The 137,847-nt window shown below is 48.8% G+C and overlaps 9 protein-coding genes across 20 annotated transcripts in view; 4 read left to right on the top strand and 5 right to left on the bottom strand.

Moving 5' to 3' along the window:
• Positions 1-487, bottom strand: part of SRSF3 (serine and arginine rich splicing factor 3) — a 6,060-nt gene extending 5,573 nt beyond the window's left edge. Inside the window, exon 1 of the mRNA XM_053963918.1 lies at positions 385-487. The gene's annotated coding sequence lies outside the window, so the exon portion shown is untranslated. The remainder of the gene's footprint in view (positions 1-384) is intronic.
• A 12,897-nt stretch (positions 488-13,384) lies between these two features.
• Positions 13,385-29,365, top strand: STK38 (serine/threonine kinase 38). The gene is made up of 14 exons (XM_053963978.1): positions 13,385-13,557; positions 15,412-15,544; positions 18,042-18,093; positions 18,237-18,359; positions 19,348-19,431; positions 20,124-20,247; positions 20,683-20,837; positions 22,425-22,527; positions 23,079-23,140; positions 23,689-23,806; positions 24,153-24,276; positions 24,980-25,075; positions 25,323-25,417; positions 26,237-29,365. The coding sequence occupies exons 2-14, from the start codon at positions 15,414-15,416 to the stop codon at positions 26,365-26,367; spliced, it is 1,398 nt and encodes a 465-aa protein (XP_053819953.1). The 5' UTR covers positions 13,385-13,557; positions 15,412-15,413; the 3' UTR covers positions 26,368-29,365.
• Positions 29,366-30,191: 826 nt separating this feature from the next.
• On the bottom strand, positions 30,192-60,528 carry KCTD20 (potassium channel tetramerization domain containing 20). Of its 7 annotated transcripts, none has more exons than XM_053963864.1 (10): positions 60,485-60,502; positions 55,858-55,929; positions 50,499-50,616; positions 39,197-39,393; positions 38,286-38,562; positions 37,165-37,267; positions 36,561-36,681; positions 35,426-35,623; positions 34,866-34,976; positions 30,192-33,432 (listed from the first exon to the last, which is right to left on the bottom strand). In XM_053963864.1, the coding sequence occupies exons 4-10, from the start codon at positions 39,342-39,344 to the stop codon at positions 33,140-33,142; spliced, it is 1,251 nt and encodes a 416-aa protein (XP_053819839.1). In that variant the 5' UTR covers positions 39,345-39,393; positions 50,499-50,616; positions 55,858-55,929; positions 60,485-60,502; the 3' UTR covers positions 30,192-33,139. The 7 variants fall into 7 exon arrangements, with proteins under 7 accessions (XP_053819839.1, XP_053819838.1, XP_053819840.1 ...); XM_053963863.1 differs by lacking the exon at positions 60,485-60,502 and adding an exon at positions 56,407-56,665; XM_053963865.1 differs by lacking the exons at positions 50,499-50,616; positions 60,485-60,502 and adding an exon at positions 56,407-56,665.
• A 1,634-nt stretch (positions 60,529-62,162) lies between these two features.
• Positions 62,163-68,502, top strand: ETV7 (ETS variant transcription factor 7). The gene is made up of 8 exons (XM_053964051.1): positions 62,163-62,261; positions 64,346-64,463; positions 64,739-64,903; positions 65,151-65,258; positions 66,127-66,315; positions 66,593-66,735; positions 67,075-67,175; positions 67,645-68,502. The coding sequence occupies exons 1-8, from the start codon at positions 62,256-62,258 to the stop codon at positions 67,754-67,756; spliced, it is 942 nt and encodes a 313-aa protein (XP_053820026.1). The 5' UTR covers positions 62,163-62,255; the 3' UTR covers positions 67,757-68,502.
• Positions 68,503-72,835: 4,333 nt separating this feature from the next.
• Positions 72,836-77,442, top strand: BCL2L14 (BCL2 like 14). Of its 3 annotated transcripts, XM_053964028.1 has the most exons (6): positions 72,836-72,896; positions 73,952-74,688; positions 75,291-75,407; positions 75,884-75,945; positions 76,218-76,475; positions 76,993-77,442. In XM_053964028.1, the coding sequence occupies exons 1-6, from the start codon at positions 72,886-72,888 to the stop codon at positions 77,038-77,040; spliced, it is 1,233 nt and encodes a 410-aa protein (XP_053820003.1). In that variant the 5' UTR covers positions 72,836-72,885; the 3' UTR covers positions 77,041-77,442. The 3 variants fall into 3 exon arrangements, with proteins under 3 accessions (XP_053820003.1, XP_053820002.1, XP_053820001.1); XM_053964027.1 differs by lacking the exon at positions 72,836-72,896 and having other exon boundaries at positions 73,793-74,688; positions 76,996-77,442; XM_053964026.1 differs by lacking the exon at positions 72,836-72,896 and having other exon boundaries at positions 73,793-74,688.
• A 3,757-nt stretch (positions 77,443-81,199) lies between these two features.
• PNPLA1 (patatin like phospholipase domain containing 1) lies at positions 81,200-93,378 on the top strand. Of its 2 annotated transcripts, none has more exons than XM_053963729.1 (9): positions 81,200-81,794; positions 84,617-84,849; positions 85,900-85,965; positions 87,470-87,547; positions 87,963-88,023; positions 88,103-88,243; positions 88,505-88,598; positions 88,854-88,967; positions 89,482-93,378. In XM_053963729.1, the coding sequence occupies exons 1-9, from the start codon at positions 81,593-81,595 to the stop codon at positions 89,483-89,485; spliced, it is 993 nt and encodes a 330-aa protein (XP_053819704.1). In that variant the 5' UTR covers positions 81,200-81,592; the 3' UTR covers positions 89,486-93,378. The 2 variants fall into 2 exon arrangements, with proteins under 2 accessions (XP_053819704.1, XP_053819702.1); XM_053963727.1 differs by having other exon boundaries at positions 87,335-87,547.
• Positions 93,379-93,432: 54 nt separating this feature from the next.
• LOC128799365 (omega-hydroxyceramide transacylase-like) lies at positions 93,433-96,460 on the bottom strand. The gene is made up of 5 exons (XM_053963711.1): positions 96,212-96,460; positions 95,485-95,550; positions 94,782-94,991; positions 94,641-94,701; positions 93,433-94,210 (listed from the first exon to the last, which is right to left on the bottom strand). The coding sequence occupies exons 1-5, from the start codon at positions 96,458-96,460 to the stop codon at positions 94,026-94,028; spliced, it is 771 nt and encodes a 256-aa protein (XP_053819686.1). The 3' UTR covers positions 93,433-94,025.
• Positions 96,461-105,272: 8,812 nt separating this feature from the next.
• Positions 105,273-106,214, bottom strand: LOC128799379 (omega-hydroxyceramide transacylase-like). Its single transcript, XM_053963732.1, has 3 exons — positions 106,029-106,214; positions 105,888-105,948; positions 105,273-105,457 (listed from the first exon to the last, which is right to left on the bottom strand). The coding sequence occupies exons 1-3, from the start codon at positions 106,212-106,214 to the stop codon at positions 105,273-105,275; spliced, it is 432 nt and encodes a 143-aa protein (XP_053819707.1).
• A 376-nt stretch (positions 106,215-106,590) lies between these two features.
• LOC128799378 (omega-hydroxyceramide transacylase-like) lies at positions 106,591-111,359 on the bottom strand. Of its 3 annotated transcripts, XM_053963730.1 has the most exons (4): positions 111,256-111,359; positions 108,329-108,390; positions 107,459-107,679; positions 106,591-106,797 (listed from the first exon to the last, which is right to left on the bottom strand). In XM_053963730.1, exons 1-4 carry the CDS (start codon positions 111,357-111,359, stop codon positions 106,651-106,653), a joined length of 534 nt encoding a protein of 177 aa, XP_053819705.1. In that variant the 3' UTR covers positions 106,591-106,650. The 3 variants fall into 3 exon arrangements, 2 of the variants coding, with proteins under 2 accessions (XP_053819705.1, XP_053819706.1); XR_008434714.1 differs by lacking the exon at positions 106,591-106,797 and having other exon boundaries at positions 107,117-107,679; positions 111,242-111,328; XM_053963731.1 differs by lacking the exon at positions 106,591-106,797 and having other exon boundaries at positions 107,117-107,679.
• Between the last annotated feature and the right edge of the window lie 26,488 nt (positions 111,360-137,847).

Genomic DNA, 137,847 nt, shown 5'->3' with positions numbered 1-137,847 from the left:
ACCGGGGCGGAGGGGTGCAGGGCCATCTCCCGCCGAGCCCCGCGGGCAATGCCCGGGGTCTCGCTCCGGAGCTGCTCCTCGGCGCGGCGTGAGGGACCAGCGCTGCCACTGGCGGACGGGACGCCGCCACACCGCCGCCGCGGCACTTCCCACCCTGCCCGGCCTCACAACCCGCGGGGAACAGGCCGACAACGGGCTCCTCCCGGCAACCCGCCGCCTCCCCGCCCGGTTCCGCTCAGGGCCGCGGCAGCCGCCGCCCCAGGCCCGGCGATACAAAATGGCGGCTGCTCTTTGTTTGCCGCCGCCGCCACTTCCATCCGCCCTGTCGGGCACCGAGACCGCGGCTGCCGCCTCCCCCCCGCCCTCCGGGATGAAGATCCTCACCGGTGCTTAAAGGGAGGGCGCGCGAAGGGAGCCCGCGCTAAACTCAGCCGACTCGACCCTCAGCGAGACCCCAGCTCCGCTTTTCCTCACTGGACAAAATGGCGGCTAGCACCGACCCCGCCCGCCGTTATATAGAGCCAGTCCTCTCCCACGTGACGCCAGGCGACAGCGAATCAGAGGGCGCCGTTGCGCTGATTGACAGGTGGCGTCACGGCGCGCGCGCGCGGGTGGCATAATGGCGGGAGCGCTGAGGGGGCCCCGCCCGGGCCCTGAAATCAGAACTGCTGTTTTTTCCGGCTAACATGAAAAACAAAGTTTTATTTCCTTTTGTCTCTGGCCCGATGAGGTCCGTCCAGGTAGGGTTTACACCTCTGAGCGCTTCAATTCTCTCAGACCTATTTCTCCCCCTCAGCTTTAAATAAGTGTGTTGAGCAAACTGCTCTAAGCCAGAGTTTTTGGTAAATTTTATGTCCGCGCTTGGCTTACTGAAGCACAAAGGACGGAGCTGGTTTGGTTTGGTTTGGTTTGGTTTTTTTGCGCTTGAGAAAACGAGAGGATTTGAACTTGAACAGAGGAATTTCAGTTACAGATACGCAGTGCTGGTGATGTGCTTTGCCAAACTCTCATTCATACATAACATTGGGTTTTAACCTCTAATTAAAGTATGAACTTGCTCCAAAGGGGTTGCCTTAGATACCAAACCTCCTGATTTCAGTTACCAGGTAATATAAGGAACTCACCCAGGGTTGTTGCTGCAATAACCTCCCAAAAACCTCCCCTCGCAGCCAGGCTGGGTTTAACCCAGACTTCAACTCTGCCATGGGCCAGAGAAGCCAAATTTATCTGGTACAGGTATCATTAATAATATTTTAATCATGTAATACACAGAAAGGCATTTTGAGTACAAATTAAGGCTCATTGACTCTGTTTTCCAAGCAGGAACTGTGCAGAGGATGGGATGTCCTTGTGTACCAGAATTCCAGAAACCCAACTGGAATTAAAGTTAATAATTAATTGGAATGTTCCAAAATCTTTTGCAGCATCCCCAATTATTTTTAAGAGCTTTTTCGCAGTAAAATCCTCAAAGGGTCAAAACTGGCCAAGGGACAGAAACACAACAATGATTTTGAGGTAATGAATGCTCCAAAGTCTCTTTATTGTGTATAGTTATCTGAGAGTTACCTGCCTTTAATTAAGGAAATCTAATCCATTGCAATCTAAATTAGCTGATGGCTAATTTCCTGAGGCAACACAAACAAAGGAAATAATTTGAAGCTATTTTTCACTTTGTGACTTCTTTGAGACGGTGATTTCCAGCACTCACCTCCCTTCTCCAAGGGGGTTTGCAGCATTCCTAGACCCTCCTCACTTCACATAATGTGCATTTCAAACATGATTTCAGTTTTGCAATAATTGATATTAAAAAAAAAAAAAAAGAAACAGAACAAATATTAGAGAGCAACTTGGACAACCTTGTAATCTTAACTTTTAATTTCATACTAAAGTTACACATGATGTCTGAAGATAATTCCAGGTGACAGACTTGGGAACAAAGGATTTATTCAGAAGCCAGCTCACCTGCTGCAAAGCAAACAGAGCACTCAGCACTCACCTAGGACATGTTGCCTGCTCTTTTCAAGCACTTCTTCCCTGCAGTTAAGCCTGTCACCACATTTTATAAATCACAGTCCACAAAAATCACATCATACAAACATAATCCGTTTTCAGTTTGGTTTTGGTGTTATTCAGAAACTAAACATGGCCCATCACCGGGACACAAGGCAGAGGTCAGAGTGCTCAGGCAAATTCCCAGAGCTGAGGTTGGGATGTGCCAGCGCAGCCACACAACTCTTGTGTCGTTCCAAAGTCAGTGCTTTGATTGTCCTCCCAAAGCTGGTCCCCAAACCAGCCCTGTGGATGTCACATATGTGGAAGCTTTTATGCTACATTACTTCTCTCCTTCTTCCAAGTTTGTGAGTGTTTGGAAAATCCTGCTGCGTTGCACTCGCTGGCTTTTACCACTTGTGTCAAATATCATTGGTTAAATGTTTTATAACACCCCCAGACCAGGATCCAAGACCACACTGATCTGGAGTAAGGTGTTCCAGTCAAACTGTTGTTGTGGTTTCTGAGATTTCAGTCTCAGAGGAAAATGAACACATTCTAGACGTTATGATTTCGAAGAAACCTCAGCTGTGTGAGCCAAATTTAAGGGATCACTGAACCATAGAATAGCCTGAGCTGGAAGGGACCCACAAGAACCATTAAAAATCTACTCCTGGCTCTTCACAGGACACCCCAAAATCCCACCATGTGACTGAGAGCAGTGTCCAAAAGCTTCTGGAGCTCTGGATACCTCAGGAGACAGATAATATTTACTGGAGAACACTTCCATCTGCAAGAGGATCTCTTAGAGCTGCTCCTCATGCAAAACTAGACACCAGCAAAACCAGTTATTTACTGGCACGGTTCTGCCCACGGAAAGGCCTCTTGTGGGAAACGTCATTGCTCAAACACAACAGGAACTGGTGGGGGGGATGCATCTTCAGTCAGAAACCGACTGCACACGGGCACATCTGAGCCTGCTGTCGTGAGGTTCCTGTGGATTCGCCCCATTTTCACATCCTGCCCATCCACCAACCCTGGTGAAGGCTCTTTTCTGAAGAAACAGAGACTTACACAAGCCTGATCTTTAGATATATTTCAGTGCATAGGTTTATGCCCACACACTCTTCTGTTTAAAGGGTACAAGTCCCTTATTTCCTCACTTTTAAAACATATATTTTTACACACTTTTATCTCTACCCCAGACTTCATGTAAACAGAGAGTGAAACAACAGACTGCAATTTATCTATCATAGACCTAAAGTAAGACAGAGCACCAAGCACAGGGGCACAACATGTCCCCAAGACTCAGCACCTGGGGATTAATTAGTGTGACATTTCTTTACCTGGATGACATTTAATTGCTCATCCTCCATCCTCACCTTTCCAGGTGTGAGGCTTCTGCCACTGTTGGGGTCTCATGTCTAAGCTATTGACACCACAGTGACATTCTCTTGCAGGGGCAGATCCCAGAGAGTTCCTTTTCATGGAGACAGGGCCCATGGCACTGGGAGACATCCCTTCTTTTTTTTGTTTTTACTCAGGTGAGGTCCTCAGGAGACTTCTGCAACACTGTGGAACCTGGGATAAACTCAGAGTCCAGTGGGTGTTACAGAAGCAGCAAAAGGGATCTGAGGCTTTGTCTCAGCTTCACCTGAATTTGTTTTGCACACATAAAATATTCCATCTGGAGACTGTTTTGGGCAGAAAAGAGATCCAGCCCCAGGCTTGGCTTCAGGGTAGGTTTTGGAGGAAAAAACACTCACCCTTGCTACCATGTTCAGACAGAGCTGTGAGTCCCAGGAGCTTCTGCAGATCTGGCTTGATATCAGAAAATGGAAAAATGAAAACTGAGCCTGAGTCACTGCTGTTCAACTCTAATTTTAATTCCCTGGAAGATGTGAGTTTTCTCTGGAATGACGCAGTACACAGTGCATAGGGGCCACGATTTCAAACTGCTCCTGGAACAGTTTGCCCCCCTCCCAAATGTGATTGCTGGCACCTCTCCAGATGGCACAGGGCTGTCCCCAGTGACACAGAGGTGACAGAGAAGAGCTAAAAGCACCCAGAGGGAGGGGAAGTCTGGAACTCACTCCTGGAAGCTGAACTTCACTGCTTGAAATGGTTATGGAAGCCACAGGTCTGCTGGCTCCTTCCCCGGGGACAGAGAGCTGGTGATGCCCCTGTAGCACCTCGAGTGCAGGTGTGATGGTGCCAAAATCTTGGTGGTTTGCTGTGAGGTGTCATTTCCTCCCGTCTCTGAGTGAGGGAGGCCAGGGAGGGCAAACAGCCCTTCGGCAGCTGCTGCTTCTCCAGCAGCTCCGGGCAGCTCTATTTACCCTGAGTGTGGTCAGAGCGTTTCCTCTCGGCAGGGCGGTGCCCGGCTTTCCACACACGGCACAGCAGCTCACAGGATTTCGGGTCTGTTGGGCTAAGAGCAGTAAGGGAAAAAAAAAAAAAAAAAACACAACCAAAACTAATAATAATAAAAAAAAAAAAGTTGATGTTTTCGTCAGGGAAGCAGGAAGACTTCTGGAGCCCACACTCCTGTTACTGGTGAGTAACAGAGAACAGCACACGGAAAAAAAATCCTCAGATCTCTCAGCCCTCTCCCTACAGATAGAGGATCCCTTTGATGCAGCACAGTCTTTGTTTAATTAAGTTTTCAAATCCCAGGCCAGAGGATCCCCCTTACCCTAACGAGGCTATTTGCACATTTGCTTTGCTTTCTGTTCCCTCCCCCAGTTCCTTCTTCCCCCTCAACTGGGCCTCCAGGCTTTCTCTTCCCTTTTTCTTTCATGCCCTGCAGCAGGCCATATTCCTTTCCTCCCCCACCTGGCTCCCCGGGGAAAGGACTGGAAAGCAAAACAAAAGAATCACTCCCTGGGAAACTATAATTGGCACAACCCTCCTGCTCCAAAACTCCCGCTGAAGGTGAGGGAACAGTGAAAGCTCCTCCCATGCAGGGACCAGGAAAAGCCGGAGGGAGGGAGCGAAGGCTTTGAAGCCAAGGCTGAAACCTTTGATAGCTCCGAGAATGCTGCGGGGGAGGGCCCGAGGGGAGCAAGCTCTGGTCAGCTCGAATCCCTCCCTCGTTACCTCCCCTGCAGAACGAGCTCCTGCTCCACTCTGCACCTCTCAGGCCTCTCACAGTGGTTAACTTATCCCGGCTAAAAATATCACCCGGGAGTGCTGGTGGTACAATTTCCCCCTGTGACATTAGCACTGACCCCATCACAGCTGGGAACAGTTCCTCCTGGGTGTGTGCCCGGAGTGTGCAATGGACACATTTTATGTTTTCTTTAGAAATCTTGTATCTCTCATGGATACAGGGTAACCCCAGCACAGTCCGACCTCAGGGAGATGTCACAAAGTGACGACCATGGTTATTCTGACTTCTCCAGAGTCCTTGGTGGAAGGAAATGGCCGGTGGAAGGGCAAAGCCATGGCAGTGTGGTGTGAGCACCAGAACATTCTCCAAGTGCTCCTGTCCCCATCCCACATCACCATCTCTGCTTGTGGTCACTCAATTGATGTTTTTCCGGTGGAGATGCCGATAACTGCATCCGATGAAAACCCATTGTACACTGGAGATTTGAAAAGTTCATGGATGAATTGTCCCAGATGTTTCACACAGGACTTTGGCCAATGCTTATTAATCCTTGAAGATGTATCCAAGGGATCCACGGCGGATAATTTGGTGTAACAGTGTAAGTGCTGCCCTGGAGACTCAGACGTGAAGCTGGGCCCTGATCTACCAATATTTAATGAATGTCAGCCTTAATTGGTGATGCACTCAAATGGGTGACACTCTCCTTAACAATCAGGACTCAGGTAATGAAATGGGGAATGTTTATTGGGTGTCTCAGACATAGTGTGGGGCTCAGACAAGCTGCCTTGAGGAACATAATGAAAAGCAATTTGGTGTCCATGGAAGCTGTGAGAGCAGAGGCTGTGAAGCCCTGCAAGGGGCCTGTCTGTGCAGGACGTGTCTGCATCCACCTGAGCCTGGCTTTGTCAGGAACGCAGCCCTGTGCCTATGGGAAAGGAATCTGTGGCTTTGGAAAACACTGAGCAAATGATTGTTCCAATCTTCCCAAGGAATTGCTACTCAGAGGTGACAAATACTGTTTTTCACTTTGAGAAGCAGGAACTGGTCCTTTTAAGTAGTTCCAGCCTAATGATCCAGCCACACCCTGTATATCCAAATTCTATTGAAATGACCTGCTTAGAGATCACACAGTGAAAATAAAACCTTGTGTGGTGTCAGCTTGCAGGGTTTCAAAACATATCAGAATTTGGCTTTTTGCCTGTATTATTACTTGCATTTTTATTGTTTAGTGAGTTTCTCCCATTTTCCAAGATTTCAAATGAGTTTTTTTACTGTACAATCAACAGATTTAAATTAAATTTGTACTGAACATTAAAATCCAGTGGGATCTTACTTTGGTTGCCCAGAGAAGCTGTGGCTGTCCCATCCCTGGAAGTGTCCAAGGCCAGGCTGGATGGGGCTTGGAGCAACCTGGGATGGTGGAAGTTGTCACTGCCCATGGCAGGGGATGTTGGGCTTTAGGGTCCCTTCCAGTCTAACCATTCTGGGATTTTATTATTTACCAGCTCCTGAGATTTTCTGTGAGTAACTTGAACTTGCTTGAACATGTCCAGAGGGAGGAAACAAGGCTGGTGAAGGGCTTGGAATACAAGCCCTATGAAGAATGGCTGAGGGAGCTGAGGGTGTTTAGCCTGGAGAAAAGGAGACTCAGGTGTGACCTCATCACTCTCCACAACTCCCTGAAAGGTGGCTGTAGTCAGGTGGGGCTCGGTCTCTGCTCCCAGGAAACCACTGACAGAACGAGAGGACACACCCTTAAGCTGCACCAGGGGGAGTTTAGGATGGGCATCAGAAAAAAATCCTTAACTGAAAGAGTGATTGGGCACTGGAATGGTCTGCCCAGGGAGGTGGTGGAGACCATCCAGGATATGATTACAAAAAGCCTGGACGTGGCACTCAGTGCTGTGGTTTAGTTGATGAGGAGGTGTTAGGTCATAGGTTGGACTAGATGATCTTAAAGGTCTTTTCCAACCTGGTTCATTCTGTGATTCTGTAACTGGGTTTTGCTGACTGTACATTGCAGGTGTCACCAGTACTGTTAATTTAGATTCCTCTTACCCAACTCATGGTTCACACCTGAGCCATAAGAACAGGAAAGGAGCAAAATCTATTTCCACACCAGAGACGCTTTTCCTGATCAACCCTGGAACAGCTGGATATCCCCTGTCCATCATCTTGGGACACAGCAAAGCTGTGTTAGAATCCAAAGTTCCCACAAAACACGAGAGACTGCAAAGGAAGAAGAAACTGCCTGCAAAGCTGTGATCTTTTCCTTAGTCAGAGCTGAATCTTTTAAAATCCAAGATTTATTATTGCTGGAGCTGTCTCATTTCCCTGGCACAAGGTCTTAGTCACGGAGTGCTGTGCAGCCCATTCCCATTGTTCCTGAGCTCTCTGGGCTGCTATAAAAGGTGGTCAAGGGCTCTTGGTGTCACTGTGCTGGAGCATCACCACGGGGCTGGCAGGACACTCTGCAGGTCAGGACTTCCCTGGGATCCAAACACCATCAGTAAGTGGATAAAGTTCCTTTTGTAACTGGGAGATGCTTTTAATTAGAGTTTACTGTTGATCACAGCAGCAAAGTGTCATTTCTCTATTGTGTCTGAACAGTTCTGCATTAGCATAACTTCAAATATCCCTCAGCATTTAATACACACATCTCTATGTATATTTATGTGCATATATCTGAATTTAATGCATGTGTTTTTTATCAGAACTAATACCCACTTGTTATTTCACATCTAATTTCATTTCAACATATTACCCAAGAAAATTATTCACAAATTACTGAGGCAGGCTAATTAAGAACAAGCTTGTTAAAAGCAAATACAGAATTGATGTGTATTTACGTTCTATTAATGTATAATTTGCTTTATTATCCAGTCACTGACAATATTCAAGTTAGTATAAAGACAAGTCTTTTGAGGAGATGCTGAGTTTTTTATTATTCCAAATTTTTTCTGCACAGAAAGAATTATTTCTACAAAAAATTGTACAGGAACTTGTCTTTACTACTCTTACATAACAATTTAAATGGTACAACTTTTCTTTTGTTGTCCCTCCAGGTTTTGATGTAACAATTAATACAGGATTTGCTGGTAAATGAATAAAGGGCTAGGCTGGAGCCAATCCTAAAGCAGGGTACAGTCATTAGTACCAAAAAAGCAGAAATTTTAGGGCTAGACTTGGCAATAAAGGTGTGGTGGGGTTGAAGGGATGGGTAGGTATGGATATACCAATGCCAAGAGCAGATATATAGCTGGATGAAATAATAACATAGATTAAAATAATCATTTTTAATTGCACAATTACATCTTCTAGTTGTCCCTTCCCTAAGCCAAAAATCCACTTCTTCACAGAAAATAAATCCAGCATCAGTCTAATATAATCCTGGATATTTGGGTGTCAGCACTTGTCTTGCTCATGGAAAAGGTTGTGTTATTGAAGGCCCAAACCCCAGGGCTGTGAACATGTTTTAACTTGATATTCCTGCTCCACCTTAAATCCCTTTTGGGTTTCATGATTTTCAGCAATCCTGATCTTTGTGTCAAATTCCTGTGAAGATTTTTTTATCAGAAGGGTTTCTTCCAAGTCCTAAAATAATTTTCTGTGCTTGCAAATGCACAAGAGTTCAAAATGTTGTATTGAGGGGCAACAGTGGGAAAAGAGATTTAGGACTCTAAGCAAAGAATTGTAGAAATATCCTGTGAATCCTATCTGTCCTTTCCTGTTACAAATCCATGGTCTGGGATGATGTGGGAGGCCCTGGGATGTTTTACCACAGCACAGTGCTCCACTCTCACCCCTGCTTAAAGGCTGAAATTCATTTTGTCAGGTGAAAGCAAGAACAGAGGAAAAGATTTCTGATCACACCATCAGCTTCTGGTCCTGTGGAGCTGATTTAAAGAAGAGAGAAAATGTTCCTGCACCAGATATCTCTGCAGACAGTTACATTTTTGGCGATTCTTTTTTTTGCCTGTTTTGCAATGGGCCAAGACCTTGAAAAGTAAGCAATATTACCTTTTTACTTCATTGATATCATTAGAAAACTGCTCACTTTTGATTTAATGGGCTGTGTTCTGCACTGCTCTTAGTTACTCCAGGCATGTCAGAAGAAAAATTTGATGTATTTGATACAGCACCATTTTACCTCACCCTCTCTGCAGTGTAAAATTAGACCAATTGCATTTTTAGATGTGCAACATGGAGCACATTTCAGCTGTCACTTTTAAACACAGTGTGGCAAATCACATAAGGATGTTCAAGAGAAGCCATGGAGATGGCACATGCTGAAATTCCATATTTAGTTCCCGTTCAGATCCAAATCTGCAGTAGGAGCCTATAGCTGCTGTTAGATCTTATCTAAGCAGCCTGGAATCCTGAAACATTTGCATCTGAGATTTAGCCTGCCCTCCTCAGTCAACAGTTGACTCAAAAATGTTGGTGTATTTGAAGAAAATAGGAGTTAGGTTTTTTTTCATGGACGTCAGTGATTTCAGGTAAATTACTCCCGAGTTACAACTCTGGAAGGAAAGAAACAAACCCAAGAGTCCTGTAACACTGAGGTGTTGGAAAAGGACCCTTATTCTGCTATTGAAACCTCTGAAAATAATCTAAATTTGGGAAAGATCAAATGGTCAGTCTCCGCAGTTTACCTTTCTTAAAAAAGAGGAGATTCAAGGCATGCCTTTGGGAATAGCACACCATTTCAGTTTTGCTGGAATCTGAAATGCAGGGAACTCTCAGAACTTTGGGCCTGTAAGCCTAAGCTTAGAATTAAACACGGGATTTGATCTGAGACTTTAGAAAAGGCTTCCAAACTGAGGTGCTAGAAGCAAGAATGTAGATTTATAGTTTAAAGCAGAGACACGTTAAACTAAGTAGAAGAAAGTTCAGAGTTTTAGGGTACAGTACTTTAGGTTTGTGTGTCATAACATGATTGGCTAAGAAAGCTTACACTGTAACATAAATCCATAAGATGAAATATTTAAAGATTAAGTCAAAAACATAAATATCCTTGTTGACAGTGTTTTATTAGTTAATAAATCCTTTACAAGTCTTATAACTAGAGCTCTTGTTACCTTCTGAGCCATGCAGTGAAGATGTGAGCCAAACTCACCCTTCCTGCCTATGTAGAAGATAAAAAAAAAAATATCACACCATCTTAAACAACTCAAAAATCCCATCTCTAAATTAATTCAAACTTATTTCAAAATCCCCACAAGCTTCCTATCTGCAGGAATCTTTAGGCTTCCTGACAGGCTGCTGGAGCCTGAGGCATTTCCAGTGCTCCTTCCTCAGTGCAGAGAAGCGTCTGGGATCGATGGATGCAAGTCAGCATCTCCCGTCCCTGACTCCGTGTTCCTTCCCCTGCAGCAGGAGGGCAGTGACCGAGCACCAGCTCCTGCACGACAAAGGGAGGGCGCTCCAAGGGCTGAAGCGGCTGATGTGGCTGCACCACGCCCTGGGTGCCGTGCACACCGCCAGCAGCAGGGATATCCCACTCCCAAATGCCAGGTGGGACGCGCAGAAGAGCCAAGATCCCTCAGATTTCAACAGCAGCGACGGAGATGAGGCTTCCAGCCTGATGAAGCAGCTGCTGGAACCGATGGAAGCTCAGGGCTTCCTCCCACCAAAGCAGCTGGATGGGAAGATCCCAGAGGGTAACTGGAACCCACAGCGCCTTTTCAAGCCCCTTTGACTTCTCCCAGCAGTGTCAGCCCAGCCTCTGTCCCTGGCTTTACACGTGCACTGCTGGAGGGAACAGCCCCAGCACAAAGGGGAACAGCAAAATGAAAACCCTTAAGGGCATTCACTCCTCCAGGTGTTCACAGAGACCCTCCCACGGAGGGTTAGGGTTAGGGTCCTCTCCCATCTGAGCGCTGTGACTGTGAGATCCAGAACTCCAACAGGTCCCTTCTCTTCCCCTGCCAGGGCCCTCCATCCATCCCATCCATTGCCTGGGATGTTTTAGGGATGCTGCAGCCAGCAGGGGCTCCTGGAGCTCACACTAGCAGGAAGTTTGGGTCATTAATCTGCACATCCACAGCCTAATGTTTTGACGAAGAACTTTAACTCTGAATACAGGTTCTCTTCCATTCACACCTGCCTGCAGTAATTTCACACTCTGCTCTAGTAATCACTTTTCTTATAGTGTAGTTACAAAGGGTTTTTCCTGCTCCCTCAGCATGCAGACTGTTTTAGGCATCTCGGACCCTCAGGTTTTCCTTTGTTTTCTCAGGTAGAAGTTGGCAGTGATCCCCATTCAGCCAAAGTCCCAGACACTCACCTTGTTCTGCTGGCGGAGGAGATGAGAATGAGCTTTCAGAGTCCCTCTTTGAGCCTTTTGTTCCACATCTTTTCTCCTCTCCTCTCCTCTCCTCTCCTCTCCTCTCCTCTCCTCTCCTCTCCTCTCCTCTCCTCTCCTCTCCTCTCCTCTCCTCTCCTCTCCTCTCTCCTCTCCTCTCCTCTCCTCTCCTCTCCTCTCCTCTCCTCTCCTCTCCTCTCCTCTCCTCTCTCCTCTCCTCTCCTCTCCTCTCCTCTCCTCTCCTCTCCTCTCCTCTCCTCTCCTCTCCTCTCCTCTCCTCTCCTCTCCTCTCCTCTCCTCTCCTCTCCTCTCCTCTCTCCTCTCCTCTCCTCTCCTCTCCTCTCCTCTCCTCTCCTCTCCTCTCCTCTCCTCTCCTCTCCTCTCCTCTCCTCTCCTCTCCTCTCCTCTCCTCTCCTCTCCTCTCCTCTCCTCTCCTCTCCTCTCCTCTCCTCTCCTCTCCTCTCCTCTCCCAAAGCAGCAGGAAAACAGATTCATGAGGCCACCTGTGTCTCCTGAGAGGTACCATTGGATTTTGCTGTTCACCTTTGATAACAAATAGATCATCTCTGTCTAAGCAAAGCAAGGTCCAGTTTAACTGTAAAGTCAGTCTTTCAGAAGTTAAATCTGTCATGTGTGTTGCAAATATATCAGCTTTTCCATTGCGTAGGGGCACTGTTTTAAATCCTGAAAATTTTTCTCTGTTGCTGATAGACTTCAGCTGTGCTGAATGCAGTTCTCAGTGATTAAAATGTTAACAATAAAAACCCTTTTCACCCTCTTAATTGCACTGTTTTTTTAATTTTTCTTTAGTAGAAATGTAAATACAATGAAGCATAACGACATTTTCCCTATGTCTCCACACATCTGGGATGAGTAGTTGTTATGTCATTCCTCATAGCTCCCTATTAGGTTCCCAAGGCCAGTCAAACCATTATTGAAGCTGATGGTTTCAGATATTTCAGATGAGCTGGGAGGAGTGAGATGAAAATGAGTTGTGCAGTCCAAGCTGTACAATGAGCTTGCTGAGCTGGGATGTGGGAGCTCTTCCTCATCAGAGTCAGAGGATGGAGCCCCAGGGACCTGACTGTGACAACTCAAACCTCTGGGAAATGACCCTGTCCTGCCCAGCACACTGCGGATCAGCCTCTCTATCCTTCTAGATGCAGTTTCCTCGGGGACTGAGGGCTTGTTTCCTTGATCCCTCAGAGGCAGAGGTGACTGTTGGTGGCTTGGTGGCCTCTGTCCCCCGGGCTCCTGTGGCCATTGGGGGATGTGTGTCACCTCTATGGGGACGGGAAAAACCAACCTCCTCTCGACAGTGAGCCCAGGCTGTGTGCTGGGAGGCTGCAGGTCACAGCACCATTGTGGGAAGGAGGCAGCCAGGACAGGGCTTCCCAGGCTGGGAGGAGTACCCCAGGACATCCTAGAAGCACGGCAGTGTAGATACACAGCTCGTGGTAATTGGGAGTGGGGCTGCGGCCGAGCCTCATCCCCAATGGGCTACAGCTGTGTAGGTCAGGGGACCAGCATTGAAAGCACTGAGACATGGAGTGCCGAGGGGTACTGACCAACCACCAAAGGGTAAAGAGGACACGCAGGTGAAGTGAACGATAGGGGTGTAAAAGGTTGTGCCGAGGAACAAGAAAGGGCAGACTCTTGCAGCCTTCTGAATGACATGATGCTACTCTGTATGGGCAGACGCTCGAAGACTTACGCTGTGGCATTGTGTTACTCTGTACGGGCGAATGCTTAAAGCCTTCTCAAATTGAATGGCGATGCTCTGTGTATCGTGGGCGTCTCAACTGTGACACCGCAGACAGGCCGGCACCGCAGAGCCCGCAGCAGCTGCCGGAGCCCCGTGCGCGGAGCCGGGCGCGGGCCCGGCGCAGGCGCTGCCGGCGGGGGCGGGCGGGCGCGGGGCGGGCCCGGGCGGGGCGGGCCGGGCGCGGGGCGCCTGCGCCGCCGTAGCGGTCCCTGGGCCGCCCGTCCCGGCCGGGTCGCTGTCGGTGCGGGGGGGGGGCGGCGGTAGCGGCCGTGGGGGCTCCGGTGGCCCCGGTCCCGAGCCCCCCACCCGCCGCTCCGCAGCCGCCTCGTCGGGACCCCGCCTCGCCTCGCCTGCAGCTCCTGCCGCCCCTCCCGGGGGCTCCGGGTAAGCCGCTCCCGCCTTGTTCCCACGGGCGCCCCCCACCCAGCGCTCCGCATCCTCTCCCCGCCCTCCTCTTTCCCTCCCTCCCCGCGGGCCCTTTGCCGCTCCGGGGGAGCGGAGCGGGGGCGGCCGCCCGGAGCGCTCGGGTCCGGCGGAGCTGGGGGCGGCCGCGCTGCGGGCCGGGGTCCGTCCGGCGGCGGGTGCCCCTCCCGCGGGGCGGCCGCGCTGCGGGCCCGGGGCCGGCGGGGGTCCCCTGCTCCTCCCCTGTTGGTGGCTTGGGCTCCCTTTGTCCGCTCCCAGGGATGCTGGTCGGGCCGCGGGGCTGCTCCCCTCAGTGCCACGCCGGTGTCACCTCCCCGGTTGAGCCCCGGTTGGTGCGGGGGCGTCCAGCCCCGCTCCCTCTCGCGGCCCCCGGGGTGGTCGGTGGGCTCTGAGCGCCCATCCCCGTGGAAGGGGCCCCGAGCACCAACAGGTGGTTTGGCACCGATACTTTCTCTTTTCTTCCCCTTCCTTTTTTTTTTTTTTTTTTCCCTGCACCCCCTTTCTGTTCGATAATTTTCCTGGTTTGTTCTTTAGGAAGTGAAAACCACCCATGGCTTTTAAACCTCCCACTCACAACCACAGAGTGTATAACCCCCATTTCTGGGAGTGTAAGCACTCACCTCTGGGGGTGTAACCCCATATCCAGGGGTACTCACAGAGTGTGACCCCCCCCACTCGTGCTTGCCACTCTGAGCTGCTCTTGCTTAAAGCCATGATTCCACCTCACATAAAGATGTAATTCCATCTCAAAAGCCACCCAGCTGGAGATGGTCACCAGCTCGTGTCCCACGAGGAACCTGTAAAGACAGCACACACGGAGCTGCTGTCTGGGAAGGAGCCCTTGCAGGGCCCTGTGGTGACACCTCGTAAAGATCTGCAAAAAATGAACAGAAAGAGTCCTTCGAGTGTGTTGGCAGTGCCCAGGGTTATAAAAATGGGAAGCGTCTCTCACCTATTTTGTTTGCAATTTCTAGTAATAGTTGCAAAAGTTACCTTACTGTGAGTTACGTGATGCACAGGAGAACCAGGGGTGGTTGTACATTTGAAATCTTTAGGGTTTTTTATGCATATCAGGAAATAGAGCTGGGGTGTCAAATACACTGAAGCTGCTACTGGTTAGGGGTGCCACACTCCGTTTATATAGTGTATTCTCAGAAATGGAAAGGATATTAAAATACATATATCTTTCTTAGAAATAAATATGTTAGATACTTACACTAGGATTTGGGGTTTTGGCTATTTTTTAAACTACAGCTTGCTCAAAGGCAGTGATCCTCTGGATTTGGCCAAATTTCTGTGAAAAAACATCTTGTAAAAGTGCTTAAGGGCAACTAAATGCTCTTTTTGCTCATTCCTCAGTTGCTCCCTTTTTGGGATGACTTTCAGGATTTAGATAAATTTCACAGCAGAAGAACCAGTAGGCAACTGGTGGAATTATTTCTGCAGGGGTTATGGGAAGAATAACTTCTGGATTAGATGTTTCAGTGTGATATTCCTGAATTTTGAACATTCATTAGAGATAGAATATGTTGGGAGCAATAAACATTTGCAGTACTGGCTCAAATTGTGGTTTTTGAGGCACAAAGTTTCTTAAGTTTCCTTCCCTCTAATTTCAGATCAAAAAATGTTCAAAACAGGAAGTTTGACTTGTACCTTTTATTTTGTAAGACTTTTCCCTGCTTAGCTTAGACTGGTGGTATTTGTTGTTAAAATCTGAACGCTGTGATTAAGCATCACTTAATGGGTTTGGACTCTTGTTTGCAGATCATTTGTAATTTATAAGGTTTGATGTTCCTCCTTTCTCCTTTCCAACAGCCATGGCCATGACAGGCCCTACGCCATGCTCATCCATGAGTAACCACACCAAGGAGAGAGTCACAATGACAAAGGTGACATTGGAAAACTTCTACAGCAACCTCATAGCTCAGCACGAGGAGCGAGAGATGAGGTAAAAATCCTTCTTGTTTCCCTTCCATACTGAAGAAGAGCCAAACTTTATATTGAATTAATTTCATTTTAAAAGCAAAAATAATAAAATCACAGACAGGTTTGTGTTGGAAGGGACCTTAAAGCTCATCCACTCTCCCCCCCTGCCATGGCAGGGACACCTTCCACTGTCCCAGGTTGCTCCAAGCCCTGTTCAACCTGGCCTTGGACATTTCCAGGGATGGAGCAGCCACAGCTGCTCTGGGCACCCTGTGCCAGGGCCTCAGCACCCTCACAGCCAAGAATTCCTTCTCAGTATCCCACCTAACCCTGCCCTGTGGCAGTGGGAAGCCATTTCCCCTTGTTCTGTCCTTCCAGGGCCTTGTCCCAAGCCCCTCTCCATCTCTCTTGGAGCCCCTTTAGGCACTGGAGGGGGTTCTGAGGTCTCCCTGGAGCCCTCTCCTCAGCAGGCTGGGCATTCCCAGCCTGGCTTCAGCCATTGGAGCATCTCCATGGCCTCCTCTGGACTCTCCAGCAGCTCCAGCTCCTTCCTGTGCTGGCCAGCTCTGCAGGTGGGGTCTCACCTGAGCAGGGCAGAGGGGCAGAATCCCCCCTCCCCTGCTGCTCACACTGGGGATCAGCCCAGGGCTCAGTGGGGTCTGACTGGGGCATGTCCAGCTCTGCCTCAGCAGCACCCCCAAATCCTTCTCCCAGGGCTGCTCCCAGTCCATTCTCTGCATTTGTGCTGGGATTGCCCTGATCCATGTGCAGGATGTACATTTCTTCCTATTTAAACAGGAAGACAATGCAGGGAGCCAAGGAGGGGCTGTTGTGGGGAGTCACTCAGTGACTGACCTGAACTTGGGGCACCTCTTTAAGTTCCCCAGTCCAATCCAGCAATGGACTGCACTGAGCTGTGTGATTTAACTTTGGCTGGAACCCTCTAATTTGCTGAATATCCTCAAGTTGTAGCACTGGGACTTCTGCTGTTCTCCCAGCTTGCCATGGAGTCTATAACCAGAATTTGGAAAATGTTGGTTCAGTGTTGGTTTGGCTTTGCTGCCAAAGCTGTAATGAGCTCCCTGAGGAGCTCCCCAATGCCTGCTCACTGCAAGAGCTGCAGAAACGAGGAAGCAATTTAGAAATAAATACTGATGTGCAAAGATATTTGCTTCAAAGCTTCCAATGAGTAAAGAGAGACTGAGGTCCAGTTCAGACAGAAAATATCACTGATTTAATGAGTTTCTTTCTCCTCACACAGCTTTTGCCTTTAAAATTTATTTACTTACTATGAACACTGCTGTGTGTTCCCAAAATCTCAAATTTTTTTTCTGTTTAGGATCAAGACCTTGTGTGAACAAACAGACTGGAGTTTATAAGTTACATGTTTTTTGTAACAACAGATGTCTGTGGGTGTGTAATTTGGAGTTTAAATGGTGTTGACACTGTACCCTGAAGTGCAGATTGACCCTGATAGGGACATTTGGGGGAATTTCAGCGTGGCTTTGGCATCACTCAGTCCTGCTGAGCTGTTTAATTCTGTGTATTGCACAGACTTTGCTACTGGAGTTGCTGGTTTGAGTGTGGGTTGGGATGACTGGGCAGGGCTCGCTGGTACTTGAGCAAGGGCATTTTCATTGTGCCTGATTCCAAAGTGATAACCCCAAATATTATCACGTCACAGCAGCTGCAGAGAGCCCCAGGAGACAGGAAGAGGATCTTGCAAAGAATGACTTGCAGAAAGAGAAGGAATTTTTTAGTACATTTATAATGTTCCAAACCACCAGGCCCAGTTCAGCCAGCTGTTAATACGACTGGCACTGGGGAAAATTCCCAGAGGATATTCATTGCAAATGTCCCCTGAAGTCATTCCCCTTCTAAAGTCTTGCTTCCTCCTTTCTTTTCTCCCAAATAATCCTTTTGTACTAAGACTGAAAATATTTCTGATTCTTTAAGGGGGAGAACATGTACAGACAAGTTTCCTCTTCCCAAATATTTTGAGTATTTCAGGGATTAGGAAATCTAAAATAGCTTTTCTCATCTTGCATGTGAATAGTTTGAGATGCAGAGAAATTTAGAATGTGTTTGAATACCAATTCTTCCTGGAATAAGTGAAATTTTGGTGTTTAAATGCTTCTTATGGCTCTGGCCTGAAGTGGCTTGCCCAGCTGTCAGAGAGAGATAAGAACAGAACCCAGATCGCTCAATTTGTATTTGTGTACAGCAAAAATGTACACTTGAATAACTTGTGGAACTCAAGGCAGGTTTAGTTTATTAAAACCAGAGAGGACAAAGTTGGAATTATAAAACTGGATAGTAGATTCTTCAAAATTAATTTCCTGTCTGAGTCTCTCCTTTAAGGAGAGGTACATCTTTACCTCATAACTTGCTGGCACAGACCAGAGGTTGTGGATATGTGCACCTTGTTAAGAAACAATGTTAATGATTCAACCTGGGTTTTCTTCTAATTTCAAGGTTAATGATTCAACTTTTATTTTTCTAATTTGTCTCTGCTCTAGACAAAAGAAACTAGAACAAATGATGGAAGAAGAAGGCCTAAAAGATGAAGAGGTAATGAATATGGAAAAACTAATCTTAATGGTTATACAAGAAATTTTCTTTTTCTAAATGGAGATCTGGGATCTTTCCTTGGAATGGCTGTGGTCCCTGTGGAACCCACCTGCAGAGCTCTCACTGGGGTCTTTTAACTCTAGAAAAGAATCAGGAGGTCGGCACACGCGCAAAAGGAGACGGAGTTCCTTCGCCTGAAGAGAACCAGGCTTGGACTGGAGGACTTTGAGTCTCTAAAAGTAATAGGCAGAGGAGCATTTGGAGAGGTGAGTCCAGAAAAAAATGACTACGTGTGTTTTCAGCTGGCTCTGGTGTTTGTTAAAGACTTGCTAGTTTATACAAGCAAAAGGAAAGTGTAGCAATCACTGATTGTCACTGATTTAGCTGAACAGTCACCTGCAGCTGGTTTTTTTTATCTAATAAATGCTGGTTCAAGACATCCTGTGCTTTAAAGGAAACAGAATGATGTTGAGAAGGACCTGATGGACAGCTAAATACAGGTTTGCAGTGGGTTTTAAAGGTGAACTTCTGAGGCTGGACTTCAGGAGAGGTGGAGGGCCCTTGCAAAGTCTCTTCTGGTGCCCTTCAGAGAAGGGGCTTTGGACCACCTGCTTTAGGTGTGTGTTGGATTATGGGTTTTTCTGATTTCGAGATGGGGTAATTGAGAGGTGTTTTAAAAATTTTATTCTATTTTTAGTCTCATGTGAAGGGCGAGACAATACAGATGTTATAATTTACGCCATCACAATCAGAAGTTAACTATTTCTTAATTACAACATATTATTAGTGTTTCTTGGTCTATCAGATTTTGCTACCCTATGTTGTAAATGCTTTAAAGCTAGTTATCTAAAATAAGTCTTTGTGGGTCTTATTACAATGTATTTCTTTTAAAACTTGTTTCTAATTCTGTTTTTCTCTCAACAATGTTTATCCTATTCCATAATATTTCTAAGTTAATATTTTGTATCTCAAAGTTTACATACAAATGCATACAATGTGAACTTTCTATTAGACTTTAAGAATTCTGTACAAATCTATTTCCTACAGGTGTGAATCACTCATGGTCCTCTGTTAAAATGACTGCAGCTCTTAGCATTAACAGGATTTTCTGCCATTGCTGTGCCCTGTGTAATGCTTCTTGTCTTTTATAATCTGAGACAATTTCATGAAATGGAAGCCAAGGGTTTGACACCCAACTTTGTCAAGAGCTGTGCTGGGAATGCTGGATTTGATCCAGTCTTTGTGTGCCCCCAGGTGCGCCTGGTCCAGAAGAAGGACACGGGGCACGTTTATGCCATGAAGATCCTACGCAAAGCTGACATGCTTGAGAAGGAGCAGGTGAGGAGCACCCCGAGCAGGGGCTGTACCATGGATCTCTCTAGGAGGTCACTGTGGTGTGTGCAGAGGAGGAGTAGGCATCTGTGCTTGAGTAGCTAAAAATTCTGAGGGTTTTTTTCATTTTTTCTTATAGAGGAAATAAGTCAGAAAAATCTCTGAACTCACAAGGGACTTCTTTTCTAGTGGGCTCTTCCAACACAAAGTCCTGTGCAAATGATTCAATGCAGACTTCAAGGCCAGTGTTTTACTGCACTTTTGACTTACAGGATCCCAGAGATAAAACTGCTGGAATTCACACTCAGAGACATAAAGCAGCAACATTTAACATATTTAAGGCTTTCCTTTGCTAGTACTTCTGGATATATAATGATCTGGGACAGTCATGTGTTCAGCACTGGGATGAAGCTCTTGTGTTTTCAAAAAGAGATCTAATGAGTAGGTATATTTGTAAAGAATTGAGATTTTTGTTTATAGGATTTATATAATGTATAGGTTTACTAGGTGTATATATAATAGGTGTAAAATATATGTATATAATCACCAACATGCTGAAGTTCTGATAGTGTTTCTGCCTTTGTGCAGAAGTTTGACTTTTGTCTTCTCAGTATTTGATGCTGTTCAGAGTAATAATTAAATTGCCTCTGAAATAAATACATTTGATAAAACTTACCCAATGCACTGTGTGTATCCAGGTTGGCCACATCCGTGCAGAACGGGACATCCTGGTGGAGGCAGACAGCTTGTGGGTTGTGAAGATGTTCTACAGTTTCCAGGACAAACTAAACCTCTACCTGATCATGGAGTTCCTGCCTGGAGGTAACTCTTGGGAATGCAAGGGCTGCTCTCCTTTTGTTTGGGGATTGCTAATTTCTTCATTACAAATGCAGTTTGGACTAGAGTGCATGTGGGTGCCCTGCAGTGGTGTTTGTGCTGTACATCTGGAAGGGAACAGGATTTCTGCTTTTTAGGCTACTGAGGTGTTTGGGCAGGCTTGAGGTTTCCTGTTTGGGTTTTCAAGCTGCAGGTATTTAAATTTGATTTTAATATTCTTCTATTTGAACTTGGCTTTAATATTCTTCTAGTTCCTACCCTTGCTATGCCACTGCTGTCTATAGAGCCACAGCATATCCAGGTTTGACAAGCTCTAACCTGCTGTTTTTAGCTGAATGCAGCAGAAATAGCTTTTTTCTATAAATGTCTTCAAACTCAGTGAGAGTGGAGCCTGTGTGTTCACCTCTGGGGGGTTTCCAGGTGACATGATGACACTGCTGATGAAGAAGGACACTCTGACAGAGGAGGAGACGCAGTTCTACATTGCCGAGACCGTGCTCGCCATTGACTCCATCCACCAGCTGGGATTCATCCATCGCGACATAAAACCAGACAACCTCCTCCTGGACAGCAAGGTATGGGCTGGCCACAGGCTGGGGAGGAGCAAAGAGGCCTTGGGATTGCTCATATTGACCTGAAGGGCTGTTGACAATTGTGGAAGAAGATGGTGCTTCTTTATTTAGCCCTGTTCCTTCCAGCTTTTGAGGGCATATCTGCCAAATTGCCGGGGAAAATCCCCAAAAGCCAGGAAAGACCCCAGCTCCACTCAGACCTTGAGCTCTTCTGACAGCTGTTTAAGCTATTTTTGGCTATTTCAGATGCAGTTTGAAGCACGTGGTTTCAGTTCCCTCTTATGCAAAGCTGTTTCCCTTTTCTCTCACATCTGTTACACTCCCACTTGCCAGCTCTGGTCATACCAAACATGAGGACAAGGCTGTTCAGTAGCCAGGCTGAGAGTGGAGAACCTCCCTCAGGATCAGCCCCTGAGGGCTGGCCAGTTTATAACCTGGTTATTGCAGGCACTTTGCAAAAACCTGATTGTTTCGGTGTCCTCCCATTGCTCACTCCAAGTTTGCCTAAAATCAAGGTTTCTTGGTAAGAGTTTGCCAGCAGTAAATAATGACTTTCCCACTACTGTGTAATGCACTGTTGGAATTGCTGCAAAATCCCAGCAGGGATGGAAGGGACCTTGAAACTCATCCTGTTCCACCCCCTGCCATGGGCAGGGACAACTTCTGCTGTCCCAGGTTGCTCCAAGCTCTGTCCAGCCTGGCCTTGGACACTTCCAGGGATCCAGGGGCAGCCACAGCTTCTCCAAGCAATGTGTCCAATTCAGAATGTTCACATCTAGACATGACTACATTTAGGACTTTGAAAAGGAGGTATATTTTATAGATACACTTCTAAAAATTGCACATAGTCAGTGTGGTCACGTTATGCACTAGGACAGGTTCAAGCACTGAATTGAGGGTGTTTTTTATCTCTTGGGGCCAATACACAACCCAGGGACTGCAGCTGCCTCTGGAGACATTTCCTTTCACCCTGGAGTGGTTGAGAACTTGCAGAGCAGAGGTTTCCTGAGTAAATTGTCATTGGGCTTTCTCTGGGGAGTAGCAGTGGAAGTATTGATGGCTTCATTCCCTGTACACATCCAGTGCTGGGTTTAAACAAGGAAGGCAAAGGACCCTGAGGGGCTGGAGCGTGTCCAGAGAGGGGAATGGAGCTGAGGTTGAGTCTGGAGCACCAGGAGCAGCTGAGACACCTGAGGGGGCTCAGCCTGGAGAAAAGGAGGCTCAGGTGGGGCCTTCTTGCTCTCCCTGACAAGAAGGTGCAGCCAGATGGGGGTCAGGCTCTTCTGCCATGTCTCAAGTCAAAGAACGAGAGGAACTGGCCTTAAGTTGTGCTGGGGAAGTTCAAATTAGATATTAGATTTTTTTTTTTTCCACTGCAGGAGTGGTCAGGCATTGGAATAAATTGCCCAGGGACATGGTGGAGTCACAGTCTCTGGAAATGTTCAAGAGGCATCTGGATGTGGCACTTGGGGACATCATTTAGAGGTGTTGATGCTGGTGTTGGGTTCTCTTCCAACATTGCTGATGCTGTGATTTACTATGATAATGTCTTGTATTCTTTTGTTTTTTGCTTGTTTTGTTTATTTCTAGGGCCACGTGAAACTCTCAGATTTTGGTCTGTGTACTGGACTGAAGAAAGCCCACAGGACAGAATTTTACAGGAATTTAAATCACAGTCTTCCCAGTGACTTCAGTAAGTTCTTTGGCTCCAAAGAGTATCCGGTTGGTTGCTCTTGAGTCCTGACAAAACTCATTTCAGTGTGAGGGTGTGGCTGCAGTCAGGAGTCTAATAATCAACTTTACATCTTGAGGTGGATTTTCATTTTCTGTAAAATAATTTCAGTTATTTTAAACCTTTTTTCATTTCCAGATGTTTGTCTCTGAAACAGACTCTGCTGTAGCTCTTTGCATGTGTAATAAAATGAGAACTCAGTGACTTGGTAGCTGCTGGCCAGATCTCAAGTGTTACTGAAATTAATAAACCAGCAGAGTCTCTGAGTATCCAGGATTATTGTCAAGGGAAAGGACTTGGATCATGGAGTTACATCAACCCTGAAAGCATGGCTTGCTAATGAAAGGCTCAATTAGATGTTGCCCACATTTCATAGGTTTGAAAGTTGCTGAGACGTTTAGGTTTGGGGTATTGACACACATCTTAAATGAGATATTTAATGTAATGGTTTGGGGGTAAAAATATATTAAGTGACCAGTAGGATTCAGTCACAGCTATTGAATCTCCTTCAGCTTTCCAGAACATGAATTCCAAAAGGAAAGCAGAGACTTGGAAGAGGAATCGCCGGCAGCTGGTGAGTAGGTTCCACCTGCTTGGAGATGTTCCTGCTGAGGTGTTGCATCCAAATGGAACATGGATTTACATGGAAGTTTTTAATGCATCTGAGTTCTGGACAATCCTGAAAGGAAAAGATTCAGGCATTTTTTAAAAAGAAGAGGAATGACTCTAGTTTGTCCTTCATCCATCTGCTGAACAGCTGGTGACATATGTGCTAGAGATAGCACTGCCATAATTATTTACATGGATATCTGAAGTCTCCCAGCCAAAACTATCAGTTCTTGCCACTTCCAATCTCACAAAGGGCTGCTGACCCATTCCAAGGTGACCCATTCCAGGAGAGTGAAACCCTTCTCTGTTTTCCTGATGCTATTTTAAGACTCTTTCATGTGAAGATGTTAATTTTGTCTCTACATATCTTGGAGGAAAGGCTTTAAACACCTTTGCTAAAGGATCTCAGAGACAATCTGGTGTCTTCTTCAAAATAACCACTGTTGTATAAGTTCCCATGTCCATGTCAGGCAGTTTTCCCTACAGATGCATAACTGATGGTGTTTGTTCCAGGCTTTTTCTACGGTGGGAACTCCAGATTACATTGCTCCTGAGGTTTTCATGCAGACTGGATACAACAAGCTGTGTGACTGGTGGTCCCTGGGGGTCATCATGTACGAGATGTTGATTGGTAAGGAACGGGCAGGGCAGGCTGTGAGTGGGAATGGTGGAGCAGGACATCAGCTGTATTCATAGAATCCCAGACTGGTTTGGATTGGAAGGGACTTTAAAGCTCATCCCTGCCACCCCCTGCCATGGGCAGGGACACCTTCACTATCCCAGGTTGCTCCAAGCCCTGTCCAACCTGGCCTTGGACACTTCCAGGGCAGGGGTAGCCACAGCTTCTCTGGGCAGCTTATTTCTGGGCTTGGGGTCATGTTCCCAGAGCATCCAATCCCTGCCTGGTGTCTGAGGTATGTTTTGGCTTCAGGAATTAATTTTACTTGATCCAAGATTATATTTTTGTTTCTTTTCAGGTTATCCACCATTCTGTTCCGAGACTCCTCAAGAGACATACAAGAAAGTGATGAACTGGAAGGAGACCCTGACATTTCCTCCAGAGGTTCCAATCTCTGATAAAGCAAAGGATCTTATTTTAAGGTGCCAGCCCCATGGTTTGCCACTTAATACAGCACTGATTTTCTTGTCTTGTCTCTGTATTCTGTGCCTCTCATGTCTTGTTTCACATGGAAAAACCCTGATGCTACAAACTGTTAGACACATGCATCAATGAACTCCCTTGCCAAATACTTTGGTCTCTCAGGCCATTTAGTGGTTCCCTGACTAAACTGTCCTGAAAAGGAGTTCCCATGGAAGTGCTACTACTCTGGCAAAATGTTTCTGCTCCTTATTTTGCCTGCAAGTTTCTCATGGAAGGACACAAGTTCAATCCTTTTGACAGAGCTGACTTCTTGCAACAGCAATGATTTTGCATTTGTATGCACTGGAGCATACAAATGAATTCCAGTGCTTGCTGACTCAGTTGTACTTCAGTATCTGTTCTCAGGACAGAAATATAAATGTCTGGTTTTCTAGGCTTTATATGTTCTCCTCCTCTACTCTGGTCCTGAAATGGAAAGGTCACATTATCCTATTTTGAAGGAATAGCACATCTTAACTGTGGCATTGGACATGACATTCCTGTACATAACTCTGTGTGTTGGTTTTGCTGTGGAAGTTTTTAGTCTGCTCCATTTATATGTTAAGAAACTGCAGCAGTATCAGTTCAGAAAGCTGTTCCATTTTTGGATGGAATGCTTTCTTTTTCATTCTCCCTTCATTTTCATTCTTCCTTCCATCCCAGATTTTGCTGTGAATGGGAGCACAGAATTGGTGCATCTGGTGTGGAGGAAATAAAGAGTAACCCATTCTTTGAAGGGGTTGATTGGGAGCACATCAGGTAAGAAGCTTTGCAGAAAAGCAACTGCTCTTCTCTAGGGACTGCTCAGGCCAGCCCTGGTCTGCAGCAGGGAGCAGCTGACTGGCATTTATCATATCCAGCTGTGGGTGACAGCACTTTGTTCTCTACCTGAAGCTTGCTGAGGTTTAGGTACCTTCAGTCTTGCTTCTGTTAGGAAATGGAAGGTGGCTGAATCCTGCTTTGTTTGCCTTTGAAATCTCAATGCTTCATCTGCTCTTCTTGGCAGAGAGAGACCTGCTGCAATTTCAATAGAAATTAAAAGCATTGATGATACCTCAAACTTTGATGAATTTCCAGAATCTGATATCCTTAAACCAACAGGTAAATGATTGTTTCATTCTCTGTGTAAACCTTCCTCTTCTCCTGTAGAATAATCCTTCCTGTTAGTCAGATCTGAATAGATGATGCTTTTATTTTTTATCATGACCAAATAGCTTGGAAGCCTTGTGGTGCAGGGGGTGCAAGCTGGAATTTGGGTTCCAGGAGATGCAGGCTTGTAAATGATGTGGGAGTTGCTTGAGAAAGGGCAGCTCCCAGAGGCAGCAGAGCTTCCAGAAAGTTCAGATCTCAGCAGGGCCTGAGAGCCCAATGCTGCAAGCTCCCCTTGGTGCTGATTCCTGCTGGCACTTGGAGTAGGGGTAGGGAAGGGTGGAAATCAAGGGAATGTTTTGCTGTGAATCTCTGAAGGATCACAGCATAGTCACACATTCGTTCCATGTGTTTAAAAACAGAATCCCAGACTGGTTTGGGTTGGAAGGGACCTTAAAGCTCATCCCATTCCACCCCCTGCCATGGGCAGGGACACCTTCCACTATCTTAGGTTGCTCCAAGCCTGTCCAACCTGGCCTGGAACACTTCCAGGGATTGGGGCATCCACCACCTCTCTGGGCAACCTGTGCCAGTGTTTCACAGCTCACATTGTACAAAATTTCTTCTTTCTATGTGGTCTGAATCTACCCTCTTCTAGCTTACAATGCTTGTGCCATGTCCTGTCCCAGCAGTTCTTTCCTGGGGCTGAAGCATGAAGCTGTATCTGTGTTTAGGATATTTTTTTTCTTTAGAAACATTCATCCATTGTTTTGTATGAAAATAAACTCTGCATTTCCAAAGGATAATTCTATGTCTTCTATGTCTTCCCAGTGGCAACAAGCAACCACCCAGAGACAGACTACAAGAACAAAGACTGGGTTTTTATCAATTACACCTACAAGCGTTTTGAGGGCCTGACGGCCCGAGGAGCAATTCCATCCTATATGAAAGGAGGGAAGTAACACAGCTTTACCTGGGACTTCTGAGCCGTGGAATTCTGTTGCTGTACTTTGGGTTTATACCCATAAAAGAACTTCTTCTTTTTTTTTTAAAGAAAACTTGAGGGCTATCGACTCTTGGAGAAGACTTCAGGACCCTGTTTTGTTACACACCTGGTTGTTATTAAGGATTTTTTTTCCCTGTGCCATTGAAAAATTTCACATGTTTGCATCATCTCTGTTGCCAGTGCCTTTTGCTGCTTCAGGAGCAAGAGGTATTTTTTATATTCTTTGCCAGACTGTGCAGTCCATTGGGAGATGACAGCAAGCTTTCCTTTTGGCATTGCAAAGCATGGGATTCTATAGGACTGCATCCAGTCCTGCATGAAGTGACAAACTCACTCTGCCAATTCTGCCAGCGCTGTTTGGCCAGTAGTTGAGGACTCCAGGACAGAGGAAACAAAGCAATAATTGAAGCTTGAGACAGACAACTCTCCAGGAAACTGTCTGGTAGAAGGACACAACTCGGATTGCCTTAACCTTACTTTGTAGTGCTGTTTTTATAATGCTCCCTGGAAGCCTCTTCAATAGCATTTCTTAGCTCTGTTGCTGTGGCCCTCAGTTCTGGTGCACTTTACTTTTGGTACTAAGTGACCCTCAAGCCATTTAATGCTTTTTCTAAATTAAAAAATTTTGCAACACTTTTTCTTTCCTAAAGAGAGGAGAAATGGGCCATTTCCTCCACTGAGCGCCAAGTTTTTGGTTACTGTATGTCAGGATGGATCCATAAACAATGCAGATAAACTACAGCTGGTCACATAAGTGGGCCTGGAATTAGAGCAGAGGGAGGGAAAATCCAGGAACCTGATCCTTGGTGGGCAAGTTGTGCACAGCTGGGCCAGCCCCGAGGCTCTCCAGGCCACCTGCTGCTGTTCCTTAGCCACTTCTGAGCTCTGCTACATCTTCAGTGGTTTAAAGGCCAAACCCCAACTTCTGTGGCCTTTTTGCTGTTGGTTTTGAGCAGAACAGGATCAGGATGTTGCTGATGGAGGCCTGCCTGGTGTTCCCTCACAGAGGTGCTCTTGCTGTCCTGGCTGTACCATCTGTACCCGGAGTGTTCCACGGATGGTGCCTCATGGGGTCACTTTTGGGGCACGGGAACCCACCATGTCCACTCGTTGATTGTTGCCTACTCTAAATTACAAAAGTACATTCAGTTCTGATCAGGGTCTCTCCAGGAGAGCCCCAAAGTGCCTTTCCTTGCCTAAGCCTCTCTCAGAACATGACAGCATTTTGGGAGGGAGGATTCTGCCTCAGCTGAGCTTTTCCTGATTCCTTTTTCTAACCACAAGCTCCACTTCGTGCCCATTTGTAGTTAATTCTGCACTTCCAGGGGCAGGTGGCATTAATCCTTGGGCCTGAATGGTCTGGAATTTGCAATCAGATATTAAAAACACAATTCAATGAGTTTTCTAAAAGTGTGTCTCAATACAAATTGTCTTGGATTCCTGCAAACTTCTCTTGGTGCTGAACACTAACTCTGGAGTACAGACAAGACAAAGCTCCAGTGATGTCTCACAGGAAAAAAAAAAGGCTTCCAGGTCTGTTTAGTCCTGACTTTCTTGATTAGAAAATGAAACAAAATGGATTTGTAGTGGAACGTTTTTTTATTTAGGTGCTTTTAGGGAATGTTTACCTAGATGTCTCTTGACTCGAGTGCCATCCCCAAGGACTGGTGGGGGACTGCCAGTACTGTACAGAATTTTTCAGGTCCTCCCCTCACCACCCCTGTGCTTTTTGTACATGTCCTACAAGTTTATGACCTGCCATAAGCAGTTCAGACAGCAGTTGGATCCTACCAAGCTGAAATGCAAAACTAGCCTTAATTAGAAGTCCAGGATCTCTGCAGTCAGAAGGGCTCACTCGGATGAATAAGGGCTAATGGAAGGAATGACTTACAGGACCAGGCTTTCATCAACTCGTCCCTAGATCACATTCTGCTCCCTTTTGACTTTGCATGAAGGACTGATACCAGCTTCTCAAACTGTTCATCCTTATCCTGCAGTTTCTTCTAGCCATTTGACAATGCTGCCTTATAAACCATTGGAATTAATTTAAGACCATTTTTTTTTTCAATTCCTAACAGCTTAGTTACTGCCTTAAAATAAAAACAAAAATCAAAATCCTTTGAAGCTGCTGTGGATTAGGAACAAATAATTTTGAGATAATAGCTGCATTCTTAGCCCTTTACTGAAAGGGACCAGCATTTTTATTTATAAATACCAAAGATGAAGGAGCTAAACAATTTTAAGTTGTGATAAGTTGCTGTGAAAAACCAACTCTCTAGTACTGTGTATTTTTAGTGCTGTGTTTGAAGTGGGACCCCTCAGGTGTGTCACTGGAGTCCAAGGTGAAGTTTTCAATGGCACGAGGAGCAGTTGGGTACCTCATTCCTGTTGTCTTCCAGCAAAAGCTGGACATCTTTGAATCCAGTCCTGCTGGACACACTTTGCAGTGGGAGGTTCTGTTTCCCAGGTGCACTGTAAGCCTGTATCCTGTTCCAGTTTTTTACCAACATTAGGGAAAAAAGTGTCTCCTACAGTATCTCCTTCCCAGGATCCATACTTCACTGCTAACAGTAAGGATTTTGTATGCCTGTTACATCTCCCATGGTAGCCAAACATTTTTACACTTTTTTTTTGTGTTTTGAGGTTCTTAGTATCTTTTAACTTTTTTTTTTTAAGCTGCAGTTGCTGTATTTGTAGAAGTAGTTCCAATCTCAATTTCCAGTGGATCTGAACACCTTATACTGCCAGTTCATCTCTGTATCATGCCTAGAACAAGCTGCACTAAGTGTTTCTTATCACTGTGCCCTGACTCTGCCTTAACCTCTAAGTTGAAAAAGTGTTCTGTAAATATTTAAAAGCTGTTACAAAATTGCACTGTACAATTTGGCAGGTGTAGTCAACTTTTTATGGAGCGATCTCATTGTGTTGTGTAAATAAAATCCTCTTAGTAAACACACTCTTGTTGGTATGTTGTTTTACAAACAGGAACCAGGGAATCCTGGAATGGTTTGGGTTGGAAAGGTTTAAAGCTCATCCATTCCTAGGCCCTGCCATGGCAGGGACACCTCCCACTGTCCCAGGTTGCTCCCAGCCCCGTCCAGCCTGGCCTTGGACACTGCCAGGGATGGAGCAGCCACAGCTGCTCTGGGCACCCTGTGCCAGGGCCTCAGCACCCTCACAGGGAACAATTCCTACCCAATATCCCATCCATCCCTGCCCTGTGGCAGTGGGAAGCCATTCCCCTTTGTCCAGGTCCTGATGAAGAGTCCTCCACTTTTCTTGTATCCCCTCTACATAGTGGAAGGTGCTGTGAGGTCTTCACACAAATCCCACCTTGTTTGAACTGTTAGTGCCCTTCCCAACCTTCATCAAGAGAAACCTGGAAGTACATCCAAGGATGATGGAAATAAAAGCCAGACCTGCTCCAAAGCTGTTTTCTTCTGAAGACAAGTAGGTAGAAGTGGAAAGCACTTTTCACAGCACTGATCAAAAATACTGGGGCTTGCTAGAGATGCTGCAGTCCGTGGGTCAAGGAGTGTTGTCTGTGCTGCCTCTGGAACATCACTGCAATGAGGTGTAGGGATGAAGTGAATTTTGGGGTCCTCTCAGCACAAATGGGGGGAACACTTCCCTGCAAACCAGGCTCTGATGCCAAACTACTCCTAAGACTTTGGAATCACAACCCATACTTAATGAAGCAAGGAAACAAAACCTTGTAGCTCTCTATGCCCTGCCTGTTCTACTCCACATTTAAAACAATTTTTAAAGGAGCCAAACAAGTCATGTATAATTTATACTTTAATACAGAAAGAAACCATACATGTCGGGTTCATACACAGCACAGGAGCACTTCAGTACATCTAGAGTACGACAAAAGTTGACCTTGTACTTGAAGTAGGTGACCATGAGAGGAGGAAAAACAAACACTTTTAAAATTTGATTCAGTGTTCCAATGGAACTCACTCTACTAACAAAATTTAAAATCCAGAATGAATAATTACTTGGGAAAGCCGATAAACTACAGTGGGTAAGTGGCAAAAACTGCATGGAAATCATGGGAGCCAGATAAGGTGCATCCCATGCTGAAGGTCCAGTTGATTGCACAGGGAACCACAAACTCCTACAGGCACTGACAGTCTGTAACTCCCAAAAGGGCTGGGTGCAGTGTAATAAACTGCCTGAATCCTTCCAGAGGCCGAGCTGCCCCTGGCTCAGGGACACACTAGGTGGGATTTGGTTTGGCTGGATATGGTACTTTAGGTGTCAGGTCCCAAAAGGTGCTGTTGAGGTGCAATTCTCAGCACACGATGCCTTGACACAGTCCTGAGGAGGAGCTCTGAACAACACCCACACTTCAGTCCTTAGAGCAGAACATGTGGAACCTCCAATTCCAGCTCAGCTGGGCAATACCAACACTCATTTACTTAAACCTGACACTGCTGGGGAAATAAATACACACTGGAAAACATAATCACAGAGCCTGGGGGCCATCACTGCTGGGTATTCAGGGCCTAGGGACAAGGTCCACCACTGCTGGGCTCACCAGTGCTTCTGTTTGTCCTGAGGAACAGCTCACCACCAAGGCAAGGACTGGGGTTGGTCTGGCCCCTGGTGGAGGTTCATGGTCCATGTGTCTTCCATTCTCTACCACATAAATAGCAATTCACCTGGACCAATAATGGAGTGTCTGCATATCACCCCAGCTCTGTGCAGGCACCAAAGGACACTTCTCTCTACTGACCCAATGACACACAGGGAGGAGTTTTCAAAAGTAGTCAAGAGAAATTTAGGCATCTGAACACCTGGGAGTCCTAGGTGGTCCTGAAATCTTCCCATAGGCACTTCTTTTTAGAAGAAATCTATTTGCTGCACTTGGGAAAGAAGCTAAGAACGGAAATACTGAGAGAATGGAACATGTATCCATACTAATGGAAAATAAAATGTGCCTTGGCAGAGGTTTGTTACTTGCAACTAAAAATTTCTGCTTGATCTTGTTATGTTACTTGCACTGAAAACCACAAACACCTTGGCAGCAACCAGCAGCAAACTTCACTGCTCAGTTCACCATGCACTTGGCAGTCATAAGAACAATACAAATTTGCTTGATGTTGCAGCCTGGCAAAAAAGGATTAAACTTTCTGGAGCCAGACTGCTACCTACACCTCAGTTTTGCCCAGTCTGACCAGGTAACTCAACACTCATGCAATCCAGGTTTCAACACCTTTGCCAGAGCAGCACTCACCTGCCCAGTTTTGTGAGGAGCTCTGTCCCTCTCCTTCTTGAATGGTTTCAGCTTTTCTTTGCACCAGCACCATGTTTTAGAACTCTGTTTTGGGTACATAGAGCCTTTACACAGCCATCAGAAGGGATGGCTTTGTGAGGCAGCCCAGTTCTGGGTGCTCTCAGCTCAGCTGGGGCAGTGCAGAACTCACTGTGTGCTCATCAGGGCTTAAGCCATTTCTTACAGGGAACTCTCACAGGGAATTCCTACATGTAACTCCCACAGGGAACTCAGTGCTGCAGGAGCAGGACCAGTGAGGCTCCAATCCACCTAAGCTAAACCAGCCTGGAGTGTGCCTGTTCTTACAGTCACAGCTTTGTTGGCCCTCAACCCAAGTTCCCAGAGCCTTACACAGATCAGGATAATACACTCAGAGCAGCAAAGGAGAGCTGTTCCCAGGTATGTGCTTTTTTCTCTGCTGAGGGCTGGTTTACACTATTGGTATTTCTTACCTGCCTGACAAAAATGGTCCAGTCAGTTCCAAATTGGGAAGAAAGTAGCTGGCTTTTTAAAGCTGCAGCAGCAGCTCCTTGGAGAGTCTACAGCAAGTCTGACTAAGGTTGATGAGACCAAGGATTTTACTCAGGTAGTCAACTGGGAGCTCCTCCACTGGCTTTATTTGTCTTAGCAGGGGGATGGAGAAGACAACTCAAAGTCTTCAGTATACACAGTCACCTCTAGAAAGCTTCTTACATTTATTTGGCTATTAACAGATTTATTTTATTGGTAAAATATCAGCTACAGTCTTTTTTGGGTTTTCCTTCAGCATGATCTACTCATTTTACTGAACTTTACAGAAAACATCCCTAAAAACAGTGATTCCATCTCACAGAGAAGTACAGATGGGGAATTCCTGTGAATATGCTTCCTATGGAACTGGTTCCTCCTTCCTAGGGCAGCAGTACACCACGCTGGATCCAAAGCCAGGTGGCAGTGCAAACAGATTCCTCCATGCTCAGGGTTTGCTGTCACACTGTGCTACATTTCTGCTGGTTGATATAGAATATCATCTGTCCTGCTTTGATGTTCACTCCTCTGTAACTCACAAAAACAAAGCAGTGCCTAATGGTAAAGGAAAGCTTTGTCTAGACAGACCCAGAATTTCCTCTCTCATGTCACACAAGACGTTTCCACACACTTGTGCTCTTCTTTCAGAAGTTTAGATAAAATATTCAGCACCCACAATCTGGAAGCCTTTGTAGTAGAAACAACAGGTCATTTCTTTTTGTCTGAGCAGATGTTGCTTTTGATTGCACAATTAAGACTATGCAGAGTGGCTCTTTATTAACATGCTTGAAATATGACAACGTAGTAAGAGCATGAACGAGGATAAAGCACCTTGCAGGAGTCTGTGTCCCATCACCTGGGATGAAACTACGGTGAGAGGTTCCCACATCCAGCAGGATTCTCCACCCACATCCAGCAGGATTCTCCACCCTGAGCCACACTAATCCGGTAGATCATTAACAACCATCTGGGAGAAGGGGGCGTTCAGCCTGTCCAGTTCATCCACTTGTGGGGGGTGATGCATTATAACCTCGTGGTCCTCTGAAACATCATCCCCCACCGTGACCAGGTTTGTTAGGGATTTGCTCCGAACACACTGGAAATCCACGTGGCGGCTCTTGCCCTCCTCCTTCTCCCAGGACATCTGGATGAACGGCCGCTGCACGTAGTTGTAGATCACCTCGGAGCGGCCACCAGGCCTCCTCTTCACCTTCTCCTTGCAGGTGGGATACCCTGGAGACACAGACAGCCACTCAGTTTCACTGCACCTCTCTGACTCACAAAGGGACAACAGGATGCCAGAACACCCCGGCAGGAGTGACTGTGGGCTCAGGGAGGGGACACACACACAACTCAGTAGACAAATGCTCAGATTCCAGACGAATCCTCAGATTCCACATTTAGCATTATTGGCTTGCAAAAGACTGTTCTCTTTTCCCCTGAAAAGGAGTCCTGGAAGGCTGGACATTCTTCAAGAAGGAAAACTTAAAGCTCCAGGAGCAGGTCATCCCCATGTGCCAAAAGATGAGCCAGTGAGGATGAGAAGGAAAAAGGGCCAGATAAATCAGGAGGACTACGAGGAGGTTATGTGGGGAGAAAATGAGGAGTCAAGCCTGAACATGAGCCCAAGTAGGCAACAAGGCCCTGGGGACCTGGGCTGTACCAGCCATGGTCTGTCCAGCAGGCTCAGGGCAGTGACTGTCCCCCTGTGCTGGGCACTGATGAGGCACCTTGAATACTGAGTTCAATTTTGGGCCCCTCACAACAAGAAAGATGTTGAGGGCTGGAGCGTGTCCAGAGAAGGGAACAGAGCTGGGGAAGGGTCTGGAGCACTAGGAGTGGCTGAGGGAGCTGGGGAGGCTCAGCCTGGAGCAAAGGAGGTTCAGGGGGGACCTTCTGGCTCTCCACAACTCCCTGACAGGAGGGCGCAGCCTGGGGGGGGGGGGGGGGAGGTCAGGCTCTGCTGCCAGAGAAGAGGGACAGGACAACAGGAAACAGCCTCAAGCTGTGCTGGAGGGGTTTAGATTGGATATTAGGGCAAATTTCTTCACCAGGGTTGTCCAGCCCTGGCACAGGCTGTCCAGGGCAGTGGTGGAGTCACCATCACTGGAGGGATTTAAAAGACATGTGGATGTGGCACTTGGCAGTGAGGTGGGCTTAGCAGTGCTGGGTTAATGGCTGGACTCAATCATCTCAGAGGCTTTTTCCAACCTAAATATTTCCATGGTTTTCTGACAAGAGGGTGCAGCACTGTGTGTAGTCAGCCTGCAGGTGCTGCACAGCACCAGCCATTCTGTGAGCAAACATAACTACTATAAAAATAAGTCTCCCAGGACAGAGCCCAGCACTCTCTAAGCTCCCTAAGGGAAAGCTTGGATCAGCAGGTGGAAGCATTTGACTCCTGTTTCCTGTTTACTCATTCCTAAGGAGACAAATCTTTCTCATACATGTTATGTACCTTTCACTTTAACTTTTAAGCCCCTTGGCCAATTTCAGTGGAACACGGTAGAGGCAAAGGGAAAACATGCTGAGTTTTAACTGGCTTTGTAAAGATAAATGTAAAACACAGAGTAAACAAGGAAATGCCTGCAGTCCAGAAGAAATCAGGCTTTGCTGACTGTGGAGTCACCTGGTTATGCATTTCCCTTGCTGAAGCAGCACTTTACCTTCGATGCCAATGCGAATGTTCTTCAGGCCCCGTTCCTTTAACACAGCTTTTGCCACGTCCCGGTTCTCAATGTATTTGAAGAATCTGTACAGCTTGGAACTGTAAAGGACTTGAAGAAATAAAAGGGATGATTAGAATCAACAAAGAAGAACCTTCTCTCTGCTTCTGACATGCCCCCACAAGCCAGGTGTGGATTCCAGGAATTACTTCACGTGTCTATTTTCCTCACTGGGATTAACTGCACTTCCTTTTGGGAGGGCAGAGATGCACATCACAGTCTCAACAGACTGGATGGTGATGGGAGTGTAAAGCAAAGAATATTCCCTCACTGAGGACCCTGGAAAAGGCTGAGGGGGAGGGAGAAACAGAAGGAAAAGTGCAGTGAGTGCTGGGATCAGTTCTAACTAGCCAGGCATCCTGCCTCCAGCAGCACTGAGCTCATACTGAGCACACAAATCAGGGTTCCACGTGCCAGCATCCCTCCTGGAGGAAGCCAATTTGGGAATGTGTCCTTTCCTTATGGCTGGGTGTGTGTGGAACAGAGTGCAGAGCCCTTACTTTGTGAATACTCCTCTCCCATGGGAGGTGGATGATCCTCATCCCAGTCCACGGTGTCCTCATCCGTCAGCACGACGATGTGGCACTCCCGCTCGCCCTTCCGCGCGCTGTCCACCATGATGGGCAGGATCAGCTCCTCCAGGTAGCTGTCAAACTGCTTGTGAGCCCCATCATTGGAGAGCTCGTGTAACAGAGCACCTGAGGAGACACAGATCACAGCAGCTTTGCTACAGCATCAAAATATCTCAGCTCTGCACTTCCCAGATCCATCCAAGAGCACAGCCAGAATTATTCTTCAGACAAAATGCTCAACATATGTTCAGACACATCAACAGCCTCCAGATCCAGAACTGGCAAAGTCAGAAGTGCAGACTGCATTTCAAATGGGATGCAAATGGCACTGCAGAACCTTTCCATTCCCATTAAAAACTCACCAGGCTCCAATCAATACAGTGAAACAGTAACAGACTGAATAATTAATTCATTATGATACTTAACTTAAATTTCCAGCAACAACCTCTGCCCTTGAAAGTACATTTTGCTGCCTTCTCTATGATCACTCACCAGAGAACAGGGCAGGAAATTCCACCCACAACCTGTGTTATGATACCACACACCCCATTTCAGTAATGTGCCTTTCACAGACCTGCCTGTGTTAAAAGTACTTCTTTTTGCCAGCATGCCCACCAAAAAGCTGCTCCCAATCAAATCCCTTCATGACCAGGAATTCTAATGCTCTCCAGATTTGGTATCCTTGGTTCCAGCTCTGCCCATCAGCCTTTAGCTTAAATTATTCATGATTCTCTAGTAATTTTGGATAGGGGTTATAATCCTGCTTTGAGCCTTCATTTTGTTGGCAGTAACAGCAAGCTCTGCTCAGCCTCTGTTAGAAAAAGAGACTAAAATGTCTATAATTTGCTTTTGGAACAAAGTGCCTGTGTTCTGGAGGATTCGGTCACTTCATTTTGGATTAAAGCAGCCAAAAGAAGCTGCTTAAATGCAACTTGAGTCCCAGGGAAATCCATGTGTTCATGCTTAAACTAAAGCTCAAGATTAAGAACTGCACTGAATCAGGATCAGAGTGCTCAACACCCTACAGATGATCTCCTAAGAGCTGATTTCTCTCCATACTTACTTAAATCTTGACATTTGATTGTGTTGAAATCAAAGTTTATGCAGAGGTAATCACATGTGTCTCGAAGGTCTGGGATGGAAATCCCATCAGGGCAGTTAATGATTCCGGTTTTGTAATAATCCTGTGAATAAAAGGACAGTTTTTGGAGAGAAAAATTACAAACATCTTGGACTATGATAATTGCTAATTAGTTCTTTATTTTGTTTACTAATATGGGAGAGATACTGAAACTATTTATAGCTCTGCGTAGAGTAAAACAGCCCTGCTTGTCCGAGAACCTACATCTTTTTGCAGATCCTCTAGGGTCTGATAAATGATGAGCTCCAGTTAAAACTTTTCCATGGCACAGGGTTTCATAATACCATAATATGCAATATGGATTTATATGCAACCACAAGGTCAGAATACAGCTCAGGACATAGGAAAGGTAAAAGGCAACACGAGCAAATATCTGAAATGTGGACTTATACCAAAGCTATATTTTTTCTTTAGAAATCACAATGCAAAACCTAAAACCAGAATGTCCAGGGAGATGGCTTAGCTGTGCACATATGACAAACAGATTGTTTGTTTCTTTTCTCCCCACCTGCAGAGCTGCCCTTACCAGCACGGTGCGGAACACGGCTGAGCTGATCCCTTCTGCGATCTCGTACTCGCCCTTCTCATTTGGCCGGGTGAAATTGTATTCTCTGCCTGGCCCAAACATTCTGAAAGAGGTAAAGAACTGTGTAAGTGCACAAGAACATCAAAATGCATTTATTCCAGAGACAAACATCACACTGGTGTTAAAAAATTCTTTCCTGTGAGGGCGAGGAGGGCCTGGCAGAGGTTGCCCAGAGAAGCTGTGGTTGCCCCAGCCCTGGAAGTGTCCAAGGCCAGGCTGGATGGGGCTTGGAGTAACCTGGGATAGTGGAAAGTGTCCTGCCCATGGCAGGGGATGAAATGAACTGAGCTTCAAGGACCCTTGCCCTGAGGCCATTCCATGATTCTGTGATGTAGTGACACAGAGATACAGTAACTTAAACCTCCACTCCAATTGCTTCCTTAGTAAATAAGGACAAGAGCTGGCTCAGGGAGGCCTCTGTTGCTACGGCTACTGCACTCTAAGGAACAAGCCAAAGGAACAGATCATTCAGTCCTGGGGCAGAAAATCCCCTGGCAATAAATCCCTTGCACTGAACTACAGCAGGTAACTCCACATGGCTTTAGATGCCTTGTTTTGCACAATAACCCAGGCAAGGGTCAGTGACCCAACAGAACCCTTTGGCCAGAGAGGTGGGAAGCTCTGGAAATACAGCACACAAACATTTCTTGGTGCAGCAACAGGCTCCAACCTCTCAGTAGGAGCTGAGTAACTTCTCTTTCGGAAGAGTATCGAGAGATTGGAGAGATAGGCAGCAGGAGGGGATGGAGCAATATCATATTCCCCATTCTGGAGGAAGGTTATCAGCTGGGGACAGATGTACAGCTGACAGACCAGGCAAACACTTGGGGAGAATGAAAAGGAGACCACCTTTGGCTAAAAGTGTGCATGTTTTAATGGACATAGAGACTAATCTAGAGAACTACCAACTCTCTATCTGGTCAGGTCTTCCAGGCCTCACTCACAGCCAAATTCTGTCTGAGGTTACAGATGAGATCACAAAACAAACATTACATGTTTATTCCATTAAATTTTTTTTAAGATTGTCTTGAGGTACCTTGAAGGTAACAGAAGTGACCTACCTTCCCAGCATGGTGTCAGGGTGAGCAGTGAAGATCTGGGGATTCACTGCAAAGCGGGTGCCATCCACCACCAGGGTCACTTTCTCTGGAGCTACTGTCTGGGAGCTGCTGCTTGAAGACAATGCACAGCATCCATGGCGTTCCTGGGTATTAAAATATTCCATCTGTCTCTTATTTCCATCTGGGATATGGCAGTTGGGAGGTTCTTCAGGAGCAGACAGCATGCTACTGATCTGGGGATTTACTGGGCAAGTGTGTCGGCATTCAGAATCCAAACCTGAGGGACACAAACAAACATTGCAAAGGGGAGGAGAGAATTTATTGAAAAACATCATTTCTTAGTAACACTTCCTACTGAAATGAGAAAACTGAGTCATGCAATAATTAAGGATGCCATAACTGTCAGAGTGATGTTATATGACATAAAACTAGGCTGCTATTGAACTGAACTAGAAGCTGGATGTTTTGGTGAGCCATGGTGCTTAATGTTCCTTGTTAAAGCAGGATGGATTCAGATGAAAAGGGCACAGGAATTAAACAAGGCCAGAAATACAGGCCCAGCCTGCTGGCAAGACTCCCCCAGGAAGCTGAGCAGCAGCATGCACCTCACCAGAGTGGTGTAAGGCAGCAGTGCCCGGTGCCAGTCCGTGGTGGGCACACAGGACTGTCCAGATGCCTGCAGTGAATCTGTTCAGGGCCAGCTCCAGGCGGGCCAGGGAACTCCTGTGGGATGGTCTTGCCAAGATGCTGAACTCTGCTGTGAACTTCTGTCCTTTAGAGCAGCCTGGCACAGGCAGGGCACATACTGCCCAGTGCAAACTGCCCTGTGACACTGGAACATTTTCCAAAACACAACACCCCTTAAAGCCCAAAAAATAACCTCCCTCAAAGACTGAGGGCATTATCCTTACCCTCAGTCCTGGCAACTGCAGGGCTGTGACCTCCTAACACCACAGAACTTTCTTCTGACTCATGGGCTGCTACAGTTCTGTTTTCCACAGGACAACTGGACTCCAGCTTTCTCAACCAGTCTGTGCCCCCAGCACAGTTCCCATTCATGCTGGGCCTCCGTGCTGTGAGGAGTTGGTGGCGTTTCCTAAGAGAAGAGCTGGAGAGAGAATCCAGGTTGTTAGTTTTGGAAGAAGCTCCCAAGCAATGAAGTGCAAATCTCTGTATCTGGTACTACAAACAAGGTCCCCCAGGCTCAAAAGGCGTTTCTTCAGGTATTTAACTGTGTTTCAGAGGCTTACGGTGCTAGCTATGCCCCTACCCTCACCTGGGAAGTGGGGAAAAAAGATTTTAAAGTAATCAGGGGTCTATTAAATATATTTAACTTATAGACCATCACTTTTTAAAAGATAAGTCTAAAGCCACTGATGTATTTAGATCACATGTGTGTTCCTCCAAATACCTTCCTGGCAAACTCCTCCAAGACCTCTACAGCCCTTTAAAAACGTTTATATTCTTGACTCCCAGTCCTGGCCAAGTGAGCTCTATAACATGGTTACAGCCTGAAATAAAACATTTTCCCAGTTAACAGCTCAGGCATTGCCTCTTAACCACTCTGAGGTTTGACCAGGAGGTTCCCTGCTGCCAGTCATTGCTTAGTTTTGGTTCTTTCTTCTCGATCTATGCCATGCTGTCACACAGTGCTCCCCCCAGTATTTAACCCACTAGAGTCCCACAACGGACACTTGGATAGTGCAGAAGAGGCATGGCTGGAGCAGCCTCACACAATGCTTTAATCTCTGCCACTCACATCTGGAATGCTCTTCCAGCATATGCAGAGACACAGCTTCCTTTTTTTTTCCACGTAAAATTCCTTCCTCCTTCTATATTTAAGACCCACTTCACTCCTTTGTATCTCCTGACAGATCAGATCTCTTTGCTGTTTCTTTCCCTCAATCTCTCTAGCATTTGTTTTGCTCTGCACAAGAACCAGCTCTCCTTTCTTGGCTTCAAGTGTTTTCCTTTCACTCTCTCAGAACATAAAACACCAATTTCCTCATTAATGAATTTCTCCAATTTCCCCCCTGCAGAACAATTGTCCTGTGTCTTGCCCTTGGCTGAATGATGACTGCAGGGCCTGTGGGTGCCACCTCTGATGCCTGGCAGAACACTGCCGTGGCAGAGACAAAGTAGATAAAACACAGCACTAATAAAACAGCAAAATGCCAAGTCAGAGTTGCTGAGTTTTCTGGCCAGCACCTGCTGAGGGTGAGGGCCTTAATGAGCAGTTCAGTGGTGGATTTCAAGCCCATTGTTACTGGCAGTCTGAATTAAGCTTTTTATTCCTAATGAGAATTTAAAAAAAGGAATAACAATTAATTCTTTTTGTTCTGTAAACCCAATTCTAAGTTGCCAGCATTATTATATCTGTATATTTTTAGAAAATCTGCTGCTTACACATCATGTGATGGTGGTCCAAAGGAAGATTTCTGGCAACAACAAAACCATTTCTTTTTTTAAAGGCTCTGCCTGGCAGCACAGTGACACAAGGAGCCCCCAAGGGTCACCTCAGTGCCATCAACCTGAACAGCACCCAGAGCACTGCCTTGCCCTCTGCTCTCACCAAAATACCCAGCGTGGGAAAACTCCCTCTCCCCACACCTTCCAGGCTGCTTTCCTGTCCTGGCTGCCTGGACCCTGGAGAAACCCCTCAGCAGTCCCACCAGAAACCCCTGTGAATGCTGCCTTGTACCTGGGAATAGACTCATGGAATATCTTGAGTTGGAGAACATCAGTATGAGAGTCCACCTCCCTGCTGCTCACAACCATCCACAGCTAAACTGTGTGACCAAGCATCCTCCAGGGAGAATCGTGGAATATCCTGATCTGGAAGGGACCCACAGGGATCACTGAGTCCAGCTCCTGGCCCTGCACAGACAGCCCAACAATCCCACCCTGTCCCAGGAGCTCTGGCAGCTTTGGGGCTGTGCCCATTCCCTGGGGAGCCTGGTCAGTGCCCAGCTCTGGGGGAAGAACCTTTCCTAACATCTTAATTGGGATGGATGTGGTCACACATGAACAAATCTTTTACTTGAACAAAGGTAACACAAACTCCACGAGAACAACCTGAGCAACCCTCTGCCCTCTTCTCTCATGTGCCAGAGCAGCAAAGGCATGGTAGAATGTCCAGCAGTGCCAGGCAGTGGGACACAGGGGTATGGAGGGAAATCTAAATATGAAAACCCACATACTCTAAAACACCCTGGATGGAAAAAACGCCCACCCCTAGCCCCCCTGCCACCAAAAGCCTTTAAATCAATTCCAGAATTGACAATGTTCAGTGGAACAAAAAGTCAACTATTCCCCTGTTTCACAGCACTGTAATTATTGTGAGAAAATGGAATTTTTCAAGACTGCAAATGTTGAAGTATATATACAGCTAATGATGTGATTTCAAACATATTCACTGAATTATTACATTGTGTGTTTTGACCCTGAGATTAGCTCAGTTGGCTGAAGCATGATGCTGATAACACCAAGGTTGTGCATTCAATCCCTGCACAGGCCATTCACTGAAGATTTGGACTTAATGATCCTTGTGGGTCCTTTTCAACTCAGAACATTCTGCAATCTGTAATATGAACCAAAATGCTTTAAAATTTGGTAACTGAACTGAAAGCTAAAACCTGTTTTTAAAATGCCATTTGATTGACTTAGGGAAAAGTATTTTGAGATGGAGAAAAGAATACCCTTGTTGAGCAGATATATAATCATAACCCTAACCCTAAGGGAAAGCCCTTAAAGGGAGTCATTCTTGAGACTTGCTGGCTGTCAGGAGGAACCCCAGAATGCTCTGGGTTGGAGGGACCTTAAAGCATCTTGAGGGACACCTGCCACTAGCCTCAGAGGAACAGACACCACACTGGGTTGTGCTCAGGAACTCTTCTCCCCTGGCATTAACATTCCTACACTGAAACAATATCCCCGACAAAGCTGATGCTACCACACTCACCAGGGAACAGAATTTGCTCTGTGAGCTGACAAGAACTCCATTAAGAAAACAAGATAAGCATAAAATTTACTTCTTGGGCCTCTTTCTTCCAGAAGTGCTGAATTGCTGCAGCTCTGCCAACAACTTTCCCTTGTGGTGCCTGAACAATCCCTTGATTATTCAATACATTACTCAGCAGAGAGGAGAAATTAGGCAGGAAATCAGATCAGTAAGTAGAGTATATGGAGGCAAAGAGCAGTGTTATTCAGAGACACTTAGACTCCATAACTCCCCCAGAGCTCTGCCTTACAAGCCCCATTTAAATGATGTCAAATAGCATGAAACACCAACAGACTGAATTTCACAACAACCAAACTGGGCTGGGTGAATGTTGAAATCTTTGTTCATCACCTCAAGCTCTGAATTAAATGCAGAGACTCTGCACACCCTTCAGCAGAGTCCTTAACTACAGCAGCTCAGAAATTATTTACAGAACTACTACTCAGGAACTACAATACACCAGTTTTCCTTTGTCATTTCCCCCTTCTGCTGCTTAATCTGCTAAGCAGGATTGTCAGGGAAAAAACGTCCCAGCTGTTTGACATCTTTCTCCCTCTTCTTTTCTGTTTTCTTCAACGAAGCTGAGCATCACCAAAACCTGCTGAAAACAGCTGCTCTTTGCAATGTGATGGCTCTCCCAAGCATAAGATCTGACTTTCCTCTTTCCTGGAAGTGGAACATCCAATCCTGCTGATCATCCGACCCAGCTCAGGCTGATGGCATTTCCCCGTCTCCTGGCATGCCAAAATCCTGCACGTCGTGTGTCAGCAGAATTGAGGGAAATGAGAAAAGATCTTTTGGCACATCTGGCTGGTACAATAAATCCCCAAACTGGTCATTTAATGTGACAAATATATTGCAAACACACCCAGAACCCAGTGGGGAAACAAGTACATAAAGACTTCAAGGCCAAACTCCTGCCTGACCAGCTTACAAATGTCCTGGTTTCCTTTTATGCCCAGGATCAAGGAGAACTACCCGTGGTGAGAATGAATGCCTATAAATAATAATTAGCACCATTCAGCTTCAAAGCTTTTTACAAATATTAACTGCTCATTGCTCCTAAGAGCCCTGGGAAGCACTGCAGGGAAGCATTTTATGAGAGAAAACAGGGACACAGAGGCAGAGACCTAATCCTCAGGCCCAGAGCAGCAGGCCCACTGCCTACTCAGGTGTTACTGACTTGGAGCACGTTCACAACTCAGCTCCCTGGCCCTGCACCAGCAGTTCCCCTGTCCTAGCAGGACAAACACTGCCAGGTTACCACCCTCCTTAAAGGGCTCCTTTCCACTCTCTGGGAAGTGTAAATTGGCTGGTACCACAGGATGGCTCAGGAGCAGTGAACAGGCACCCTGATGTCTTTCCTCATTTCTCTGTGATGTGTTTGCATGCTCAGATCCTGAAGGATCAGGTAAGGACCAGTCCACAGAGGAGATGAAGCCTCACAGCTGGATTGTGGGAGCTGGGCACTCAGGAGCACCAAAAGCCCCATGTCATATTCAGCACTAAAGATCAGAGAAAGAGCTCCTCCAGCCAGAGAAAGGCTGGGTTTTTCATTTTTCTTAAGGGAGTCAGTATCAGAATCAAAAATCAAAATTCCCATCTGGCTCTGGTCATACATGGAGCATGTGGGCCCCTCCTTCCTCTGGAACACAACAATGTCAAGAATGAGCTGTGCAACTGCACAAACATCTCTGTTCTCCAAACCCTGTGCTGGTGGTCCCACTGAAATATTCTCTTTTCAAACTTGTCTAGAGCCTTGTCTTTTTTGAGAGAAAAACACGGAAGTCATATTTCAGTTGTTTTTAATCACAAAGTGGAAACACTTTAATTTTGCAATGCACCACTGGTACAAACAATATATGCTGCAAATGTTTTGCAGAGATAAAGAGGCTGATCCCTGTTTGCATTCCTTAAGGAAGTGTTCCGGAATGTAAAGAGGCTGTGACATCTTCAGTACATTATACTTCCCCACCCTAAGGGATCTAAAGCCCATCCAAAGCCACTTCCCAATGCATACAGCTCTCACCCCATTACTGGAAGAGCTGAATGGCTTCACTTGCACTGAGCACCATGAACAAGGTGATGTGTGCTGTGAAAAGAAACTCAAATATTACAACGTGGCCAGCAGAGAAAACCCATTTAGATACAGCACATTTATTAAGCAGGAGAAAAGAAAAGCATCAGTACAAACATGCTGGTTTGTACTTTTTATTTACTGTATTGCATCAGTACAAACATGCTGGTTTGTACTTTTTATTTACTGTATTACATAAATGCAATATACTATTATATTTATAAAGATATACTCCTTATCATTGGATTTTTAAAAATTCCAATGATAGAGTATTTTGGGTACGAAGAACTTCACAGAAACTTCAAACAAAACTAATAAAAAGCCTAGCTGCCAAAATCCATTGAGGAGTAAAGCCCTTGCTATAAAACCTGACAGCTTATAGAGGGTCTCACTGTCATCTGGCATGGCAAGGGAGAAGGTGTAAGAGAGTAAAAATAGTAGAAATGAGTGGCTTTATTTCACCATTTGGTTTGTAAATGGTGAGGAAGCACCAGCAGTGAGTGAATCAGCTGGTGAACAATCCTCCCCTCTTCCTAAACCACAGCCTAACCATCACGACAGAAATAAAACTCCAAACAACTCATTTTTAAGGTGACAACACTCCTTTAAGCCTACAAAAACATTCCCATGTACAATTATTCTCAGAAATATGAGCAAGCAGGAAACACGCGTACGCAGGGTGTGCCTGACCTAATTCCACAGTCCTACACTGAGAACAAGATGGATTTCTAATGGAATTGCACGTCTTTCCACACTGGCTAAAGCCTAGCTTTAATTTGTGTCCTGGTTTAACCCCAGATGGCAACTGAGCCCCAAACAGCCACGTGCTCACTGCTCCCTGGTGGGATGGGGAGAGAACTGGAAGAGTAACTCGTGGGTTGAGATCCAGATGTTTTAATAGGTAAAGGAACCTTCCAGGATCTGAAGGGGCTCCAAGGAAGCCAGAGAGGGACTGCTGGAGTGACAGAACAAAGGGGAATGGCTTCCCACTGTCAGAGGGCAGGGATAGATGGGATAGTGGGAAGGAATTCTCTCCTGTGAGGGTGGGGAGCCCAGAGCAGCTGTGGCTGCTCCCGGATTGCTGGAAGTGTCCAAGGCCAGGTTGAACAGGGCTGGGAGCAACCTGGGACAGTGGAAGGTGTCCCTGCCATGGCTGGGGGTGGAATATGATGAATTGTAAGGCTCTATGACTCTATGAAAGCTGTGCATGTAAGTAAAACAAAAAAGGAATTCATTCCCCACTTTCCATGGGCAGGAAGGTGTTCAGCCGTGCCCAGGAGAGCAGGGCTCCATCACCTGGGAAGAAAAACACCATCACTCCTAACATCCCCCCACTGTTCCTTCAATGCTGAGCATGATGCCATAAGGAGTGGAATATCCATCCCTGGGTCAGCTGGCCTGGCTGTGTCCCCCAGCTCCTGTGCATCCCCAGCCCACTGGTGGGTGGGGAGCAAAAAAAGGCCTTGGCTCTGTGTGAGCCCTGCTCAGCAATAACTAAAACACCCCTGTGTTATCAACCTCTTTTTTTCAGCAAAAATCCAAACCACAGCCTCCTATAAGCTACTAGGAAGAAAACTAACTTTATATCAGACAAAACCAGCAGAAATTCCTAAAAAGGTCCCCTTAGAATATTCCAAAAGTTTCTCTAAACATAAAGGCAGAAAAACAAATTAGCAATGATTAGCTTTCTACTTTGGAGAGAAAAAGGGCAATCTCATGGGTTTAAGATAAATAAGGAGAAGTGTTTCCTGTACATAAGGATTAGGGGAATCACTGAAAGGTATAAACCACAGCAGGGAATGCAGCACGGAGATAATGGATCTCCCCTGGACTGGGTAACATTGGTTAAGTAAAAAAGCAGCCATCAAACTTGATCTAAAAAATTATAATATTGGCAAGTAGGCAGCAATCCAACTTCTAATTTTCATAATAACTATTTGCTTCTGATCATCAGATGAAGACTTTCCCAGAGAAAGAGAAAAAACAAACGATTCTGCCTGTCAGCTCAGCTCACCTGCAATAAAATCTTCCCAGTGGCAGGGAGGTATTCACTCACTTCTTGTGCAGAGTGACAGGAACTCATCCAATAGAAAGAAAGGCAAAAGGTGAAATGTTCTCCTTGATTAAAAAATCAGACCTGACCTGATGGCTCATTCTGTAAGGATCTCAAAGCCCCCCCAGTGCCAGCCCCTGCCATGGCAGGGACACCTCCCACTGTCCCAGGTTGCTCCCAGCCCCGTCCAGCCTGGCCTCAGACACTTCCAGGGATGGAGCAGCCACAGCTGCTCTGGGCACCCTGTGCCAGGGCCTGCCCACCCTCACAGGGAACAATTCCTTCCCAATATCCCATCCATCCCTGCCCTCTGGCAGTGGAAGCCATTCCCCTTTGTCCTGTCACTCCAGTCCCTTGTCCCAAGCCCCTCCCCAGCTCTCTTAGTCTCTTTAGTCCCTGGAAGGGGGTCTAAGGTCTCCCTGGAGCTTTCTCCCATTCCGGCTGGACAACCCCAGCTCTCCCAGCCTGGCTCCTCAGGTCTCTCCCAACCAGGGAAACCAGCACTTCCAGACTAAGCCCCAAGCACTGCCCCGTGCACCTGAACCAATGGAGATGCCCAGAGCAAGGTGAGACTTTGCAGGTGTGGGGTTTCCACTCCCTGGCACCCGTAGATACACCTGGAGCACTGGAGAACAACATGGTCCAGGCATTCACCTGGACTGCACCAGAGAGAAAAACATCTAACTGCAGCCTTCACCTGCTTTTCACAACCCTCCTACTGATCCTCATTTCATTTTCCCAACACAAACACAAGCAGACAATAAAATCTGATTTAGAGGTTGAACCAGCACAGGCACATGACAAAAAGCTTTTCCCTTGTTATGAAATAACTCTATCAATATACAGAGGATTAATTTTCTATCTGGCTTCAAACGATAGATGGAAAATAATGTCCAGCAGGCCTGATGCAATGCAGGACAGCCCGAAAATGTTGGCAAGAGACAGGAAGGAGGCTGATGAAATGCTTGATTGTTTCTCCCATTCTCTGCATAGTACTACACTGTTAGCAAAGTTTACTGACTTACTCATTTACTTGAGGCTCAACAAAAATCCACTGTTTCTACAAATGCAATTCACAACTACAGTTGGCAGTATGGGTTTAAGGGTTTAACACTGCACTTGCACACCTTGATTTAAGACCCAGGGTCACCAGGTCTTTCTGTCACCACCAGTGCTCAGTTTATGCACTGACCTGACCCCTCATCAGTGCCCCACACTCACAGCAGCTTTTCTTTTACCAATTTACAATCACCAAGACTAAAACTTGCAGAAAAATAATGGGTATTTATTAACTGAATGTAACCTATCACAGACTTTCCCAAAATAGGAAGGTCACACTGTGGCAGCCTCATCAACAGAACAGATGAAGTGCATCCAGCAGTGTTCCACCACAGAGTAAAATTCCTCACCACGGCAACAAGCTACTGCTTTTTTATTTCCCTCCCTCTGAGGCTCAAGGTATTCATGTTAAGAGAACAAACCCAAGCGAACTGTAAAGGGTATTTCCTCACAATATTGGAATAAAGACAGTCACCTGAAAAATTATATTTGATCCTCATAAAGACCTTCTTACCACTATGGCAATGGCAACTTTGCCAGTGCTATCTGATTAAATTCAGCACTTTTAATAAAGCTGGCCATGCCCATATAGAATACACACCTCCTTCCTTGGCAAAAGGTTGGATTGTGCAGATATGATCAGGGAAAAGGGGAAAAAAACTGTGGCAAAAGATGAGTTGTTGCAAATATAAGCAGGATATTTTTACCCAGAGACAGGAAAAACAAATGTTCCCTGCTAAAATAAACAATACTGAGCTAAATAAAGTTTTAAGGCAGGTGACACCTGTGAGTTACACCTTCTCTTCACCTGTATTAAATTAAGCTACAAATACTTAGGTGATAGCCTGCAACAGGAGTAAGTGATGCAGAGAACAGTTTGGCTGTGTTCTCTGTTCTACCATTTGCTGCACAAGTATTTATAAAGATTTCAGAAAATCCCACACACTTCAGCAAAGCACAAAAAAGCAACTGCTGCCTTATCCCTTTGGATTTAAAAAAGCTTTTATTTCTCAACTTTTGTTCTTAGGCAGTTAAATCAAACTTGGTTCCAAATTTTCATGATTTCAATTCCTGCATTTGTATTATAAGAAGTCCAGTTTTTCAATTATAAACTGCAGCAAACAGCATAAGAACAAGAACATTCCTGAGGGAGTTCCAACAGAGAATCTGATCCACCTGCAACCACCAGAAGTTCTGAGCAGAACTGATCACCCACATTTCCTGGTGTAACTCTGGAGCAAACCCTCTGCCAAGCACCCCTCACTTACTGCCGGCTCATCCGTGCTCGGTGCTCCCTGCACCACGACCCGAAATCCTCCTGGAGCAGAGGGAAGCACCAGGGCACAGCAAAGCTTCGGAGTTTAAACTCCTCGAGCAGCACTGGTCACTCCCCCAAAGCACGGGCGGCTGATTCATGTAAATATTTCAGGTTAAAAGTCCCTCCAGCTGATTCGTGGAAAGTTTGAATCTAAACTGTGTGGTAACAGCTTAAAGTCTCCTCTTTTCAGTAAAAGCCTCCGGAATCTCTCTCTCTCTCCAGATTCCTCATCCAGACTGTTTATGCAGGAATTGTGTGGTAGAAAAGGCTCATTTTTATTAAACCCCTGATACCATTTGGTAAAACACCCTCCTGCCACACATCCCTTAGACAGGCAGAGAGGAATTAGCCACCAGAATTTTTGGTTATGTATGTAAGTATGTGCACATGGATTCCCAAGCCCAGGAGCCCGAGGACGTGGGCCCAAACAAATGGACAGTAACTGAGGAGAAAATGAGTTATTTTGACACATCAGTGCATTGCTGAAGAGCCTCAATAGGAACCACCACTTTCCCTCAGTGCTCTGGTGCCATGGCCAAGGCAATACATGTTTATGTCACCTGGAAATGTTACCCTTTGTCAGCTCAAATATTAAATCAATCGATTCTATCTGTTACTGCTTTCCCCTAAGATACAGCTGGATTGCTCAGAGACTGCTCCAAACACAATTAAATATATCACATATCATCAATAATATATAATTTTTAATGCAAAGAGAACCTAAACAGGCAGGAAACTATTTTCCTCCTGACTCATGCCAGTGATAAAGCACATGTGCCCTGGCAAGTCTGAATAAAAGATGCCTTTAGAGAGCTCTTAATTAAAAACAAACCAAGCAATAAAACATAGAAAAAAAATCCAAGTCACTAATTTACTAACTTTTGTATGCAAAAACTTCTTATTGCTTTTGGTTTGGGAGCAAGATTTTATTTCTTTAATGCCCAATTCTCTCATCTGTCCAGATACAGGTGTAATAAATCACTTGTGCCCTGGTAAGAGGCTGGGGGAATGTAAACAGCAAGAATCTCTTATCACCAACAGGTGTTGTCCCACACCAGGTGAGGCTGGTGGCCATCATCAGGAGAAAGAATAGATTTATATATTTTTATATATAATTTACATATATATATATATACACACATATATACATTTGTGTATGTATAATTTATAAATTAGCTTTTATAATTACACTATTTTTAGCACAGCAACTGTTCACCGTGGATCTCTCAAGATAAGCATTGGTGTATTATCAGTGTGTTTTGAACTATGTAAGTTTTAATTAATTTAAGTAAAAATTAAAAATCCAGCAGAGACAATATCCTAAGCCAAAACTCCTCTCCTCATTTACAGAGCTTTTTGTTTGCTACAAAAAATTATCTGACATTTCATCCATGGCAAAAAGCACCTACTTGTTTGGACTCTTATTTTAGAAAGGCTATGAGCAGCTCAGAACTCCACCTTCCTTCTCTGGAAGGGATCCCAACAAGTAACTGCTCACTCATTCCCAGCTCATCTGCTACAACTCTGCCCTACAACTGCCATTCATTTCCAACCAATTACATGGCAGCAGCTCGGAAAACTAACAATAGGTGGCACATTTTTGAAAGTTGGATGCAGTCACAGGAGCTTTCAAAATAATAACAATGAAAAAACTCAAAGCAAACCCAAGAAACAAACCCAGGGAGGCTGCAATGGCATGCAATTACATTTGCAAGGAAATATTGCCACGTTGAGAAGAGGTTCAGAGTGCAGGTCCAGCAGCAGTTTGTGTCCAGTGTGGAAGGGCAGAAGCAGGCTTGGCAAAAGTCAGGTGTCCCCCTGGCGCTGTTGAGCAGGACAGGAACAGAAGGACTCTAAGTTAGAAGGTAAGGAATGAAACTGATTTATTTTAAATGCACTGCTCTATAGATAGAGAACATCGTGTGGATTAATTTCACTGGTCTTAAAGTAAAAACCTCTCACACCACTGGTGTGCAGTAGCAGAACCTATCTACAAACAATGTGAACAACAAAAGAGATTAGAGAATTATTTACATTCTTTCCCAACTGTTTCCTAGGCTCTCTCCTAGTTAGAAAAACCTCTCTCTTTCTCTGTGACTGAACTGAGAATATCCATATCCCCCAGCACTGGGAATCTTGCCCCAGGTCTGGGATGGTTCAGGCTGGCACAGGGTCCCTGCCAGGGGCACTATCTGCCATCCCCACGGGGCCCTGCCCTATCTCACCACAACAGGGGCTGGAAGCCTGTTCAGATAAAGCCACAGCTGAATCTTCCTGTGGAAGGGCAGAGATGCTCCTTGGAGCTGAGGCACAAAGGGAACGTTATCAGTGTTGTCCTTAGAAAGAACAGAGTTCTCCGAATCAGACACATGGTTTAATTCTCATTAAGATACAGACAATAAGAAAAAGCAAAACAAACATAAGGCTCCCTTCACAGTGCAGCTGCATTAGTAACTGCAAGTAATACTGAGTAATCTGAAACCAAAATAAACACAGGAGTTTTATTTAGCACAATTACAGCTCTTTGGAAAACACCTCCTGATTTATTTTGAGGAAGGCAAGAGCAGGGGCTACAATTTCATCTAGGTGAGGCTAACCATTAGCACTCTGCCAATTCATGTCAGCAGAGAACCTGATACCTTATTTTCAAGAACTGAAAAACAGTTCATGATTTCAGCCAAGGTTTACAAGGGGACATTGGCAAGACACCTCTTGCTTTGTTTACATGCCTGGATAAATATTTTACATGTCAAGCATAGTTATAACACTTTCTAAGAATATTCCATTACATTCTTTCTTCTATGACTAATAGTTCTTCCACAAAAATATTTGGCTAGTGCAGCATTACAGCAAAATTAGTCAGGAACTGGAGACATATTTTGAGGGAGTAAGAAAAGGGAAATACCACAAAAAATATACAAAATTGAAAAAGCAGAGAAGATGCCTATTTCAACACACATAATGAGGTGTTTGTGCTGGTGGAAGGTGTCCATTTGGGTACTGGATAAGGTCACTCTTGAAAGGGGGAAGTTCTAAAATCGAAGTGTATTCCAGAGCAGGCCTCTCTGGCTTGTTTTCACCTTGACAATTGAGAACCCAGCAATATTCTAGCCAGCTGGTTTCGTGTCTATCTCAAAGAAAACATGCAAAAGAAATTCCAGGAATTTTTAAAAGTTACTTATTTCAAGGAAACGATCTTCAAAGCCTGTCCTTGTGAGGAATATTCACTCTTCTGCTGAATAATCAAAGAGAATCTCAAATTAATTAGCATCTTTCACCAATAGAGCTTATGTGTGATTTTAATAAATCCTTAACAAGAAGACAGGTTTTCCTGCAGAGCCTGCTAATTAAAAGGGTCTATAAATGTCCCAAAAGCAGCTCTCTCCAACCCGATGATTTCAACTCAGTCCTGACCAGAGGTGACCATACTGTGACATTTTAGAGCTCTTAACACGGCCTGCATGAAATGAGGTGGCTTTTGTCAGTCTGGCTGAAGACATAAGATATCAATCACCTCCTACTGCTCAACCTGGAGCACCTCTCCCATCAGCAGAAGTCCCAGTAGGGGAACATCTCCTCCAGCCCTGTGTGCCAGACACGGCCTGGGCAGCATGAGGGGCTGGAATGCTCCTTGTCAGGGCTCCAGCTGCTCCAGAAGTAAAGCCTTTAAAGCTCATGGCTCTCAATCTGGTTCACAGGAGGTTTTGTTTTGAGTTGTTATTTTTACTTCAGCTGTGACAGCCTTCTAATTAAAGATAGCACTGAGTGTCTGCAGAACACAGGGTGAGAGGCTGGAGAACACTCTATTTTCTGCATTAAGAATTATTTCATCTCTCAGAAATGCAATCATTCTGCTCTCCAAGTGGTGAAGTGGCATTTCCCATAGCTGTTCATAACACCTTTAAAATGCTCTTGGAATGACTTAACAGCACAAAGTCAAGACACACAGAGGTGCCACAGCTATGGCATATTAACCACTTTATTGAAAACAACTGATTTTCAAAACCAGCTTTAAAAAAGAGAGGCCCATGATCTTGGCAAAGAACATTTTGTAATAGGGACATTTGACAGACAGGACACCACTTAAATATAGCACAGTGCTAATGCACAAAGCTCTCCACAGCTTTATTATTATCAATACACAAACCCAGTTTTCCCCTTGCACAGCCAGCACAAGGTAACAGAAATCATTAGACTGGTTTCACTTCAGTATCTTGTGCAGAGCATCCCAGCTGACCTCCTCTAACCCAGCTGTTTATCACTCCTTGGGCCTGACAGCAAAACTGCACGTGAACACAGCTCCTTGCATCAAAGAAACTCATTCTGGTCTTTCTGAGAGCCACCTTGTTCAGCCCTGTGAGGGGACTTCCACCCCAGAACAGCAGGAGCAGTGACACAGCACCACCCCACCCAGCACATCTCAGCACAGCCTCACCCCGAGCCTGAGCTGGGAGAGAGGCAGAGATGCTCCAGCCCCATTACTGGATGTGAAATAGGAGAGAATGCTGGGAATGAGAAAGCTCCTCTCCCACGTGCCAAGAGATGCTCATGATCAATATTGTTCTCCATTAGGGCAGTGTCCAAATCGATGGATTCGATCGCGCTCAAAGGGAGCTCTGAAATCACTGGGCAGCACAGCTGAGTCCAGAGACCAGCAGCATTTAGAATAAAAGCTAAAACCTGCCTGTCCCAAGAAACTCAAACATTAGCTAATTTACACATGCTTAGGATGGATCTCAGCAAAGCCTGGTTATGGGCAAAACCTTATGGTCTTTAGGTGCTTTATATTAAAGCTGAACCACTTCTCAAATATACCTGAATCATCTGATTTGCACATGACTGAATAATCTTATCATTTTTCATATTTGTAAGGAAAGGAAAAAGAAAAATTAGATCCTATAGACAAAGGCTAGGTTGTGCTCATATATATGAAACTCCATGGATTTAAGAAATCAAATTTTAACTGCAAATCAAAACCTGAGATTTCAATAATCTCTATTTCTTTTCTATTCCTTAGCTTTTTCCTTTCCCAGCACAGGCAGTAAAGTATTTTTTTCCAAAACTCCTATCAGTTTAAAGGCCTTTGCTATGTACATGTCCATCTCCTGAGGCTGTATCAGCTCCTGACACCTGACTAAGGGCTTCTCAGCAAGCATTAGACTACAGGGAAGTCTGCAAGTGCCTGCTGGAACATTTCTGTCAATGGATTAGGGAACTCATTCATAACCACCAACTGCCACAGCAGATAACATTCCAGACAGACGGAAGCTTTTCTGTGGGTAGAGATTATGTAACACCATGATTTTTAATCCACTTGCCCAGAGGAAGAAGAAATGAGCTCACTTTCATGGAGGTTAAAGCTTCCTTATTCTATTTTTCTCCATTATTTGTGCCAGTCATGTTGAACTAGCAGATGATACTGAGCACATGAACTGAGGGACTCAGAAAATCCACTGTGCTCATCTCCAGTCCATCCAGAAACTCTGCTGCTGCTGCCATCACTTTCTCTCTTCCTGCCTTTTCCATACTCACATCTTTTGTGGACCTCCCACTCCAATTTATCCAAGTTACCAGAATAACCTGAGAACTGCAGTCATTCAGTTATAAAACAGGCACTACTTAGAAAAAAAAATAATGTGAATGATTATTAAACTGAGCCTATCGCTCAAACTGAGGCAGATGCTTAATCCTGACAGTTTACAGGACATCCAGTGGCATCACGTGGACTCACAGAGTCATTTCAGGAAACGTGACCAGCTGCTGTCCCAGCACAGCAAGCCACAGGGTTAGGCTCCAAGGGACTCACCTATGCTTTCTAGTCCAGGAATTACATTTATTGAAAACCCCTTTTTTATTAAACATGGCCTTGTTATTTACATCTTCCTTGTCTGTTTTGCAAAGCTACGTAGCCAAAACTTTGCATACAAACCACGTGGCAGCAGCAATCATTAACTGTTACACACCACCTCTCACTGCTGTCACAAGGGTCACTTCTCCTGTTTTTATGGCTGCCAAGCTCTGCTTCTTTCTGAAAACTTCCTGATTCAATGAACTAAACTCTGACACCCAGCACAGGTCAGGGACATAGCACTGTTTTATGGGAGCTGGTTGGGAAACGCATTCATTTCCCAGTTCTTGGAAATGCTGCTGCCACTGAAAGCAGGACTGACTAATACACTCTAATCTAGACTATTTGTCCACAAATTGCAGAGGCAGACCTGACACAGAGCTGTACTCTCATTTCTCTGTCTTTAGTCCATTTCCATTACCTCTTTTTTTATTGGTTCTTTTGGCTATTTCTGTATTGAATCTCAGGCAGCCTTCTATTCTCGCAGTAAAAAGCTGAGTAATTCTCAGGCACTCTGACAGTGGGATACATATCACTGTTACATTTTATAGTTCACAAGGGTATTTCTATATTTGTGTGTTCAGTAGCAAAACCAAAGCAATGGTTGCACATTCCTGCTCCCAGGAGCAATCCATGGATTAACACAATTTTTAATAGCTGCACACAACACATTTGAGGTTGTTCTGAGGGCAACAAGAGAAAACCAATCACAAATTGCAGAAGAAATTACTGAATGTTGAGCTTTAGCAACTACAGCCCATGTTCAATGCTGCTTCCAAGACTAACAGACATTGATTTTCCTCCTTGATTTCAGGCCTGTGCTTATGGAACAGCTGCCCTTCAAAAGTCCTTAGTGTTCTTTTGTGCTCCAAACAGTGGATCCAAAGCCCACAGGGGCCAGTGAGGTCTCTGCTGAGGCTGGAGGACACATTGTGACTGCAAATTAGAGCTGGAGCAAGACACAGGAGGAGAAATGGTTGTGAAAACTGATGGAATGACATCAGTCGTTGGCAGGTTGACAGGGAAGGCAGGTCCCAGGACTTCAGCTACTTCAGCACCTGTAATTATTGCCCTGTAACACTCCCAAAACACATCCCCTTCCCACTACCTGGATTACAGCTTCTCTGCACTGTCATGGCTCAGAACAGGGAGGCTGTTCAGTGAACAATTCATGTGGCAAGGCCATCCAAAAGCCAGAGACCCAAAATTGTACCAACCTTGGCAAAGAGGGTCCAGCAGTGCTACCCGACTGTCATGTTGGAATCAGAGGGGATATTGGGATCAGAAACCTGAAATCAGAGTGGCTTTCATCAGCAGCCAGGCCAGGTCCCCCCAAAAAAACAGATATTGCAATCACATTGTTTCTAGAATAATGTTAATGACACCAAATTGGTCATTTCTAAACTTTACATTAGCTCTGGTTATGCTATTTATGAATAAAGTGAAGAAAAAAAATGCTGATGGCTCCCCATCCTTTTGCATTTTCCCCCACAGAAAAGGTGTTTATTGTGCTGCTTGTCTGGATGTGGGTTAAATTATCCAGTAATACACTGATCCTCTGGCTAAATTCGCTTTTTATTAAGAAACTTAATTTAAAAATCAGGAGATCCTTTAGATAGCTCAAGTGACCTTTATCAGCAGGCACCAACTCAGCACTTTTCTTGTAAAGAAAGAGCTCATTATTCACACACTCCTCTGGGATCTCCAAGCAGAACAGAGAAGTTCCAGAGTCCACCCCCCCAGGCTAAAGCCCTCAGAAGACTCACTTTGCATTTATTAGGCAGGATTTGACTTTCTAGGAGGAGGAACAATTCTCGACAGTGGCTTTGGCAAGCGCAGGCACCAAAGAGAGAGCTCACAGGTGCTATTTCAGGAGTGCTGCAAGGCTCCTTCCCTCAGTTATTTGGCTGCTGAGTTGGCCTTTCATTGTGCAGTGACTTTCCAGACAGACTCTGCAGCTCTGTGATGCAATTATTAATCCAGTCCCACTGCCTGGCCAATGTCCCTTGGTGATCACGGCTTTTGGCAAAGGGAGGCAAAGGTGTTGTTAACTACAGCACTGGAGCCTTACAGCAAATTCATTACACAGGGTGAAATGTTATTTACTTATCTCTACACCCAAGTTTTCTGCTTATGGGTTTTCAGGTGTTGAAGTAGAATTAATAGCAAGACTTTTAAACAATATTATACTTTGATTCTCCTGACTGCACTGTTACACAGTGAACTGAACACTTGGCTGTCTGTCATGGGCACATGGAATGAGTTCAAGATGAGGTCGAGTGATAAACACATCCTGGCATGGCCCAAATTCGGGGCTGAAAGCAGCAACTAATAAAATGAGATGATGATTCTTACTTCTCATGACCTGTAAAGACAGACCGAGTCACCACACAAAAAATGTTACAATATCCTGAATGGAAAACTGCAAGCAAGTGATTATGAAACCTCTTGGATTCTGAGAAGGCAGGACTGAGCATGCCAAAACATGAAGGTATTTCAAAGAGACTGAGGTAAGATCAGATTTATGATCAAATCAGCTGAAGTAAGAGAGTTTCTCAAACCTGATGGTTAAAAATACTTTGGGGATGCAAATATTGATTACTGGTATGCAGAGCTCAAGTAAGGAAACCTCTAGAGCACAGGAAAACAAAGTGCAACTTAGAGTGATTTTATACTGGACACATCCAACAACTCTAGATGGATCTTAGATGATACATTTCTGTTAGCACAACCAGTGATGGGGCTTCTGGAATTACTATCTTATCTGCCCCTCCAAGAACTGTCTCAAAACCTTTCCAGAAAATAAACAACCCCAAGAAAACCCCAAATTCATTTTCTCTGTCTGCAGCTACATGCACTTTACATCCAACAGCTCAAATGACTTTGCTGCTTGGCTCTCACCACTATTAAGAAGGATAGAAATAACCAGTTTGGTTCCTTCATCTACAACTTCTTCCAGCTGCCCCTGCAGCTTGACTGAGCTCACTGAACTCCACTCATTTATAAAGAGTAAATACAAAACAGAAAGCTCCCCCAAAATAAAATGATGTAATGAACTCCTACCAGAAAGATCGTTCCTTTCAAGCCCAAATCAAACACAAAACTCATCCCCTTTAATTCTGGCAGCACAAGACAGCATCAAAAGATATCAAAAAACATTTCACATGCTGCAAATTAGTCTGTCTTGAAACAAACACCAACAAATCATCACATGCCTATTTTCATGACAGCAGAACTTACTTTAACCTGTCCTTAATTGCTTTAAGATAAGGTGAAGTAAGTCTAGACACAGTCTTTGCACAGGCTTCCCTTGGTTTACATAAGCTGCTGCATTTCAGCCGTAAGATCAGAACATGGATGTTATTATGGAAAATAAAGACAACTGTTGTACAGGCTGCTTTGCAGAAGAGCATTTGTTAGTGATGTAAGTACAGAGTTATGCTATAAACAGTGTATTTATTTTAGCAAAAGGTGACTGTTTCTCTAAACAGAGTAATAATAAAGGCACATGGAAATCCAGTCTGGAGAATAATAACTCTCACAAGCAGCTTTGCCTACACACTAACCTACAGTTCCTGACCCAAACAATTCAATGTTTTGATGCTCAGATCACTGAAAACACTTCTGAGAACTGAGCACGGAGGTATTTATAACCCTCACAGCCAGGTGAGTGTGAGCAGTGCAGCCTCTCAGCCCCTGCACAGGGTAAACAAGGACACACCTGAACAGGGAAAGCTCAGGGCTCCCGTTGATTCCCAGACACAACTTCCTTCCAGTGAGCTGCTTGTGACTGCTGCTAATGCCAGCAGGAAGGACTGGGACTGAGGTGAGGATAAGGCTCTCACAGGGACCACAGGTGAACTTTCTGCCTTAAAGCCATAATCTGCAGCTACAACACGATTTGGGTTGCAGCAACCCTGGCAAAACAATTCAAAACGCTCTCCCTACAGAGGTTCTCAATCTCCCAGGTTTACAGAATCCCAGAATGATTTGGGTGGGAAGAGATCTTAAATCTCATCCTGTTCCAGCCCCTGCCAATGGACAGGGACACCTTCCACTAGCACAGGCTGCTCCCAGCCCCATCCAGCCTGGCCTTGGATCCAGGGGATCCAGGGGCAGCCACAGCTTCTCTGGGCACCCTGTGCCAGGGCCCCACCACCCTCACAGGAAAGAATTTTTTCCCAATATCCCATCTAAATCTACTGTCATGGTGAAGCCCTTCTCCCTTGCCCTGTTACTCCAGGCCCTTGTAAACAGTTTTTCTCCATTTTTCTGCAGGTTCTCTTCAGCTCCTGGAAGGGCACAATACAGTCACCCCAAACCTTCTCTTTTCCAGCCTGAACAATCCCAAAGCTCAGCCTTTCCTCACAGCAGAGCTGCTCCATCCCTTTGATCATCCCAGTGGTCTCCTCCAACAGCTTCATGCCCTGCCTGTGCTGGACCCCAGGGTTGGAGGCAGCTCTGCAGGGGGAGTCTCACCTGAGCAGGGCAGAGGAGGAGAATCCCCCCCTCCAATGCTGCCCACACTGGGGGAGCAGCCCAGGGCTCCGGGGGTTGTGGGTCCAACACACGTGACCAGGGCATGTCCAAGCAACTCATGCCCAAGTCCTTCTCCCAGGGCTGTTCTCCAGCCTGGATTGATACTGGAGGTTGACCTGACCCTGATGCAGCACCTGGACCTTGGTCCTATTAAACCTCATACCCAAGACTGTTTGCATTATTATCATCCCTTCCCTGAAGGGCCTCAGGTCACTGAGATGGCAGAACAGAGACAGGCAGGATTGCAGCTGACACAAAAATGTGCCTATGAGCAGGGCTGGGCTGAGCTCTCACCCACTCACCCATTTAGGGGAAAACCCCTTAGAAACTCCTGCTCCTTTCAAAGCACAGTGGGGCCAGAAAGGAGGGAAGAAAAGGAAGGTTAGCTCAAGCCTAAAAACACATTTAAGACTAACACTGCACCAGCTTACAGCCCCAGAACACGTGTAGGAGGGTGGTGTGTGACCAAGCAGCACCCCAGGGCGAGGCTGGCTCCATTCCGGCGGTGGTGGGCACAGCACGGGGCACTGGGCACAGTCCCGGCCTCACACACAGCCCAGGAAACGCGAACGCGTCAGGGACACAAGGATGCAGTGCTAACCCAGGGATAACAGTCCCAGCCCCCCACCAGACAGAGAGTAGGAGACACTCCAAAGACCCCCTTTGCAAGTAAACACTACAAAGGTGGCAGCATCCCCATCCTCAGAGATGGGCCCGTCAGTGCACACAAGGTACTGTCCCTAAACACCCTCAGAGCAGCCCCCAAAGCTCCCCAGGTCCCTCCAGAGCACATTCACAACAACAGAGTCCGCTGTGACCCCCCAGACACCCCCTCAGCCCCACAGCCCACTCCAGCATATCCTCTGTGACCCCCAAACACTCCCTCGGCCCCACAACCCCTCTGACGGCCAGACATCCCCCAGCCCCCTCATCCATGTCCCCCGACACTCTCTTCCATGGCCCCTGTGATCCATAAACACCCCCCGAACCCCCTCCAAAGCCCATTCACAACAACGGAGCTCCCTGTGACCCCCAGCGAGCCCCTCAGCTCCCTCCCCCACGTTTCCTGTGACCCCCAGGCCCCTCTCGGCCCCGCACTCTCCTCTATGCCCGCTGGGCCAGGAAAGCCCCCCAGCCCCCTTTTCCGGACACAGAGCGCACTGCGGGCGTCCCCAGGCCCGTAACCGCCCTCAAAGCACCGAGAGCACGGAGAAGACCCCCAGAAGCTCAGAGGAAAGCGGGAAGGGGTCCCCAAAGCCCCGCTGGGTCCGCGGCCGCCCCCCCGCCCTCCGAGGCCTCACTCACCGCGTCCCCGCCGCGGCCGCTCCCTCAGGCGGGCGGTGGGCGGGGCCCCGCCTCTGAGCCCCGCCCGCCGCCCACGCCGCCACGCGATTGGACCAGCTCCGTGATTGGCTTCACGAATTGACCAATGGAAACCGAGAGAGCATGAGGGGGCGGGGCGCGAAGGGTGGGTGCTCGCGGGGGGCGGAGCACTCCCAGTCCAGCCCAGACCCCTCCCAGTCCAGCCCAGACCCCTCCCAGTCCAGCCCAGTCCCCTCCCAGTCCCCTCCCAGTCCAGCCCAGACCCCTCCCAGTCCAGCCCAGTCCAGCCCAGACCCCTCCCAGTCCAGCCCAGTCCCCTCCCAGTCCAGCCCAGTCCAGCCCAGTCCAGCCCAGACCCCTCCCAGTCCAGCCCAGTCCAGCCCAGTCCCCTCCCAGTCCAGCCCAGTCCCCTCCCAGTCCAGCCCAGTCCAGCCCAGACCCCTCCCAGTCCAGCCCAGTCCCCTCCCAGTCCCCTCCCAGTCCAGCCCAGACCCCTCCCAGTCCAGCCCAGTCCAGCCCAGTCCCCTCCCAGTCCAGCCCAGACCCCTCCCAGTCCAGCCCAGTCCAGCCCAGTCCCCTCCCAGTCCAGCCCAGACCCCTCCCAGTCCAGCCCAGTCCCCTCCCAGTCCCCTCCCAGTCCAGCCCAGACCCCTCCCAGTCCAGCCCAGTCCAGCCCAGTCCCCTCCCAGTCCAGCCCAGACCCCTCCCAGTCCAGCCCAGTCCAGCCCAGTCCCCTCCCAGTCCAGCCCAGTCCCCTCCCAGTCCAGCCCAGTCCAGCCCAGTCCCCTCCCAGTCCCCTCCCACGACCCCTTTGGTCCCTAAAAGTGCCTCCCAGTCCCACCCATTCCCCTCCAAGTCTATCCCAGTCCCCTCCCAGTCCATCCTCCTATATCCCAGTCTATGCCAGTGCCCCCCAATGGTTCCCAGAGCCCTTCTAGTGCCCCTTTTGTTCCTAAAAGTACTCTTCTTGTCTCTCCCAGTCTATCCCAGCGCCTTAACAGTCCACTCCCAGTGCCCCTTTTGGCCATAAAAGTGCCTCACAGTCCTTCCCAGTCCTCCCAAATCCCATTCAATCCCCTCCAAGTCTATCCCAGTCACTCCCAGCTCATCCCAGTCTATCCCAGTGCCTTCCAAATCTATTCCACTCACTCCCAGTCCATCCCAGGCTATCCCATTACCCTCCTCAGTCGCTCCCAGTCCCCTCCCCTTGCCCCTTTTTTTCCTAAAAGAGTACTTTTTGTCCCTCCCAGTCCCTTCCAAGCCCCTCCCAGTTACCCCTAGAACCCCACAACGTGTGTGCCCCCACATCACAGGGTGTGCGCGGGGGCGGGTGGGCACCCTCCAGGTGTGCTCCCACCTCCCGTTCCTCCGGGACCGGCGCGCGGCTTTCCCCCTTTCCCCCGGCCCCGGCCGCGCCTGGCGGAGAGAAAGGACGAGCCCCGGTGCTGGAGCTGCTCCCGGCGTGTCCCGGGATCGCGTGTCCGCCCGCGGGGCCCCGGCAGCAGGAGGTTTCCCGGCGCTGTCCCGGTACCGGGCGGAGCGGGGCGAGCCGCGGGGTCGCGGCCCCGGGGGGGGACGGGGGGAGCACGACCCGGCTCCGGGCGCTGCCCCCGGCGCTCTCCGGCTTCCCGGGGCTCCGGCCCGTTTCGATTTCGTTTTTCGCGAGGATCGCGCCGCCGAGCGCTCCGGACACCGCGGCAGCGCCGGGCTCCGCTCGCACCGGGCCGGGAGCGGCCGCCCACGGCCACCGGCCATGCAGGTAGGAGCCCGGCCCGGGCCCTTGTCCTCCCTCCTCCCCGTCCCCTCTCGGGATTTCTCCTCCTCAGTTCGGGCTGGAAGTTCATGCCCTGGGGGGTGACCCCCTACCCCACCTCCAAACGGCCCCACAAAGCCCGGAGCAGCCGGGAGCCTCTGTTCCCCCATTCGGTTCTGAGCAAAAAGTTGCTCTCACACATCTGGGGGTTCCTTTTCACCCTACTTTTTCTCACTTTCCCACTCAAACACCCCCAAGGACAGTATTTCCCCTTGAAGCAAAGAAAACCCATCTCAGAAAAGTCTGAAAGTAGCTAAGCAGGGATAAAAGCAAGAACATAAAATTAGTATAACATAATAAAAATTCAGAATGTATCTCATGGCCTACAAATCTTTAGGAGCAAGAAAAATACCAGATTTGTCCTGGTTTTACTGTAAATCTAGTTTGTAAGAGACTCACATCGATGGGAGAAAATTAAAATAATGTTTAGAGAGTTCTAGACAAAATACACTGCTAATTTCTTTCACTTTTATTTTCCCCATAGCTTATTGCTTAGAGTGAATCTGAAAGACAGTTTGCCTTGCTGCCAAGCCTGCTCAGAGTTTATTCTGGAGTCTCACTGTTCTTCTCCTCATGCAATGTCATGTAGCTGCCTGCTTTTTCAATCCAACCCAGTGACCACCAAATTGTCCTTCTGCTGAAGAAACCCCCTCACCAGCCTGGTGCCTTCTTCCTGCTGTAACTCCCAGGGAAGCATTTTTCCCTGGACTGATGCACTGTATTGCTCCTGTCTCCTGTTCTGATTTTGGGAGCTTCAGCTTTGCATTTAAGATGTGTCCAGCTCCCATCTCCTCACCCCTCATTTTCAGAGGGCTCAACTCCTCTGCCCGCACACACAGTCGAGGGGTGGCTGCTCTAAATCACCTGCAAAAGCCTGCCTGAGCCTGAAGTGCTCAGATTTGGTAACTGCTTCAGAAAATACCATTTGACAGCAAAATTGTTAATTTTCTGGTGAGTGGAGCTGAGAAATTGCTGGGATTCACACTAATAGGTTTTTAAGGGGAAACATTATCTGCTTGGCTGCCAGTAATATTTCAAGATCTAGATGTGGCTGGAAGCAGGATCTGAGCTCCCTTCTGGCTCACATGCCCTGGCTGAAGGGGAAAAGTAATTCTTGAGGGGCCAGAACTCCAAGAGGAGCTTGCTTCCCCCTAAACCATGGGATGGCCATTTCCACTTATGCCCAAATGATCACCAGGGACAGAGTGAGAGATCTCTCTCCATATGGTGTTTTCAGGACAAAATCAAAGCACTGTTGCCAGCTTTATTTCCACAGCTCTAAAGAACAGAAGTGCTCTTCTAAATCCTTGAGCATCCATCGAGCATCAGAGGGTCCTGCAGGAGCACAGGCACCGCAGGCTCAGCCAGTCTTAGCTCCATCTTCTCCTTCCCTGCAGCCATGGGGAGTGGGGATGGATAACCTTCATCCAGAGCCTGAGGGAGGGCAGGTTCCTCTGCTAAAGAGCTGGAGAAAGAGAGGCAACCTGGCATCTCTTGGCAACCAGAGATTCATCCTGGGCCAGGATGAGGAGAAGTGTGAGGAAGAGCTGTAGACAACACATCAAATCTGTGGTTGCTGAAAGTCTGGTCAGAGAAAGAGTCAGATAAACTTTCCCAAGCATTACTCTGGGAAGTTTGAGAAAGCTCAGAGGAAGAATTAAAACAAGCCTTAATCTTTACAAGTAGTGTTTTAAACATATTATTTACTTATAAAATATTTACAAGAAGGGTGTTATTTCTAATTAACCAATAGTATAAAGAGTATTAAAGACCAATCAAGTCCAACTTTATCATAGCTATCTATAAAATAATACGTCTAATAAAATTTGTCTTTACCTTCTAAAAACCTAAGAGTTTATGTCACTTCATTCATGCATCCTTAATACAAAAACACATCACATCACATCACATCACATCACATCACACTGCTATGAGAAACCAGTTAGGAAATACTGGAGCAGGTAGAGGCACCTCCAAAGCAAAGGCAGGACCAGAATTTCCCCCACTGATGTATCTGATCTCTTCCCCAGGGCAAAGTGGCCATCAGCTCTTCCAGCCCCGTGGTGGCAGTGTCGTTACCACCCCCAGCCCAGGCCAGACCCTCACCCATCAGCACTGGGCAGATCTTCAGGCTTCCAGGGAGGCTGAGTGAGTAGAGGTTAAACAAGTCAGTGCTGCTCAAAAAGGAGCTCCCATGGGGTGGGACAGGGTGGGTACAGCCACGGTGTCCCCCCCCCCCCAGGGACCATTTCCTGCTGGCAAGGGGGACAAGGCTTGGTCAGGGTTCATTTTCTCCCTTTGTGGTGTTTTTGACTCGTGAATGCTTAATATAGAGGGAAAGTTTGGTGATGGAGAAGAAGCCCCACCCTGCCACTCAGCAGTTTTGAGAACAGAGTTGTTTCAGAGGCTGCTCCTGGTTTCAGGGATCCAGCCCTCACTGTGGAGCAAGGATGATGTGATCCACTGGCTACGATGGGCTGAGAAGGAATATTCCCTGCGGCCCACTGACGAGAGCAAGTTCGAAATGAATGGCAAAGCCTTGTGCATCCTCACCAAGGATGACTTCAGACGCCGAGCTCCGAGCTCAGGTTAGACCCAGGGGATTGTGAGCATCATCCCAGCACAAGCTGTGCTCTGCTGAGAGGGCTCGATGGGTCCCAGCAGATTGGGTTTTATGCTGGAGATGGGGACAGCTCTTCCTTTCTCTGGTCCATCTGAACTGCAAATGCTTTGGGACGGGGAATAACCCCATACTGTGTAGTTCAGAATCTCAGCAGCACTACCTGAGAGGGATCATTATCCAAAGTCATCTGAGCAGAGTTTCCTTCCCTGCAGGGGATGTGCTTTATGAAATACTCCACTTCATTAAAACTCAGAGAAGAGCTCTGGTGTGCAGCCCCTTGCTGAGCTCACCCTTCAGAAAAGCCAGGAGCACGGAGGAAGGTATGATGGGAGAAAAATATCCTGGGAGAATGGCAGTGTCCAGCAGGCAGAACCTGCCTGGTTGCACACACCTGGGGCTTGGAGCTCAGCCTGCTGAAACCATCCCACACCACCCGAGAGAGGCAACCGAGCTCAGCAAATTCCAGCTCACCTGGGAAATTTGTAGTGATGCAGCAGGTCAGAACCAGTGCTGTGGGGGTCTGTGGCAAACTGGCAAGGCTATGACTTCCCTAAGAAGTCTGCCTGCAGATTGAGATTTGGATCAGGGACGGTCAAAGCCAGGCAGAGGCACAGCCCTGCTGGAGACTAGTCCTGCAACATAGCTGGGAAAGGGCTGAGGAGCTGGGGCTGAGCTTACACAGAGCTTCTGGGTCAGTGGGTGGGGTGGGGAGAGGGGCCAGGTGAGGTTGGTGGGGGCCAGCGAGGCTTCTTTGTGCCCTTGGGGGGCCCAGGTAGGAGTTAGGGTGGGGTTGGATTGGTGTCAGAGGCTGGATGTGCGTGGAGGTGGATCTGGGAGCACCATTCTGGGCTCTTCTACTGGTTCATGTGCAAGGTAATTAAGTCCCACAACCATTTACCAGGGGGTGCCTGTGCTCTGGGGCATTTTCCTAGGCCAGTTTTTCTTCTGCATCTGACCCTTACCCTACCTGGCACCTCCTCTAACCTCCCTGGACTTTCTGCTGCTCCAGCCATAGGAAAATCCCAGGGTTTCCTCAGCACCCTCCTCCTCTGCTGGGCTGATCCCAGGCTGATAAATCACCCCAGGCTGTCCCTCCCCTCCTGTTTCAGGGCTTTGCAAGGTCTGGGTCTGGGACCCTAATGAGCCACAGGGTGCTTAATAGGTGTGTTTTTTGTTTTTTTTTTGCAGGTGCAGACTGCAGTGCTGAGGCTGCCCCAGTTGTTTCCTCGAGGCTGGGCTGTGCAGAGCAGCCCCTGTTCCACAGGCACACGCAGCCACTGAACCTCTCCCACCGCAGCTCAGGGAGTAGCTGCAGGCCAGGTGCCATCTGCTCTTTTCCTGCTACCCTGTCGGCCCCAGTGGATGGGAAAATTGCAGGTAATTATGAATTTATAGCCTTGTTCCTTGGGGAAATGAGATGGTGCTTTGTCCTGTCTGCCCATCTGTCTCCCTTCCCCTCATTCCATGCCTTTCCACCTCAGTTTCCCCGCCTGAAAAATTGTAATTGCTCTGAGATCTCGCAGCAAAAGTGCCGTGCCTGAGCTCTGGGTTCTTCTCATATTTATTGTCGCTGCTAAATGTGCAATCCTGCTGCCTGGCCAGCCTGGCTGGAGCACAGTGGCAGCTCTGTGACCACCAGTTCCCCCGTGCTCAGACTGCAGGCTGCTGTGGGAATACGTGTACCAGCTGCTGGCCGACCCCCGCTACGAGCCCTACATCAGGTGGGAGGACAGGGAGGCCAAGGTCTTCCGCGTCGTCAACCCAAACGGGCTTGCCCAGCTCTGGGGCAACCACAAGGTGAACGCAACTGAGAGCGAATTTGTCATCCCTGAGAAGGAATTTGTCATCCCTGCATGCCCCTGTATGAGCTGTTCCCTAGAGCTGATGGCCCAGGGGCTGGGGAGGGGGACATGGGGGGTGCAGGGTTAGTGGGAGATGCCAGCCTGGTGGTGAAAGTGGGACTTTCTCATCCCTTGGAAAGCAAAACCATGAAGCCAGTCTGGGTTAGGGACCCACACTACAGACCCACGATGCCCCAAACATCCTCAGATGTCCCATGTGTGGCCCTGCTGCACACAGACCCAAGTGTTGTTGCTCACTTTTGCTCAACACCCCACAATCCTTTTCTCCTTCCAGAACCGGATGAACATGACCTATGAGAAGATGTCACGAGCGCTCAGACACTACTACAAACTCAACATCATCAGAAAGGAGCCAGGGCAGAAGCTGTTGTTCAGGTGAGGTGAAGCAGAACAGAAGAATGAGCTGCCTGGGACGGCATAGATGGGGCATGCAAAGGTGATGAGCTCCAGATGTTGGCAGCTGCTTCATCCAGCAACATCCTGCCCTGCACATACCCCAGTGGGTTTGTGTCCAGGCTCTGTCCTGTGCCAGCTGGGAGCTCAGTGCTCCCTGGGATCCTCAGCAAAGCCCAAGGATGGCAAATCCCCTCTGAGCTCCAGAGCTCAGCTGATCACAGACTCATGGAAGGGTTTGTGTTGGAAGGGACCTTAAAGCTCATCTCATTCCACCCCCTGCCATGGGCAGGGGCACCTTCCACTCTCCCGGGTTGCTCCAAGCCCCATTGAGCCTGGCCTTGTTGAGGGCACAGGCTCCAGCATTTGCATCCATGCAAAGGCAAAGGCATCTCCAGTTTGGGGCTGGGTTTGGACGTGCCCTTAAAGTCATCACAGAAATGTATTTCAGGTTTTTGAAGACTCCTGGGGAGGTTGTCCATGAGAAATCCAGCAAACTGGAGCAGCTGGAGGATGAGGACCATGAAGATTTGAAGGAAGATCCAGTGGAGGTTTCACCATAGTAAATCTTTGGAGGCTTCACTGCAGTGCATCACAGGGACACTTGTGCTTTGCTGGGCAGTGCTGGTGTCTCTTGCCTCTCCTGGACAGAAGGCCACAGAGCTGGCCTGGATTTCAAAGCCTGCTGTGAGCCAAAGCTGGGGCATCTCTGGGGCTTCATTAGCAAAACACCCCCAGAGGCTGTCCCCCAGCCCCAAAGGCACAGGGGGATGTGTGGGCTGGACTTCTGCTGGTTCCTCTCCTGCCCTTCAGCAGGTAATGTGATATTTTCGCTCTGAAATGCTGGTGCTTGTCTTTAAGGTCCAAACCTGTGGAAAAGATCCCTCTGTTCTTCCAGGGAGATGAGATGAGCTGAGCAGAGCAGGAGCTCTGGGCTGAGCACCTCCTGCTCTGCTTGGGCAGTGGGAGCTGTCCCCAGCTGTGAGCGAGGGCACATTGCAAACGTGCTGCATGCTGGAATCTCTGTCTCCTGTGAGGTTGCTCCTGGGATTAAGGTTAGGAGTGTGCTGAAATACCTGCCTGGATCAAGCCTGGCTGAAGCTCCATGGTTGCCGATAGCTGGTTTTCACTTTAACTCCTTTCCCTCCAGATAATGACTTTTGTAATTAATTTTTGATTGAATAATGTGAAAAGAAACAAAGCCAGTAGCAAATATGACCCCACCCATGGTCAGATATGTGATTTTTTGTTTTGAGTTTGAAGCAGGAATACCTGAAATGAACAAAGTGTGTGTGTGTGTGAAAACAGAAAATACCCACTACTATTTTCACTTTTCTTTCCACAGAGGAAATAAAATGCTGTGACTGTAAGGTTGAAAATCTCACTTCTTGCTGTTTGAAGGTCTGAAACTGGGAAATCCAAGCTTTCCTCATTTAAAACCAGCTCCTGTGGGCACCCAGATCTCATCCCCAACTTCTTTTGGCACCAGTCTGAGCTGCTCAGCAGCTGATGGGTGAGCACAGCACAAACATGTGGTTGCCCCATGAGGTTTCCACCAAAACTGGTTACTGCCAACCTGAAACTACAGTCCCTTTGGCTGTAACTGGTCTTGGTCCTGCAAAACTGCTTTACACCTGCAGCCTGGAGATGCTAAGTGGGCAGTAGCCATTAAGAGACAGTGGTGGGATGGTGGTGGCTGGATGGCAAAGCTTCAGCAGTGCAACATCTCTGGAGAACTGGCTGAGGAGATTCACTTCCAGAAAAAGTCCCCAGCTCATCGGCAGAACAGAGGTGCTTGAAAATTTGTGTGGTGGAGGAGAAGGGAACGAGGAGCTCTAGTGGGGCAAATGAGTGTGAGGTCACAGCCTGGGGGAGGTCCTGGCTAGGAAGGGAGGCCACAGTCCCTGCTAAGAGAGGGGGCTAAAGGTTACCCAGCACCCACCCAGCCGCAGCCTGGGAATGCTCCACAGCAGGCAGGTGCAGTGAAGCACCCAAACCTCATCCTTCCCTCCACAAAGGATGCTTTTTATCCCAGGGAAGAGTCAAACCAAATCTTTCTCGGGGTGAATTCCTTCAGCTTTGGTGGGAGAGCAGATCTTCCTTGGGAACTGTAACACCCAGGCCCTGTGTCACTCCTGGGATATGCACCCATGGGTGCATTTTTCCTGATCTCCTCTTTCCCACTCCACTTTCTTGCAACAGAACCAGCCTGATGGCTCCTGAGGATCCCACTGCTTCTTCCAGCTGTGTGTTTGTTTTGTTGGAGCAGGTGCCAGTTGGTGGCCCTGGCTCTTGTGCTGTGCTTGCAGGGAGTGTCCGAGGTGACCTCTCTTCATCTGCTTTTCCCGTGATGACTAAAGATCACTCTGGGCTTGGCTGGGGCTTTCCTTTCCTGGCTGGGAAGCTGCCAAAAGCCCTCAACCCCCTTTTGTGCCTCCCTGAGCAGCTCTAGAAGGGTCTTGGGGAGTGACAATCCAAGGGTACCTTTGCAAGGATGGGTTGGAATGATGAGCTTTGTCCACACTCCTAGGAAGCTTTTGTGTACCTCCTGGAGAAATACCTGTCTTTCCCTGTGACAAACAGAAGCAGGAGGGCTGTAAACCTGCAGCTTTCCTGGAACAGGAACCCATCCCTGTCAGTAAACAATGAAACAACCACTGCTTGTGCCAGGGAGTTTGGTGTGGGGGTGTGGAGAGGGACAGCACACGGTTGTTGGTGACTTTTGGCATGGCTGGAGTTCAGGGGCTGTGAAACACAGACAGGTGCCTCATGTGGGCATTCCCAGAGGTTTCCAGGTGCTTCATTCCCTGGAGAACATCAGCCACCCTTCAGCAGCCCCACATCTGCTGGTGTTTGGTGCAGGGCATTGCACATTGCTCATCTGTGGGGGGAAGCAGCTAAAACCACGGCCAGGGCTGATGGAAAAGTGGATTTGCTTTGGGGGCTGGTGCCCACCACCCTCTTGGATCAGAGGAACTGCAGAACTGGGATGAGAGGTTTCCACTGAGGCCATGTGCTGGCTGGGGCAGGGAGCAGTGGCTGCCCTCCACACCCCCACCATGGATCAGATCTGCAGCTGCTGTGGTTTTGTGCCCGGGTGGCTGGCTGATGGCTTGTGGCTGGTTGATGGCTCGTGGCTGGTTGATGGCTCAAAGGGACCTTTGTGGTCAACATAAAACACAGTGGCCTCCTACACCAGGTTAGGTTGGCTGTGGTTTTGTCTGGCCAAGCTAGAAGACTTCCAAGGGGGGTGATTCCCAACCCCTCTAGACACCCATTTCAGCTTGTCCCAGCCTCCTGCAGAGGAGAGCTTTCCTGATGTCCAATCTCAGCCTTTGTCTTCCCAAGGAATTCAGGTGCTTTGGCACCTGCCTTCTGAAGCTGTTGTTGCCCTCTGCACCTTGCAGCTCCACATGGGGAATGCCTCTCCCTTGGTGTTTTTCTGTCTTCTGAAGCAATTTCCGGCACAGAAGCCGCTTATCCCCTGCTGTGTTCCCATGGGTTCAGTTCTGCTTTTCCCCCCAACGTCACTGGCCTGAAGGTGCCAACCCCAGCACTGGGTGCTCCCCCCTCACAACTGCATTTCCTGCTGTCGCTATTGGACACAAAATGACTACACGGAAGCTTGGTAAGTTCAAAAGAGAAAAAGACCCAGTTTTATTAAAATATCTGGTATTTATAAAATTCCAAAGGTGACCGTGGATTGGAGGGTGGAATTACCACCTGTCCAACCACACTGGTCCGAAGATCAACCAATGATCTCTCTCCACACACAGAGAAATATGTAAATTATTCTATTTATACATGAAATCGTGTGGGAACTCTGACTCTCAAATATGTAAACATCATCAGAAGGCTAAAGAAGTTTCATGAGAACTTTGAAACTTTCAAAAGAACTATAAAAGAAAACTTAATACTTTTAAAAATCAGGGCAACATCCTGCCAGCTTCCTTGTTCTCTCCCAGCAATCATAAGAAAAGTGGATGAAAAGTTTGGGTCCAGTTTGCCCCCACTCTGGTAATGGGATTTTGGTTTATCTCAGTCTCCTGTATCTTTTTCTTGTGCCTCTCTCCCTTTAGGTTTGAACATGTCCCAAATCCCAGGAGTGATCTGAGCTTGGAAAAAGGTCCCAGTCCTGAATCACATTTCAGGTGAAGATTTCTCCTGGAGTTTGGCTCTCTCATCTTCTGGCTGTGTCTGGAAGAGGCCATACATCAATTCTGATTCCCAGTGGAATCATGAGCAGGGATGGTGTTCGGACTCGGCCTTGGGGAATCTCCAGTAGAAAGATCTCCAAAGTGGAGATGGCCAAAGTGACCCCCATGGCCCGAGTGGATGTGGCTTTTTGTTTTATTGAACAAAATGGATTGTGAAACTCCTCCTCATCCCCTGGGATCGACTTGCTTGTGGAAGGATGTGGACAAGAGCTGGGAAGCAGCCTGGAAGCTCCTCCTCACCCATTTATCAGTCGATGGGGGTGCTGAAAAACTGAACCAGGTAATTCCTAATCAATACCAGACTCTGATTCAGCCGTGTGGGCTCAGGGAAAATGAAGGGACGTGGTGTGGATCTCTCCCAGTCACAGGAAATTACAGCATAGAGAGTTTTTAGAAAGAGAAATAAAACAGTCCTGATTGCAAGCTGAACTCTGTATCGAGAAAAGAAAATTTTTATCCAGGAGACACCTTGGCTGAACATCATTCCAGCTGAAAACAGCGCTGCTCTGGTGGAAATCTTCCCGAGGGGTTTTCCAAAAAGGGGTTTTCCAAAGCCTACGTGTCTGCGGCTGCCGCCCGGTCCGGCCCCATCCCTGCGAGCTGCAGTGCGGAATTTTGCCATCAGATGGCAAAGCAGCGATGGGGAATAGCGGGAAGCACCTGCCGGATGCCACAACCACGGGAGGGGCACGGGGGTGGCCGTGGGGCCAAAGGGAGCTTTGCTGTCAGATTTGCTCGGCACGGGTGCAGTTTGTAGGTGCTGGGTTGGGCAGATCTGCCTGGTGGGAGATTTTCCATCCCTGGGTGGGGCTGAGTGGGAGCCACGGGAGCGGGAAGGATTTGGGGCAAGAGCTGGTTCATGTTTCAGCACCTGGGCTGCCTGAACCCAGGGTGGGTTTCAGGGATGTTTCAGCCCAGCCGTGCCCAGGGTTGTGCAAGAGCCTGACAGTGCCGTGTCCCAGAGTGTCTGTGGCCCCCCAGGAGCCGCCTGGGAGCTCCAGGCACGTGAGCAGAGCACTCTGCTTCCTGCACTGAAACCCTGCTCATCCGAGAAAGTTGTGACTTCCCCTCACAGACACAACCCAGAAGAGCCCATTTCGGGCATCACACCCAGTAAAAAACAACAAACCAAACCAAACCCAAAGGCAAACAGCTGCCTGAGATAGCTGGTCTCAAAGGGCAGTGCTTACACCAGGTGACAGGTGATTTTATGTTGTTTTGCTGCTACTTGTCATAAGGAAATTGTTTTCCCCTCCAGCGAAACTCACGCCCATTGATCTCTCCCACGAGGGCGGTGATAGCGGGGATCCCGGGCAGAAGCCTTGGCTGCTCTCCTACCTGAATGGCTGCTAAAAATAGGACTTAACTCAGCCACCAGCTTGGGTATAAAAAGGCACCTCCCAGGAGAGCCTGGGATCCCTCAGTGCCTGTGGCCCAGGAACTCATCTTGAACTGTGTCCAAAGGAGCAGAAATAATGATGGAAAGGTAAAAACCAAACCAGCAAATAACCAATGTTGTGGTCAATGTACTGGAATCAATCAAAGTAGGATGGGGGTTGTGGCTTCACCTTGATTAAATTTAATGGGATGATTTTTTATTGAGTGTTTGGTGGGCTTTGGTGGTGGCTTGGATGAAGGGAACTTGCCTTTCTGATCCCAAAAGCAGGCTGAGGTGGGGTGGGTGGGTGTGCTGTGTGTTGTGATGATGGTCTCTGGGTCTGAGCAGAGGCTGATTCCCAACTCCAGGGTGCTTTGTACAGCCAGGTGTGCCAGTGCTGGTTCCCTGTGTGCTGCTCAGGGGTCTGGTTTGGGTTGTGTTCTTTGGAGGGTGAAATTGGTTATGGAGGTAAATCCAGCATGAGGCACCATCATGGCTTTCTGGTTTTCCAATAGCAGTGTCTTTGGCTGAATTTTGCTTGTAAATGTACAGAAAAAGGTGGTGGGAAAGGCCGGGATTGGTGCTCTGAGCTCTGTTCCCAGCCCTGCGCTGGTGGGAGCTCACAGAAGGGCTGTGTCATCACAAGGTGACCAAGGCCACTTGCAGGAGCTCACATCCCTTGGCCTCTCCAGGGGCTGCAATGATTTTTAGCAGCCAATAATTTAAGGGGAAATGCTCTAAATTCAGGGCTCTGTGGATCACTGGGTGCTCCCGGGGTGTGGTTTTTCATGCTAGTGTGGGAACATGTTGCTGTGAGATGATGGGATGGTGTCTGGGTGATGTCCTTGCTAGATAAAACCCCCTGGGTGATGGCCAGGCTCCTCCTCTAAGATATGCCCAGCCCATCTCCCTCCTCTCCACAGTTTCGGTTCCTTTACCAACGAGTCTGTGGTTATAAAACCCCACATGGGCCGTCTGCATCAGGAGCACTCAGATAACGACCATAAAACTGCCTGATCATTAACCAGGAGCATTAACAACCCCAGACACCCACAGCACCCCTGCGTGCCAGCTCAAGGGAGGTTTCCATCCGGCCCAAGCCGACTGTGCAGTGGCCTGGGGAAGGCAAAAACCAGACTGAAAATGTTGTTTTTTCTCCACAGCAACACTCAGGGTCCAGCTGAGGAGATGCCTCAGTGGGATGTGGGGAGGCAGCCGTTGGGCAAGATCCTCTCTCTGGACAGGCGAGAGGCCAAGAAAGTGCTGGAGATTTATGTCAAGCGCTCACTGAGCTGCCATGAAAACTCATTGGTGGCCAAAAAATCCCTTCAGGAGAAAGACAGAGGGAGAGGGAGGAAAACTGATGGGCTACAACGGTCAGAAAGTGATTTCTGCACACACTCATGTGCCAGACCCAGCCCCAGGAAGGACCAGGAGGAGAGACTCAAAACACCAGACCTGGAGGAGACTTTGGGTGATGACAGCAAAGCTCCCCAGGAGGTGCGTAAAGAGGGGCTTAAGGCCAAAAGGAAAAGCACAAAAAACTCTTCCCAGGGCAAAACGCAACACTCGGGTTCAAAACCAGCTTTGCTGAAAGGTTTCTTAAATCTCTTCTTGAAGAAGAGCCCTGAGGACCAGAAGGAAAACACAGGGCAAAAAGCAAAGGAGAAAGATGTCAAAGCTCTTCAGGGCTCCAAACCAGAAGGAGCCAAAAAACACAGAGTAGATTCCAGCACATCCCCAGCTTTGGGCAGAGCCCTGAAGAAGAAACCCAGCCTCAAGAAGGTTTTCTCCCTGAAGAAGCACGGTGAGGAGGAGCGGGGAGAGCCGGGATCCGGGGCGAGGAGCAAGCGCCCCAGCTGCCTTCCCCTGTGGCACGTCCTGGCCCCGGCCCAGCCAGGTGGGACATCCCCCCCCAACCCTGACCCACCCCTGCTGCCAGCGGGACCCTGCTGGGCTTCTTTGGGGAACGCCATGGTGTTTAGTGCTGGTTCCTAACCCCCTCCCAGGGTTTTCTGGGGCCTGGGATAGGTTTTGGAGACTCCAATCCCAACCTGCTGCCCCAGGAAGGGTCGTTCTGCCCCTGCTTTGAGCGCAGTCACTCCAAGTCGGCTGTGGGCAGTTATGACCCAAGCATGAGCTTTCCCCCTCTGGCAACCAAGGGTCACAGGTTTAGTTAAAACCTGTGTTTGAGCCCTGAGATGAGATCCCGAGCCACTCTAGGCCCAGCGTTAAGCTGCTTGAGATGTGCCTTGGGGCTGGGCGCAGGCAGAGCCCGCAGGACACTGTCCCCAGCCCAGCTCTCCCCGTGCCAAAACCCTGCCCAGGGCATTTCTGAGGAGCTCTGGTGGATTCGGGGCAGGTCGCAGCTGCTCCGTTGCTTCCTTCACCTTCGGAATGCGCTGATCCGGGGTGGGCAGCGCTGCCGCGGCGGCTTTGCCCCGCCAGTCAACGCTGACAAAAGCAATCCTCACTCCTGGATCTGTGTTTGTGTCCCGGCAGAGGCGGAGCGGCCCGATGGATACTACACACAGGTGTCCGAGGAGGTCGGGCAGATCGTGCAGGGCACAGCAGGAGGGTGTGGGGAGCCCCCGCAGCCCCCCGGCACTGACGGGGTCGGTGAGTGTTGGCCTTGGAAACAAACGTGGGCAAGACTTGTCCCCTGCAGGGCCTGCATGGGATCCACACCTGCTTCAGTCCTGGTCCTGGGGCTTTCGTGACCCCAAGAGCTGGATGAAGACTTTGTGGGAGATTTTTGGCATCAGGGTTTGACTGGGGGAGAATTCACAGATTCCCAGAATGGGTTTTGGGTTGGAAAGGACTTTAAAGAACACCTCATTCCAGCCCCCCTGCCATGGGCAGAAACACCTTCCACTAGACCACAAAAAAGACAAAATTCAGGGGTAAGAGAGTATTTTTGCTGGCTGAGGGTAACAAGGCTAACAAGGCATGTGGAAATAGGCTGAAATGGGTTTTGGAAGGATGGAGGTGGATAAACATTGCTCAAGGAATTTTTCCTGGGGGCTAAACAGAGCATCTGGATATGTGAGGCTTGGTGAAAAGGGCTGGAGACAACCTGGTGTCTCTCTCTACAGATGAAGCCATCAGGAGAATCGTTGCCCTGCTCCGGAGTGCAGGAGATGAGCTGGACAGGCAGGTGAGAGAGCTGTGGACAGCTGGATGGGGCTGAGGGAATCTGGGCCAAGCTCTGCACTGCTGTAAAACAAACACAGCAACACTATGGATTTCCCCGGGGCAGGAAAACACTCAGGAAAATCAGGAAATGGCAACTTTTAATTCCTTGCCTGGGCATGATGGTGCCTGGCTGTGTGTTCTCAGCTGCAGTCCTGGTGTGGAGTGAAGGTGTCAGCACGAGGGTGGGACATGGAACCCTTCCCTCATGATGTGCACTCACTTGTCTCCCACCAGGTGAGGGAGGACGCACGGCTGCAGCTGTTCTTCAGGGACATGTCCTACAGCTCCTTCAAGAACCTGGCCGACGCCTACGTCCAGAGGGAGCTGACAGCCAGCAGGCCCAACATCAACCCCCAGGAGATCCAGTTTGCCTACACGGTCCATCTCACCGCCACGGTGGCGGGGATCTGCAGCCAGGCAGTGAACAGGATCATGGGCTTCGGCACCCGCTACCTGGACGATTCCTTTGCACTCTACGGCAAAATTCTCCAGGTGAGGAGCAGGGTGAGCCTGGGGCTGAGCTCCCAGCAGCAAGTTTGGGCAAGTGCCCCAGGAAGTGGCAGCTGCTCATCTGTGAAAGTGTTTGGATGGGGCTTGGAGAAACCTGGGGTAGTGGAAGGTGTCCCTGACCATGGCAGGGGTGGAACTGGATGAGCTTTAAAGACCCCTTGCAGGCACACAGTTTGTGGTGATTGGGAGTGGGGCTGTGGCCACAGCCTCATCCCAATGGGTCCAGCTGTGAGAAGCAGGTGAGCAGCACTGACAGCAACGAGCCATGGAGTGCCCAGGTGTGCTGAGCAATCGCACAGGGAACAGAGGGCACACAGGTGTGAACCAGAGGGGTATAAAGGGTTGGGCTAAAGAACAAGAAGAGCAGATGCTTGAAGCCTTCTGATATTGTATGGTGTTACTCTGTGTATTGTGGCTGGCTCAAGTGTGACATATGCTGTGACAGTCTCTTCCAGTCCAAAGTATTCCATGATTCTAAGAATGTTTCCTTCTGTCACAGCAGGAGAGAGAAAAGCTCAGGACAGACCACTGTGACAGCCCGGACTGACAGCGGCTGCTGCGAGGGGTCCGTGGTGCCTGGGAACCCAAGGATGAACATTTAGTGGTGGGAGGAAAATCCCTGATGGTGACCTGGATTTGGGGTGAATTTCTGAGCTGTGGATTTAAAATCTTTCCAGCAGTGTGAAATGCTTGAACCCCACCTGGCTGGGGGCAAAAAGTCAGAAAATCAAACAGAGCCCAAATTTCACCCTGTATTTGTACTTTATCTCCTGCCAAGTGCTTGTGTTGAACCTCAGGGGTTGTTGCTGTTTGTGCACATGTATTTATTTACCTGCTTTTCTAAATGTATTTGTGAATGTACAACATAATTTTTGCAGTTTCTGCTACCAGCCAAGAATCCAGTTTGGAAAAAAATCTAAAACTCAAATAAATTGGTGCCTAAATGCCAGCCAGGCTTGTCTGCTGGGAGTTGTGTTATAGATGGAATAATGTTTGCTTTGCTCCAGCTGCTGTGGGCTGCTCCTTTCCAGCTAAATTCCAAGTGGCACAAGGGACTCTGGGAGCAGATACACAGTGTTGTCCTGCCATTTTTTACAATTTATAGGCCTTCCCTTTCCAGCAGAAGGAGATTTACTACCCAGAGCAGCTTGTTCTGACACCAAGAACTGGGTAAAGCTCATTCCCAAGCGGCGCAGGAGCTGTAACATCCTTAGGGACTGAGGGGATTTACAGCTGCCAGGGTCTCACCTATGAGCTCTAAGAAGATGTGAAATGCCAAAGCGATTTAAGCCCTAATCACTGGGAATGTTTCCAGCTAATCTTTGCCCAGACCCCTAAGCAGGGCCATGGATTAAGGCACCTCTGGGCTGGGGGGGGGGGGGGTTGCCAGGGCTCGGTGTGGTGGCACCAGCAGGAGCATCTCCTCTGCAAGTTTGGACCTGGCCTGGGGTGAAGGAGATGAAGTTTTGGAGTTTGCATTGTGTAGGAGAGATGCTCTAGTGGGTTGAAGGTGATGGTGGTGGCAAACAAACGTGTGGGTGTGTGTCACTGCCACATTTGGGGTGACAATCCCCCATGGGCCACTGGTGACAGCCCAGGGTCTGCCCAGCACCTCCTCTCCTGGAGGATCTGACCTTCTTGGTCCTTGTACAACCCAAAGTAAATGAAAATGGGGAAGCAGAGCCCTCACAGGAGGGCAGCTCTTCCCCACCCAGATCCACATTCCCAGAGCCTTCAGGGCTGTGTTTGACAGACACAGGACTGAGTCACGAGCTGCCGATGGAGGGAGAACACCTTGCAGGGCTCCATCTAATTCAGCCCGGGGTAATTAGAGTATGGAAAACATTAAATCCCACTCCTGGGTCCTGCCAACAGCATCAGCACTGTGATTCCTTTTGGCTGGGAACCAACCCAGGAGATTTTACTGAAACCGCCCTCGTTTGTTTGCAACAGTCACGACACTCCTGTTCCCTGCCCAGACCTGTGGGGCTGTGCTGGGCTGGGACCAGGGCTGTGTGAGCTGGTGCTGGGGATGTGGGTAGAGGGTCACAGGATGCCCCAATCTGTTTTGCATCTGAGCTCATGTGGTGCCAGGGATGGGCTGGGGTTTGCACGGAGCAGAAAAGGGTTCTGTCTCCTCATGGACTTCCCAGTGGTAAGTCCAATATCCTCTGTCCCAGAGGATATCATCTTCCATCAGCATGTGAGATGCACCTGCCAGGTGCAACATCAGAGAGGAAAACTCCCATTCCCTTCTCCTGTGCTATTCCCAATACCACAGCTGAACCAAACACTCTCCTTCTCTGCTCACTGGACCCTTTTCCACCCACCGGGGCAGCTGTGCTGGGGGAACAAGGAGCCAAACCTGCCCAGCCCCTTGCACAAGAGGCTCCTGCTCCCAAAAAACCCAACCCAGTGTGCAGGGATGCTGCTCCAGCTGGGCATGGTGGGATGAGGCGGGGAGCAGCCACAGCTGCCTTAGTGCAGCATCCCAGGGCTGGTGGCTTTTGGAGCCCAAGTCCCTTCCCATGAGCAATTCCAGCACCTTGGATTAATCTTCTGGTTATAAAATTGGGACCTGGTTGCCTGTGAGCACTGAAGATATTAAGAAGGTTTTAAAGGAGGGCAAGTTATTAGTCCTGGGGGTTTGAGCCGTGTCCAGCTCTCGGCATTACCTTCATCCTCCCCTAAACACCCCGTTGTGACTTCCCTCAGCGGAGACAATCGCCTCGCACGAAAATCCCCGGGTCATGGACACCGGCCATCTGGGCAGCCAGATGATCCTGCCCGGGCAAAACACAGCCCTGCACAGCCCCCAGCCCACCCAGGGCTCGTGTGAGCTGGGGGCTTTCTCCCCAGACCCTCCCAGGCTGCTGTGGGGATGCTGCATCTCCAAAGCCATCAGTCCCCACTAATCCTGCTTTGGAGTGCTGGGGGGGAGGGCAGCTTAGAAAATCAGCTCGGCACTTAATGAGCCAATTAATGCAAAATTTGCTGTCACTTAAGAGGATGATGACAAGGTTTCATCTCACGGGAGCATGGAACTGAGCCAGGCAGGATGATGCCTCCTGGATGCTGTCCCAGGCCGTGGTGTTGGCAGCTGGGGAGGGTGCAGGGGAGATTTGGCACCTTGGCCCTCCTGGAGAAGCCCCCGTGACTGAGTGCAGGACAGAGCTGTGTGTGGACAGAGGAGTGTGTTCCCACAGCTCCCATGGGATCATTTATACCTTTCCCAAACCTTGGCAATCAGGGCTGGGCACGGCTGAGGAGGTGCAAGGGCTGAGTGAAGCAGGAGCATCCTACACCTCTTTATGAAGAGCCTGTTGGAGGCCCTGGGGGCCTGAGGCCAACAATAGGAACAGTTAATGCACAGGGAACATGGGAACGACTCATTCCAGCATACAAACCCTCTGCACTTCCCGTGTCCTGGCATGTCTGGACCAGTCACAGCAACAGGTGATAGTTTTGTCTTTCATGAACTTGCCAGTGCTGGAAGAAAATCCTTTAAATTAAGGGATTTGCTTTCCTAAGGGCTGGAGGAGCCAGTGGCATGAATGATGCAGATCAAAACTTTAATATCTACAGGAGGCTGGTGGAGAGGCTGGGGCTTGTGGGAGATACCCAGCAAGGGGATCATGAGAAACATCAGACACTGGAAAGAAAAGAAATTAGGGGCTCCAGTAAGGCTGTGGATCTAGAAGCCCTAAATCAGGCAGTTGTTCAACTCCAGGGTAATCCCATTCATTATTAGATATATCTTGGAGCTGGAAACCTCCTTCTGTGTGTCCTGACATCCAGGGAGCACCAGAAACCAGTCCTGGCTGTGCTGTGACATTTACCTGGGGGGTTCCAGGCAATGTCCACTTCCTGCTCCTGGAGACATTTCAACCCAGGGACATTTTGCATGTCAATGTGGGGGACTCTGCTCCAGTTCCTGTCTTGGGGACACAGTCATGGCTGGAGAAGGCAGGGAAAAATGTATGAAAATTTGGGGTGAAACAGCACTGCAAAGGTGGTATCAGGATGCTGGGACCATGCCATGGTTCCCTGTACTGTGCTGGCCAGGCTGGTGCATGGACACAGGGAAGGAGACCCTTGTTCCTTACCCTCATGCCCATGTTGTGTTGTATACACAGCCCTAATTCTAACCCACGGAATGTTTCCTCTCAGTGTGCAGCTCTATGGATTTGGACAACAGAAATGACACAATATTTACCAGTACTTAATAAATACATCTGTTTAAATGGCAATGTTTGTTCTGTATGTTGGCAGCAGCATTGGATCATTAAGGCTGAAAAGACAAGAAATCTATGGCGTTTCTCCCTGGTTTTATAACTATTGCCCAGGAAATGAAGACAGTTCAAAGGCAGTTTGATTTCGGTTCAATAACCACAGGTTTGGGTCACATGGTGCTGCTGTTGGGCCTTGTTGACAGGGGAGAGAAAACCAGGTCTTCGGTTTTTGCCTGATGCAAACAATATCGAAGGGTCAGGCAAGGACAAAACCCTTTCAACAGCAGCAAATATATGGAATATTTCCAAACCTAACCCAGTGTAACGCCCTGCATCCACCCCTTGTGTAACACTCTCTGGCTTTAAATGTCTTATACAAGCCTTTACTCACTCAGTACTGAGCTGTGCCTAAGCTGGGATTGATGGAGAATCCAATTTAGGAAAACACCCTTTGATGAAGAAAGCGTGAAGCAAAGAGGAATTTTTGCAGGGACGTTTCCAAGTGTGACGGGCACAATAAAAGCAGGACCCTCTCTGGGAGGGCTCCTGGGGCACTGCAGACCCATTGGCATGAGAGGGGAGCCCTGATCCAGCCCTGAGCATCCGAGTTGGCTGTGGTTGAGGATTATAAGAGCTGTTTTGATCAGGGGAAAATTTCCATTTTTAGCACAGGCAGCAATTAAAATAGCTCGCGAATCTCAACGCCTCGGGGAGCTGTCATAAAAGGAGGCAGAAAATCCGTCTTCTGGACTCCTCTGCAGCTAGAGATGAGCCTGGAGGCAGCAGAGGAGAAGAGAGCCTGAAGTTCACCTGGTGAAAAAGGACAACCCCAAGACCTTGAGCCAGATCTGCTGCTGTGATCCCGAGATGGCTGTGGAGGATCTCCGGGCTTCCAGCACCCCTTTCTCGCTCTCCTTTTCGGGCAGTGGCTTCCTGGCCCTGTACCAGGTTGGAGTGGTGCAGTCCCTGCTGGAGTTGGCTCCCGAGCTCCTCAAGTCTGCCTGCAAGGTCTACGGCTCCTCGGCCGGGTCGCTCATCGCCGCCGCCGTCGTGTGCGGCGTCGGCCTCGGTAAGAAAACCCCGGCCTCGAGTCCTTCCGGGAGCCCTTCTGTTCCATAAACCCAGGGGTGATGCCTTGCGGTGTTGGGGGGTGGTGAGGCTGGTGGAATTCTCCTTGCTCACCAGGCATTACAGAAACCCAAGGTGTTGCCACCCGTGGCAGCCACAGCAGCGCAGTTTTGGGAGGTGTAAGCTGGAAAAGCCAGTTCTGAAAGACCGAGTGTTCCCTGGCTCAGTGGGCAAAAATTTGGGGGAAATCTGTATGTACCAGTCATTCCATATTCCATATTCCACTGGCTCCTTTTCCTGCTTCTGCTGGAGGAGCAGATCTCCTGCCCTTCTGCTCTCAGGTCTGAGGGGTGCTGAGGTGTGTCCCAAAGCCAGTCTGTGCAGCCATGGGGCTAGATTTACCCATGTAAAGCCCTCTTTTCCCTATGGATTATGTTTCTTGGGATGTGAAGCTATGAAGGGACACGAGTGGCTGTCACACAGGTATCTATAGAGCTGGCAGCCTTGTTTGCATGCCACTTTGGCTGACCCCACTCAGCCTTCCCAGAACCAGGGGAGGTGTCGTGTGATTCCCAACTCCGGGTGCACCTTTCCCTGGTGCTCCAGCAGGATATTCCTGGAGGAACAGCAGTCTGCTCCAGCCTGGGGCTGGGATTTCTCTTATTGCTGTTAAAGGGGTTTACCTCTGACTCTCTTTCAACCATGTGGAAACAGGTCCCTCTAGCAACAAGATCCTCCATGTGTAGAATTAATTCAGAGTAGTTAATCCACTTTTAATAATCACATCCTCCCATATTTCCAATTAGTGTCCATGTGTAAACAAGTGTACACAAGACTTAAGGCTCTAAAGCCTGATCCAAGTTCTGCTTCAAGCAATGGGGACATTTAGGAGGAGGAGAAGGTTTTGGGGACCAAATAATGATGGAGGAAGCTGGGAAGGAACATACGGTTCCTGAAACCTCTGGTGGATGCTGGAACTGTTCTTCTGCAACTAAAAATAATTCAAAACATTAGCAAATATGTTTAGACAAGGCAGAAAGGAACATTTCTGCCCACATGGGGATGAACTCCTCCATAAATAAGCAAGGGCTCCAAAATTTCTGATTTCTCCTGCTGCTGTAATGGATGGAGCTGGGGTTGTCCAGCAGTAAAAATACATTCAGCAACTGCTCTTGCTGGGGGCACCAGTCCTGAACTGGGCATCTGCTTCCCTGGATGTGGAAGGCACCATCCACTTAGAGGACCTGAGATGATCTTTTGCCCAAAATATCTTCCCCAGAGGAAGAAAAGATACTTTGGACAGTGATGACTGTGGTCAGGTTTCTAACAAGGAAAATGAACGTGGCACAAGCTCTGTCATATTCATACTGGGGGCGATAGGGTCAAAAAGAAGGTGAAAGGTGTGTTTGGTGTCTCACAAGGTGGCTGCAGTCTGGTGCCCGTCCCCTGCCCTGGGCTGGCTGAGGAGGTCTGAGCTCCCAGAGCCAGGCTGTCCTCTGTGACCCCACCAGTCACCTTGTGGGGACATGCTTGTCACCAGGCTGGTGCAGGCAGGAACAGTCACGTTGCTGCCAGGCTTATCCTTCACTCGCTCTGCAAAGCTGGGCTCGGCTCTCACCTCTTACTCGGCAGCTTGTGGGCAGTTTTTCCATGTTTTCCCCTATTTCCAGGACACAGAGCAGCCAGACAGAAACCTGGGCGTGCCCCACCTCCCTGGAGGTCTGGCTCTTTCAGCATCCCCTCTGTGCAAACCCGCCCAGTGTTAATCGTTGCCCCGTGTGGCCTCAGCATCTGCTCAAACACACATAACCCCTCTTAATGCCTGTGTTGCTCCAGTTGCCTTCAGGACACGCCACCTAATCCGTCTGTCCATCCACACAATCCCATGAGACTGCACAGAAACCTCTGCCTCTGCAAAGCCTTGGTGCTGAGCCAGGCCTGTGGCCTCATGCTGATGCAGGGTCCCAGGGAGCCCACCTGGGTGAAAGGACAACTCTTTGCAGCTTCGGTGCTGGACAAGCTTTCACTGCAGGGGTTTAACCCCCGAGGTGGGATATTTCCCCAGGTGAGCTCTCCATGTCAGCAAAGGCACCAAATTTCCTGTATGGGATCAGGCTGCCTGCAGGGTTTGCTTCACTCCTCTTCCTCCCCATCACAGTGAAACCTTTAAAACCTGGAGTCTCCTGAACCCTTGGCCGGGGCTCCAGGGCTCTGCTCCTTTAACCCAGCTCCTGGGATGTGCAGACACATGTCATGGCTATTAACACCTCCCCGGAGGTTGGAGGTCGCAGGGGGAAGCTCATGTGAGCCAGGGATCCCAGCAATGTGGAACCAGGACACCTGGCTTGCAGGAAAGCCCTGAGCAGAAGAAGTGCCTCTCATCTCCTCATCCTCACCTGGGAGCCAGCCCAGCTCCCTGTAAAGCCTGGGGCTGCCCACACGGAAAATCAGAGGTGGAAGGCAGGAATGTGTTGTGCAAGTCACATTGTCATGGATAACCCAGTGTCCCCCTTTCTGGGGCTCCCTGGAGCCTTTCCCTAATCCCAACCAGGAACATCTTGAGGCCCCATCTCTGGTGCAGGTGGGGATTTCACCAGTGGGGTCACACAAAGACATGATGTCCTTTGAGGACATTATGGGGGTCATGCCCCCCTTTCTGCCCTGCCTCAACATCCCCCACTGTAGCAGCAGTATCATCCTGGGGTAACAGAGGGGCTGCAAGAAGCTTTATTTGTGAGGAGTGTTAAAAATAGGATTTAAAATGTAACTGTTAGTGCAGCAGGCATATTGACTTTCTCTCCATCTTTCCCTCGCCTCTTTCAGATGACCTCAAGGAGTTTTTCTTTGCACTGGCAACGGAAGTCAGGAAAACCATCCTGGGCCCCCTCTCTCCCAGGTGCAGCTTGCTGGCCAATCTCAAGGCTGTCCTGCAGCGGATGCTGCCGGAGGATTCCTACCTGCTGGCCTCGGGGCGGCTGCACATCTCGCTGACGCGGGTGGTGGACGGCCAGAACGTCATGGCCTCGGAGTTCAGCTCCAAGGAGGAGCTCATTCAGGTACAGAGACCTTCCTCTGGTGCCTTAGGAAGGGCTCCACTGACTGCCTGGGACGGACATACCCCAAGTGTTGGTGGCTTTAGCTGCACTTTTTCTGCCCGAGATGGGGAGAGAGTCAAGAGGCTCTGCCAGAGCTGTGGTCCCACCCCAATGGGCTCCATGAGCTTGGGGGCAGGGAGGAAGGTTTGAGTTCCAGGATCAGATGGTACATGTCATGCTAAAAAAAGCAGCTGGTTTGTTTCCAGCTTCATAAAGCTGATGTTGGGGCTCTGATAGTGACTTTGCAAAGAGCCCTGTCAGTGCTGATGTGACCTCTCAGCTCTCCCTACAGCTCTTTCCCCAGCCATCTGGCAATGGTTTTCCTTGTTGCCTCAGCACTTTCCTGGGAGGAAAGAGCTGGACAAAGCTGCTGCTGAACAACAAGCAGCTCATTAACCAGTAAATTATCTGCTGGGGGGAGAATCCCAGGGTAAAATCCTAACAGAGCTGACTGTGAAGTCCTGGGTCCCTTGTCACAGGGAGACAGTAGAGGATGGCAACTCCATGGAGGTGTTGGAGTTCAGCCCACGGTGCCTCCTCTAGGTAGCCAAGGAGCCCAGAGTGCTCATTCCCAGCTGATGAGACTGGTGGGAAATGATTGCAAATGCCCCGGCAGTGGCTTTACCACTGACAAATCCCAGCAGGGTGAGGATGCCTTGTGAGGCTGTCTTGGTTTTGTCCAAAAACCTGCAAAGATGGAAATTGGTCCCAAAGTTTCAGCTTGCCACCATCAAAGGGCAGCATTGGACACGGACATGTAGATTTACAACTATTAATTCTGTCAGCTATAAAATTAAAAAATGCAGTCTTGTGCCCTGCTCCAGAGAAGTGTTTCCACTTCAATGAAATCAGATGTTTTCCCTTTCTTGAAGCCTTTCTTGCCACAGTCCCTAGCAAAGTCCAGGTGGCACCAACAGCCTGGTTCCAGACTTTGTCAAGGCTGAATTTTCAGGCACAAGTCAGCAGAATTTTGACAGGAACATTGACTTCTGCAATCCCTCTCCTCCACAGGCTCTCCTCTGCAGCTGCTTTCTTCCAATTTACTGTGGATTCATCCCTCCATCCTACCGAGGAGTGGTGAGTGATATTTCCACTAAAACACACACTCCCAGCAGGGGGTTCTTGGTTTGAACTTTACATTCCTCTGTAAAGGAGGAATGTACAGACCAGGGAGGAATAGGTGTTTCCAGGCTTTTCCTTTAGTTGATGGAGGATGATAAAGCCCATCAGCTTATTCTTCACCACATCCTAAGATGACAGCTGGGTGGAATTGCCATCTGGAGAGTCCTCTCCTGCTTTGCCCATGGACAGAGTGTGGAAGACGTTGCAGATCTCTTAGTGAGATAAGAGGATGCCCACGGGGGGGACCTTGAGACACAATCCAGTTATCCCGGGCAGGCCTGGCTGCAGTGCAGGTTCATCCCTTGGCTCAGGTGCTGACTTGTACAGCTGAGACATCGAGAGTTCATGGGAGGATCCTGCCCCAGCCCTGAGCATTTCCATGCTCTGCTTGCCTGAGGGAGGGGAAGGAGGAGCTTGTCAGTGTTCTCCAGTGGCAGTGTTTTCCAGTGTTTTCTGGGCAACCTGTGGAGGGCCTCACCATCCTCACAGGGAAGGATTTCTTCCCAGTATTCCATCTAACCCTAATGGCAGTGGGAAGCCATTGCCCCTTGTCCTGTCACTCCATCCCTTCAACTCTCTTTCACTCCATCTCCAACTCTCTCAGAGGCCCTCCAGGGTCTCTACGGTCCCTGGAAATGTTCAAGGCCAGGCTGGACGTGGCTTGGACCAACCTTGGATACTGGAAAGTTTCTCTGCCCATGGCAGGGGGTGGAATGGGATGAGCTTTAAGGTCCCTTCCAACCCAACCCATACCTAGGTGTGTGATTGCTCTGTGAAGCCTCTCTGCACTGTTATTTCAGGAACATTTAATTCCATCAGCTGCAACTTCCAATCCCACCGAGGTGGGTGGTAAATCCAGATTTCTTTTGGAATAGAGCAATTAACATTTTCCTTGCCCAGTGAGTAATCCCCCATGAATCTGAAGGCAATTATTAAACGTGGGGGCCCTACTGCTCAAGCTCAGGACTTGAAAGTTATACAACACTGTGCATTCAGTGATGTCTGAATTGGCTCTTGACTGCCAAAAATTGTTGTACAAAGCTTTGTGAATGAAAATATAATAAAAATATAATTATTTCCAATTTAATAACTGCTGTGGATTACAGACCAGGTCGAGGAGCTGGCTGGGTGCCAGAGGCAGGGCAGGGGAAGGAGCTGGCAAAGGAATAAAGAGCACAGGTGGGACAAGACACTGCTGGAAGTGGGAAGGGAGGACAAGCTGGGATGGGCTCACGACAGGAATGTCACCTGTGCAGCTGCTGGCTCCCGACTCAGTGACACTGCAAAGCCCCCACAGCAAACCCTCCCTCTGCTCCTCCCCCAGCGCTACGTGGACGGAGGCTTCACGGGCCTGCAGCCCGTGTCCAGCCTGGAGGAGCCTGTGATCACCGTGTCCCCATTCACCGGCGAGCTGGACATCTGCCCCCGCGACTGCCCTGCCATCTTCTTCTGCTTCCAGATCTTCAACGGCAGCATCCAGATCTCCATAGAGAACCTCTGCAGGATCAGCTACGCTCTCTTTCCACCCAGCACCATGGTGAGCCCACCAGAACTTCTCCCAGCTTAGTTTTGGTGAAAAGATTAATGCTGCTCCTGCCTTCTCAAGATTTAAGGTTCAGCTCAATCTCCAGTGTAAATTAATGGGATTTCAAAGAGAGAGGGCAGCACTCACTGTTTTTGCAGTACATTTTGGGGAAGGGACACTGCTGATGCCAGCTTGGGATGGGTCCACAACCTGCAAAGGACCAATAAAAACCAGGTGATCTCTAAGGTCCCTTCCAACCCAAACAATTCTGTGTTTCTCTGACCGGTGCTGTGGTGGTTGGAAACCAAGCAGTGCTTGTTGCCATCCCAAACATGCCATCCCAACCCTCCACAGTCAAACAGCTTCGGATAGATCCTGTAGTACTGGGGTCAGGGCTTTCAATGACCTCGAGTGTTTCTCATTGCAGGTCTTGAATGACATTTTCTCCCAGGGATACCAGGACACTGCCCTTTTCCTGTACAGGAACAGTAAGTGACACCCCAGTACCTGAGGGACACCTCGGTGTGACACAGACAAACATCATCCCTGTCTCTCTGTGTCTCCCAGATGCCTTTGGCTTTAACTACTTTGATGGCAATTTCCGCTTCGGCAGCACCTGTGGGAAGAATGACTCTCAAAAATCCAATGGGACACACCCTGGCCTTTACAAAAGGGTCCCTCAGTGCCTGACCCCTTACTTCCTGCCAGGTAGAGGATTTGGGGTGCTCAGCTTGGGTTTAGGGCTGCTGCAGCCTTCAAGAGCAGCAGTGTTATATTTAAGACATTACTGCGTTATTTATTTTGAGTAAATATTTCTATTGCAAAAAGACTTTGTAAGAGTGGCTCCAGCTGGACTCTGGCCTGGGCTTCAGTACCTACCTGAGCTGGGCAAGAGGAGTTATTGCATTTATTTCATTGTTTGTAATTACTGGTCTTTATTTCCTTCTTTGCTGTCATTCCTGGGTGCAGGCTTGTGGAAGAAGGAGCAGGTGAATGGACTGCAGGACCCACTTGCAAAGATCCTGCTGCAACCATACAGGCTCCCAGCCTTATTCAGGAAGGGGTAAGAACATCCCAACAGAGGCATTAAGGAATGACACACAAACCAGGGGCTGTGCCTTTAGCTGTGGTGGGGCAGCTGAAGGGACACATGGAGGGATTTGGTGTTCCTGAAGGCAAGAGCAGGTACGGCTGGTGGGAATGCCACAGCACCTCTGGGTTATGGAAAAGATTATTAGAGTGTGCATTTACCATGAACACTCTCCCCTTTTGCTGCCTTCAGCCATCATTAAACTCAGCCTGTACTTTGCTTTTGCAGGGTGAAGAAGGTGTGGGGGCTGCTGGAAGGTGTCAGGTCCCTGGTAGAACGACTCCACGAGCTCCTCCAAACCTTGGTACCTGGTCTACCTAAGACAGCCGCGGACAGGAGGAGGTGAGGGGCTGGGGGCTGCAGACCCTCAGCATAAAGAGAGAAGGGTGCAGAGCTGGGAGACTTTGGGAACCTCAACCACTGGGTCACTGATGCTGTGTGGCTAAAAACTCCAAATCAGGAGTAGCCCACACCAAAAGTAGCTATTGTTTTATCCCTGTGATATTATTTTGATATCTCAAGCTACAATCCAACTTAGTGCCACTTCCCTACTGGAATACATTTATGTTCCAGATATCTATCTGCTGGGCTCTGCGTTGGCAGGACACCAGGCACATTCACCAACACCTTGAAAGATGTTCTGGCACTAAGCTCTCAGGGATTTAAGGCATATCCCCCTAAAATCTGCTTGCAAGTTCCCTCCTGTGCAGCTGCCCAAGAGACTCAGAATGATTTCGCCCTGAGGCAGCTGCAAACTCCTCAGCTGTGAGAAAGTTCTTTGGAGTCAAACATTCCTGGGGCTGCTCATTCCTGTTAGTACCTAGACACTGCCTCAGCTCTCACTTTGTTCCCACAGGTAACAAGAGAACAAGGATTGTCCCAGCGGGGCCCTGGGGGTCTCCAGCGCTGCCTTGGAATGTGTTGGGCAACACCAGCACACACCAGCATGGCTGCTGGTTCTCAAGGGAATATTTGGGGAGTATTTTTTTCTTCAGAATCTGTCTGGTTCTGTCTGCAGTGCTGCCACTGCAGTGCCCCTGCTCAGGCCTCATCTGCTTTTCCATGATGGCTGAGGCAAAGCTCTGGTGCTGTTCCTGGGACCCACCCCAGGCTGCAGGGGCCACGGGGCAGCTTCACCTGCAGACCTCATAGCCCAGTCCTTTCCCTGCCCACTCTGTCTCCTCCCCACAAGCAGCATCCTTTCCCTGCTTTAATGAAGATTACAGGGTGGGCAGTTACCAGGAAATGCCAAGTTTTAAGTGTTTTCTACCCACTCAAAAACTTCAAGAGAGATTCCTCAGAGAGAGAGAGAGAGAAGACTTAGGGAACATCATACTGGGCAGGAAGTAATTTTTCTACAGTTCCCTGAAGATTTTTTACCAAGTATCAATTCTTGAGCTTGACACCTGCCCATAGCCATGCTTCTGCCTCCTGTGGAGGTGGGAATGCATTTGGATCCCCCTGGAACTTGCAGATGTGCAGAAGGATGGAGGAACCTAAAGATTAACTTCCCCCTAGTACCAACTCCTGCAGGCTGCATCTCCTGACATTTCACAAATATATGAGTTCTTCTCCTGCAATTGTCTGTAACTCATGGTCAGACAGAGAATGGCCCAGGCAATCAAACCCTGTGTCACTGGGCTGCACACAGAATTAATTAGCAGCACTGTTAATTATCCCAAAAGTGTGCTGCATATCAGAGGCTGTGGATTGCCTTTGCCCCAGCTGTGCCTCCTTGTTTGTTGGTTTTCGACAGGCAATAAATGGATCCCAACAGCAGCAGCTGTTTATTAGAGCAAATAGCCTGTTTAATTGCACAAAGGGAAATGGAACAGAGGGAAGTTTCATCCAAAGGGTTGTGGAGACTGCAGGGATGAATGTGGGGAGTAGCTGAAGGCAGCCTTGATGTAACCAGACTCAAAGTTAACTAGGAGTGCTGTGTGAAAGAACAATAACATGTGTTCTGCCATCTTTGGTTGAAATCAGTAACCTGGAAGTACCTTTTCTGGAATGAGTTAGATAAAGAAACCTGGACACTTATTTCATAGAATCATGAAATGGTTTGGGTTAAAAGGGACCTTAAAGATCACCCAGTTGCAAACCCTGCTATGGGCAGAGATAGCTTCAACACCCAGGTTGCTCCAAGTGTCATCCAACCTGGACTTGGACACTTCCAGGGATCCATAGGCAGCCACAGCTGCTCTGGGCACTCTGTGCCAGGGCCTCAGCACCCTCACAGGGAGGAATTCCTTCCCAATATCCCATCTATCCCAGCCATCTGGCAGTGGGTAGCCACTGACCCTTGTCCTGTCCTGGCAGTTCCTGATGAGGGGTCCCTCTCCAGCTTCCCTGTAGCCCCTTCAGCTCCTTGAAAGGGCTGTGAGGTCTCCACACAACCTTCTGTTGTCCCGGCTGAACAGCCCCAGTTTTCTCAGCCTGTCTCCATAGGGGAGGTGCTCCAGTCCCCTTATAACTTTCTGGCCCATTTTGATGGATCCCGTTTGCATTGGATCCTGTCTGCTCCTGTCTTGCATCCATCCTGGATGGATTTACACTTCTCAAGCACTGCAGCCAAAGGCAGGCTGCTCAAATCCAGCTGTTCCTGCCACAGGGCAAAGTGGAAGGCTCAGAGACACCCAGGCCTCCCCAGGCAGGAACAATCAGTCCATCATTTGCTTTTGCACCTCTGCTCCCTCCCACTTATCCAACAGCTCCTTCTCCAGGCTGCTGCAAGCACCAGCCCCACCTCCAGGCCGGATATTACCATTTCAGTCAGCCTGAGGCAGCTACCCTATTGAAATGGGCATTAAAATCTGCCGGAGAAAATTCTCATCTAGGAATTGGACTTCCAAATCCATTAGATGCATCTGCAAACCTTAGACACAAACAGGAGCACAGTTGGAAATGCCCAGTGTATCTCACCTGCCCCATGTGGTGCTTGAGCATAAACAATTAGTAAAACTTTGAGAAGATTAAGAAAAATCCATCTGCACGAAGTCCCCAAAATCAAATGGTTTTGGGTTTTGCTTTATTAATCCCTCATCTTTTCAAGCAAGCAGAGCTGGTGCTGTCTCCTCTTGGAGACAAGAGCTTGGAGCTAATGGCAACGGGGGCTTTGCCAGAGGCAATGGATAGGGCAAAGTTTGGCATTGATTGGAATCATCTTGTGCAGGAGCTTGTTTGACCCCAAGGAAGCAAAGTGGGAAGCCCAGCTGCACCCAGTGGGGATAGAAGCAGCCTGGAATGCCTCCTCTGGGGGTGGATCGTGGGAATCACCCAGGGGCTGTGGCACTGCCTGTGCTGTGGCATTGGTGGCACAGTCCATGTGCTCCTCAGGGCGGGTCAGGCTCAGCCTTCAGGCTGGGTTCCAAGTTGCTCATTGCCTTTTTAAAGCAGAAACTGGGGCCAAAGGCAGCAGCGGGCTCAGAAATGCTCTTCTGTGGCCGACCTGGCCCTACAGGGAATAAAACCACGTTGGTCAGTCTGACAGACACCTCTGGCAGTTCCTGTGGCACAAAGTGCCTGGTCAGAGCTGCTTCCCTTCTTCCCGATGCGTAAAGGGCAGCCGGTTTTGGTATCCTCAAAATATTACCCTTGTACTCCTGTCCTGTTGCTTGTCTCCTTCTGCTTTGAGCTCAGCAGGAATGTGAAGCCTGAGGTGGATGGGATGAGAGTCTGGAGACAAGCCAAGACAGCAGAGCTCCCTCTGGAGCTGCACCCTGCTGCAGGTCTAGAGGGAAGGGTCCTTGAGTCTGAGCCATGAAACTGAGCCCAACAAGGCCAAGCACGTGCCCAGTCCTGCCTGTGGCTCTGGCTGTTGGCTGCAGGTGCTTTATGCCAGAGTCTGTTTCCAGCCAGGGCACTAAGGAGGGTGCAATTCCTTGTGCAGTTGTCCTGCTGGGCACACAGATCAGTGGCTTGTGGATAACCTGCTAGTGCAGCCTGAGCCTCGTGGGATTGCAGGCTGCAGACACTCGTCCAAGAAATCAAGTACAACTTGTTCACACGTTTATCCCCCTGCTGCTTTGGTAGCATCACTGATGTTCTGGCATTGCACAGAGAAACAGTGAAAGAGCCTTTTCCTGGCCTTGATCAGTAGGGCTTTTCCTTCCCAGAACTGGAAAATGTGATGTGCTTCTGCTCGGGAGATGGAGAGCCTGGACTCACCCCTTGATTGCTCTCTGGCCTAACAAACGAGTCTTGATTCCTCCCACAGGAGGATTTTTTCACCTCAGGCTGGTTAAAAACCTTGCAGCCCAGCTGCAAAGCAGAGGCAGAGATTCCTGATAGCCCAGAGCTGCCCAACTTCCTAAGAAACCTCATTCCCACCCTGTTGCTTCCAAGTGCTGCACGGAGGTCAGACTGATGGAGCCTTTAAAAAAGCAACCAGGGAAGCAACTTCTGCAGCCTAACACTGTGTCCTGCATTTCTTAGTGGGTCGAGAGTTGGCTTGTTTTCAAAAGGAAATCTCTTTCTTGCTTCCATTTTATGTTTTCCAAACTTCTCTTTTTAGATCCGGAATGGTAACAGTCCTATTCTTTCCCCTTTATATTCCTCTTTTCTTCTAGACCTTCCAGGTATACCTGGTTGTATCTTTTTTCAGTTTTCATTTAATTTATGTGGCTCCATTTTAAAGAATTGTCATGTTGAAAAAGCTGAGCAATTTTTCTTAATCTGATAAATTCTGACATCTTGAAAGACTCAGAAGGAAAGAGAAAATAAAGAGTAAAATGGAAATAAATATTGAATTTCATCAGATGCTTCTTAGTATTTTTTACTAACAACAAACTGGAAACTGAAATGCTGTGGATTGACTGGTTTTCCATGCAAAACTAAAAGGGGAGCAGGCATTATTTTGCATAGGATTGCAGAAAACAATAAGTTTTGGATTGAAACCTGCCTTGTCTTGCTTGAAAATGACACAGCAAGAAGTTTACCTGCAGCTCTAACATGCTTTCCTTGCACTTTGTATTTCTGTGGCTGCAGCCAGAGTTCCTGAGGAGAAGTTTGGATTTGGCTAGCACAGCAAAGGCAGCTTGAACCCTTGAGACACCCCTGGAGAAGGGATGTGTGGGCAGAACCTGTTCTTACCTCACTGGGTGAGTGAATACATGGCCTTCTCCATGGAAGGAGCTCCTTCTCCATGGAGCCCTTCTGACCCAGCCACCAATGAAGTCCTCAATGCTCACCCAAATCCAGGGTGAGGGCTCACTCAGTGTGAGGCCTCACTCATAACCCGTGATGTGAGAGGGAACTTTCTCCCATTCCTGATGTTCTCACCTGCCCCAGAGCCCCTTTGGGCACTGACAGCCCTGAGCAAGTGTTGCTTAAAAATCGATGGGGTGAAGGAGGAGCTGTTTCTTTACCTTCCTGGGGGTGGAGAAGGTGGTGTGGGGCTTCCTATTCTTCTTCATCTGCTGCCTGGTGGATTCCTGGACTCTCTTTGGTGTCACCCTCATGATCTGTGGCTCTGGAGTGAAAAACACTCAGTCGAGGCTTCCGTTGCAGGGTCTCATCACCTTTTTGATTTGATTCATTGGCCAAGGAAAGTGTGAAGCCCTCGAAGTAATTCACCTGGAAATCCCCTGGTGGGAAGAGATTCCAGCTCTCACTGCTTGTTGCTCAGCTGCCAGGTCTGCAGCAGTGTGAGGCATGACCTGGGCCGAGTGGAAATCAGGGATACTGCTGACCCCAGGGCTCAGGAATCACCAAACCTTGCTGCTCTGTGCATCAGGGGCTTATCAAACACCACACAAGGCACGTGAGCCCTAGAGGTCCTGGGACCTGTGTTCCCTGGGAAAAAGCTCTGTCATGCCCGGTGTGGCAGAGAAAAGGGGAGTGTGGCTCCAGAAGCAGCTTCAGGAGAGGCCAGGACTCAAGGAATCCTGGCAGTGCCAGGAATGCAGGCATTTCTCTGCCGCAGTCACTCTGGGGCAGCATCTCTTTCCTTGTGTCAGCAAACCAAGGATGTAGGGGAAGCACCCAACCCACCTGTCCACACTTCCAATCACTTACTCAGTCTTTTTAGGAAGGAGACCATGTCCTGGTAGCCCTGGATATAAAAGCGGTCCATGACCTGTGAGGGGAGGTGGCAGTCAGTGCAGCTGGGCTGCTGCAGGGGGCTCATGGCTCTGGCTACCTGGAGGAGCTGCTCACCTGACGTGTGGGAACCTGAAAAATGTGCTGTAAGCGGCAGATGTTCATTTTTGAGATCTGTAAGATACAGTCAGAGAGCTGGAAGGTCAAGAAGGCAGCGGGGCCATCCTTGGGGCAGATGTCGTATTCGCCGGCGAAGGCAGAGATGGTGATGGTGGTGCGGGACACGAAGTCGGCTTTCCACATGGCCAGCTCCCCGTCCACGTAGCGCTGGGAGACACAACAGGGAGCCCTGAGCCTTCCCCTCGCGGGGAGAGCAGTGCTGTTCACATGGGCAAACGTGGGCCTTGTTCCCCAGCCAGGCCCACACCAGACCGAGGTTCTGGGGCTCCACAGATCCCCTTGCAGGGAACTGCCCCACCTGCAGCTCCCGTGCTCCAGGTCCACACTTGCCCTCCTCCCTTCCCCCCAAAGAACTACTGCAATCAAACTGGGAGGACAGTGCAGCAGAAGAGAGGTGAGGCAACCCCAGGGACAGGAGAAGATGGATGATTCTGTGAGAAGCTCAGTCCTGTCTGCAGTGAGGTCAGATTTTGGGGCTCCGTTCTTCCCTCTGCAGGCACTGGGGGAACCCTGCCTTGAGCTATGTTGGTGGCAAACACAGGTAGAAACATCCTTAATGTCACCACTGGAGAAAGGACAGAGGCTGGAGGGGCCCTGGGCCTGAGCTGGGACAGGGTCTCCAGACCACAAAGCTACTCACCACCCCACGGAATGTTGGAGGGAAAATCCCAAAATACACTGGGAGGAAGCAACTGCACATCACAGCCTGTGGGCGAGATGGGACAGACAAAGGTGAGCGAAGAGCCACAGAAAGTGCTACCTTTGGGAGGGGTGGCTCATCTGTGAGTGCCAAAACAGGGCTCCCCAGCTGGGTTATTGGGCACCACAGACTAATGGGCACCAGACCATGTCTGATACCACAGCCAGGGCAGAGAAGTAGGAAGGGAACCTGTGAAATGCCTCAAATTGCTCTCTACATGTTCAGGATAATTCAGACAGTAATCAAAAGGGCTGATTTTTGAAAATTGTTTCAGCTTGTCTGGATTCAGATGGTGGCAAGGACAGAAATCGTGGCATGGGCTAGAATGGACCAGGGCCTGTTAGGATAAGACAAGGGGTGATGGTTTGTAACTACAAGGGGGGAGATTTAGATATAGGGAAGATATTTTTTACCATGAAGGTGTTGAGGCCCTGCACGGGTTGCCCAGAGACGCTGGGCATCCTGGAACCATCCAAGGCCAGGTTGGATGGGGCTTGAAACCAACCTGGGACAGTGGAAGGTGTCCCTGCCCATGACAGGGTGGATCTCGATGAGCTTTAAGGTCTCACCCAACCCAAACCATTCTGTGATTTTGTGCTGTGGGACATGGCCAGGCAGCAAATGTCTCCCAGCTCCTCCCTCACAGGGTGCCTGTGGCTGCTCCCACCTGAATCAGCTCCTCCTTCGAGGCAAACTCGGACACTGTCACGCATCTCCAGTCGTGCAGGCGGGTGAGGATAATGTGCAGCTTTCCAGACACCAGCTCGTGGGCATTTGGAGGCAGGAATTTGTCTAAGGTCTCCCTTAGGAGTCTAGGTACCCCTCTTCCAGGGACCAGCCTCCAGAGAGAGATTTTCAAGTGACTGAGGAAGTACTTAATTACCTCATCTGAAGCAAAGCAAAGCAAAGCAATCATTCTACATCCCGTATATTGTTATTTATGTGCATTCTGAGCTGCAATTCCACCTGGGAAAGGGGTATTTTATCCAGCTGCTAAATGCTCATTTAGAGCCATTGTGTTTCATTAGGGCTGGAGCTCCCTTTGAGTGGACCCAACTTTTCCAAGGACTTTCAGTATTGAAGGAGGCAGAAATGTTTTGTTTTCTTTTCCTATTTCTCCCCACTTTCTGCACAAGGCATCTTAAAAGTTTTTGGACATATGGGAGAAAACGGACAGGAAGCCTTTGTATAACATTTCCTCCTGTTAGCTCTGCAGCTATGCCCTGCTAATCTGTCTTCTTTCTCCACATTTTTTTGGGAAACATTTTTCTGCCAGCAATTCTAAATGCCTTATCAGGGATAGCACCTCTCTTCCTTTTATTAGATATGCCTACCACGGATTTCAGTTTAAACGATGCAATGACTATGTCTCCTCTGTTTTCTCTGTGCTGTCTGATTTAAACATGTTTTCCACTATTCAAGAATCGAAAAAATGAAAATCTGAGGAATTAACCACTGATATTGAAAGAAAAATCTTCTGCAACTCCACAATTCCCAGGTATTCCATCTCTTTAGACACAAAATAAACAAAAATCTGTAGCCCTTACCCAGATCACATCCACACAATCCGACTGTAGCTAGAATAGATCCTGAAGATCCTCCATAGATCCTGTGTGCAGATTTCATTATGTCAGGAGACAAGCCCCGCAAAGCAGATAACACTCCAGCTTGGTACCAAATCATGAAACTACATCCTCTAAACAGTATAGAGTAAGGTTTTCCCTCTTTTCCAGTTATTTTCAGCATCTCTGCTAACTCCAAGCACCCCAACAGCAAGAAAACAGCTGCCCAACAGCTTCAATGGGTTGTCCGGAGCCAGCCAGGGCTCAGCTGTGGTTCTCTTTCCAACCACGCTCTCAGAGTCTTATAGCCCTCTGAGCCAAAGGTCCAGTGAAAGAGCAGCAGTGGGCAGAAGTGGATGATGTGATGTCCTAATGCTCATTAAAATGAGATTACTGCCATGCAAGGTGCCAGAGGTGAGCACTGGCAGCCCCAGGCGATGGGGACAGCCACATGTCACACTGATGTGTTGGGGAGCAGCCCAGGGGTCTGGTGTGCCCCAGGACTGAGTCTTTGGGAGGGAAAAGCGGCTTCCCAAAGTGGTGAACTGCTTCAGTGATACCCTGGAGTACCCAGCACAAAATTCCAGCCTCTTGGGCAGTAGGAATCCGCAAATATTCCCTGGCACAAAAGAATCTTGCAAGCTGCTGCTCAAAACTCTCTTGCCCCATTTGCAACAGGTTGCCAAACCCCATCACAGGGAGTGGAAAAGGTGGCTGGATTACTAAAGAAATCACAACAGAATTTGGAGCAGGTGATTGGGATACTAAAGAAATTACAACCCAAGTTGTTTTCCTTGTTTCACAATTTCAGGGCCTGAGTTAGCTTTCAAGAGGGTAAAAATACAGAGTCCAGGTGACAACTCATTGTTTCACCTGCCTCCTATTATATGGCCGAAGTTTCAGTAGAGAAAGAGGTTGATAAAGAAGGAAAGAAGAAGGAAAAAAGTCTGACAAACGCAGGGATTTATTTGTTATCCATGGAGAAATGCAAAGCCGCCTTAGCTTTGCTGCTGGGTGAGACATTGGGAAGCTGCTGGTGGGAAAAGCAGCGCTGAGAGCTGGGCAAGACAGAGGCAAGTGACCAGCACAGACAATAACAACTTGGATATGCCTCTCCTGATATACACAGAAATCTAGGCATCATCTTCAGGCAAAATGCTTCCAAAGGCACCAGGGGATGCTTCTCTCCCTCTTGCTGTGTGCCAGGGCAGTGCTGGAGTGATCTGGATGCAGCCCTGATCTCTGTGAGGGGGCTGCAAAACAGCCCTGAGGATGACAGAGCAGCTGTGCCTGACCTGCTGGGGCTGGCAGGGCTGTGGGCTCCACTAACCCCAAAGCATCAGCCCAAGGTTAATCCAGCCCCAATTCCACACGGGAGCAGCGTCTGCCACCACCCAGGAGCCAAGGCCCTGAGCTCCTTGCACACACCTTGCAGGTCCCGCTGCTGCGCAGCAAAATAAAACCAAGGACTCAAGACAAGCGGCATAAATCTATTCCGTGCCTAATCAAGAGGACAAATGCACTGGAAATAATTTTCCATCTACTCTTTAGTGCAAGGATCCTCCAAGAATTGACTGCAATGAGAAGAGTCAACTTCAGAAGCAGCTTCTGGTGCAGGAGGGAAGGGGCATTTGGAATGCGTGGGTGAGGCACACAAAGCTCGTGAGCTTAAGGAAAAGCTTTATGGCCACTTGCATGGCTTGTGGAAAATACCAGAGCCAGTCTGGCAGCAGCACCAGCATTCCCAGTGCTTCAAGCCTTGTGTTCAAGCCTCCTGCCCTCAGTCAGCAGCAGGGGAAGGAACTAGAAATGTGACACATTATTGCACCGCTTTCCAAATACAGCTGGAGAGCTCTGGCACTCCAGTCCCAAACCAAAGGCATGGATCACACCACACAGGTCATGTTTTACTCTTAATTGCACCTCTGTAATAGGGAGAGAGTTTGTAAATCCCTTTGTTTTACCTTCTTACCCAGTCTTGCAGCACCAAGAAGTACACAGTGTTTATCTTGGAAAAGCAGAGGGAAGCCAAGAGTGCACCTGCTTATTCCCTCCTAGCATTAGTGCCACGTCTCCCTGGCTTTCAAAGCCTTGGACTGTCCCTGGTGTCTTCCAAAGGGAGCAAAGAGTTAGAAAAAAATGTAGTTGGGTGCAGTTGGTGTCAGAGTGAGGTACCAGGGCTCCAAAAAGGTGGGGTTTGGAAAGCAGCAATCCAGGTGATCTGAGTAGGAGTGACCCAGGTGGCATGAACAGTGATTGGGAAATGCTGCTGTGGAAATGCAGAAGGTGTTTCTTGGCCTCTCTCTGCCCTGCCCCAGGATGGGACACAGGCTGTGTGTGTCCCTGAGTGATGCCCTGTGTTTCAAGTCTGTTGTTTTGCCAGGCCAAACACCCTCATGGCATTTGGCATTTCCCCATCACTGTGAGCCCAGGGACCCTGCTCATCTGTCCCTCATTTTTTCATCCTGGCTCTGGGGACAAATGTCACCAGTCCTGCTTCCCCACACACCAGCCTAGCCTCAGTGCCTCCTGCTCCCGTGGATAATTGGCGACACCCTGTGATGCTGCAGGGTCCAAAACAGGGAATCTGACCATTCTCTACAGCTACAGCACGGCGAGAAGAAAGGACTGAGGGGCCGAAAGACACCAATGCAGAAAGGCAAAAATGCACTTCTATGATGGGTTGAAATCTTCTCACGTGAGCATCTAATCTTAGCAAAAACCAGTCTGTGTTTCTCTCCTTCATGAAGGCTGAGTTTTATTATTTGTGTCTAAACAGTCCGTGATTAATGAAGGCGTTTCCATGGCACTTCCCCAGTTGAGTGCACTGGAACAGGAGCAGAATAAAGGAGTGGCTCTGGCAGGGGTCTGAACTTGCCCACGCTGGGGCCTTGCTCACCTGTGCGTGCTCACCTGGGCCCCTCAGTTGCCTCTTGGCTGCTCCATGTTTCCTCACATGCCAGTGGCTGCCTCCTCAGCAGGCAGGGCTGACACTGGCCTAGGGAGCACATTCCCATCCCTGCCCTCCCTCCGGGACACAGATGTTAGCAGAGTTGACAACACGAGTGAGGTTTTTGCCGCTGATGTCACAGGCAACCTTTCTTCTAGGTAGGAAAGAAAAGAGTGGAAATGATGCACCCTGCACCTTGCCTCACTAATTGGTATTTCTGTGGCTTTGGCAGCTCCCAGAACGTGCCCAACACACTTATCTTTCCTTCTACCAGGAGTGTGGCACAGGAACCTCCAGCCTATCCTACGTTCAGCATTAAGCAGAGAAACCTTTTCCCTGTTCCTGTGACAAACACCTCATCCGGGGACATGAGGTGATGATGTCACTGCCCAGGGCAGCTGCGAGAGCTGCGCTGACGGAGATGAAATGGTGACTTCAGCACGGTGACTTCCCTTGGCTCTGGAGCAGTGCCTGGTGCTCCCAGCCAAGGGCAGGGCTCTGCAGGACAGACCTTCCTGCTCAGCTGCACCCCCAGGCAGAGAGCACCAGGAAATGTTGGAGCAGATCACCTCCAGCTGGAAGGAGTTCTGGCAGGCACAGCTTCATTTCAGGCCAGAAGAGATTCCTTAGCCTTGCCAGAGCCTTAGGATCACTCTGTTATACCACTAAGACATTTCAGTAGTAGAGAATGGTTTGGCCTGGAAGAAACTTTAAACCATATCCAGTTCCACCCCTGCCACGGCAGGGACACCTTCACTGTCCCAGATTGCTCCAAGCCCTGTCCAACCTGGCCTTGAAATAATTACACACCAGAGCCAAGGGGCAGTCCTGCACGATGTAGGCACAGCTGGACTGCTGGGTTACTTTGGAAAAAGGAAAAAGCTCAGCCTAAATGATTTACACCCAAGTGACAGCCTGGGAGTCCCTGGTGCAGGGGCTGCTGCTCAGCAGCAGGAGGATGATGCTTCTACAGAATCGTGGAATCATCGACTCATGGAATGGTTTGGGCTGGAATGGACCTTAAAGCTCATCTCATTCCACCCCCTGCCTTGGTCAGGGCCACCTTCCATTAGACCAGGTTCCTTCAAGCCCTGTCCAGCCTGGCCTTGCTCCAGGTGCTCCCTGGTGAATCTCTATTCCCTGGATTAATGTCTATTCCCTGCATTAACCCCCTTTTCCCGGGATTAGGTGCCCCTAGTCAGGGCCCGCTTCTCCCGCTCCCCTGAGGGCGCGGCCGTTCCCGCCCCTGGCGCTCTGAGGGCTCGGCCGTTCCTGTTCCCGTTCCCATTGCTCTGAGGGCTCGGCCGTTCCTGTTCCCGTTCCCATTGCTCTGAGGGCTCGGCCGTTCCTGTTCCCGTTCCCGTTCCCATTGCTCTGAGGGCTCGGCCGTTCCTGTTCCCGTTCCCGCCCCCGGCGCTCTGAGGGCTCGGCCGTTCCCGCCCCCGGGGCTCTGAGGGCTCGGCCGTTCCCGTTCCCATTGCTCTGAGGGCTCGGCCGTTCCCGTTCCCGGGGCTCTGAGGGCTCAGCTGTTCCTTCTGCCCTCATTCCTGCCCTTTGCCAACTTGGTAGCCGCTGCAAGCGTCGGCCCTTCGCGTGCATCGTGGGAGCCTTTCGAAATGCGGGTAAGGCTTGCTAATTTGTGGTGGTTGCTATGAATATATTTTTTTTTTTTTTTGCCTGATGTTACATTCTCTCTGCACAGCCCAGACCATGTCTGACACAGATGATGAAGCCGGGCTTGTTGGCACCAACACCCACTTGTGTGCTGGTGCTCCCAAATCATGGAGGATTTAGAGAATCCCAGAGTGGTTTGGGTGGGAAGGGGCCTTAAAGCTCATCTCCTTTCACTTCCTTCCATAGGGTGAGGATATGGAGATATTTAGGCAGATCAGCTTCAGCTGGAAAGTGTTTGAGCAGGCCCAACTGAATTTCAGCCTAGAAGAGATTCCTTAGCCTATGTGAACCCTTAGGATCACCCGGATGTACCAGAAAGACACTTGAAAAGTAGATCACAGAATCCCAGAATGGTTTGTGTTGGAAGGGACCTCAAAGCTCACCCAGTCTCACCCTCTGCCACGGCAGGGACACCTTCACTATCCCAGGTTGCTCCAAGTGACCCTTGTCCTGTCCTGGCAGTTCCTGATGAGGGGTCCCTCTCCAGCTTCCCTGTAGCCCCTTCAGCTCCTTGAAAGGGCTGTGAGGTCTCCACACAACCTTCTGTTGTCCCGGCTGAACAACCCCAGTTTTCTCAGCCTGTCTCCATAGGGGAGGTGCTCCAGTCCCCTTATAACTTTCTGGCCCATTTTGATGGATCCCGTTTGCATTGGATCCTGACTGCTCCTGTCTTGCATCCATCCTGGATGGATTTACACTTCTCAAGCACTGCAGCCAAAGGCAGGCTGCTCAAATCCAGCTGTTCCTGCCACAGGGCAAAGTGGAAGGCTCAGAGACACCCAGGCCTCCCCAGGCAGGAACAATCAGTCCATCATTTGCTTTTGCACCTCTGCTCCCTCCCACTTATCCAACAGCTCCTTCTCCAGGCTGCTGCAAGCACCAGCCCCACCTCCAGGCCGGATATTACCATTTCAGTCAGCCTGAGGCAGCTACCCTATTGAAATGGGCATTAAAATCTGCCGGAGAAAATTCTCATCTAGGAATTGGACTTCCAAATCCATTAGATGCATCTGCAAACCTTAGACACAAACAGGAGCACAGTTGGAAATGCCCAGTGTATCTCACCTGCCCCATGTGGTGCTTGAGCATAAACAATTAGTAAAACTTTGAGAAGATTAAGAAAAATCCATCTGCACGAAGTCCCCAAAATCAAATGGTTTTGGGTTTTGCTTTATTAATCCCTCATCTTTTCAAGCAAGCAGAGCTGGTGCTGTCTCCTCTTGGAGACAAGAGCTTGGAGCTAATGGCAACGGGGGCTTTGCCAGAGGCAATGGATAGGGCAAAGTTTGGCATTGATTGGAATCATCTTGTGCAGGAGCTTGTTTGACCCCAAGGAAGCAAAGTGGGAAGCCCAGCTGCACCCAGTGGGGATAGAAGCAGCCTGGAATGCCTCCTCTGGGGGTGGATCGTGGGAATCACCCAGGGGCTGTGGCACTGCCTGTGCTGTGGCATTGGTGGCACAGTCCATGTGCTCCTCAGGGCGGGTCAGGCTCAGCCTTCAGGCTGGGTTCCAAGTTGCTCATTGCCTTTTTAAAGCAGAAACTGGGGCCAAAGGCAGCAGCGGGCTCAGAAATGCTCTTCTGTGGCCGACCTGGCCCTACAGGGAATAAAACCACGTTGGTCAGTCTGACAGACACCTCTGGCAGTTCCTGTGGCACAAAGTGCCTGGTCAGAGCTGCTTCCCTTCTTCCCGATGCGTAAAGGGCAGCCGGTTTTGGTATCCTCAAAATATTACCCTTGTACTCCTGTCCTGTTGCTTGTCTCCTTCTGCTTTGAGCTCAGCAGGAATGTGAAGCCTGAGGTGGATGGGATGAGAGTCTGGAGACAAGCCAAGACAGCAGAGCTCCCTCTGGAGCTGCACCCTGCTGCAGGTCTAGAGGGAAGGGTCCTTGAGTCTGAGCCATGAAACTGAGCCCAACAAGGCCAAGCACGTGCCCAGTCCTGCCTGTGGCTCTGGCTGTTGGCTGCAGGTGCTTTATGCCAGAGTCTGTTTCCAGCCAGGGCACTAAGGAGGGTGCAATTCCTTGTGCAGTTGTCCTGCTGGGCACACAGATCAGTGGCTTGTGGATAACCTGCTAGTGCAGCCTGAGCCTCGTGGGATTGCAGGCTGCAGACACTCGTCCAAGAAATCAAGTACAACTTGTTCATACGTTTATCCCCCTGCTGCTTTGGTAGCATCACTGATGTTCTGGCATTGCACAGAGAAACAGTGAAAGAGCCTTTTCCTGGCCTTGATCAGTAGGGCTTTTCCTTCCCAGAACTGGAAAATGTGATGTGCTTCTGCTCGGGAGATGGAGAGCCTGGACTCACCCCTTGATTGCTCTCTGGCCTAACAAACGAGTCTTGATTCCTCCCACAGGAGGATTTTTTCACCTCAGGCTGGTTAAAAACCTTGCAGCCCAGCTGCAAAGCAGAGGCAGAGATTCCTGATAGCCCAGAGCTGCCCAACTTCCTAAGAAACCTCATTCCCACCCTGTTGCTTCCAAGTGCTGCACGGAGGTCAGACTGATGGAGCCTTTAAAAAAGCAACCAGGGAAGCAACTTCTGCAGCCTAACACTGTGTCCTGCATTTCTTAGTGGGTCGAGAGTTGGCTTGTTTTCAAAGGAAATCTCTTTCTTGCTTCCATTTTATGTTTTCCAAACTTCTCTTTTTAGATCCGGAATGGTAACAGTCCTATTCTTTCCCCTTTATATTCCTCTTTTCTTCTAGACCTTCCAGGTATACCTGGTTGTATCTTTTTTCAGTTTTCATTTAATTTATGTGGCTCCACTTTAAAGAATTGTCATGTTGAAAAAGCTGAGCAATTTTTCTTAATCTGATAAATTCTGACATCTTGAAAGACTCAGAAGGAAAGAGAAAATAAAGAGTAAAATGGAAATAAATATTGAATTTCATCAGATGCTTCTTAGTATTTTTTACTAACAACAAACTGGAAACTGAAATGCTGTGGATTGACTGGTTTTCCATGCAAAACTAAAAGGGGAGCAGGCATTATTTTGCATAGGATTGCAGAAAACAATAAGTTTTGGATTGAAACCTGCCTTGTCTTGCTTGAAAATGACACAGCAAGAAGTTTACCTGCAGCTCTAACATGCTTTCCTTGCACTTTGTATTTCTGTGGCTGCAGCCAGAGTTCCTGAGGAGAAGTTTGGATTTGGCTAGCACAGCAAAGGCAGCTTGAACCCTTGAGACACCCCTGGAGAAGGGATGTGTGGGCAGAACCTGTTCTTACCTCACTGGGTGAGTGAATACATGGCCTTCTCCATGGAAGGAGCTCCTTCTCCATGGAGCCCTTCTGACCCAGCCACCAATGAAGTCCTCAATGCTCACCCAAATCCAGGGTGAGGGCTCACTCAGTGTGAGGCCTCACTCATAACCCGTGATGTGAGAGGGAACTTTCTCCCATTCCTGATGTTCTCACCTGCCCCAGAGCCCCTTTGGGCACTGACAGCCCTGAGCAAGTGTTGCTTAAAAATCGATGGGGTGAAGGAGGAGCTGTTTCTTTACCTTCCTGGGGGTGGAGAAGGTGGTGTGGGGCTTCCTATTCTTCTTCATCTGCTGCCTGGTGGATTCCTGGACTCTCTTTGGTGTCACCCTCATGATCTGTGGCTCTGGAGTGAAAAACACTCAGTCGAGGCTTCCGTTGCAGGGTCTCGTCACCTTTCTGATTTGATTCATTGGCCAAGGAAAGTGTGAAGCCCTCGAAGTAATTCACCTGGAAATCCCCTGGTGGGAAGAGATTCCAGCTCTCACTGCTTGTTGCTCAGCTGCCAGGTCTGCAGCAGTGTGAGGCATGACCTGGGCCGAGTGGAAATCAGGGATACTGCTGACCCCAGGGCTCAGGAATCACCAAACCTTGCTGCTCTGTGCATCAGGGGCTTATCAAACACCACACAAGGCACGTGAGCCCTAGAGGTCCTGGGACCTGTGTTCCCTGGGAAAAAGCTCTGTCATGCCCGGTGTGGCAGAGAAAAGGGGAGTGTGGCTCCAGAAGCAGCTTCAGGAGAGGCCAGGACTCAAGGAATCCTGGCAGTGCCAGGAATGCAGGCATTTCTCTGCCGCAGTCACTCTGGGGCAGCATCTCTTTCCTTGTGTCAGCAAACCAAGGATGTAGGGGAAGCACCCAACCCACCTGTCCACACTTCCAATCACTTACTCAGTCTTTTTAGGAAGGAGACCATGTCCTGGTAGCCCTGGATATAAAAGCGGTCCATGACCTGTGAGGGGAGGTGGCAGTCAGTGCAGCTGGGCTGCTGCAGGGGGCTCATGGCTCTGGCTACCTGGAGGAGCTGCTCACCTGACGTGTGGGAACCTGAAAAATGTGCTGTAAGCGGCAGATGTTCATTTTTGAGATCTGTAAGATACAGTCAGAGAGCTGGAAGGTCAAGAAGGCAGCGGGGCCATCCTTGGGGCAGATGTCGTATTCGCCGGCGAAGGCAGAGATGGTGATGGTGGTGCGGGACACGAAGTCGGCTTTCCACATGGCCAGCTCCCCGTCCACGTAGCGCTGGGAGACACAACAGGGAGCCCTGAGCCTTCCCCTCGCGGGGAGAGCAGTGCTGTTCACATGGGCAAACGTGGGCCTTGTTCCCCAGCCAGGCCCACACCAGACCGAGGTTCTGGGGCTCCACAGATCCCCTTGCAGGGAACTGCCCCACCTGCAGCTCCCGTGCTCCAGGTCCACACCTGCCCTCCTCCCTTCCCCCCAAAGAACTACTGCAATCAAACTGGGAGGACAGTGCAGCAGAAGAGAGGTGAGGCAACCCCAGGGACAGGAGAAAATGGATAATTCTGTGAGAAGCTCAGTCCTGTCTGCAGTGAGGTCAGATTTTGGGGCCCTGTTCTTCCCTCTGCAGGCACTGGGGGAACCCTGCCTTGAGCTATGTTGGTGGCAAACACAGGTAGAAACATCCTTAATGTCACCACTGGAGAAAGGACAGAGGCTGGAGGGGCCCTGGGCCTGAGCTGGGACAGGGTCTCCAGACCACAAAGCTACTCACCACCCCACGGAACGTTGGAGGGAAAATCCCAAAATACACTGGGAGGAAGCAACTGCACATCACAGCCTGTGGGCGAGATGGGACAGACAAAGGTGAGCGAAGAGCCGCAGAAAGTGCTACCTTTGGGAGGGGTGGCTCATCTGTGAGTGCCAAAACAGGGCTCCCCAGCTGGGTTATTGGGCACCACAGACTAATGGGCACCAGACCATGTCTGATACCACAGCCAGGGCAGAGAAGTAGGAAGGGAACCTGTGAAATGCCTCAAATTGCTCTCTACATGTTCAGGATAATTCAGACAGTAATCAAAAGGGCTGATTTTTGAAAATTGTTTCAGCTTGTCTGGATTCAGATGGTGGCAAGGACAGAAATCGTGGCATGGGCTAGAATGGACCAGGGCCTGTTAGGATAAGACAAGGGGTGATGGTTTGTAACTACAAGGGGGGAGATTTAGATATAGGGAAGATATTTTTTACCATGAGGGTGTTGAGGCCCTGCACGGGTTGCCCAGAGACGCTGGGCATCCTGGAACCATCCAAGGCCAGGTTGGATGGGGCTTGAAACCAACCTGGGACAGTGGAAGGTGTCCCTGCCCATGACAGGGTGGATCTCGATGAGCTTTAAGGTCTCACCCAACCCAAACCATTCTGTGATTTTGTGCTGTGGGACATGGCCAGGCAGCAAATGTCTCCCAGCTCCTCCCTCACAGGTTGCCTGTGGCTGCTCCCACCTGAATCAGCTCCTCCTTCGAGGCAAACTCGGACACTGTCACGCATCTCCAGTCGTGCAGGCGGGTGAGGATAATGTGCAGCTTTCCAGACACCAGCTCGTGGGCATTTGGAGGCAGGAATTTGTCTAAGGTCTCCCTTAGGAGTCTAGGTACCCCTCTTCCAGGGACCAGCCCCCAGAGAGAGATTTTCAAGCGACTGAGGACATATTCCTTTAACTCATCTGAAGCAAAGCAAAGCAAAGCAATCATTCTACATCCCGTATATTGTTATTAATGTGCATTCTGAGCTGCAATTCCACCTGGGAAAGGGGTATTTTATCCAGCTGCTAAATGCTCATTTAGAGCCATTGTGTTTCATTAGGGCTGGAGCTCCCTTTGAGTGGACCCAACTTTTCCAAGGACTTTCAGTATTGAAGGAGGCAGAAATGTTTTGTTTTCTTTTCCCATTTCTCCCCACTTTCTACACAAGGCATCTTAAATGTTTTTGGACATACGGGAGAAAATGGACATGAAGCCTTTGTATAACATTTCCTCCTGTTAGCTCTGCAGCTATGCCCTGCTAATGTGTCTTCTTTCTCCACAGTTTTTGGGGAAACATTTTTTCTGCCAGCAATTCTAAATGCCTTATCAGGGATAGCACCTCTCTTCCTTTTATTAGATATGTTTGCCATGAATTTCAGTTTATAAGTTGCAATGACTGTTTTCCTTGTGCTGCCTAATTTGCATGTTTTCCACTATTCAAGAAAGAAATAAAACAAAAAATCTGAGGAATTAACCACTGGTATTGAAAGAAAAATCTTCTGCAACTCCACAATTCCCAGGTATTCCATCTCTTTAGACACAAAATAAACAAAAATCTGTAGCCCTTACCCAGATCACATCCACACAATCCGACTGTAGCTAGAATAGATCCTGAAGATCCTCCATAGATCCTGTGTGCAGATTTCATTATGTCAGGAGACAAGTCCCGCAAAGCAGATAACACTCCAGCTTGGTACAAAATCATGAAACTACATCCTCTAAACAGTATAGAGTAAGGTTTTCCCTCTTTTCCAGTTATTTTCAGCATCTCTGCTAACTCCAAGCACCCCAACAGCAAGAAAACAGCTGCCCAACAGCTTCAATGGGTTGTCCGGAGCCAGCCAGGGCTCAGCTGTGGTTCTCTTTCCAACCACGCTCTCAGAGTCTTATAGCCCTCTGAGCCAAAGGTCCAGTGAAAGAGCAGCAGTGGGCAGAAGTGGATGATGTGATGTCCTAATGCTCATTAAAATGAGATTACTGCCATGCAAGGTGCCAGAGGTGAGCACTGGCAGCCCCAGGCGATGGGGACAGCCACATGTCACACTGATGTGTTGGGGAGCAGCCCAGGGGTCTGGTGTGCCCCAGGACTGAGTCTTTGGGAGGGAAAAGCGGCTTCCCAAAGTGGTGAACTGCTTCAGTGATACCCTGGAGTACCCAGCACAAAATTCCAGCCTCTTGGGCAGTAGGAATCCGCAAATATTCCCTGGCACAAAAGAATCTTGCAAGCTGCTGCTCAAAACTCTCTTGCCCCATTTGCAACAGGTTGCCAAACCCCATCACAGGGAGTGGAAAAGGTGGCTGGATTACTAAAGAAATCACAACAGAATTTGGAGCAGGTGATTGGGATACTAAAGAAATTACAACCCAAGTTGTTTTCCTTGTTTCACAATTTCAGGGCCTGAGTTAGCTTTCAAGAGGGTAAAAATACAGAGTCCAGGTGACAACTCATTGTTTCACCTGCCTCCTATTATATGGCCGAAGTTTCAGTAGAGAAAGAGGTTGATAAAGAAGGAAAGAAGAAGGAAAAAAGTCTGACAAACGCAGGGATTTATTTGTTATCCATGGAGAAATGCAAAGCCGCCTTAGCTTTGCTGCTGGGTGAGACATTGGGAAGCTGCTGGTGGGAAAAGCAGCGCTGAGAGCTGGGCAAGACAGAGGCAAGTGACCAGCACAGACAATAACAACTTGGATATGCCTCTCCTGATATACACAGAAATCTAGGCATCATCTTCAGGCAAAATGCTTCCAAAGGCACCAGGGGATGCTTCTCTCCCTCTTGCTGTGTGCCAGGGCAGTGCTGGAGTGATCTGGATGCAGCCCTGATCTCTGTGAGGGGGCTGCAAAACAGCCCTGAGGATGACAGAGCAGCTGTGCCTGACCTGCTGGGGCTGGCAGGGCTGTGGGCTCCACTAACCCCAAAGCATCAGCCCAAGGTTAATCCAGCCCCAATTCCACACGGGAGCAGCGTCTGCCACCACCCAGGAGCCAAGGCCCTGAGCTCCTTGCACACACCTTGCAGGTCCCGCTGCTGCGCAGCAAAATAAAACCAAGGACTCAAGACAAGCGGCATAAATCTATTCCGTGCCTAATCAAGAGGACAAATGCACTGGAAATAATTTTCCATCTACTCTTTAGTGCAAGGATCCCCCAAGAATTGACTGCAATGAGAAGAGTCAACTTCAGAAGCAGCTTCTGGTGCAGGAGGGAAGGGGCATTTGGAATGCGTGGGTGAGGCACACAAAGCTCGTGAGCTTAAGGAAAAGCTTTATGGCCACTTGCATGGCTTGTGGAAAATACCAGAGCCAGTCTGGCAGCAGCACCAGCATTCCCAGTGCTTCAAGCCTTGTGTTCAAGCCTCCTGCCCTCAGTCAGCAGCAGGGGAAGGAACTAGAAATGTGACACATTATTGCACCGCTTTCCAAATACAGCTGGAGAGCTCTGGCACTCCAGTCCCAAACCAAAGGCATGGATCACGCCACACAGGTCATGTTTTACTCTTAATTGCACCTCTGTAATAGGGAGAGAGTTTGTAAATCCCTTTGTTTTACCTTCTTACCCAGTCTTGCAGCACCAAGAAGTACACAGTGTTTATCTTGGAAAAGCAGAGGGAAGCCAAGAGTGCACCTGCTTATTCCCTCCTAGCATTAGTGCCACGTCTCCCTGGCTTTCAAAGCCTTGGACTGTCCCTGGTGTCTTCCAAAGGGAGCAAGGAGTTAGAAAAAATGTAGTTGGGTGCAGTTGGTGTCAGAGTGAGGTACCAGGGCTCCAAAAAGGTGGGGTTTGGAAAGCAGCAATCCAGGTGATCTGAGTAGGAGTGACCCAGGTGGCATGAACAGTGATTGGGAAATGCTGCTGTGGAAATGCAGAAGGTGTTTCTTGGCCTCTCTCTGCCCTGCCCCAGGATGGGACACAGGCTGTGTGTGTCCCTGAGTGATGCCCTGTGTTTCAAGTCTGTTGTTTTGCCAGGCCAAACACCCTCATGGCATTTGGCATTTCCCCATCACTGTGAGCCCAGGGACCCTGCTCATCTGTCCCTCATTTTTTCATCCTGGCTCTGGGGACAAATGTCACCAGTCCTGCTTCCCCACACACCAGCCTAGCCTCAGTGCCTCCTGCTCCCGTGGATAATTGGAGACACCCTGTGATGCTGCAGGGTCCAAAACAGGGAATCTGACCATTCTCTACAGCTACAGCAGGGCGAGAAGAAAGGACTGAGGGGCCGAAAGACACCAATGCAGAAAGGCAAAAATGCGCTTCTATGATGGGTTGAAATCTTCTCACGTGAGCATCTAATCTTAGCAAAAACCAGTCTGTGTTTCTCTCCTTCATGAAGGCTGAGTTTTATTATTTGTGTCTAAACAGTCCGTGATTAATGAAGGCGTTTCCATGGCACTTCCCCAGTTGAGTGCACTGGAACAGGAGCAGAATAAAGGAGCGGCTCTGGCAGGGGTCTGAACTTGCCCACGCTGGGGCCTTGCTCACCTGTGCGTGCTCACCTGGGCCCCTCAGTTGCCTCTTGGCTGCTCCATGTTTCCTCACATGCCAGTGGCTGCCTCCTCAGCAGGCAGGGCTGACACTGGCCTAGGGAGCACATTCCCATCCCTGTCCTCCCTCCGGGACACAGATGTTAGCAGAGTTGACAACATGAGTGATGTTGTTGCCGCTGATGTCACAGGCAACCTTTCTTCTAGGTAGGAAAGAAAAGAGTGGAAATGATGCACCCTGCACCTTGCCTCACTAATTGGTATTTCTGTGGCTTTGGCAGCTCCCAGAACGTGCCCAACACACTTATCTTTCCTTCTACCAGGAGTGTGGCACAGGAACCTCCAGCCTATCCTACGTTCAGCATTAAGCAGAGAAACCTTTTCCCTGTTCCTGTGACAAACACCTCATCCGGGGACATGAGGTGATGATGTCACTGCCCAGGGCATCTGGCTGAGTGTGGAATCATTTGGGCTGGAAGGGACCTTTAGGCTCATCTCATTTCACCCCCTGCCATAGGCAGGGGGACATCTTCCACTAGACCAGTGCTGTCCAGCCTGGCCTTGCTCCAGGTGCTCCCTGGTGAATCTCTACTCCCTGGATTAATCTCTATTCCCTGGCTTCAGGTGCCACAGTCTGGGCTCAGCCGCTCCTGTTGCTCTGAGGGCTCGGCCGTTCCCGCTCCCGTTCCCCTGGGGGCCCGGCTGTTCCTGCTCCCATTGCTCTGAGGGCTCAGCCGGTCCTTTCCCTGCGCTCTGAGGGCTTGGCTCTTCCTTTTGTCCTCACTCCTGCCCTTTGCCAACTTGGCGGCCGCAGCAAGAACATCCGTCGGGGGAACCTTTATAAACGCAGGTAAGGCTTTTTAATTTGTGGTGGTTGCTATGAATAATTTTTTTTTTTTGCCTGATGTTACATTCTCTCCAGACCATTTTTGATGCAGATGATGAAGCCGGGCTTGTTGTCACCAACACCCACTGTGTGCTGGTGCTCCCAAATCATGGAGGATTTAGAGAATCCCAGAGTGGTTTGGGTGGGAAGGGGCCTTAAAGCTCATCTCCTTTCACTTCCTTCCATAGGATGAGGATATGGTGAAGATAATGGTAAAGATGGATAAAATGATGATTGGCTCTTGCAATTAAGGGATGAATATTGTGTCTGTTAAGGAAAGTTTTGTTGAGGCTTGAAGTTCTGTTGATGTGTATCTTTGTTATTGTTGGTTACTTTTTGGGTATTGTAGGTTGTTGTAGGTTATTTTTGGACTCTCTGTTTTCCTTATGGTTCCTTTTTCCTCCCTCTATGCTGTTGCCATCAGACAAGCCTGGTTGTCAGGGTTGTCAGGGTCATGTGGAGGGAGGCTGTGTACATTTGCCCCTTGCATGGAGCAGTTGGGAATGGGTGAACTTTGTTACTGGGAGGGCTTGGCATGACAACACCTCACCTCCAATCAGACTGTAAGAATGTCTCCACGAAATGGATGGCAAAGAAAGTCAGCTATCAGACTGTGGGAGGGGCCAGGGTTAGATAAGGAAAATGTTTGAATATGTATAATAACTTATGAATATGTATTTGGCTGACCAAGGGAATAAAAGGTGGAGCTGCCATTTGGTGGATGTGCCTCTGGCTGCAGCTAAGCGCCCAGTGCTGTCCCTTTTTCCTTATTCAGTCCCTTTGTTGTGAGGTTTAATAAATCTTTGGAATGTTCATGTGAGTGGTCGTTTCTCACAATAAGGAAATGTTTGAGCAGATCACCTTCAGCTGGAAAGTGTTTGGGCAGGCACAACTTCATTTCTGCCTAGAAGAGATTCCTTAGCCTATGTGAGAAATGCAGCTCCCTCTTTAACATTTTTTAAAGTTTAATAAAGGATAAAGCAAATGTAACAGCACTGGGTGCATAGCTAGATGCATACAGTTAACTGCAACAACTCTTCTTATATATTTTTTCATTGCATTGGTCATATGCGTATTCGTGAAGATTATACCTATTCCAATATTCTTTTGAATTTACATGTTCTGAAAATTCTTTAGCTTAGTTCGACCCTTGACCTCATCTTCTTAGAGTACGTGCCACAATGTAGATGTGATTTTGTATTTTGTTTCTTCACAAAGCTCCCTGATCTGTGATTTGAGAGTTACTGATAGCTGAAGGGTTAGTGATAGACTCCTCTTTGCTCTTTTGGTGTTATTTGCCTGGTTCTTTTCAATGTTATCTTACCATACAGGCATTTTAGCTATTTTTGCAAGTACTTTCAATCAATATTAGCTATTTCACTATTGTCAGTTACAAAAATAAAGGCATTAGTTATTACTTCACAATTACAATTACTTCTGCAAAAGTTAATGTTGTAATACACAGCACATAGCCTCTATTTTAATATTTTGCAAAAGCCTGAAGTATAATGTATTTATCATAGTAAAATATAGACCCTATACAGGGATTAGGGTATTAACTATAAAAGGCTGACAAATTATACTATATTAAAAGCAGTTAAAAAGATATTACAAACTGTACTATATCAAAATAATTTGTAAAAGCCCATATATAATAGCAAAAGCCAACAGCTACATAGTTATTCATAGCACTTAGGATCACCCTGTTATACCAGAAAAACACTTTAATAGTAGATCACAGAATCCCAGAATGGTTTGGGTTGGAAAAGACTTCAAAGCTCATCCTGTTCCACCCCTGCCATGGCAGTGGCACCTTCGCTATCCCAGGTTGTTCCAAGCCCTGTCCAACCTGGCCTTGAAATAAATACACAGCAGAGCCAAGCAGGAGCCCTGTGGGATGCAGGCACAGCTGGGAGTGCCGGGAACTCCAGTGTGCCTGGAGTACTCAGGGAAACCTATGAAAACTCAGCTTGAGAGAGCTCAGAAGGAGGTTTTGTAGTCCAGCTCTCCAGTTCAAAGCACTGTGCACAGGGAGTTCAAACTGGGGCACTCAAAATATGGTTTAGCTGTGTAGAAGTGAGATGTTTCAAGGAAAAATAAAGGCCTCTTTCATTGGAGAAGGAATTAATAAGCCTGAGTGGATGTTCCCATGTGTCTCCAAGCTCCCCAAACATTTGGCAATAGTTACAGTCTCATGAAATCCAGCTGCTTGTGATGAGAGATACCAGCTGCTGCTCTGAGAAGGGATGGAAACTGATGTCAACTGAATATTTGAAAATACTTAAAATATTTTAGCAGTAAGAGCTTCAGAAACTTACATTGTAAAAAATAACTGAATAGTTTTTCCTGTTGTGGGAATACAGTTGGCTCTGACTATCATGTGGCACAAGAGACAGCATCGGTTTGAGGACAACTGTGCTGCTCCTGTAGTTGTTGGGTGCTTTCTTATTTCTGATCAGCTTTAGCACCCAAAGGACTCCAAGTTCACCGAGACTGTGCAGACGCAAGACTAAAGCACTTGTGTAATGGGCAAATCTAAGATCTGATTTCCAGTCCTTAAACACTTTGTCCTTAAATACAGCACGGAGCCCTCGGCAAACAGATGGTTTGACCTCCCTCCTGTCTCACTTGTCGGAGCGGGTTGGGCTGTGCGTGGCTGAGTGTTTGTCTGGGAGCGGAGCGGGGTGGCCATGCCATCTGGCAAGTGGCTCTGGACGTGCTGGATCCAACTGTCAGCTTTGGGAATGGATCCGGCATCGACACAAGCAGATCCCTGGCAGCACCTGTGGGGTTCAGAGCCCGAGTGCTGAAAAGCAGCTCTTGGAAGGAAAAAAGGCTCAGTGTGATGGTGTTGTGCTGTTGGATACAATCATAATCTGGAAGAAAAGCTGTGTTTAAGGAGCAGTCCTGCAATGGCTGTGACAAGTGACTGAAGCAGACCAAATAGAGTTTGTTTTCCTTCTGTCTTTGATGTTTAGGAGCCAGGGGGCTGTGCAGCCAGTGCTTTGTACTGTGTCATTCTGCCCGAGTCAAGGAGTTGATGGGAACAGTCACAATCTGTGGGAGCATCACATGCCTGGGCAAGATGAAGGGTACCCCAGAGAGCCCTTGGCATCTGTCACTGGCACTTTGGAGAAGGAGGAGAACACAGAATGCTGTGTGGGGTTTGACCTGAGGGCTTTTGTAGCCAAGGTGTGTGGGTTAATCTGTTGGCCCCTAACAGGGCTGGGGGTTTTTGAGTCACAGCCCCTGTTGTGACTCAATTCTGTTGCTTTAGGGGGGCAGTACTGCAGGTTTTAGGCAAAGGGAATTGCAGCTATGGACTTATGGAGGGACCTGGCTGGCTGGACTGTGTTGGTCCAAGCTGTTCTGCTTTCCCTGGACAAGAAGATGACTTGTTGATCAGATGGTGGGGTTCAGATGGAGGGTTGGGCTTGGAGGGCAACGTGCACAGCAAGGCACAGCTTCCCCTTCTGTCGCTGCTCTGTCTCAGTGTCTGCATGAGTCACATCCCGTCTGTCCCTCTGTGGAGCCAAGAGGGGAGATATGGGATTGAAATAGAAATTTGGGCCGTGCTGGTACAGCCCATGCTGGCACCAAATGTGGATCAGAGCCAAAGGCTGCTCCTGGACAAATAACTGTTGTCTTTGGTGGGCAGGAACACTTTGAGCCTCAGGCTGCTTACTGCATCCCTGTTCTTTCCCAGCCTTGTCCCTTGGGACAAACCACCAAGTTCAGTGTCCCATGGAGGTAATTCCCAAAATAAGGTCAGGAAAAGTGGAGGGAAGGATGAACCCTGCAACACACTGGCCTGTGCACCTGAGGAGCTGTTGGTAGGAAAAGCCTGTGGAGACGCTCAGCCTTTTAGAATCCATAGATTGTTAAGCCTTTATTCCCACAGGATCCTGGGGAAGTGCTGGGCTGGATGGAGAGAATGAGAGCTTTGTCTCTGCCAAGGGCAGTAGTGCAAGGGGGGATCTGCTCAGGGCTTTCAAAGTGGTGATTGCAGCTCAGACAGGGTTGAGCCCAGTGTGGGTTGTTGCTGAAGTGGGAGCAATACACATCTTTGGGAGAGGTGATGATCCTTAAAGCCCTTGTTCACACTCAGGAAATCCTTAGTGATGTGAGCTGGAGACAGTCACCATCTCTTCACATTTCTGCCTGGGAAGTGAGGAAATGTGGTTCAGCAGAGTCATGGATTTCTGCAGAGCTGTAGCCGTGGATTTCTGCAGATCTTCACAAGAGGGCAGAAAACAGCTGCAGAAGAGCGTGTGGCACTGGGAGCCTGACAGTGACTTTCTGATGGAAAATTCTTAGGGAAGCTCGGGTCTGCTTGGAGGCAGGAGCATATTGCGGATTTGCCAGCAGAGCCGGCATAAACATGGAGTGGAGAGTAAAGCCAAGAGCAGCGTCCCTGCCGAGAGCACCCTGTGTGAGCAGCTCTGCATATCGTATGAGCAGTCACAGCCTTCCCCATCCCTCTGTCTCCTAGTGATGGCAAAGGGGATTTATTCCAGATACAACTGTGGGGAGAGCAGGAAGGAGAAATGAAGCTATGGGGTGGTGTTTACTCAGGGTTGTGGGAAGTTTGAGAAGGGGTGGTTGGATGTGGTTATTCCCTTTCTCAGCTAAAGTTCAGCCCCTCTTGTCTCAAAGATACTTCTCCTCCTGTTTCCCAAACGGGAATTGGGGTTTACCCCTGGAAATTGGTGTGCTGGAGGGAGAAGGGAGCTTTCCCTGGGGCAGACAAACCACTGGCCATGCATGGTGGGAGAGACCCATCACCCTGAGTGTGCCTTGCTTAGACCCAGCCTAGGGAAAACCCTTCCATGGCCACGTCAAAGCAACCAGCCATGGCCCTGGGGAGCTCTGAGTTTGCCAGCTCCAAGGAATCCATAAGAGGGATTTGTATGTGTGAAATTAGAGTCATCACCCATGCGAACAGGCACTTAACCCCCACTTCCCCAGCTCCTGTACCCAGGGGCTTTGGAGATGTGCCATGTGTCTGGCACCACAGGCAGGAGCAGCCAGCAGGCCCAGCTTGTCCTTTTCCACAGCTGAGCCCTGGGCAGCCCTTCTCCCAGCATGGAGAGTCAAGTTAAGTGTCTTTGTATCTTGACAAGGAGAAGGAAGCTCAAAGTGCTGATTTCCCCCTTTTCTTAACAAGCTCTTTGAACCTTGGGCTCTGACTACTCAGTACCAATTTTCTCCAGGGCTGGAATAGGTGTTAGATGTTGTTTTCCTTTTCGCCCATTTCTAACAGAGAGAAGACAGCCTCGGGCTATGGATATTTTTTCTCTCCTCCATTGATTTGTCTGTAGGAGCAGAGCCCAGGAGTCCTGACTCGCATCCTCCCTGCCGCCTGCAACCCCCAGACAACACCCAGCCCATCGCTGTGGGAGCAGATGGAGAACCACGGAGCAGATGGATGCCTGATTGGAGCTTATGGTATAACCCCACAGGACCCCCCGGAATGCTCCAGGTTGCAAACCAGCACAACAGGGAGCAGGGCAAGGATGGATCCAACACATCAAGAATTAATCTTACACCGCCTAAGTGCTGGGAGGAGCCTGAGGAAAAACAGCAGCTGTTTAGATTCAGACTTGAACTAAACACCCTGCAAAGCAAAGTCTTGCCTCTTAAAAAAACTCACCTGTGAGGTGGAATTTTCCTGGGATGTCCTGGCAGCCAGGCTGACTCCCAGGGAAGTGCAGAGCCCATGGCAGCTGGGCCACCAGTCTTCCCTCATGGGGACTCTGATCTGGAGGTGTGACTTGCTCATGTGGATCAGCTTTAGGAAATCAGTGCCAAAGTCTTTAAAATAATTTACAAACCAGTTTCACTTTGCGTTATTTAAAAGGAACTAAAAATAAATCTTTAGTTGTAAAGCAAAATAAAAACACTGCCATCTTTCATTGCAGTTATTATACAGTAGCTGGCATTCTTTAGACAAAGCTTAAAATAACCATGAACATACCAGTGAAAATAAATGGGTGAGTCATGTTTGTTAATGCGGGATTAGAAGTATTGCTCTTGGCTCTCCTCCTGTGTAGCATTGCCTGCTTTTTCAAGCAGATACAAGGTTTTGGCTGGGCTGGTGAAAGAAAATTTGTGATCCATCAATTCTAGGTCATCCTGAGAGAGACCTGTGTAATGCAATTTTAAACCAGGAATTATTTTTTGTTGATTTGTCAATCTCTGGCAATGTGGTGTCGCGAATATTGTGTACTCTGAACTGATGGTGGGAATTAGATTTATACTTCACTCTTTACTGTGTAAGCCTGATTTTGAGGGGTTAAATTCCAGATTGGTTTGGGTTGGAAAGAACCTTAAGACTCATCCAGTTTCAGCCCCCCCTGCTATGAGCAGGGACACCTTCCACTATCCCAGGATGCTCCAAGCCCCATCCAACCTGGCCTTGAACACTTCCAGTGATGGGGCAGCCACAGCTTCTCTGGGCAACCTGTGCCAGGGTCTCACCACCCTCTGAATAAAGAATTTCTTTGTAATATCTAATCTAACCCTGTCCTCTCAGTTTAAAACCATTGCCCCTTGTCCTGTCACTATCTGCCCATATAAAAATTCTCTCTTTCTCCTTTTTGTAAGCCCTGCAGTCTCTGGAAGGCTGCAATGAGATATCCCCAAAGCCATCTTTTTTCCATCCTGAACAAAAAACAGGGAAACTAACTCAAATATTCATCTCTAGAGATGCTGTATGCTGGGCTGGCTCCTGCTTTTCTCTGCTCCCCTTTTATGACTCTCCTCCCTGGGGTTGGAGTGGAGACAGGAGGAGGGTGGTACCAGAATGGCATTTCCAGAAGTTGCTCATGGGCTTCAGGCTGTGTGTGGTCCATCATCTGCTTTTTGACTACAAAGGCCCCAGATTTCCTCTTTGTAAGAAACTGGTGCTGGCATTTTGCTCTCTGCCTCTTGCCTGCAGCTGGGCACAGAGAAGGGCAAGCCAGATGTCGTTAAAGTCCCATCTCAACCACTTGGGGCTGCTGGAGAGGGTGGAGCAGCAATGGGAGGGGAGAGCAGTAGCCCTGGTGATGTGCTGGTGGGCATGACCAGCCAGCTGGATCTCTGTCAAAGTGCACTCACTCCCTGTGGCCAAAGCAGAGAGAGTCTGGGGGACAGCAGGACAGGATGGACGCTGCAGTTGTCCCTGCGCGTTGCTCTCATGGAGGTTTTGGGGTGCTTTGAGGAGTCATCAGTGGCCCTGTGTGGAGCAGCTATATCTCCAGGGCTTAACGCCTTTGACAGCCCAGCTCTGCTGAGTGTTGCTCTGGCAGGATTTACCTTCCCAGCTGCCTGGAGGTGACTGTCCCAGCAGGAGGGACAGCTCAGTGCTCACACGTGTCTGCACCCCGCTGCCGGGGTTCACAGCCAGGCCCGGCAGCACAAGCTGGGGTGACAGTGATTGGAGCCAGGCGGTGACATGCAGCGTTCAGGAGGCGAGAGACGGCAGTGACAGCTGGCCTTTTGTGACAAGACAGGCCCAGACAGTGAGAAAAGACTCCGGGAGAGACAGGGGAGATCATGTGGAAGATGCAGAGCAAGTAGTCAAAAACCTTTCTGAAGGACCTATAGTGAGATGTGGAGTCTCAGCTGAATCAGACACAGAATCATGGAATCCTGTAATCCCAGAATGGTTTGGGTTGGAAGGAACCTTAAAGATCATCCAATTCCAGCCCTTAACTGGGCAGGGAAACCTTCCGCTAGACCAGGTTGCTCCAACCTGGTCTTGGACACTTCCAGGGATGGGAAGCCACAGCTTCTCTGTAAGACCTTTGCCAGTGCCTTACCACCCTCCCAGGCAAGAATTTCTTTATAACATCTAATCTACATCTACTTTCTTTCCGTTTGAAACCTTTCCCTCTTGGTCTGTCATTACATGTCCTTGTAAAATGTTTTTCTCCATCTTTAAGACTCCCTACACGAAAACAGCCCTGTAATCCACATAATCCATCTGCATTCAGGTCTGGTGCCCTGGGTCCCTCTCTAGGAAGGTTTCCAGTGATGCAAGGTGGATCTTAGCTCTGCCTTGGGATGATTTGCGCCTGGACTTCACATCCTCCTCCTCCTCTCATCATCCACCCCATGGCTGACAAAATAGGAAATACAAAGTACATCTTACCCCCCCATAATCTTTGTATTTTATGGTGTCAGCCTCCTTCTGCAGGGGATTTCCATGTGTTCCTCTTTTCATAAGAGGAATTCTTTAAATATGCTAGTCCAAATATAGGCCTGCAAGAGGGATTGCTTATATTTCTAATTAAGGAAAAAACCCAACCCACCAGGGCTAGATTGCACTGCCTGGTACAGCACAATTGAATCTCTAGTGTGATGCTCTTTCTTACTTATTGTGTCTCTAGATCCTTGGCTCACGTTTTTCAGGGCAGACACAAGCTGGGAACTCCCATCTTGGGAAGAAAATCAGGAAAAAAATGACTGGAAAATAATCTGTGATTGCTGGTGCATGTAACTGACAGAAAGCATTAGCGTTGAGTTCCTCAGACAAGGAAGCTTGGCTTCATTAGACAAGTTAGTAGTGATGCATATTAATTGAGGAGGAACACATTTTTGTTATTTATGAGGGAGAAAAATGCATTTTCCTATGAATATTTAATGAAGCATCCCCTTCCCCCCTATTCAATTTTTCGTGCTTGGTTCAGCCAAGTTCAAATGGGCTTCTGGGCAGAAGGAGCCAAACTCAGTGCTGTGCCATCTGAAAAAACAGCCCTGACTTGTGACCTCTCCTGTCTCAGGGGCTTCACACTTCCCTCAGTGGCTCTTAATTCTTTGATTTTTATTACTGCCATTGTGCAAAGTGTCAGAGCTCCCAGTCTGGTGTGAGAATTCCCCCATCCTGCTCCTGATGCTGCCTCCACATGGTGCTCAGGCACTGTGAGACTGTCCAAAATCTCTTTATTCCTGCAGAGACTGAAAATAACAGTTTGAAATCCCATTCCCAGCCTGAGTTTCTGTATCAGTTGGAGCAGGATTGTGGCATTAAGGCCAACAAAAAAGTGGGTTGAGATGCCTTCTACAAGAAGAGGTTCAGCTGGCACTGGCTGAACCCCAGATCTGCTGCTCTTTTCAATGCCAGGAGAGATTGGAAACCAGCACTCCCTAAACAATTTTTTAGTAGAAATGCCTCAAGAAACAATTCTTCTCTTCCTTCCTCCAGACTTTGATTTTTATCCCTTTGGATTTCTGGTGGTGGGTGGAGGAAGCCGCAAGAAATGTCAGGGCAACCCTGCTTTGCTGGAGGCACATCTGGACATTTTGGGATGACAGTGGCCTTTTCTAAGATCCCCTGGCAAAGCAGAGGCAGAGGAGAGCTCCTTGCTTTCCTTCAGCGCCTGGCAGCCTGGCCTCTGCCACCTGACATCCGCAGCAGCCTGGCACTCGGGGGGCATCGGGCTGCTGGGTGCTGATCCAAGTGGACTCAGACCCTTGGCCAACGGGATGGCAGCTTTTCCTCTGTTTTCCTTTGGCTCCCAAACAAAAGGGAAGAAGCCAGAGGCTGCTGGGTCCCAGCCATCAGGGCTGTTCTCCTGCTTCAGTGACAATGTGTTAAATGCCTGCCTGGCCAGTGGCTCTGCTGGCTGGCTGCTGCTGGGGCCTGCTGGGGCTCTTTTGTTCTTCTTCCTCTTGGAAATAAAAAATAAATATCTGCAAAGAGCCCTGTGCTTTCCCTCATCCCTCCCAGTGAAAAATGCATTGTATCAGTTTTGTGCCCAGAGACCGGGAGAACAACTCAGTCCCCTGCACTCCCTCTCTGTGCATCTTGGGGGAGCAGAGGACACAAATTCTCTTTTTGCCAGCTCTGAGGATGGATGCTGCTTCCTCCCTTAGGATCCCCATTTCCCCTTGCTTGACCTGGCATACAAACAGGGGCTGGTGCCTTGCAGGGAGCAGAGTCTTGCAGAAGAGGGATTTGGACTCTGCTGGGCATCTCTTGCTGCACTGAGGAGCACTGAGGAGCACTGAGGAGCAATGAGGAGCACTGAGGAGCAATGAGGAGCAATGAGGAGCACTGAGGAGCACTGAGGAGCACAGAGCAGCACTGAGGAGCACTGAGGAGCAATGAGGAGCACTGAGGAGCAATGAGGAGCAATGAGGAGCAATGAGGAGCAATGAGGAGCACTGAGGAGCAATGAGGAGCAATGAGGAGCACTGAGGAGCAATGAGGAGCAATGAGGAGCACTGAGGAGCACTGAGGAGCAATGAGGAGCACTGAGGAGCACTGAGGAGCAATGAGGAGCAATGAGGAGCAATGAGGAGCACTGAGGAGCACTGAGGAGCACAGAGCAGCACTGAGGAGCAATGAGGAGCACTGAGGAGCAATGAGGAGCACTGAGGAGCACTGAGGAGCACTGAGGAGCAATGAGGAGCACTGAGGAGCAATGAGGAGCACTGAGGAGCACTGAGGAGCAATGAGGAGCGCTGAGGAGCATTGCGGAGCACTGAGGAGCAATGAGGAGCAATGAGGAGCAATGAGGAGCACAAAGCAGCAATGAGCAGGACTGAGCAGCACTGAACAGCAATGAGCTCTGTGATTGCATCGCCGTGCTGATGCAATGGCCCAGAGCTGGAGCTGCCTCGCCAGCCCTGCCAAGCAGGGCTGGCCCTGTGCTCCTGCCTTGGGTAACTGTCACACACAGCAGGCAAGGTTATTATGGGTGACAGCCTTGTCACCCCTCTGAGAAATCACACACTAGCACAGTATCAGTTGCACTTAAATTCACTGAAACTATAAATGAGTCCTTCTCTGTTTAGGGTAGGGTGTTTTAATACAGAGAATGGTGTTGCTGTTCAAAATCTTGCCCTGGGAGAGCCTCCTGGCCCCTGAAGCCAGCAGTATCCGGCAGTTTCTCCTCACCTCAGCTGGCAGCATATTTTCCCGCTGCCCTGGAGCCACGGTGGGGCTGGTGGGTGGCTGTGCTCAGCGCTGCGCGGAGGTGGCAGAGCCCTGCTTTGCCTGCAGGCAGCTCTGATGAGGTTTGGCAGCCCAGAAGAGCAGCCTCAACTCCTTGCCAAACATTTCTCTTTCTGCTTCACGTGGTTTGGCTGGATTGTAACCCCAGAGGTGGAGGCAGACTGAGAACGCTTTCAGAGATGGGAGCATGTGGGGACAATCTGGGTGTCTCTTCACTCCCATTTCTCATTTGTGGCTGCACCAAGGTTTAATTTGGCCCTCCAGAGAGGAATTTCCTTTCCCTGTCCCCCTTCCCAAGTGGTGCAAATGATTGCTGTTTACTCCTGACATGGGATTTGGGGTCAGATTCTCATAAAGTGTGGCAGTTCCTGAAATATAAGGGGAATAATGAAGCTCCTTTGGCTGGTCTGAACTCAGAGATTCTCTGTTGCAATGATTTCTTCCGGGTTTGCAAACCCAGGCACCATCTGAGGCACAGGAGGACTGTGAGGTAGAAGGCTGAGATCACACCCAAAGCCCACAGAAAACATCAGCTCTTTTCCTGCAGACTCTAGTCAGGCAATACCTTTTTGACCCATTTATAGCCTAATCTAACAGTGAAAACCACCCACCGGAAAGTGGAGGTTGGACTCCAGCCCAAAGGTGTTGAAATTTATCTCTGTTAAGGATGGAGAAACTTACTGGAAGAACCTCACTTATAACAGCACCCCAAGCAGATGAGATGCTTTTCCAGGAAGTTCTTACCTTCAGGGTCCCTATAGACTTCCGTAGGGAACACATGTGTAGCTGTTACTAAAAGTTGACAAATGTGAGTATGTAAAAGGATGGAAGCCCTCAGTTCCTAAACTTTGATGAGTCTGGATGCTGGACCATGAATTTGAGGATAAATCCTATATATTCATCTTGGAGAAGAAAATGCTTTGGGGTGACCTAATGGTGACCTTTCAGTACCTGAAGGGAGCCTACAAGAAACATGGAGAGAGACTATTTACAGGTGCCTGGAGTGACAGGACAAGGGGGAATGGCTTCAAATTGACAGTGAGTAGATTAGATTAGATAGGTCAGATTAGATATTAGGAAAAAATTTTTCCATGTGAGGATGATGAGGCCCTGGCACAGGTCTTCCAGAGAAGCTGTGGCTGCCCCATCCTTGGAAATGTTCAAAACCAGGTTGGATGGGACTTGGAGCCACCTGGGACAGTGTAAGGTGTCCCTGCCTGTGTCAGGGAATGGAGCAGGATGACCTTTAAGTCCCTTCTAACTCAAACCATTCCATGATTCTATGACACTTCTTGCACCAGGGCTTCCACCAGCCTTCCTGGACCTGACCATAAGTGCTGAGAGTGGCTGTGCAAGATGTGGCTCCATTCCACACCCCACTGGAGTGACCTTCTCCCATGCCTCTTGATGTGTGACAATGAAGTCTCCAGCAGGAGGAGATGCATTATGGTGTCAAAGCTTAAATGCCAACCTGCTTGGTGCTCCTGGACTTGTCAGCACTGGCTGTGGGACACAGGGAGCCCCCTCCTCCCTCCTGTGAGCATGCACTGGGAAGGGTTTTACGTGGCAAATAGAGCAGAAGGAATTGAACAGAGCATGTGCTCCTTCTAAAGATAGCACGCTGGGGTTTGCATCAAGGATCCTGCCACACTCGGCATCCACAGCATCCATCGCCCTCCCTTCGCGACAGGTCCCCCGGCGCGCTGGAAGGACGCCAGACCTGGAGTTCCTGGGACTTCCCTGCCCTGCTGCAGTGGACTAGAAAACGTACACACAGAGCGTGGAAAGGGGGGGGAGGCTCAGGTGCTCCTGGTGCTGCAGATGCTGCTGTGAGGTGGGGTAAGGCTGTACAGCTGTACCTGAGCCCAGCTGTGTCCCCCGCGTGACATGGAGCCTCTGCCAGCGGGGAGCAGCAGCCCAGCCCTGTTTTATGACCTTGACGTTGGCTAGTGGCTCCACATGTCACTTACATCACCTCCAAGGCTACCAGAGTACGTCCCCAAGGTGCTCTTACAGGAATTGTGTGATTTCCTGTTTCCTTTCTCCACCCTGGGTATCGTTGTCAGGCCAGGATTCCCCACACACAGGGAACCCCGTGGAGGCTCCAGCTCCAGGCACTGCTGGGCTGCGGGAGCAGATGTAGGATCTGGGCCCAGGATTTCTATGGGATTGTTCAGCACATTAAATCCAACCGTGCTTGCTCGCCTGAAGGTCCTCCATCTGGCACACTCAGCCTGAGCTCACCAGGCTGCTGCTGCTCAGAAGGGACATGGAGAAGGGGATGGGAGCTGGGAGAGGTGTTTCTGCTCAAAGAGCATCTCAAGCCATGCAGGTCTTGGGTTGCTATGTGTAACCCTGCACCTCTGCAGTGACAACAGTGAGTATCACAGGGTCCCCTGCAGCCACCTAGCACCCTGGTTTGCATTAAAATCTGGAGGGTCTGGGGTTTTTGGTGGATGTAATTGTGATTTGTGGTATCCTTATGCAAGGATCTGTGGAAATACATAGTCCTCATGACTGGCCCTATAGTCCTCATACACTGGCCCTATGGGAAAGGTGGGAGCCAAGGCCTGATCCCCCTTTTGCAACTAAAAGGAAGAAATCAGCATCTCATATGTAATTCCTGCCCTCTACCCCCCGCCCCCCGCCCCAATTCCTGGTATTGCAGGGCATCCCTTCCAAACATCAGCCCCTGCTGTTTAATGGGATGAGGCTGACAGCATCACAGCCATCAAAAACCAGGAAGCGAGTGGAAAAGACACAACAGTGTACCTGGGGAAAACAATAGCCCTGTCAAGTCCCATTAAAGCAAGAGAATCAGCTGCTGCAGGGCTGAGAGGAAAGCACTGTCTGGTGAGTCTCGTGGGGTTTGACACACATCCAGCCGTGCCTGCAGAAGGGATTTGTGTTCTCCATGTGGCTGTGGCAGTGCTGGGTGGTGTCAGCCTCTTTCCAGTTTGAGAGCTGCAGCGTTCTGATGGGAAGGAGCATCCCTGGCTGTGGGTTTTCCTATGGGGGAAGCGCAGGGTGGGATATGGCAGAAACCAGGAAGTGATGGAGGGGACTGGAGACATCCCTGGGATGTCTGGTGCATTGGACAAGTTCTTGAATTCCTTCTCACCAGCAGCAGGTACTGAGCACTGCTGGGTGTCTCTATCCAAGTTTTCCATGTAGGGATGGGGAAACGCCTTGCTATATGCAACAGCCTTATCTGAAAATATTTCTAGTAGGATTTGGGGCCAGCCTGAGCTAAAACAAAGCCCTCAGAAGCTTTTCTCTTTCCCTAGGAGGGTGTCAGGGAGTTGAACATTAAATCACAGCCAATGTAAAAGCAGGACCCCTGGAACCTTCCCTCAACTGCCTCCATCTACCATGAATTCTCCCCTGGGCTCAGTTTTTGCGTTTCCATCAATTGCTGGATTTTAGTGTTTACCATTCCCTGCCCTCCCCGTTGGGATCCAAATATCCTCAAATCTGCTTTTTGTCCAGGTTTTTATGCTTGGTTGTTTTCTCAATCCAAACATGGTGCAGCAAAACTGCATTTATCAGGGATTAGTTGATCTAATCCCATAAATGTGGTTTTACCTGGCAGTCAGGGGAAGGTCAGTGTGCAGGGCTTTCTCCACTGCTGTACTGAGCCAAAGCATTTGTAGATCCCTCCCTGTCAGGAAGACAAGCTTTTCCTTGTTTTTCAGATTATTTTGATGAGGGTTAAGAAAACAGTCGACATGGCTGCCTGGCCTTGCAGGTTCAATATCCCCTTTTTTCACTTCCCTGTCTCTGGAACCTCAAAATCACTGCAGGTTTAATGGAAGAATTGTTATTAAAAATAAATACAAGCCTGCTTAACAGCCCAGCATCAGCCACCACTGGGCTCAAGTCCCTGTGGATGGGATTTTGGAGTTTCCTGAAGCAGCACTGAAGGTTTATTGTCTGCTTAGCTTTGCCTCTGTACCAATAACCCTCTCAAATGCCAGAGACAAATATCTGCCAGCCAGGAGGAGCTGGGCGCGATGTGTCTGTTCATGGCAGGCTGGCGGGGGCACGTCGCTCCTTTCCACAATCCGGCTGCACCTCTGGGTGTGGAACTGGGAAGAGTGGGCAGGAAGACAAACTGGAACGGGGGTGGGAGCTGTCACCTCTGAGCTGGGCACCGGGATCTGCTCCGGCCTGGCACGTGGTGCTCTCCGGGTGGACACATGGGAGTGCTGGAAGCTGCTCTCACCAGGCACTGGTGACACAGAGAGGGGACGGAGGTTGGCTCCGTACTGGGCACTCAAATGTCTCAGCCCTGGAACATCATCAGCTTCCCCATCCCAACCTCTCCTCCACACCATGGGCACCATGGAATGGGATGGAATAGGATGGGATAGATGGGAAGGGAAGAGACGGGATGGGATGGGATGGGATGGGATGGGATGGGATGGGATGGGATGGCAAGAGATAGCAAGAGATGGCAAGAGATTGGATGGATGGATGGATGGATGGATGGATGGATGGATGGATGGATGGATGGATGGATGGAAGTGATGGGATAGAATAGGATGAGATGGGAGGGGATGGGATGGAAGAGATGGGAAGGGAGGAAACAGAATGAGATGGGATGGGATGGGATGGGATGGGATGGGATGGGATGGGATGGGATGGGATGAGAGAAGAGGGAGGGGGTAGATAGGAAGAGAAGGCTGCTTTCTCCCCATTTTGGTGGTGACTCAGCTGAAGATGTGAGCACTGCTCAGACAGCACAGCCAAGGGTGTGGCTGGAGGAACTGTCCCCACCTTCTCCCTGACACTGCATTCACACCACTGAGCTTCTGGAGAAACAGAGAAACAGCAGTGTCACAGCAGCACCTTAAAATAGAGATCACACATTGCTCATCGCCTCTCACCTGGTGAGAGGTGTTGGCCAGGCACCAGAAATTGGGAATAGATCCTGCTGCGGGATGAGCGATTGAAACGGGGAGAATTCCACCATCCCTGTGCTGAGGAAACCAGAATGAGTAGAGGCTCAGATCCCAGCAGCAGTGTGTGCCTTGTAGGACTGGGAGGGGCTGTGGCTTAGTGGTGATTGAGGGACGCTGAGGTCAGATGTGGGAGATCTGGTTGTAATTCCTGAGCTGCAGGAAACCCTGTGCCTCCATTTCCCATGTCTGCAGCAAGGTCACCACTTCCAGCTGGAGCTTTTTGGAACAGAAGTGGCCTTTCAGTAGGTGTGTAGGCAGGACCTGACACAGGAGGTGGCAAAGCCTGGTGGGCTTTTGGGTGTTGAGTAGGGGACGCTCTCCTGTTGAGAATTACCAGCATCACCCCACAGATGTCCCATTGTATGCAGGACTGATGAAAGGCCCACAGATGTCTCCTCAGGGACATATGTTGGATGCTGGAGGTGATGCAGTGCATTCCAGGCTCTCCAGGAAATCTTCCAGCAGTTATGAGCACCTCTTGTGCTCAGCAGGACTCATGGCAAGGAGGGACAGCCTCTCTTTGGTGTGGGATCCATGGCAGGAGCTTGGGATATCTGGAGTCAGTTTGTGCCCTTCAGGACCTGTCTCCATCCCAGTGCCAGACTCTGCTGAGGGTTGCAGGGTGGGTTGGTTTGTTTGTTTGCTGCCTTTCCATTTGCAGCACTTTCTGGAGAGTTTGCAGGATGTTCTGTGAGTCTGGGAAGGGGTGATTTGGTTTGGGTGGACACTGATGTTGTCTGAGTGTCACAGACACATCGCAGCTGTGGGGACCAGATCTGAAGTTTGACCCTGGGTTTCTGTGTCAGGGCTCTTCAGCTGCATTGCTGAACTTTGCAGAAAGGGTTTTTCTCAAAAAAAAAAAAAAAAAAAAAAAATTAAAAAACGAGCCTGGATCTGTCAGGCTTTTGGGAATGTCAGTTTGAGGCAAGCAGGGCTGGTAATCAACAGTGCCAGATTCAGTTCATTCAACTTGCTTAATGGAATTTCTGATCAATTTTCTTAACAGCCCCGAGTCTGAATGGCCTCCTAAGGACTTCAATTCTGGAAGTGCCAATTCTCCAAGCACCCTAGGAAGAACAAAGGCTTGTCATTCTCCTAGCAGCTTCCTTTGCAAAGCAAAAAACAAACCTCCTTCTCCCAGCTGTGACTATAAAATGAACAAAAAAAACAACAAGGTGCAAAACATTTTGTCCTAAATCTTGTTGTTAATGGTGTTGGTGGAAATGACAGGCTTTGAACAGATAGAAAAGTGGGTCGTTAGGGCTTGGAAGGATGCAGCTGGTGCTTGTACAATGGCAAATGAGCCGGCTGGCAGCGGGCTGGCCGTGGGGTTACCGAGGAGAAATGAAAGATGCTATCAGCTTCCTTCAGTGTTTCCCTATCAGCTGCCGCAGACGGACATGTGGAGTTTAACCAGCTCTAGATAGCACAGAGGTTAAATAGACATTTCTCTTAGATGAGAGCATTCCTCAAATTGCAATTATGCCTGGGAAAGAACAAAGGCTTGTATCTGTTGAATATTTCTGCAGTGGAGAGATTTGCATCTGATTTTAATACACACAGCTCTGTGAGAGTCTGGCTGGCAGCTGAAGGTGTCTGGGGGAAGACTTGGTGAAGCCTGGGAGGTTTTCTGCCCTATGGAAAGCACCTCCATGCTTGTCACCCCTTTCCAGCACATGAGCAGGAGCTGAGTGGTGTTGAGGCTCTGGATGTGGCACAGGAGGAGGAGGAGGGGTTGTGTGTGGGTGTCTAAAGTGCAGGTGAAGGGAGGAGGCTGGGTGGCTGTGTGCCTTCCCAGCCTCCCCAGGGACAGAATTCCCGTTCAGTGAGGCAGAGAGCCGGATCCTGCAGCACCTCTATTACAGCAGAGCTAATAACCGAGGGCAGCAGGTTTTCTGGCTGAGCTCCAGGGACCTGCAAAAATTGCTCTTCAATCCTCAATGTAAACCTTCCCACCCCCCAGCAATGGCTAAAACTGTCTTTTTTTCTTATTATTTGATCCTCACATATTTATGGTTGGGTCAGGCTGAGATGAGGAGCAAAATGGTCACCCAGAGGATCCTCAGCTCTTCATCCCTGGCATCGCTCCTGGGTGTCCACCTCTGCCCATGGGACTGGGAGCTGAGTTTTTACCCCAAACCTCACAGCTCACACAACTGTCAGTCTCCAAAAACAGGAACAAAAGAAAGGAACAGATTAGATTGTGAATGTGAAACCAGTTCTTTTAACACCTCACCTACACAACTGAAAAATTCACAATCTAATCCCTGCTCTCCTAGACGGGGAGAGCAGGAGATTCTGTCTAGCTGGAGGTGAGCAGAGCAATAGAAATAGAGAATCATAGAGTTTATTAGGTAAAATGGAGAGACTGGGGGATTAATGAAAGGACCAGAAAGGATTTGGTCACTGCTGGACTCGCTCTGCTTGGATAATGCACAGAAACTTTTCCCAAGAAGAGCAGCATGGGATGTACCCAAAGTAATGGGCTCAGCATCCAGCAGAACTGAAGGAGAGAAATAGAAATTAAATCAACAGCTTTGTTCTGTCTTTCTGCCACTTGGGCCCAGCTGGTGTTAAAATAGGATAAAAGACAAACTCGTTGTCCTCAGGTGGCTGAGATGCATGGCTGTGTCTGCTCCAGGATGTGCCAGTGGCTCTGGTACAGCCTTTTCCTTGCTGGCTCATGGAGATAAAGTTTTCTTCTTAAGCAAAATTGTATTTTTTGAGTCCAACTCTGCATCTCTAAAAGAATTAATACGAAGCTGGGCTAAGTTGTGTGTCTGTATCCGGGAGGCTCAAGTGCTAAAATACTTGGCAGGGAGATGTTCCTTCTCTCCTTTAAATTGTAGCTCTGTTTCCATAATATTTTGAGCTGAGACCCTAAAATTTGTAGTTCAAAGACTGTCTTTCTATGGGAGTGTTTGTAAGATGTAGCGACATAAATTCAGCCACGGAATAAAGAGAGAATGGAAAAAGTAATGGAAATTTTGCACTGGGATGAGGTGTAACATTGAAGGGCTCCTCCAGCTCTGCTGCAAGCCAGGCTTGATGTGGGAATTACATGGCAAGAAGCTTTTTTATGTTAAACACAAAGGGAAACATTCCTGGTAAATCTGTGTTGTACCAATACGAAACCAAATGGGGAAGCCCAGAACACTTCCTTAAACTCTGTCAAATGAGAATGGATTTAGTCAGTGCTTAGTGGTCACAGTTTGGGGGGCATTTCCCAAAAAATGGCTAAGCCAAGGCTCTTGGTGTTTCAGAGCAGTCTTTTAACAGGGGCAGGAATTTTTTATAGCACAAAGCTCTTTTTGTTCTTTGGGTTTTTAATTTTTTTTTTTTTTTTTTTTTTTTTTTTTTTTTTTTTTTTTTTTTTTTTTTGGTTTGTTTTAATAGCAAGTCAGATTTTTAGAGCAGCTCATTGCAGAACACAGTGCCAAAAATGTCACCCCTCCCAGTTTAGAGCATCTTCCTGGATGCTCTAACAATGCTCGAGGCACTGCCCTGTGCCCCAGCTGGATCTCCAAACTGTGTCACCTTCTCTCCTTGCTCTGCAGGAGGGAGAACTGGAAATAAAGTCAGTTCCTTTCCCCAGCAAGAGAGAGGACATTCGTGCAGATGGTGGGGGGATGGAAGGGGAGGGTCTCCTTTAATAGTTGGACTCAGTGATCTTGGGTCTTTTCCAATCCTAATGATTCTCTGATTCCTTAGAAAAGGGTTTTTAATCATTTGCACTTCATTTGCACTGAACACGTGCAGCTGGGAGTGGCTTCCCTCAAGGACAGGGATTTGGGGAGAATTCACAGTAAGTGCTCAGTACCACAAGCAGGAGCTGAAATCTGCCTTGAGCAGCCAATCTTGACCTTAAAAACCCCAAATCCACACACTGGGGAGCTGCTGAACACTTCCCTCATCCTTTTCCTTGTACCTTTCCCAGTGCTGGTGTGGTCACACGCTTCTTGTCACAATGAGGGGTGCAGTGGTGGCTGCACCCCCCTTTCCTCACTGTCCCCATGTGTGTGTGTGCTGGGACAGCTTGTCACAGACACCTGGGACACACAGGAGCCCGTTCCAGTGTGCACAGGCTCCATGGTCACGCTGCCTGCCTGGCTCAGCAAGATCCAGAGGCTCAGTGAAGTCATGTAGAGGTGTGCTGGGTATCCCCGAGTGCAGGATTTGCCCAGATTATCCATCTGCCAAGGAACGTGCTGCAGCACAACACTCAGTAAATCAGGAATGCTTTATCAGCACTGGAGCCTCCCTGGGGGCTGTGTGTCCTACATAGCCATGGAGTGGCAGGAGGAGGTTATGTGACAGCCCACAAACCTGTTCTCCTTCTGGGTGACTCAGGGCTGCAGCCACAGAGGCACCCACTCCACACTGCCTGACTGTGACTTTCACCTGGTGTTGGCTCCATGGCCCTGGAACCAGCTCTGTATCCATGGAGGACCCAGTCCCTGGGGTCTGGGACAGCAGTGTGCCCTGGATGCAGCTTCCAGAATGGTCACAGCAAGCAGCTCGCAGTCTGGTCACAGCAGCTCCTTGGAACACTCCAGGCCAGGGGCAGAGTGGTTGGAAAGCTGGAAAAGAACCTGGGGGTGCTGGTGACAGCTGCTGGACACGAGCCCAGGTGTGCCCAGGGGAGCAACAAGGCTGAAGGCACCTGCCTTGGATCAGGAGCAGTGTGTCCAGCAGGCCCAGGGCAGTGATTGTCCCTCTGTTCTTGGCACTGCTGAGGCCTCACCTCCAGCCCTGGGGTCAGTTTTGGTTTCTCGTGACAAGAAGGACATTGAGGGGCTGGAGCATGTCCAGGGAAGGGAACAGGGCTGGGGAAGGGGCTGCAGCACCAGGAGGGGCTGAGGGAGCTGTAGGGGCTCAGCCTGGAGCAAAGGAGGCTCAGGGGGGGACCTTGTGGCTCTGCACAACTCCTGACAGGAGAGGACAGCCGGGGGGGTCGGGCTCTGCTCCCAGGGAACAGGGACAGGAGGAGAGGGAACAGCCTCAGGCTGGGGTCAGGCTGGACATCAGCAGGAATTTCTCCATGGAAAGGGTGAGCAGGGGCTGCCCAGGGAGGTTTGGAGTGCCCATCCCTGGAGTGTTCACTGAATGTCTGGACATGGCACTCGGTGCTCTGGGCTGGTCACAAGGTGGGGATTGGGTACAGGCTGGACTTGATGATCCCAAAGGTCCTTCCCAACCTAAATCATCCTGAGATCCTGTGATATTAATGAAGAACATCCACAGAGCACATTAATTTCTGGTAAAACACACAGTCCACACTTTGCCTTGTCCCAGTTATCCCTGTGAACACATGTGGCTGCACACACACATTCTCTTACTGGTTTAATTAACCAAATTCCCTGTTTTCTATCCCAACTCTCCAATCTCACCAGAGACACTCTAAGTCAAGGCTTTTAGACAGACTCCATATTTGCAATAAGTTCCCTTAGACCAGGACATGACCCAAGTTTGTCATTTCTCATGATTTCCCCTTTTGATTTTTTTCTTCCTTAATTTTCTGGTGGTTTCCTAGGAATTGCAGCTTTCTAAATAAATCTATAAGAATTGGCAAACTTGGATAAAATTGGAATACTTCATTGTGGTTTTGAGTCCTAGGAAGTGTTTTGAGTAGAAGAATTATGAACACGTTATGAAGAATGAATTTCTCTCATCTTCTGTTGAGTTGTAGCAGATTTTAGAAGAAGCAGAAAAAGCCTGCCTTGAGCACAGAAATGTAGCAAAGTGTTTTCAGCAAAAAAAGAATCTTTTGGGGAAAACATGAAGACAGGAAAGAGCTGATTGTGCATATTTGATGTACAGAACCTTATGGATCCAGCTGGGAGATGTAAGCAGGATCTGGGCAGGAGAGCCTTAATTTTGCCAAAATTTGGGGAGGTTGCTGTGACTTCAGGGACAGCCCATCCCACCAAAATTTTATATTGTTCAAAACAACACCTGTATAGGCCATGGCACTGTTGATACAATACTGAGCAGGGGATATTTAGCTGTTTATGTTGGAAAATAAGCAAAATAACTTTGTAAAGGATCTTGTAACTTCACCCCTGCACTTTGCAGAATAAATCCTGAACCTCTAAGAACTTCAACATTAATTTAAAAAAAAATATGTCTAATGAAACTTAATGCAATAAGCATTGATTTATCAGAACATGATATTTCTGTACAATTCTTGCCTGTTTTAAGTGTTCCTGTGCACAACATACCTCCAGAAATGCCTTTCTGCCAAAATTATTTCACAATGACAGTGGATGTGATACTGTTCTTTTCAATCTCTTGCATTGAATGCTCTGGACTCACAAAGCTCTTAATTTTTTTTCTGAGATCTTTAAAGAAAATTATGGAAGCTGCTGCTGCACATCCCTAATACCTGCACTGGGTAGCAGCTTCAGCAGCAGTGGGAATATCAGAGGATCCCAAATATTTTTCATAGTCTGATTTACATTATAATACAGATTAAGGATTGCACTTGCCTTTCAAGAGCTTAGCAACATCCTTTTGTCACCCTGTAACAGCAGCTCTAATTCCTCTAACCAGGAATTACTGCAGGGAGCATCACTTGGGTGTAAATCTGCTGGGATGAGCTTTTGGGATGAGCCTGAGTAACTCAAGTGTCTCAGCCAAGCTGGAGTTCCCAGTGCTCCCAGCACCCACTTGGCTCTGGTGTGTATTTCCAGTTTAGATGGGGCTTGGAGCAACCTGGGCCAGTGGAAGGTGTCCCTGCCTGTGGCTGGGTGTAGGATGGATGAGCTTTAAGGTCCCTTCCAGCCCAACCCATCCTGGGGTGCTTCCATTATTCTGCTTGTCTGGGACCTCTCCAGAGGAGCAGGAGCGAATGGCAGAGACAGCCCAGCACAGTCCCCTGGGCTCAGCAGCTCCTCAGGGCTGGGAGCAGAGCAGCCTGCTTGGACCTCAGAAGATAGAGGCTGTCAGCTGGAGGCAGCAGTGTCCCAGAAACCCCAGGTGACCCATCCTGTAGAGGCAGCAGGTTTTATCAGCCAGGGCCTGCATCCTGTAAGAGTCTCCTCTGCACTTTCCCACAGGACATTGAATTAGTCATCCCTAATTATTCAGCTCTACTTGAGCAAAGCCTTGTCTCTCTCTCTCTCTTTCTTTCTTTCTATTTTTTTTCCTGTTAGCCTGAAAACCTGTATTTAAATAATAAGGGGTGGGAGGCTTTTTTAATCCCAGCTGGATAATTCCTAAAATGCACAGAGGTAAATCCTGAGCAGACGGATGCTCTGAGAATATGCTGGTTCATTCCTTGCCTGCCTCGGGCATGTAAAGCCAGGCTTGAGCACAGTTTATGCCAGGCTGTGCCCTGCTCCAAGTCTCTTAGACTACTTCCCCGTCCTTTCTGATGGATTTATGATTTTGGGATGTTTTGAAGCCTTTCTGGGCTTCATTTACACCCCAGTCGTGCTGTGGGTACCTGGTCCCTCCCACATGACTCCTCAATACCTCTTCCCCATCTCACTGTTGTAAGCAGTAGAACAGTAGAAACTGTGATTTTTCTCACAGTAGAAACTGTGATTTTTCATTTTTGAGGGGTGGGGAAATATTTGGGATCAGCAGAGGGGGATGACAGAGCTCCTAGGCCGTGTGGAACAGGGGCTTTTATGGGAGTACTGAGGAGAAGAGCTGGATGACTTTGGGGCTGTTTTGTCAGTAGAAAGATGAAGATGTGATAGAGCCAGGGACACCCAGCAGTGATCACAGACCAGACCTCACCTCCCTCGGCTGTGAAAGGACAGCAAAATACTTCTTGAAATAGGAACGTCACGTGTGCAATTCTGGGGTGCAGAGCCCCCAGGAGAGGGAAGTGCTGGACCCAAAGCCATGTGGGGGACAGTGGCAGAGGCTTCCTCCAGTCTCCTCCCACCCTCCGCTCATCTCCATCTCGGTAATTTCTGCTGAGGAGGCTTAGTCTTGCCTTGTAATCTTGATTTGGAGTTTCGTTATGAATTACTTGAGTCTCATGTGCCGTTTTCAATTGATTCGTTATGCCAAGTACTTGCCAAACACACAATGAGGGTCTAAATCGGTCCGTATGTAACAAGGCAGCGATTCAATTATTGTGAGCACTCACACCCTGACAAAAGCCTCGATTATTGCTGTCACTTGTGTTTTGGGACCTTCCCGCACACATCCACACCCCAGCCCCTCCCGCCCCAGATCCGTCGGAGGCATTTCATGGTTCCGAGCGCCTGCCCCGTTATTTATTGTTTTTATAAACGCTGCTATTTTCGGCTGCCTCGCACACGAGCGCCGGGCTGGGAGTTGGCCCTGCAGGGACTGGTATTAATGAAAATGGGAGCAGCTCGGGGCGGGGGGGAATCGCTGCTCCGTCTCCTCCAATCCATTCACAAAGTCTGTGTGGCAGCTCTTAAAGACCGACGGCAGAAATGAAAATTAATCAAACGAAGGGGCTATTAAGCCACAGCACATCAAAGAGAGCCTGAAAGTCTTCACACCATCAGCGAAGAAAGCTTTTATCTCTTTCTAACAAACGTTAGAATCCAGACACAGCCCTGATGGGCTGTAAAGATCCATTAGGAGAGTGTGAATAATTATAATTGCCACCCCTAATCGCGTCTTTCCTAGATTTCGGGATACTCCAGGAAGGAATGTCAATAACTACAACCCTTTTAAAAACAGATGGGGAGACTGAGGCACCACAGGGCATTGCAGGGCCTTGGTGACAGGGATGAGGGAACATGTGGTTTAGTCCTTTTCCCCCCCAAATTTTCTGCATCACCTTGGGAAATAGTCCCCGTTATCTGTTTCATGGAGTCAAGAATGGTTTCATGGACTGTTGAAAGAATCTGTTTCCTGGGCTAAGGAATGATGGGCTGGACCAGACGTGGACACGACTCATGGAATCATGGAATGGGTTGGGCTGGAAGGGACCTTAGAGCCCATCTCATCCCACCCCTGCCATGAGCAGGGACACCTTCCAAGGTGCTCCAAGCCCTGTCAACCTGGCCTTGGACACTGCCAGGCATGGGGCAGCCACAGCTGCTCTGGGCAACCTGGGTCGAGCCTCTTGGCTTTTCCCTACCCTGATTTGCAGTTCAGGTATCTTTAAACGGTGAAGCAGCCTCCAAAATCCAGGTCCAGGACATCTCCTGTCCCCGCTCTGTGGCTTTATCCCTGTCCTTGAGTTGGGCGGGTGGAGGAGGTGGTTGCATTATTGCTCACATCAATTTTGGGCTATTCCTGCAAACTTTGGGGGTCAACCCACCCAATACCTCTTTGTTTTGGATTCAGATGAGCAGACATTGGCCTCAGGTCCCAGTTCCCTGTCTCCTCCATGCTGCAGACTCCAGCAGCTGGAATCTTTTCTGCCGAGCTCCTGGTGATGAAATGTCAGTGCTGGGGCTGACACCAGGGCTGGGAGCTACCGTGAGTCATCCTCATTAAAAGGCATTTCCAGTTCTAGAGACACTTCTCACCCTCTTTTCTGCCATGGCAGAGCTATTCAAAGCTCCTGTGGAAGGCCAGCAGATGGGCACAGGCAGGTACAGCTGCAGCCCTGTGCAGCAGGCGGCGGGTGAAAAACACATTCTCTGAGTCATTCCTCATGCCAGGAGAAGGAGCAGGAGGTGGATCTGCCAGCAGCATCTCAACCTGAAAGGAGATGATTTCTCCACCTGAAAGGAGGTTGTAGCAAGGTGGGAGTTGGCAGCTTCTTCCAGGCAATGAGCAACAGGATGAGAGCACACAGCCTCAAGCTGTGCCAAGGAAGGTTCAGGCTGGACATCAGGAGGAATTTCTTCATGGAAAGGGTGTTT

The sequence above is a fragment of the Vidua chalybeata genome, chromosome 24 (genome assembly GCF_026979565.1).
Source record: "Vidua chalybeata isolate OUT-0048 chromosome 24, bVidCha1 merged haplotype, whole genome shotgun sequence".
Classification (NCBI taxonomy): Eukaryota; Metazoa; Chordata; class Aves; order Passeriformes; family Viduidae; genus Vidua; species Vidua chalybeata.
Note: the sequence above shows the minus strand (reverse complement) of the source record. Positions and strands in the feature narration are given on the sequence as shown.

Bases quoted from the DNA above. Each gene is read 5' to 3' on its own strand.
- STK38 (XM_053963978.1), top strand. From the start codon at position 15,414: ATGGCCATGACAGGCCCTACGCCATGCTCATCCATGAGTAACCACACC. The intron at 20,248-20,682 runs GTAACTCTTGGG...GGGGGTTTCCAG, and splicing joins CATGGAGTTCCTGCCTGGAG to GTGACATGATGACACTGCTG. The intron at 23,141-23,688 runs GTGAGTAGGTTC...TGTTTGTTCCAG, and splicing joins AGAGGAATCGCCGGCAGCTG to GCTTTTTCTACGGTGGGAAC.
- KCTD20 (XM_053963861.1), bottom strand. From the start codon at position 47,054: ATGTTGTTCTCCAGTGCTCCAGGTGTATCTACGGGTGCCAGGGAGTGG. The intron at 35,624-36,560 runs GTAAGTATGGAG...GTGTCTCCTCAG, and splicing joins AATCAAATGTCAAGATTTAA to GTGCTCTGTTACACGAGCTC. The intron at 34,977-35,425 runs GTAAGGGCTCTG...TATTTCTTCAAG, and splicing joins GGGAGAGGAGTATTCACAAA to TCCTTTACAGTTCCAAGCTG.
- ETV7 (XM_053964051.1), top strand. The intron at 64,464-64,738 runs GTGAGTAGAGGT...TCCTGGTTTCAG, and splicing joins CAGGCTTCCAGGGAGGCTGA to GGATCCAGCCCTCACTGTGG. The intron at 65,259-66,126 runs GTATGATGGGAG...TTTTTTTTGCAG, and splicing joins AGCCAGGAGCACGGAGGAAG to GTGCAGACTGCAGTGCTGAG.
- BCL2L14 (XM_053964026.1), top strand. From the start codon at position 73,932: ATGTTGTTTTTTCTCCACAGCAACACTCAGGGTCCAGCTGAGGAGATG. The intron at 75,408-75,883 runs GTGAGTGTTGGC...CTCTCTCTACAG, and splicing joins CCCCGGCACTGACGGGGTCG to ATGAAGCCATCAGGAGAATC. The intron at 75,946-76,217 runs GTGAGAGAGCTG...GTCTCCCACCAG, and splicing joins GAGATGAGCTGGACAGGCAG to GTGAGGGAGGACGCACGGCT.
- PNPLA1 (XM_053963727.1), top strand. From the start codon at position 81,593: ATGGCTGTGGAGGATCTCCGGGCTTCCAGCACCCCTTTCTCGCTCTCC. The intron at 81,795-84,616 runs GTAAGAAAACCC...CGCCTCTTTCAG, and splicing joins CGTGTGCGGCGTCGGCCTCG to ATGACCTCAAGGAGTTTTTC. The intron at 88,024-88,102 runs GTAAGTGACACC...TGTGTCTCCCAG, and splicing joins CCTTTTCCTGTACAGGAACA to ATGCCTTTGGCTTTAACTAC.
- LOC128799365 (XM_053963711.1), bottom strand. From the start codon at position 96,460: ATGATTGCTTTGCTTTGCTTTGCTTCAGATGAGGTAATTAAGTACTTC. The intron at 95,551-96,211 runs GTGGGAGCAGCC...TCTCGCCCACAG, and splicing joins CGAAGGAGGAGCTGATTCAG to GCTGTGATGTGCAGTTGCTT. The intron at 94,702-94,781 runs GTGAGCAGCTCC...CTCCCCTCACAG, and splicing joins TTCAGGTTCCCACACGTCAG to GTCATGGACCGCTTTTATAT.
- LOC128799379 (XM_053963732.1), bottom strand. From the start codon at position 106,214: ATGTGGAAAGCCGACTTCGTGTCCCGCACCACCATCACCATCTCTGCC. The intron at 105,949-106,028 runs GTGAGCAGCTCC...CTCCCCTCACAG, and splicing joins TTCAGGTTCCCACACGTCAG to GTCATGGACCGCTTTTATAT. The intron at 105,458-105,887 runs GTAAGTGATTGG...TCTTCCCACCAG, and splicing joins CTCCTTCCTAAAAAGACTGA to GGGATTTCCAGGTGAATTAC.
- LOC128799378 (XM_053963730.1), bottom strand. From the start codon at position 111,359: ATGGGAATGTGCTCCCTAGGCCAGTGTCAGCCCTGCCTGCTGAGGAGG. The intron at 107,680-108,328 runs GTAAGGGCTACA...GCTTTGCTTCAG, and splicing joins ATTGTGTGGATGTGATCTGG to ATGAGTTAAAGGAATATGTC. The intron at 106,798-107,458 runs GTGGGAGCAGCC...TCTCGCCCACAG, and splicing joins CGAAGGAGGAGCTGATTCAG to GCTGTGATGTGCAGTTGCTT.